The 144,179-nt window shown below is 37.8% G+C and overlaps 3 protein-coding genes and 1 long non-coding RNA gene across 4 annotated transcripts in view; 2 read left to right on the forward strand and 2 right to left on the reverse strand.

Annotated features, from left to right (window-relative positions):
• Positions 1–7,400, reverse strand: part of HS6ST3 (heparan sulfate 6-O-sulfotransferase 3) — a 304,705-nt gene extending 297,305 nt beyond the window's left edge. The window contains exon 1 of the mRNA XM_035319224.1: positions 6,618–7,400. Coding sequence (XP_035175115.1) covers positions 6,618–7,156 — 539 coding nt within the window. The 5' untranslated portion in view covers positions 7,157–7,400. The remainder of the gene's footprint in view (positions 1–6,617) is intronic.
• A 15,727-nt stretch (positions 7,401–23,127) lies between these two features.
• UGGT2 (UDP-glucose glycoprotein glucosyltransferase 2) lies at positions 23,128–108,560 on the forward strand. Its single transcript, XM_035319175.1, has 39 exons — positions 23,128–23,292; positions 24,424–24,506; positions 32,843–32,973; positions 33,712–33,824; positions 38,014–38,188; positions 39,982–40,078; positions 41,148–41,226; positions 42,783–42,883; positions 46,386–46,485; positions 50,655–50,715; positions 55,333–55,424; positions 56,571–56,721; positions 58,419–58,538; positions 60,772–60,857; positions 64,899–65,034; positions 66,647–66,778; positions 67,503–67,667; positions 68,125–68,248; positions 68,328–68,426; positions 70,355–70,449; positions 72,384–72,590; positions 73,809–73,940; positions 75,873–76,000; positions 77,705–77,800; positions 81,289–81,391; positions 86,432–86,511; positions 88,283–88,472; positions 89,402–89,560; positions 90,758–90,843; positions 96,651–96,735; positions 98,257–98,339; positions 99,317–99,415; positions 101,206–101,290; positions 101,629–101,811; positions 103,057–103,217; positions 103,534–103,648; positions 105,290–105,406; positions 107,079–107,223; positions 107,728–108,560. The coding sequence occupies exons 1-39, from the start codon at positions 23,141–23,143 to the stop codon at positions 107,748–107,750; spliced, it is 4,569 nt and encodes a 1,522-aa protein (XP_035175066.1). The 5' UTR covers positions 23,128–23,140; the 3' UTR covers positions 107,751–108,560.
• A 9,497-nt stretch (positions 108,561–118,057) lies between these two features.
• Positions 118,058–144,179, reverse strand: part of DNAJC3 (DnaJ heat shock protein family (Hsp40) member C3) — a 30,126-nt gene continuing 4,004 nt past the window's right edge. The window contains exons 2-12 of the mRNA XM_035319214.1: positions 143,165–143,275; positions 139,995–140,119; positions 138,871–138,945; positions 130,645–130,797; positions 129,088–129,269; positions 127,237–127,356; positions 125,892–125,997; positions 125,679–125,799; positions 120,317–120,449; positions 119,364–119,512; positions 118,058–118,309 (exon numbers count right to left, since the gene is read on the reverse strand). Coding sequence (XP_035175105.1) covers positions 118,152–118,309; positions 119,364–119,512; positions 120,317–120,449; positions 125,679–125,799; positions 125,892–125,997; positions 127,237–127,356; positions 129,088–129,269; positions 130,645–130,797; positions 138,871–138,945; positions 139,995–140,119; positions 143,165–143,275 — 1,433 coding nt within the window. The 3' untranslated portion in view covers positions 118,058–118,151. The remainder of the gene's footprint in view (positions 118,310–119,363; positions 119,513–120,316; positions 120,450–125,678; positions 125,800–125,891; positions 125,998–127,236; positions 127,357–129,087; positions 129,270–130,644; positions 130,798–138,870; positions 138,946–139,994; positions 140,120–143,164; positions 143,276–144,179) is intronic.
• Positions 128,711–135,047, forward strand: LOC118162810. The gene is made up of 3 exons (XR_004748644.1): positions 128,711–128,722; positions 132,376–132,379; positions 134,915–135,047. It is a non-coding gene; the product is annotated as an uncharacterized LOC118162810 (long non-coding RNA).

A 144,179-nucleotide genomic window follows, 5' to 3' on the forward strand; every position in this document is an offset into this window, starting at 1 on the left:
CCACAATGCTGGAAAGCTACATCCCTATCAATCATTCGTCTGCCGCTCCTGAGGTTGGGTTGGAGGGCAGACATCTCACAGCAGACAAGGACAGTGCAAAAAGCTGGGGAGAGTTGCTAGTTTCTCAAACAATAAACAGTCACAAGCACAATTAACAGTAATGCAAAGAAAGTAGGCTCAACCACAACATGCTTTTAAGCACAAGAAGGAATTAGAAACAAAAGCAGACTCGCAAAGAGAATATGAAAGGTCTTTATGCTCAAGTTGGAATAAGTTAGACTGGACAATGAAAAGTGAAATAAGTACACAGTAAAGGATAATATTCTAGGAATATATTCTACAATCAGGTCAAACAAATAACAAGACGAACATTTTGAACACTTTATGTAAGATGGAAGAGTTCAGTGTCTCATTAGCATCAGACCCCCTTGAAAAAACACCGGTGAAAGGCTGTCGTTCCAATAGAAAGAAGAAAATAGTGAAATACAACAGTTAGCAAGTACATAAATTACACATCTAGAAAGAAACAGCTTTGGGGAATTAAAAATAATCCCCACCCAAGAGTACTAATCAAGGTGTCAGAACCAGTCACAGAACCAAGGCTGGCATAGGAAGCTTAGGAAGGAAGTGTGAAGAATCAGAGGGCTGAGAAAGGTAAACAGCCTCTTTTAAAAGGATGCGGGAAACAGCACTCACCTTAACTCCAGTGGCCATGATTTCTAAAACAAAGAGCTTAAGACACATAGAATAAAAGATTACCAGACAGCATTGTAATCTCAGTCAAGCTGGATCAAGTCAAATTTCCTTCTAAAAATACAGCAATTTAAAGAGAAAGAGCAAGAAGGAAACACTTTTAAAAAAATAGCATGACTAGACAACACTTCCAATTAGTGTCATACGCTAGAAAAACACTGCCTAGCAAAATAATAATAATAATGTGGCAGGGGCACAACTCTGAGAACTGCGTTGCAGGGAGTTCTACCAAACAAAAGATTATTACAATGGGATTTAATTCTATTCAACGTTTGCATCAACAACATGGGTGCTGAATACAGAACACATTTATTAAATATGTCGATGATATAAAGCTAGGAAGGACAAAATTAAAATTCAAATCAATTTTGCAAATTAGAAACTGGCAGAAGAGGAACAAAATCAAGTGAGGATGAGCACAAAGCTCTATACTTAAACAGAAATAATGAGTCATGTGAAAAAGACAATGGGAAATTTAAGTAGTCTGAGAAAATAAATAGTGTCTAAATCCCAAGCTGGACAGTCAATGTCACACAACTGCAAAATGAGCAAATATCACTGAAATGGACAACCCACAAGCATGACTTCCAGAATAAATGAAGTAATCTTTCCTGCTCTACTTTGTACTACATATATGGATGAAATATTGTACCACCACTGAAGCATCACATTTCAAGAAAACAACTGACATAAACCCAAAAAAGTAGAAAAACAATAAAAATGACCTAAAAGAAATATACAATGAGCTGGACTGGGTTATTTTTTTCAGTAAGGGAACGTTGAAAGAGGACTTCCTAAGAACTGAAGTACCTAGCAGGCAAATAAAAAGCAAGGGATCAATTTGTTCTCCATGTCCCTCAAAAAAAAAATATCTCACTGAGCACTGGAGGGAAGACAGTACCACTTTCCAACTGTAAGGATATTGAAACCCTAGAAGGGATTACTGAGGGCTCTTCTAAAGTGACCAACAATTAAGGTAACTAAAAAAAAAAATCACCATGTCGGACTGTCAGTAGCAGAATCACAAGAAGTTTCTCAACCCTTGTTGTTCCTTAAATTTATGAGGGGGGGGGGAAAGCTCACTAGCTAACATTCATTTCAGAAGATACCAAGATGCAAGAGAGAATTTGCAGGTTTTTTCAGTTTAAACACTTGAAGCTTTTTGTTCTCTTCTCCTCCTTACCTTCAGCATAGTCTTAATTTTCAATTAGCACTCTTCTTACGTGTTTGTGATGATCACAGTTACCATGGCTGCAAAGAAAGGAGTCCATCTTATGCTCTCTTATTGCTAGAGCTTTAAAAAACCTCAATTGGACTGCATCAGAGGAAAAAGGAACCTGCTAATTTCTATTTAACTCTCCCAGTTCTGTGACTCATGGGTTTACTGGTGATTTATACTTCCATAAGCTAACAGAGCATACGGCAAGTTAAACAGACATGAAGAACTGGCAAGTATAATAGAAGAAAACTAATGAATATCAATACTTTAGAAGACTACACTGCACTGATAATAAAACTCGTGTGGTTTACAGAATTAGACTAATTTCACTGTTTCATATATGAAAATTAGACAACAGTTTCAATGAAGTGTTCTCTCAAGTGTGCAGTTTAAAAGATTACCTTCCTAATTTAATCAAACTAGTAATAAGTAATAATGAATAATTATTAATGATATTACAGACACCAGCAAGGGAGAAAGTGTGCCTTGATAAGAACTTCTGAAGGTCCCCTTTCAGTCCCTCATACATAAGGCACAGAGGCCAAGCAAACTGTGTGCCACACACTAGGTTTTACCTGGTACCTTGAGAGGCAGACATCAGTTAGGACCATGTGTCTGCAATGTGAGATGTGCAATACTTCCCATCGAGTTTTAAACATCTAGCCCAAACCAGCCCCTCCAGTCTTCCTTTGTAGTCACGGAAAGGAATAGCTGCCCCTCCAGAGGAAAATTCATCAGGTCTCAGCCATGTCTTTAGCCCCTCTGAAGGGCTGGCTGTATTACTGTGCTCCTACCTACTGTCTACAGAGGCAACCTAATGGCACTTGCTCAGACTTGAGAGCAACTCTTCCATGGCATCCCAATCTGGACATCTAACGTCATTTCTCTTTCCTCAATAAAGATCAGTTGAAGCTCCATAGCCTCTGAAGGAAAGCTAAGTTCCCAAGGTAGAACTAAACACATCAGCTGTGAGGACAGAGAGGTCAGAGCAAATATCTAACGAGATAAAGGAGTGTTCCTTACAAAAAGATTGTGCACCATTCCATGACTTTCTCCTGTAACAGCCATTTTTGGAAGGCACAGAAAATAACCCAAATCGCATGCACAGGGTACAGCAATAAGTCTCCTGTGAAATGTATGGGGGGTTTGCTACTGATGTAAGAGCTTCCATGTGAACCTAACAGCATCCTCATGAGAGAAGTCAGTGTTCTAATTATATTATTTGCAACACTGAGCTGAAAACCACATTAATATGAGTTTAATTTCAGACCATATCAACTGCATACTCTTCTCAATATCCTCACTGTCCAGAACACAACTGTTGTAAGAGGGAAAGCTGCACATTAGTGTTAGAAACTAACAGCACTATCCTGTAAACACTTAGTGTTTCAACATAACATTTCACATCCTCCAAATTAAAACATGTAAATGACTGAAGAAATTAAAAGTTTTGCAGTGCCTTTATTTGTTTTAAAGTAACATCATTCAAAATAATAGCTTTGATTCCAAATATAACAAAGAGTTTGATAAATATTTCTGAACTTCACATCAGCATCCAATACACAGACAAACAACTTTTCACACTGAAGCACCTAGGCTGGACCCAGGACACGTCACATCGTAAGTCCCATAGAGGTAAAGGTCCAGCAACCTTAAAATTAGAGTTGGTGTTTGGGCTTCAAGAGTTCAAGTTGCTGGGTCACAATGGCAGCTTCTGCCCTGAGTTCCTTCTTCAGATACAAGATTTCAAAACTCAAACACCAGAAAATGAAAAAAGCCAAGATCAGGTCTCTGCAATATCCCAATGAGATCTTAGAGATGTAATAGTTCTGTAAGCACGCTGCTCATGAAGGAAAACAAATCCAGGGTGAAGTAGGGCTTCACGTACTTCCTCAAACCCTTAGGGCCATTCCCTCCCTTATTTTTTCCATGGACTCTTCTACAAACCTCTGTCAAAAGTTAGGACTTCACCTAATGTACAACAAAATAGCAAATAAAATATAAGATTAAACAAGGCTCTCGCTTATTTAATCTTTACTTATGCTACACTATCACCAGCACTCTAAGCAGCAAGATTTTAGAATTCAGAGATTTACACCCTGAATTGCTTATCCTTTCTTTGTGGTTAAAGATCAATTACATATATTGAGATCTGAAATAATAGATTATATCAATACCTTGCTATGAAGGAAAAAATAAAATCATCCTCACTGCATATTCAAATATATTACACAAGTGCTCATACACCCAGGTACCAAATTCATCATTTGGTTTGTCCTGTTGCCCTCCCAGCCACAAAGAAAATCCAGTGTCGTATACCTAACCAATTTAGCCTAATTTCCTGGCTCCACTGCTAGAAGGCTGAAGAGAAAAGCTAAGCTAATCTGGGAAGTCTAATGTCTAAAATACGTTCAGAAGCTCTAAAGGATTACTAAAAAAAATAATAAAAAAAAATCACTGTGCTCTACTTAGGCTCATACGCTAGTTCCTTGCTTATTTTAGGCACACGGTCACCTCACGCTCAATTTTCAGTTCATACATTAAAATAGACCTAGATGTATGCCTCTAATAGTACAGTCCTCCAGCAAAGTATTTTAGGCTTGATTCCAACTTTACCAGGAGCAAAGACATTCACAGCAGAGCCACTCCATACTTCAGGGTTATCTGATAGTTCATTTTAAAACTCCTTGAAAAAAATATGAAGTCAAGCTACACGACTATAAAGAGAAAGCAGTGATAAAAAGAAAAAGATGTCTGCCCAGAACAGCATATAATACAGCAAGAAGGAGCAAGTAGTGGAATGAAACGACCAATAAGTATTCACAGCACTTCCCTCGCTTACGTGAAGACAAATCCAGAAAGCCCAAGTAAGATGCCATACTAACCAAAGCATTCCCTAACTCAACTAAAAAATATTAAGAAAACACTTTGGCTGTAACTGTTCAAGTGTCACTACTTGTCTTTTTATTCAGTCAGAATAATTACTAACAAACAACTGAATAATCACCATGACCTGCTTTGTGATTCAACTCAAAGTTTTCAATTAATATAATCATGTTTTCTACCTAAAAGTATAAAAATGACTACTTCAGTTTTACCGCCCATTTGCGATCTTCGCCATCGAATTTAGCACTTGGTTATTTACTTACTACTACTCTTCATGACAAACAAAAATAAAAGAGGATGCCAGCGGCAGGTAGAGTATTCTCAGACATTTCTGTATTACTCTTCCTCCTCCCCTCCTTGGTTTCCATTACGATTTTATTGAATATTCCTTGACGCTGTACTGTTGCCACCAAGCTATTTTGTCCTTGAAGACGTTCACAGCATTTCTCTTCCACTAGCACATGAAGCCATACGTTCTATTTATCCCCAGCTGAACATCTTTCATAAAATTGCATGAGTTGCCTTAACAGCACGCTGCAAGTCCAGCACAAGTCCCCAGCACTCAACATTACATCATCGTGGCTGGAATCACGCCAAACGTGCGGAGCTATGTGGTATGGGAGGATCTGTTATCATCTTTGATGCTCACATCAAGCCATCTTTGAGTTGTTCAACAACAGCAGCCAGCTATCTTGGTGATGAAGAGGACCAGGGAAAATGAGTCTGTGGGCGTCATGGGCTGCGTGTTTTTACAAGACCAAAAGCAATGTGTGAGCGGTCCTGATAAAAATGTACAGTCTGCAGGCTCATAAAATTAAGATGGGTAGTAAAATGGAAGAACCTTGTGTTATCTGGAAAGCTATATAACTTTAAAAAAAAGACTTTTTTTTTTCCCCCTCAAGTATTTTACATAAATTGAAGCTGCAATCATTATAAAGTTTAAGAGAGAATTGATCTGCTACTTTGTTACTGCACATGTTCAGGGTCTGTCATACAGACAACGACAGGACCTAACTCTAGCCTGGAAACGTGACTGAATGGTAAATAAGACCGAACAAAGCCTGAAACTTAGTGAATCGCCTACAGCTATCCTGCACGCAGAGACGGCCGAAGGACAACTTTCCCACTTCAAAACAGAAAAGATTTGTTTCCAAGACCCGACAAATGCCCAGCGCAAGCTAACACGAAGAGAAGCGGTGCCTACAGCCCGCGTCACCGGGGATATTTATTCGCACGGCGATTTTTCCCCCACGACAACCTTCCAGCTTCCCAGGCAGCAGGCGACGGGCACTCAACCATCCCGCCTGCTGCCCTGAAACGGGGAGAAAAAAAGATGCTTTGAGGACTGCCGGATACTAATTACAAGGCTGCGGAGGCACTCGTGTATACGCAGGAGGGTTTCGGTGAAGGTTGTGCTTTTATTTTAAAAAATAAAGTTTCTAAAGGTGCGTGGCTGAGAGAAACTCGCGAAGAAGCGGGCAGGGCTCGGTCCCTGGCACAAGTTGGGGAACAAGACGCACACCTCCCCCCGGGGAGCGAGCGGGACGGCGGACCCCGGACACGTAACCCTCAGTTATTTATTAATTTATTATTTATTAGCCGCTCCGTTTTCACCGACGGGCGCTTCCCGCCGAAACGCCGTGAGGTGAAAGTGAGGGGGGGGGGTCTGTGAGGGGCCCCTCCCCCGCTAACGGCCGGGCGCGCGCCGTTTAACGGCCGCTGCCTCGCGCCCCCGGCCCCCCCCCCCCCCGCGGCTGACCTGAGGGTGCGGTTGCCGGCGCAGCCCCGGCGCTCCATGGCGGCGGGCACGCAGCTGGTGAGCTCGGTCCAGTCGGCGTGCAGCCCGCAGCTCCAGCCGGTGGAGAAGCGGGAGAAGAGCCAGGTGTCCTTGTCGCCGCCCGGGCGGTGGCAGGCGCACTTCTTCTGCCCGGCGCGGCAGTAGCAGGGCTGCTCCAGGCGGATGTTGCGCACCAGGTGCCGCCCGAAGGTGGTGCCGCCCGTCTTCTGGATGTGCAGGAAGACGATCACGTCGCGGCCCCGCATGTCGAAGCGCACCCGGCGGCACAGCTCCCCGCGCGCGAACGGGAACTTGGGCACCAGCCGCGGCAGCGCCGCCGCCACCGCCTCCTCCGCCTCCTCCTCGTCCGCCGGGTCCCCTCCGCGGCGGGCAGCGGAGGCCGGCGGACGGCGGGGGCAGGCGGCACCGGGGCAGGCGGGCGACACGTACTGGTAGACGATGAGCAGGAAGAGCAGCGTCAGCAGCGGCGGCAGCAGCCACCTGTTGAAGCGCTCGTCCATGGCGACGCGCAGGGCACGGAGCCGTGCGGTGCGGTGCAGCGCGGGCTCAGGCGCTGCCGGCCGCTGCCAGGGCGGACGTCCCGCCCGGCTCCCCTCGCTCGGCGGCCGGCGGCATGGTGCTCGCCGCCCCGGGCTCGGCTCAGCCCGGTGCGGCCATGCCTCGCCCCGCGGTCCCCGGCCGGCAGCAGCGGGCACCCGACTCTCGGCGCCCGCAGCACCGCGCTGCCGAGCGGCGCCGGCAACTCTCCAGCCCAAACGCGCCGCTCTGCCCCCCGCGGGGCGGGGCGCCGCGCAGCCGCCCACCAATCCGGGCACGCGGCCGGCCCAGCAGCCAATGGGCGGGCCCGGCACGCTGGCCGTGCCGCCAATGGGAGCGGGGGGAGAGTAAGCGAGGGCGGAGAGGGAGCCGCTCCTCGCTCCCCTCCAGGTACCGGGAGGAGACCAATAGCGCCCGGGGGGGCGGCGGAGCCAGCCAATGAGGCGGCGGGGGCGGGGCGGAAGGCAGCCAATGAGGGGGGAAAGGGGGCTCCGCCAGGTGAGCGGGGCGACCGGGCCATGAGGCGAGGCTCGGCCCGGACCCCCCAACGGTCCCGAATGGCCGCGAACGTTCCAGAACGGCCCCGCGGCCGTTTGTCCTGAGGCACCTCGGGCGCTGCGGGCGTTCCTTTGCCAAAAACACCACTTTATCCGCGCTCAGTTCTCCGTATTTTGTAAAAGCCAGTTACAAGCACCTCACATCCAAATATAAACCTCGTACAGCCCCTACATTATAGTGCGTTAACATGTAAGGCATGTTGTGCTCGAGCTGATTGCTCATCTATGCTATTTAATCACAGAATGTCTTCATTTACTCCATTTATTCATTAGATGCCTGGCAGCGCTAGGGCAACTTTCTTAGTTTCTTTCAGCCAACTCTGGAAGACCTCTTAACAACAGAGCAGTACATCCCCATGGCACTATTTAACTGTAAAACTACAAAAAAAACGTTAAACCTCTGCATTTTACGATGAAGATTTTAATACGGAAAGCCGGAGTATTTAGACTCCTGAAAGAGAACGTCAGCTTCTATTAAAAATTGTGAGAAACACTACAAAGTGCCAGAAAACAGCCTAAACTAAAGGAGATAAAACTCTGGAAGCTGTGAAACGTTCATAAAGTTGCTGCTACAACTCCGTTCGTCACCTGGCTTCAAACATACAAACATATCACACACACACATGCTTTTCCAGGCCCCCACAAGACTGTTAAGGTATTTTGCTGCTAAAAGCCTTTGGATCTCACCAAGGCATCACGAGAGATGCACTTCCCTCTGCAGTGAAGCTTTGCAGAGAACGCCATGGATTATCTGGTGAAATTCACCCCTGTACAACCTAAGCATGGGTACAAGGCTGCCTTTCTACCTTTCTCTTTTAGCAGCCGATAGGAAACCTGTCCCACAGGTAGGTGGATATTGATGAACGTAAAGTCCAGCAGCATATCGTCCTCACCTTTACCCTGTTCATTACCTAACAGGCAAACATCAAAGCAGAGAAGCAACATTAAATCTAGCCTTGTTTCTGTAACAGAGCAACACTAGGATGGCTTGTGTTGGTAACTGTGTAATTGGAATAAAACACCGCTAAATGATTTAGACTGAAGTATCTCTCATAGTTCTTTTAGTAAGATACAGAAGTGCCATTACAATTTAAGATTTTCTCATTAAATACCAAACTGTTGACACATTACCTTCATTTCCGTGAAAAGGTAAATTTACTCAACAGGGAAACCGTGAATTACAGTTACATTTAAAGTTCTAATTTATTTAAACTTGCACAACACAGTTACTGATTTGTGAAGACCAGCAAAAATCCGTATCTATATCTATTTTTTATTGGACAGAAAGGATGTACAGGAGGACATTTATAATGAGGTTTGGATGAGAAACTTGACCTTTAAAAAACTGTCATATTTCTGAAACTGGCAAAAAATACGTGCAGGCCCACAGAAATGAATGTGCTTATGCATCTCTCAAAGACTGCCTTTTACTTATGAATTTTAATATTCCTAATGATGTTTTGCAGACTGTGCTTGCTGTAGAGCTGCAACGCAGAGTACCTCCAGCACCTACCCAGTTCTTCAAAACTGCATACAGCACATGCCATTACACCATAAGCTGTACTGCCAGCGCAGCCGAAGGTTTGGGGATCATTTGGGGACTCCAGCAGCTGCCTGCCTGGCACTGCACTTAGCGGATGTTGAGTACCCCTACAAAGAGAACATAGTGTTTCTAGTTGGTAGTATTCTATGTTCTCCTTAGAGATGTATGTGTTATGTTGCAAGGCCCCGTGGGACTGAACTTTACTAAAATTAGTTAGGTTCTTTCAAAGTCAATGGCTGTAGTTCATCAGCCTCAGTGAAGCAGTAATAAGGGTCATTTTGAATCCAGTCGTGTTTCCGTTGATTTAATGGGGACTAGCTGAGTTCAAAACAAAGCCCTTAGAACTGCAAACACTGTTCAGTCCCAACATTTTCCCCTTTAAAATATAACTCAGCTGTAAGTCTCCAATGAGAATTTACTTATAAAGAAAATCAAAAGTTAGTTACAAGCTAGTTTTCAGGTACTCTGAATAAAGTTTCCGTGGATTTCAAAACAAAACAATTACAAGTAAGATTTAAGGTTATTTCTTACAGAATAATTCTCCAAGATCCTGTGCTGTCAGAGTATAGCTCAGAGTTCACCAAGTATTCAAATAAGAGAATCCTGAAATGATCTACTCCTCATAGCAATTTCAGATAGACCACCTGAAAAAAACAAACACTTGTTAAAAACAGCATGCAATCTCTACTGTCATCTCTACCAGAGAAGTGCCGACATGTGAAAATACATGCACAAAATTGTATTAAAATTCCAACACAGTACGCCTCTTCTGCTTGGCACGTCCCAGGTAGCACACAATAGATTTTCTGAGTTGCTAAAAATAAAAATTGGCATGCTTACCATTTATTTTAGAAATCGATATAACATTTGCTAGTCTGAACCAACGGGCATGGGAAATAGTGTCAGTGCCAACATCAAGGTTTGTACAAAATGCATAACTAAGAAAATGATATTATGAAGCAAAGGTTCAAAAGTATGATTTCATTCAGCAATTACCTGTCTGACAAGGTTAACATTTAATAATCTATTAATGCAAAATTGAAGTGACACTTACGTCACGTTGGTTTCTTTCAATTATTTATCACCACCTGACTTGAAATGTTTCAACACTTGTAGCCAGTTGAGATTTCCCATAAAACAATTTTTCATTGTTCAGCAAGTCCCAGGTCTCTCCCTTTTCACAAGGATGCAAACTGTAAAACTGTAATAGCTAAATTAATAGACTCATGCTAACTTCATTCATCTCTTTGGGATTAATTTTTTCCAAGGTTTATAGTATAAACCTCCCTTATTTTTTGTCAGATTAATTTTTATTCTTTGCAGTTACTGAACCTTCTATTTCAATGGCACATTAAATGCTATATTCTTCCTTTTAAAGTAATCTATGCATTATACTGTCACCGGCTCACCATCTTGTAATTCTTGCAACTCATCACGACACGTTAATTTTTACTTCTCATACTTGCTGTTCTTTTTATGTAGGTAATAACTTTCTTAAACCTACGACCCCCCCCTCCTTTTTTTCCTTTAGTCAGATATAGACAACAAAGAACAAGTGAAACTTTAGGTCCAGCAGAGATCATAACGTAAAAGATGTGAGTTAAAATGTGTCCTTCAGTTATTTTCATACATTGTCCTGGGTGTAATATAGTATCAGTTCACTATTCCTTTTTTATATATACTATGCTGATGCTTCAGTCTTAAATGTGTGCCAGTCCCTATGCAAATACCTCTGAAAGTCATTCTGTACATGCTGCTGCTTGTTTCCCTCATGAGCTAAATGACCAGCCGTATTCCGCTTTGAATATTGGTAATTCCACGTGTGTAAGGCACTGACCTAGGACAACTAGAACATCCAACATTTTACTCAGTGCCCTTTTGTTTGCAACCATCAATCAGCAGTTTAAAACTGCTCACAGAAATATTACTATATATATAGTTACAGTTGTTGGGAAGATAGTTTCCCGGAAAAAAAAAAGGGGGGGGGGGGGGGGGGGGGGACGGGACATTTCTGAAAACTTTGAGCTTGATCTTCTTAGATCAATGCTAAAGCTTAGCTGTGTATAGGTAGCTGTCCTTTCTACCAAGCAGACATGGTTACCTTTTGCTCTTGCACCACTACAGCCCATCCCTAGATCACAGTGGGCATCCACACCAGCAAATGGGATCATTCCTGGGCATTGCAACATGGTCGTTCAGCAGAGTAAAGAAGGAGAAAATGCTCTAACGAGGTTTTGGCATGTGGGTTAGCACTCTCCCAGACAGCGCCTGGAGATAGTCTGGGACTCAAACCATTCCAGAAAACATTTCCAACCAGCACTCAGTCACCAAGAGCATCACTGCAAGTCAAGCTGTGTCACAGTATATGGCCTCAGTATCCAAGAAAGTTCCTGAGCATGTTTAATTTACTGATGTAGATTCCACCACCAGAGCATTTGCAGTTCTTATTTTAAGAAAGAAAAACTATGTTCTCTCTTGCCTTTTGGACTGTGGTATTATCATTACAAAACTCAGGTTGAAGTTCCAGTGTGTTTTCTAGCAGATAAAAATCTCTGGCATGTAGGACCATGTGTGGGGCTTACTGGAGTTCACTGCCTGGAGAACAGGATGGCCACCAGACACAGACAATGGTGACCCTTGCTGGAATCCAGCTGTAATCAGAACTATAGCAAGGATGAAGTCAGGTGTGACCACTGCCTGCAAACTGGCTAACAAATAGCCTCTGGCTGATTTTGCCATTCAAGAAGATTATGTGCAGCTTCACGATAAGGCCAGGTAAGAGTTGGTGAGTGGGAAGCTACTTGAGTGAGGCTACAAGTACTCCACCTATTTGAGGCTGCAATATCAAATGACTAGCAGCAAATGCGGGTCCTGGAGCAAAGGGAGAAGGCAAAGAGTATGAAATGTAGCGCGTTTTATTGTAATCCCAAAGAATAAATATAGAGTTGTTTGTGTATGCTCTTCATGACAACTGGCATCTGCAACACAAAGACAGCATTTAACAGGACAGACAGAGAAAACTGCTTTCCCATTTCTGTCTTGTGCAGAGAAAAACCTAGACCTACTTACACACATTCCTTGCAGTCTCCAGCCTTTGCATCCTGTAATATTTATGATGTAAACTCTAGAGTAGCTAAAAGAGCAGTTTTTGTGGACTTATTACATATCAAAGGTATTCAATCTATACCACATCAGATTCAGGTACAAGTAGAAGTGCTACAGACTCCGTCACTGACAAACATGTGAAGGACATCTCTATTATATTTGAATATGGCCTTTTGTTTTTCCCCATAAAGAGCAGCCTAACAGTATCCAATACATTCCCCTTTCTCAAAACTGTGATGTCCAAGTCAACCTCTAAGTTCCCAGACTGCAACTGCATCCCCAACACTGACTCACATCCAGGCAATCAATGCAGAGAGAGACCCGTCTCTTCTGAAACTTCCTTCTGCCTAACAAAAACCAACAAATATCCCTATTAGTATTCTTTCCAAGACCCCACATTTTCTCATACAGGATAGGAGTTGCAAGACTGTGTAACACTGCCACCTGGTGATATGCATCATAGCAATATTTTTGTCCTCACCACACAAAACCCTTTTGCTTCATTTCAAAGGTGACGTTAATCTGCCAGTCCCCATCAAACACAATTTATCCCACTATCGGTTTATCTTGTGCACTTCTGCTTTTCTCTAGAAGTCAAACTACCCCTCTTGCCCTTTGCAAAGCTGTTCTGGACATATATTGTCTTTTCCTCCAAGACTGACTTTTATATTTACTATGGACAATTACAGTCTAACTTTATCCAAATCTGCAACCCATCTTTGTCTGAAGTGTAGAACTGTAGTGTCTGCTGAGAAATAAATCTGAAGTAATATTAGAATTGATCCACTAGACCTTCCCTCCAACCTATTTTTGGTTCATCTTTTAGCCTTTGGGATGTAATGTAAACAAAACAAAACAAAACAAAACAAAAAAACTCCAATAGCAACAACAAAAACTCTTCCGGGAAGACTCCATCTCCAAAACGGAAAAAAAATATTTCTGTTATATTTTATCTCAGACTCCTTCATCTCTTTCATCTGATCTTTGTGGGATACAGGTGGAAAATGAAGAAAAGCATTGCAAGCGGTAGATCAGGCTCAACTTTCAGCACCCCTATCTGGCTTTCACAGCTGTCTGCAAGTCTGAACCTTTCTTTTATAACTGACCTCCAACTCTTTACTGAAAATCACAGCAAGTTCTGAACTGTTATCGCTTTCTGGGTTGCCACTACTTCTTACTAGACCTTTCTTGGATTCATTTCAAGAAACTGACCTGGATACTTTGAAGTCTGAGTTCACAAACCACACATTGTTTATGTGCCTCTCCAGGAGTTTTTAGACCTTTCTAAGAAGGACTCCAACTCCTGCTAGGGGATTTTTTTAACTTTTTCTTATTTACCTAATCTAGTTCTACAGGCACCTGAGTTACTAGTCCCTCTCTGGTCCAGCTGGAACACCACTATTTTCTCCTTAGTATCTCATTTTCAAACAATTTGCTTACTCAACCATAAAATTGTGCCAACCCTACACCCTTGGAGGAGGCATTATTTCAACAGTGCTGTTCATCATGAAGAACTGTTTTAGAATTGGGATAGTTTCCAAGAAGTAAACAATGTATTCACATTTTTGCTTAGAACTTGTTTTTCTTGAGGTCCAATTCTCAGCTTCCTATCAGATAAACAGACTCACAGCAGGGTTGCATAGCCTTCACAAAGTATAAGAAAGTAAGCTTTTTCCCAATAACTTAGTTTTCCTTCTAGGTTCATTTTAATAACTTGAAGGCATGTGATCAGTGATTCTTCTGTAACACAGATTTGATTTTATTGTTGGTTTATGTGTGTGTAATCATAAAATGTATGAATGGTAATACATAATTCTCTAATTTGTGCTATCCAAGTCACTAAAATACTGCTTCTATTATCAGTTAAAAGTTTAGTTGGACTCCCAAGAGAATTTGAGATGAATTTAGGTTTAATTATGAAGAAATGCATGTTACCTCACGGCTGGGGCTACAGTGGAATTTCCTGTTACCTCAAATCTGGCCAACCTACAAAACTTACAATGCAGAAAAGTTATTAGTACTGTAGGTGTCAGGTGAGATACTCATACTCAGTTTAAAGTCCTGATTTGAGACACCTGTTTCCAGCACTAATTTACTGCATTTTATGATTTCAGATTGAAGTATGCTGGGAAGACTAGTTACCAGAAGAACAGGGAATTTAAACCTACAACAGCAAATTCTGGCACAAAATGTAAAGATGTGAATAATTCTAGCCCTTAACATAACATAGCAAGGAAGGATCTGTTGGCTCTGCAGTCTGTCGGAGACAAACCAAACACTAGCTAAAAAACAGTAGGGGAAAGAAAAATCATTCAACACAGACAAGTTAGAGATGAAAACTGTAAATTCATAGGGAGAATTGACATGAAGATTGTTCAAGTGTTATTTCAGATTTAAAATGGCAAAAATCAAGGTAATAATTCTCAGGCTGTCAGAAGAGGAGATCAAAACACAGGTTGGTCAAAGCAGCTAGTTTGGACCTGAAGCTGAAGCGCTTCAGTGAGGAGATGCATGTCCATACAAACAACTAGCATTGCACATATGTTTCTGGCAAAAGAAAAAGCTAAAATAGAGTAGGAATTATATTGGTAAGAGAAGATAAAAGTAGCCTACAGCAGCATAGTCACATTGAGGCCTACAGATTACTGATGGTGAGTGAAATACCAGAATTTGATCTATTAAACAATTACATTTGTGCATGGCTATGTGCAAGCATAACTGGGAACTAGCAGGCATTGAAACATTTTAAATTGATGTTTTTGATTATAACAAAAATCATGTGCTGTACAGCCATTTTATTTAAGTACAGATTTTTTTTTTTAATTATAATCCCTTCTCCCAACTGTTAAGAAATGTGGGATGGAACTTGTCCAGAGATTTTAGAATTGCATTCCTTTAAGAAAGTGTTTGAGAACCACAGGTTTATTAAAAAAAAAAAAAAAAAAAGGAAAGAAAACAATTGGAGAAGATGGAAGGTTGTACTTCCTTTAGTAGATTTAGAAAGACTCCTTAGGAGAAGGAGTCTGGGACCTCCAGTAGGCAAGGTCTTATTTTTCCTTCCTACATATCATACAGTAGACCTATTATTTCATCATAATCCTTTCAAGAGTCCTAAGTATATCAGCCTATTAAAATAAAATACATTGTTTATGATAACTGTCAGAGATAGTTACCAGAACTATAGTACTAACAGTAGATTAACAAATGTAAATAACCAGTACAGGAGCCATATGTCTGATTTAACCTCAGTTAGTCTAGGAAATGATGATCAAGGAATACCAGAAAAAAGAAACAAAGCCAAGCTTTCCTGTCAGAAACCTAGCTTTATCACAAACCAAGGGATAGATATAATTTTCGTTATTTTACAGTGAGGTATTACTTATACGTTTACCATATATGTGTGTGTACGAAGTTAGCCAAGTATCCATCTATCCATATGCATGATCATTTTATTTTAGCAACAAAGATATTACAAAGAGTTCTACATCCAGATAGCATACATCCAGTATTAATCTTGCTGCCTTCTTTTTCATCGACTTGAGTTTTCAGTGCCCCAATGTCTGGAACCACCCATCACTGCTCCAGCAGCACAGGTAGGAGGTGAAAAAACCTGCAGAACTCATCCCACTGGCTTCTTTCTCAAGCTGCAGTAAGCTTGCATGGCTGGGAATCCTTTTGCTAACAGAAAGATACAGGAGAAGCAGAAGCTAGCACATTAGAGGTTAAACAATTTGCATTTTGTTAATAACACTTCATTTTTGCCCCCAAAGTTTATCTACATTAAAATATTCTAAATGTAGTGTGTTTCTGTAAGTCTAATTATATGCGGTATGTGAAAACATATTTGATAATCACATTGCTAATTACGTGCAATCACTTCAATACACAGGTGCAAAGCTCCAGAAATCTGCATATATACCGCAACCTTGCAGGTTCAGTGACCGGTTATTTCTCTGCTTATTCAGAGTTTTGAGTGGCTAATGCCATTTGAACTAAAGAAATATGCTATCCTGATAAAGATCTAGGATTGAATTTATATGTGCATGTTTTAGTGCTAAAAAAAAATGTAATTCCTGACTGTCCCACATTTTATGAACTTATTAAAGTACACATTTTATAATTTATTTATGGATATATCACATTAATGTCAGAGATGTGGAAATAATAATTTTTATCTTTCTTCTGGTGGTTTTAATTCTCACAATGTTCATTTAATATATGTTTGCCTGGAATATCATATATATGTGTATGTGAATGTGTCTTTCCCAGTTTGGATTAAACTTAAGGAACCTTCTTAATGGTTTAATAATAGAAGGTAATAAGACTTGAGCAATAAATCCATTTTCATTATACGCGTAATAGCTTGTGGCTGCACTTTTTCCTTCTCTTTCATTTATGTATAACTTATTTTTACATTGATTTTTAAAGCTGTCTTGACAATGGATTGTAATTAGCTTTGCATATAAATCATAAAAACTGAAAAATTTATATACTCAGATAAATTGAAAAGGACATAAAATGTTAATTTACATTATTGAAAAGTAATATTTCTATGTTCCCTCTAAATATATTCAGTGTGAGTTATTGAAAGGAATGGGTTTACATGACTTGTCCGTAAGTATTTTTTTTTTTCAGATTTGGGAAGTAAGATGAAATGAGCCCTGAGAGATGAGAAACCTGGCTACTAGTTTGCTATTATTGTTACCAGGATGATGGAACAAGGAAAAGGGACATAGCAAAATCTGAAAAGCAGCACTGGAAGTTGTTCCAATGGAAACAAATCCATTGCATTTCACACAATAATGAGTGACTAGTTCTGTTTCGCTTTAGTTACACCAAGCTTTAATTAAAATAAACCACACAAGTGTCACAGAATAATTTAGGTTGAAAGAACACGCTGGAGGTCATCTTGTTCTACTTCTGCACAAAGCAGGACCAACTTCAGAGTGACCTCAGGTTGCTCAGCACCATAGCCAGTCAGGAGCCACAGAGCCACGTGAAAGCCCGGGTGTCACCCTAGGTGCCGCTGCCGGCAGAGCTGGCCACAGGGAGGTACAGCAGATTTTACCTCTCTGGGAGCATGCCAAAGGCAATTTGGTTGAGGACTCATGGGCTAATTTTCCAGCTTATGTTTTCTTATGTACCTCCTCCAGGCAAGGATTTAGTGCTTGGGTTACTGAGCTGACTAAAAGGGAAAAATCACTGATATACCTTATTGTACGGGTACCTTTTCTTTACATTTTCCACCTCGCATGCAGCAGCAGCACATTTTGATTCATACATGATAGGTCTGTAAGTCATATACAACTCCTTTGTTTCTGGAAATACTATATCTTTTCAGGAAATGCACCTGTAGTATCACACTGAAATCCTTTTTTTTTTTTTTTTTATGTACTCAGAGTTATCCTGAGGCACTTTTTCGCACACACCAAGTAATGTAAAAATACTTAACTTGCTCCTTTTTATACAAACACCTTCTACCTGCCAGTTATAATCTCCCATACATTTGCATGTAGCAAACTACATTTAAAACACAAGTGTGTGGCTATTATTTGAATCAGTAACAATGGTTAATAGTCTTACAGTACACTTTTAGTTAATTTTTGTATTACTGGTGCATCACCTGTGTATCATTTTCAGGTCATGTAGCACCATTTAAGAATCACTGTGTTGTATCCACCATCTCCAAGATAAAGCATGATGTTTTCAGTGCACTTCCAGTAGGTGGCTAATTGTTTTTTTGTTTTTTTTTTTTAAAAAAAAGTAATTGGATCCAACTGGAAAACTGGCATTAATTTACCCTTTCACCAGTTGTTCATATTATCTTTGAGATAGATCTCAAAGAACCAACATGAAACAAAAACAAATTTTCCCTTCAGTTCTTGATTTTCCTACATGATTTGGAGTTAAGTCATTATTCTTAAGCAGATGTCTGAAGATTTTCTCCTTGAACTGTGTGATGTGCCCAAGACTAAACTCTTACTATTTGTACACACATCATCCCTGCCCCACATTTGGAAGCACTAAAACTATAAATGCACGCCAGCCTTCTAAGATTCACCTGGAGTGTCTGCTACTTCACCCAGCTTTCAGATATTTAATAGAATTCAATAATTTTACTGTTTAGAATAAATACTAAGGTCCAATGCAGATCCATCCCACATCAACTCACTCAGTTTTTTAGTATTAGTCACTGTTGCAGTAAGATTGTCTGCTGACATCTTTTCTAAAAATCACTTCAAGTACACAGACCTGCATCCCTGTCAAATTTATCAATATAGCTTAGACAAATAAAAGCACATTATTACAGTGCAATATATGACCTATCTTAGGGATTACAAACATGTCTGTAACCACTTAAAAAGGTTTCCACTAAAACCCCACAGCAATCTACGTACAATATCATTCTTTCCTTTCCTTGAGTACATACACACATTCACAAGTTGCAATTAGAGAAAATGGGAAAAATGCTTGTATTCAACACCTGAAAACCTCAGGGTTCTGTAAAGAAGAGAATAATTGTGGGAGCACCCCAGTTAATAACATCAGAAGTGCCAACTCATGTTACGTGATGAACTTGGTTCAGCAAGCTGAGATCTGGCATAGTCAGATGAGAAAAGCCTGCTGTGCTAAAGATAAGCTCTATTTTTATTCATTGGTACTGCTAGTTGCCCAGGTGTGGCATGGTAGGAGCCAGCATGGTTCAAAAATCAGTGCAACCACACCGTCCTGCTGGCACAACACAACAGTGCCACTGCTTACTGCAAAAGCTGCATTTCCCGTTGTGGCCAACGCATTCTCCACGAAGCCACACAAGCATACCCACAGATTCATAGGAAGTTGGCTCCTCTAGCCCAGGAGGTATATTCTTTATGGTTCTGAGGTGAGTCGCAAGAAGTTGTAAGCTCTATGCTTGTTTTACAAAGCAAAATGTTGCTTCCATCCATTTTTTAAACAAAGACTGAAGGAGAAGAATCCTGAGGAGGGCCATTTACTGTCACTGCAGCTGCACATGTAGTCATACAGCAAAGCAGCATCAATTCTGACTGCCCTAGCTGCCACTGAGCAGCTTCTTTGAGCTGTTGAAACCAGGCTCAGGCTACTCCTACATCCATTTTTCTTTCACCTGCTTTTCCCTGCCAATCAAAATTAAGAGCTAACAGACTATAAAATATATTTTGTGTTAGTACATAATACCACCACATAAAGATACGCTAATCACATAATTCAGGTTGGTCTTCATTTCCCACGGAATGGACAAAAAGTGCTTCAGTGCAGCATACTTAATCTCACCAGGGAAACATCTCAAACACCTGCTCTGATCATAACGACACAGGAACAACACTGACAGGTAAAAGGATACCAGCAACTACTGCCCAGAAGGCTGACAATAAGTAGATAACAGGCTCACCTTTTGACTGGTGTTTGTCATTTGTGTTCCTCCAAGTTGGGGAAAAAGGGAGTCCTCCAGCTCAAAAATTCTTTTCAATTTTACTGTAAAAGAGAAAAAAAAAAAAAGTTTTATTTTCAGCTAACTGAATACACTGATGAAGCTCAACTTATTTTCACTTATTGCTACTATTTCTATTAAAAAGACATAGCTCAATATGAATAATACTATAAAACATTTGCATGTTACAGAGAAGCAGTCATTAATCACTTCCTCTATTCACACTGAAACAGCTATGATAATCAATTCTTATTTACACAGCTGTGATATGAATAATTTTAAAATGTTGCTGTAATTGTTTTTCTGTTCTGCTGAAAAACCATTTCAGAGAACTGAGGGTCTTTCTCATACATATGGAATGTATGTACAGGAATGTTCAAGTGTTATTTGCAGTACTTAATTACATAAAACTGCTGTAGAAATGAAGATTAAGCCTGCTCTCCATCTTCTAGGTTTGCACACTGCTTAAGAGATTATAAATCTGCCTTTGTGCATTTATAAAGAAATTGATTTTTGAAAAGTGTACATTGGCTCTTTGAGGCTAGAATGTAGCTGAAGTACCAAAAGAACAGGAAGACAGATAAACATAAATATTGGAATAGAGAGATATATATACATATATATATATCCCCTTTATCAGGAAGGTGATGCTGTTACAGCACAATCTTTACTTCTGAAGAGCAGTCAGAACTGCATCTTGATCAAGCAATGGATCACATTGCCCAGAGAGGTTGTGCAGGTGCCATCCTTCAAGATGGCACCAAGACTCGAGTGGACAAAGATCTCAGTGACCTCCTCTGAGCAGGAGGTTGGACATGAGACATCCTGAAGCCCCTTCCAACTTCATTTACCCTATCTAAATTTAAGGCAACTAATAAAATAATAATCCTAAATTGGATAGAGAGAGGTGTGTCAGGGGATTCTTTCTGCCTAATGGAGGTTCCTGAATTTAAGCAGAAAGGATCTTTCCTCAAGAGAAAAACCCAACCAATGATTTTCTCTAGTTCAGCACAGACTAATTATCTGACCATTGATTCACAGCTACCAATTTATCCTGACACTGAATTCAAAGGTAGCTGTATTTCCATAACCAGTGGCAACAAATTTTTATTTCTTTTTGCATGGCAAGTAATAAATTGTATGAAACAAGTACAAGCTATTAAGAACTCACAGTCAAGCAACAATTGCAGCCTCTTCAATATCAATATAAAATAAAATGTAATACAGCTACTTTATATACAAAGACAATTGATAGATTAGGGTAAGGCAGATGCATCCATCATCACAAACACATAGTACCACATGTAGTTATGAAAAATGCTTAATATACATGTATGTATATACATAGGGAACACCTTTAGTAAATTTCAGCTTTGGCTGAAGAAACAGCAAAAAGCAATTGGTTTGGAACTTCTTTAACCATAAAAAGAGTGTTTTGTTTTGATAGTTGGTTAATTTAAAACAGCTGTAATTACTCTGTGCAGAATATTGTAATATAATTCCTACAAAGTAGACCAGGTGTATTTTGAACTTTGCTAGGGAGCAATGGAAGTGTCTTTTAACAGTTCATTAGTTTTCTTTGGATGCTGAAGTTTGTCCACGTACACAGGTTATTCACACTGAAACATGGAGACCCAAACTTATTCATCTGTACATAACCCGAGTTGTATCACCCCTGCCAGCGGCATCTGAACTGTCAGCACAAATAAAAAAAGGCCCTCAGACAGTGTTTCAGTCTTTCTCCATATAAAAGACACTGAATGCTGTTATTACTATTGGCCTTGCACCTGACCCAACAGAAACTCTCCTACATACTTCCTGCAAGTATATGAAGTATATGCTTTGCTCCTGGTCTTGTGTGAGGTTATTTAAATAAATTGCTTTACAGTGAAGCTGGCATCACAGATGCATCAGTGGTATCTGACAATTATCTGAGGTGTTATAACTGCATATGTTTGTGAGAATAAGTAAAAACAAACAAAAAACGAGCTCCAGAGCCTTAGGGATGCCTTTATCATACAAAACTGCAGACCCAGCAGCATGTAAGTACAAGTGTTTTGTTAGGGCAGAATTTCTACATGGCAGTTTCAGAAAATGTAGCTAACAAGTCCCTTTTATTTGTACATAGGATGTTACATTGACCAGTCCCAAGCACTAATATGCTAAACTATAAAACCCATAGCCTGGTCCTTTTACTAGGGCCCTAACTGGCTCTAGCCATCCACACAGCAGCTTTCCACAGTCAGGAGGTGATGGCTGGCAAGATACACTAAGGTGTCTGCAGCAGTAAGATGAACAGTCCTGACTGCAGCTTCATGCTCTGTACTTCATCAGCCAACTTGTGGAGAAGGTGATAACCCATACTTTTAATACAGCTGGAGGACTCATCCCTCCAACAAACAACTGGCGAGAGCTGCTCCATATCCACGCTCCACAAGCCTGCTCCAGAAGCACTTGCACCAGTACCTGTAGCTTTGCCAGAGAGCTGGGGAAGAACAGAGAGAGTGCAGCAGTCCTGTGGAAGAAAAGGAGTAACTAGGGAGATTTCAAAATCAGATTAAAAACAAGTAAGTTGGAGACCAAGAGCTTGAAAAGCATAACACAAGCCTAAAAATAAAGACATTTATTCAAACAACTGTAGCTTAGCTTTTTTTTCCAGTGAGTCATGTTTATTGAGAAAAAATAAAAGTATGTCGGTAGGAAAGTTCTCCAGTTTTACTTGGAATTATATTTTAACTTTGATGAGGAAAAATGCTTCTGCCTTCCTATGTTGAATATACGGGAGTACGTGCATTCTCTGCAAAGCTACCACGTTCTTCACACTTTCAGGCTAGCGAAAGCCGAGGCAGAACCCCTAATTAACACGAAGCCCAAGCAGACATCGGGAAGTTCAGGAAAACCGCCGTTCTGCCGGCTCTTCTAAGACCCAGCCGGGTGCTAACCCCTCCTAGGGTAACGCACACGCAGCAGCAGCACCCTCACGGCAGGGAGGGGCCGTTACAGCGGCACCTCACGCGAGGACGGAGCCGTTAACACCTCAGCACCACCCGCCCCCAGCACGCCGCCTGCACACGCACTTGCCTGCTGGCGCCGCGTGTCAAAAAGAAGCTCCTCCCCTCCGGCCCTCTCTTTATAAGTCGTCAGCCGCTGATTGGCTTCTGGACTGACCAATGGTCCTACGGCGATGGCACGGCACAGCCAATAGAAAGACGGCAGCCGGCGCGTGGGCGGGGCCAGATGTACTCCTTGCGGGGGCGGTGGTGGGCGGGGCGTGCGCACTGCCGGCCATCTTATGGCGGCCGCCGCACTGTTGCCGCTGGTTGTCCTCCTCGTTCTGCTGCGGGCGTTGCCCTGCCCCTGCCGCGGGGCTCCGGCCTCCCCCCCGGCCGTGACAGCCCGGCTGGCGGCGAAATGGCCGGCGACCCCACTGCTGCTGGAGGCGAGGTGCGTGCGGCCCCCCCCGCTGCCTTCCTCTGCTGCCGGGCGTCGGGACGGGGAAGGGGAGCGGCGGCGGTGCCTGCGCTGGCTGAGGGGGGCTGAGGGGCGGGAGGCGGGGGGAGCTGGAGCAGCTTCCCCTCTCCGGTTGTACCAGGTCGTGGGTAGAGTAAAAGTATCTTTCTCTCACCCCGGTTAACTCACTTCTGTCTCACGGATGAAGTAACGGTGTGTAAAGGCATTAGGAAAGGTGAGAGGCTGTAGTAGTAAAGCATGCCTTCTAAAAAAGCACTGGTACTTGGAATTGGTGTTAACAAATTGCGAAGGCAAAATGCTTTCTCCTCTCACATGTTTCTGGCTCCTCAGCCAGTTTGGTTAAAAATCGTGCTCATTTTTTCGTTTCAATGTATTCGCTTCTGCTTGGAGAGCTCCCACGAAAGGGAGAACTGCAGGCTTCCGTAATCAAAGGGGTGGGAAACTCCCACAGTAAAGGCTGGAAAAGAGTAAGCTCATGAGAGCAAGTCGATCCTCTTGGCAGGCCTGAGGGGGAGTAAACAAACCTAGGTGTTCCCTTAAGAATAACAAAATGAGAAAGTGCTACCATTAAATGGAAAAATGGTGTTTGGAGTAAAGCAAACCTTACCTTTTATGCTTGCAATGATTAACCCATCTTTGGAAGTGTTGCAGAGATTGGGGATTTCCTCTGCACATCAAAATAAACATTGTCGCTGATAAAAGTCTGTAATTGAATTAAAAGTTATAACCTGACACTGTGTTCTTATTTGTACATTTAGCCTCTATTTAATAAAGTTTGTGTGCTTAACTACATTTATATATAACTGTATATTGGTATACACATGGAAAAATAAAGTGAAAACTACTTGTGTTTATTAGTAGTCTCTTTGCTTTACAACTCTTCACTGTTGAGTTCAGGTCAGTAGTGGTTTTGTTCAATATCTCTTTTAACCAAAATACACGAGTATTCATTATGTCGTTGCAGAGATACTAGGTGATCATTAAATACTTAACATTTTGTTGCTTTTTTTGTTGTTGTTACTTTAAAACAAGTGAGGATTTTTACTATGGTACATCATTGGGCAAAGTCAACCTATGGACAACTCATTTTTATTTTTTAAACAGTGAATTTATTGCAGAAGATGGTAATGAGAAGTTTTGGCAGTTCTTGGAAACTGTACGAGAATTAACAATTTATAAGCAAGGAGGTAAGTTAAACAGCATGCTAGTTGTAATATATCTTACACTTTACATGATCTTGAAACATCAAGCTAACACATTAGCTAGTTCATGCCAGGTAAAGCCTAACTCTTCCACTGTTGCTTGCTAGGTTGTTTTCTTTCAGAAAGTTTCAGCATATTTTCTCACAAGCAACCAATATGCGGGGCTATTTTAAGAACAAGGAAGACGAGATGGACTGAACTGCTCTTTGAGCCTGGAACAGAAATGTAAAGATTAAACATACCTACCTTCTTATAACATTCTGCAAGAGGAAGTGGATATTCAGATAGTATTTTGTGTAAAAAGGATATTTGAAGATGAGAGAATTCCACAAAACTCAAATGAGTGTGGTAGCTAAAGGAAAAAATAAAGAGAAAACAAAATGCCAAAAATGTTTAATACTTGGAGGTAACATTGAGACTGTTTATTAGCAGCTATATTAGTGTCTTAGAATAATACCACTGGCAAAAGGGGGTAAAAAAATCTTGCATGACTAGACAACAGAATGTTAGGTTGCTAGAAGTCTGGAGATCAATCCAGTAAACTAAATGTAAATGAGCTATCCCAGAAAGTGTTTCGCAGAGCAGCTCAGTAAAAATTACTAGTAAGGTCTCCCCTGAGCCTTCTCTTCTCCAGACCAACCCCAGTTCCCTCAGCTGCTCCTCACAAGACTGGTGTTCCAGGCCCTTCACCAGCTTCATGGCCCTGCTCTGGGCATGCTGCAGCGCCTCAATGCCCTTCTTGTACTGAGGGGCCCAAAACTGAACACAATACTTGAGACAGTTGTTTCATTTGCTCTTCATAATGGTATTCATCATACCTGAGTGTGAGGTCCTGTCATTTGGACCTACCACTAGGGGAGGCTGAAAATAAATTGAGTGTTAACATTAGCAATCAAAGGCTGGCAAGTTGTAGAAAGACCATGCCAGTAATGCTAGTGAGATGACATAAACGAATCCCTGTCATTCTCAGAATACTGTATATATGGGAGGGAAAAGGAACTTAAGGAACAACACATTTCTGCAAGTATGACTGACTGAATATGAAGCAAAAAGAGTTTGCTACGTCCCTGTGGACGGGTCAATGAGAGCATTATTTGAGTGCTTAGCAATGCCTAAGGAAGCGTGATAGACTTCAGAAATTACAAGGAAAGGAACAGAACAGCATGGTAAACAACATTATGTTGCTTATGATCGCATGATCTGCTGTTGTGTTGAGTAGAGCATGTTCTACTTTCTTACTGCCCTTTTCCTCTTACCCTTCATTTTTGTGGAAAGGATCTGGTAGAAGCAGATGATGTACACGGAACTGTGATTATAGGTGTCTGATGTAAACTGGAAAGGGAAAAATTATTCAGTGAACTAATGAAAATGGAATAGTTGGAAGTCACAAGTATAAGCAAAACCAGAGAGAATCACTGAGGACAGTAAACCTTCGGAGCTGTTCTGTGCAAGGGCACAGGGATGTGGAAAATGGAAATAAGCTCAGCCTGACCTGTGGCTGTCTACTGGTGGCCTTTTTATGGTGAGTACTAGGACTAATGGTGTTTAATGTGTTTATCATTGCTCTGGACAGTGTCATGGATTACGCCTTCCACAAGACTGTGGGTGGTGCAAAACTGGGAGAAGTCAAGAAACTGGAGGTCAGGTCTGCCATTAGAGGGGCCTTGGCAGGCGGGAGAGATGGGCCAGCAGAAATACCAGGAGGTTCAGCAAAGGCACGTCACAGATTCCTGCACATGGGCGGGAGTAACCTCAGCAACAGTGCCGGTGGGGCACTGGATGACTAGAAAGTTCTTGAGAACCAGCTGGATATCTTTGTCAACAGTGTGTTGCATTGCATTCTTGTGCCTGTGTTAGCAGGAGTGTAGGCAGCCAGTTCACATAAGTGATTACTTCATTGTACGCGGCACTTGTAGGACTGCCTCTGTAGTAATGGGCCAGTTTGGGCCATTACAAGACAAACATTGTCATACTGGAGCAAGTCTAGGAGAGGATCACCACAGTGTTTGGGGAACTGGGGCAGACTTAAGAGGAAGGGCTGAGAGAAATGGGTTTCATTCATCCTGAAGAGAAGGGTAAGGGGAGATCTCATATCCTCAACTGCCTAACGGCATGGTAAGCAGGAGATGGAGGCAGACCCTTCACGAAGGTATGCAGTAGTGGGAAAAGAATCAGTGGGCACAAACTGAAACATGGAAATTCTGGTTAGATATTAGGGAAAATACTTCTGCCATGGGGGTTGGTAAGCCCTGACACAAACTGCCCAGGGAGGTTGTACAACCTGCATCCTTGGAGATACTCAAAACTCTGTCCGCAAGGCCATGAGCAGCCTAATCTAGCATGGAAATTAAATCTCCCCGAGATAAAAGTTTGGATGAGACAACCTCCAGAAGTCATTTCCAGCTTCAATTCTTTATTTATTTATTTGTTTATTATTTATATGCCCAGGTAAGGTACAGCTGGTATGCCATTTTGTATGTGTCAGAGTTTTTTATCACCACTATCCCGTTTGCTTGGACCGACCTTCCAAGGAATTTGAAGCTTTAGTGACATTTGTTATTAGTGGCACAAATGTCTCTTGAAGTTTGCTGTTAGCTACATACTTTTTCTATTTCGGCTGGATAAACTCTTTGAGGATAATTATATTACCAGTAGAATGTGGTCTATCTTGCCAAAGTATTAGATGATGGTAGTGGGGAATCTTAAGAATGTACTAAAGTACTTAATTAAGCATATAAAGCTATTGGTTTATGTATATTTGTTATTATGATCAACAAACTCCTATGTTTATATTGCAGGAAAGTTTAAAGTTCTGGCACCAGGTGTGGGTTTCCTAAAAGTTAATTCACAGCTGAGGTAGTATAATAAACCAGTGCTCTTTCTAAATGAGCGGGGGAGGAAAGTTACAATTTTAGAGGAAAAGAAAGTGGTTATTTAATGACAAAATCACATCAGTATTGATTCTTCCAACTGAAAAAAGGTCTTACTGAAGTCAATATCCTAAGCGTGAAACAAATATTATGAGTATCGTATGTATCCAGCCATAATTAAGACACTTTCAGTAGGGAAGTCTGCATTAGGCATCTGATATAAAATGGTCAGCTCAAGTAAAGAATATTAATACGGAGACACTGGAGTGGCACAGCTACAGAGAGAGATACAGTAGTATACCTCTGAGGAGAAGTTTGTTCTTTGGATTTATAGAACAAGCTCTTTCTTATCTGTTACATGTCAAAAGACATAGAGGAATATTCACAATGCAACAAAAACTGAGCAAATTAAAGTAGATGGGTTAAAAAGGCTTCATTGGGGTGAATGACTTTTCAGTTGTGCACTTGATGCTATCAAGAGTAGGTAGGAAGGATGATAATACGTTGATTTTCAACAGAAGAAAATTCCTAGAAGGTAAAGGAATTCTAGATTTGAAGCTGAAAAACTGGTTTTATAGAAGACGTGGATGGTGGATTTATATCCCAACGTACTATTCAATATTTCAGAAGAGTCAATAAGTATTAGAGAAACCAAGAGACAATTGACAGTACCAAGTATGGTGGCTTTTTTAAGTCATTCCTTCGATGATTTGAAACCTGTTACTTATCAGTCCCTGAAATTTGTTATTTTAAATTTGGAATAATCAAAGCAACATCAGTTGTTAATTTGTTCATTTAAATATTTAGCCGTAGTAAATGCGGTCTATAAATAGTCTGTTTAGCTGTGATGTCTGTAGAAATAAAACAAATTTGGTGGGAGCAATGTTTGTGGAATTCGATACATCATTTTGTAGGTTTAGTTTGGTTGTTACAACATTTTTTAATAAGTACCAATATCAACCTGGGCATCGTTGAGATCATCAGCTATGAAAAATATCAAAAAGGATTATTATGGGATATACTATATTAAATTCGAGTGAGGTCTTCAGGTAGCATGGACAGCATTGTACGTGTTTACTTAACATGTGATATGTTTGTCTCTGGTCTTGTGGAAAATTTGGAAATGGGGGTGATCCTATTTGGGGCTGCATGTATGTTATAAAGAACTCAAAGCTGTGAAAATTTGATATGAAAACAGCACAGTTACAAAATACTAAAATTGCAGTTTAAACTTTGTGCTGTTTTTATATCTCAAAAGGTTAATTTAGGAATACAGAGTGAAGGTAAGGAGCTAGTTCCCTGCTGACAAATAATAACTTGAGTGTTTACTGTCTTCCTAAGTGGTTTAGTTTGTGTGTTGAATGTTCAGCTACCTTGTAAATACTAAACAAAGGAAAAACCACAGACATTAATAAGGAAGCTGTTTTCTCCAAAAGAATAGAACAATATATTACATATAAACAACAATCATGCAAATTATCTGTTGCAGATATAGAAGGTTAATCATTGCACACGGTATTACATCAACATTACTCACTACTAAATCAGATAAGTATTTTTGTCCATATCAACCATACAGATTCAAGAGGAAATAATACAGTTATGCACAGGTACTGCATTTTTCTATAATCATGTGATAAAGTACTCCATCTATACTGGTGTCCTTCTTGAATGTCACGGGTTTGACAGGCCAATGATGCTGGAAGTGCTGTTACTTGAGCTCTCCAATTCCCTAATTAATCTATATATACAGATACATATGTGTATAAAGTTGGAACAATCCCCAAACTCCACTCCCTCAAAACAATAAGCCTATCACACTGTACTCTTCTGAATTAATTATGTCCCTTATGTTTATTCTCCCTGCCTTCTGTGCCTCAGTACTTTCAATTCTCTTGAGGGGCACCAGCATATATTCACATTACTTACGTGGTGTGTGTGCTTACTTGCATGGAGTCTGAGGAGCCATGATAAAGACCTTTACTTTCCTTTTGTGACCATCCTGGTCTTCTTGCTCTTTTTAAATTATTTTTCATCTACCTGTGATATGAGATACATCTGGAGATTGTGGACAATAAATGTAGATGAATATGAGTCTACTTTGTAGCTTCAGTTGTTGATCAATTCAGTTCAGTTTGACTATAGGCGTTTAGAGAGCTATTCAGCTGACAAATTTAGGCACGTTTAGAGCAACCTAAATAGCTTTTCATGTTTTGTTGGCTGTTAGACTATACTGGCTAGGATGGCAGTTTACAGATATATAGCTTGTATGCATGCATTTAGATGTTTCAAATCTGGAGCTGTATCCCATCGATGTCATCTCATTTAGTTATTTTTTAATCAACTTAGTTAATGAATTTAATGGTAATATGCCATCATGAAACATTTTATGACCAAAACATCTGTTTCTCCTTGGTTGCCTCTAACATTCTAAAAATTTATCATGGCTTCCACTTTTTAGCAGAGAGCGTTGTTAAAAATGTGCCTGAAGGGCAAGCAGTTGTCAAGTATCAAGGAGCAAATACTATGTGAAAATAGTTTGAAGTATATAATAAACTTAAAAAAAATGGTTTTTGCATGAGATGGATCATATAGCTGTTGATGTATGACGGTAGTCTGGATGAAGCCAGCAGTTTTAGTATAAATGTAAGCAGTCCAATTAAGTTAATGTTAGACAGGAATGTTTATACAGAGTTTACGGGAAGGCAAATTCCTGGAAATGTAGAACATGCCCTTTTTTAATCCTAATTTTTTTTTTGTGTGTGTAGTGAATAACAGCAAACTGAATCTTTTGAAATAATTTTCAGGAGGAGGAAAAGGCAGAAAGAAGATCCTAGAGGTTCTAGGAACAAAAGGCTAGGTTGTAAAGAGGAAAGCAAGAGGGTAGGAAGTACTTCATTATTGTATATGAAAAGCATTGCCCAATGCTAGAGCAAACAGTAGGTGAAAAGACAATTCAGTAACTCAGACGGTTTTGAATGACATAGTACCAGGGCCTTACTTAAGAAATTTCAGAAATTAAAAGAATAGAGAGACATGAAGAATGTTTTAAGAGGTTTGAGATACTGATTAATGACTAGTTTAGAGAAAGTATTACTTGCTAAAACAAAAAAAGAAAAAAAAGTGATGGTATTCTACAATAGTAGAAGTATTCTACAATACTTGGGTAAGGATACAAGGTAGGAAGGAAAGTGCCTAGTAGATATGTGCTATATAATAATACAAATGAAATCCTGCAAAGAAAATTCAGAGTATCACAGAAGCCATGATTAAAAATATTTTAATCCTGCTGTTGAACAGGAGCAGTAAAAGACTGAGCAGTCTCAATAGAGTAGAAGGATGTTGTTTAATGTTTTGGCATCAGAATGGTGAATGCTCAGATGCCATTTTTTCTCAAAGTTTTATTTTATTTTATTTTTATTTTTATTTTTTATTACCCCAGGTTCTGGATTTTTTTTTTTTAATCCATCCCAAGGGATCCTTGTCATCAGAACTTGTCAGGCTCAGAAGTTTATTTACATCTAGAGTTGGCCTCAGTTAATGAATAATTCCAAAACGATGGCTTGTAGGGTTATGGTATGTGGTCTAGCATGGTTCCACTTTGGACCCCTAGAGGGGTTTCCCACTGGGACAGTCATTCCACTTTCACAGAAGAAACACTTTTAAATTAAGATGTTGACCAACAACATAGGTAAATTTAAGCTGGAGAGCTACAATGGTTTACCCCCTCAACTTGCTTTCTCTTTGCTGCAAATTTTCAACTTTATAGGAGAATATTTGAATTTTATGTGAAAAAGATCCTGAATCACTGCATTTTGCAGGTAATATCTATTCATGTAAGTAAAATACATGCTGATTACTTAGATTTTTTTCACCACAGTGTCCATTCTGGACTAGTTTGTGCATGTTTCAGCTATTCCTGCTGTGGAAGACCAACCTCTAGAACAGGGATGGTGCACAATATTTGTTATGGTAACAGCATTGGTTCCTCAACTTCAATTTGTGTTCAAGAATATCATATACAGCAACGTAGAAAACGTGGCCCAGTTCAAACTTTTGATGAGCATTATTCCCTAAATTACTTAACAGATACTGGTCTTTTTTCTCAACTTGATAAAAGAGTATTACTTCTTTCTAATTAGGCTTCTTTCACTGACATGCCTAAGGAAAGCATGAGAATATTTACGTGCAGCCCAGAAAGCCAACCGTGTCCTCGGCTGCATCAATAGAAGTGTAGCTAGCAGGCCAAGGAAGGTGATTCTTCCCCTTCACTCCACTCCTGTGAGGTCCCATGTAGAGTACTGTGTTCAGCTCTGGGGCCCTCCAGCATAAGAAGGACATGGGCCTGTTGGAGCAAGTCCAGAGAAGGGCCAGGAGGATGATCAGAGGGCTCAATGAGGACCTTAGAGCAGCCTTCCAATACTTAGAAGGGGCCTACAAGGAAAGATGGGGAGGGGCTCTTCATCAGGGAGTGTAGTGATAGGACTAGGGTTAACAGTTTTAAACTGAAAGAGATTTAGATTAGATATTTGGGAGAAATTCTTCACTCAGAGGGCGGTGAGGCACTGGCATAGGCTGCCCAGAGAAGCTGTGGGTGCCCTATCCCTGGAGGTGTTCAAGGCCAGGCTGGATGGGGCTTTGGGCAACTTGGTCTGGTGGGAGGTGTCCCTGCCCATGGCAGAGGGATTGGAACTAGATGGTCTTTAAGGTCCCTTCCAACCCAAAGCATTCTGTGATTCTATGGTTATTCTACCTGAAGAATAAATGGAGATTCCTTATTTACCACCACAGTTCTTTATTATAACTGCCATTGTTCCCAGACTCCATCCACCTTCTTCTCTTATTTGGAGTCCTGTTTTTGGCTTTGAGAAGGTGAGATTTCTGGGAGGGGTAGGGGATGGGAAGCCGCTTCACTTGTACCCCTTCTTGTACTCTTGTTTATCATGCATTTCTAGGAAGAAATAGGATATGTGAGAGTAGACCAAAGAAAGTTGCCATTAGAAGAGCTTTATGAATGTAAACAGAATCGTTGGAGTGGTCCAAGAGGAAAGAGTTCTAAATGTGAGGAAATAATTTTAAAAATAGTGCTGGTTGAACATCATAACCTTAAAAATTTGCATTAAAAGGCTAGCATGAGCTTCAAAAATGAAACTCTATTCATGACTTTCCATATGGTCTGCAAAGAGATATTATTGTATTGAGTAGATTTTTTTAATTGCTGAAAATGACTTAGATGTTAACCAGTGCTATTCTGCTCACTCTTAATTCATTTGTGTTACATTAGGCCTTGAGAATTTGTAGGTAAAGGAAACAATTTGTCAGTGGACAACATTGAAGACTTTTGAACTGCCTGACAGTGTTAGCATAATATGCAATATTATTTTAGCACAGATAGATAAGCCACACCATTAGAGGCTAAATACAAAAACTTTGTATTTTTTTCTTCAACAGATTCAGAGCATTCTTACTACAATTTAATCTTGAAGAAAGCAGGACAATTTTTATCCAATTTGCAAGTCAATCTATTGAAGTTTGCACTTTCCATACGGGCGTATTCTCCAACTGTACAGATGTTTCAACAGGTGAGTACATTATCTGATATATTTGGTAAATGATTTATGTGGTATTTTGGCTTCAGAGTAAATAATATTTATTACAATTCAGTAATATACATGCAAGTGTTTTTTGTAGTCAACCCTGATACAAATTATAAAAGGTATGATGTGATGTTTTATAAGCTAGTTTTATTGTGAGGAAAAGGTCTTTGTGTTTAATTATATGAATAGCTGTATTTTCAAGGTAAATTTTTTGGACTTGTTCTTTCTTAAAGCTCAGTTGTGTGTTTGTTTGTTTTGCATTACTTTAAATATTCCTGTGGGAATTCAGACTTTCCCAAAGTAAGAAATTTCCTGTATCTTCAAGACATTTAGATCTGTTATTTAGTGGACTTCTCATTATAGTATTTCAGAAGTTGAAAGATAGAATAGTCAAATACTGATAGCAGCTAAAAGTAAAAGTGCCTTAGAGCATAGTCTGTGATTTCATCTTTTGGAAGATATTTCTCAGCCCCATTTTTACAGAACATAAAGGGACTTGCGATTTCTGGAACATGACTTTATTTGATAGACTCTTACAAAGGTTATAAGGTCTCAACCTTTTAATATTTTCCATTACTATTTTCACATGTACACAACTTTGAATGGGCTTAATTAGAAACAAAACTCAATGGCAGCTGTGGAGTTATTTTAATCAAAGGGATGTGAGTTTAAGTTGAAGTGCAATCAAAGTATTCTGGTTAAGTGTAATTGTTGAAATATTAGATTGCAGCTGATGAACCTCCACCAGAAGGCTGCAGTGCATTTGTGGTTATCCATGAGAAGCACACCTGTAAGACTAATGAAATAAAAAAGCTTCTGAAGAAGGCTACTAAGAGGTAAATTTAATGATCTGTTTTAAGAGGAAAAATAGTTTACTAAAGAAGAAAATGTTTTATAGCACATACAGTATTTTGGAATTTTGCATTCTACATATTTGATGTTAACAAGCCCATAAATCCCTGTTTCCTGCATAGTTAAAGACATACCCATTTAAAGTATACATTCTTTTAAAACAGTTGCTTTTGGTTTTGAAATATTATAACCACTTATTGTTACAGGAATTCATCAATTATGAATCAAAATAGTCTTTTAAAACAAAATCATAGAGCTTTGCTCCCCTAACCCCATGGATAATTTTGTATTTCTTCCCTTTTTCTGGTATGGAATGGTGAAGTTTACAGTGTACTTTGTATACAAGCTTACCATTTTATGCATCAGAGGCAGTACTTCTACTGACAGACCTTTCTATGTAGTCAATGCCAACGCATTTGAGGGTTTCCAGAATGTAGGAGTGGAAGAAAAGTCTACCACAGATGGCATAACTTTCCTTACCTTGTGTTAGACTTTGAACCTACCAAGACTTTCAGCAGGTTTTGTCCTGTGGAAACTACCATCTGTCTAGAATGAGTTTGGGCTATGAAATAAAATATCTAGAACCTATCAAAATAGCAAGCAATAACAAAAATAATGAAAGCAAAATATTTAACCTTTATAAAAACAGAACTAATTTATATTTTTTCAAAACCTTTATGTAGGGCTTGCTTTTGTTTTTGTGTTTTGTGCTTTTTGTCTATTTGTTTATTCATCCTGCAATGGTCAAGGTTATCATGATACATATTAGTGTTCATGCCCTCAGCCATTTCATGGAGGTATGTAGAAAGACTACTATGAAAGGATGATTTAGTAGGCCGTAACACTTGGATTTTTCTTTCTATCACATATAAACTGGGGGAAAAGAATGAAATTTGTCTTTTTGGTGCTGGTTGCTTCTAAAAACAGGCTTATGTTCTAAGTGTGTGATTTATGGTATTGTCTAAGTCATTGATATAATTACAACCTACTGAATCATTGTCCTTTACTTAGTCGATAACCAAGGTTTTTGCATAAAGATTTTACTGTCTCATCTGCAGTGTCCCATTTTTAACTGTTATGGTCTGCATAACAAATTACTCTTATTTTCTTACATAAATTATTTGAACTATATTTGAGCTTTTAAAATGATTTGATTTCCTCTGGTGATCTATTAAGGCATTATGAGACCTTAGCATTTTACCACAATGAATATACTGTTCTTCTGTAACAATATACTTCTCCTTTAAAGTGGATTTGGCACATTCTTCTTTCTGGAGATACTTTTCTCAAACTTACATGATTTTGGAAAATCAGGATACTAAATAAAAGAATCATATAGTATTCAGAAATGAAAGAGTTAGACTGCTACGAATCATTAAATTAATTTTAAAAACTCACAGGAAAACTGAAGTTTTTTGTATTAAATTGCTTTTCTGTTTTGGGTAGTTTTTTGTGTACAAGTCACAACCTTCAGCAGTGGCAACAAAATCTTGTTAAACTTCATCTCCTTATACCCAGCCCTGAAATAGACGAGTCACTCAAATATTTAGAGTTCCTGGAGCTAGACTTTAAGAAAAATATGTTCCCCTCCAAGTAATTGTTTCCATATTGCTTTCAATATGGAAACAATATACTCTGGGTAGTATATGCTCAGTCACTTGTGCTGGAGACTTACAGCCTAAGTGATGGAGGTAGGGCTGTGCTCTTTCTCTGCCTTTTCTGTATGGTGTACATCATGGCATATGGAACAATCTCACTGTTGGTTCCTCTAGATCAGTTGTTCTTTTTCTTGTGGCTTTTATGGAAAGTGATCTTTTTGTTTTATTAATGTATGCTCCTTCCTTTTTTATTTCAAACTGTTTTCCTTTGTGTTTCATTTTATTTTGGGGGGGTTGAGTGTCGTGAATCTTCCAATTAAGCCAGGCTTAAGCTAGGCGTTCAGTTCCCAGTATTCAGTGGGAACACTAAGAAATATTCTGTTTTTAGGGATCATAGTTTCAAATCTCGGTGGCATAGAAAGAAGAGTCTGCGGCATTGTTTTGTGCAGATCCATCAGCTCAGTCTGAGATCCAGGAAGCCTCAGGCACTTTGGACTCAGGAGAGCCCGAATAGATAAGGTCTGCATGTCAAGATTAAGTGTTGCTTCAGCCAATCCTTTATGCTGCAGCTACCGTGATTTGGTCTGTTTCAGTTAAGTGGCAATGGACTGCATGGCTCCAGTAGGAAGCATTTTGTGTGGAGTTGTAATGGGCTGCTCTCGGGCTGTGGACCTTTGAATGGAAGATCTTGAGTGCTAAAATGGTTGGGATTGCCTATCTTGAAAACAACACTTGGATTTCTAGGGCTCTTGCTAACAAGAGCTGACACACCTAACGAGAGTCACACATACTGTTTTGGAACTACCTAGGCAAGCACATAGTCGCCTTCACTACCCTAGTAACTGGTTAATGAGTGCTGGACTCCACATCCATGTATTGTTTTATCAGCTTTGTCTGCTCAACTGCTGCTGCTCCCCTTTCAGGCAGCCTTCTCATGAGAATCACTCATGTCAATAAATGTATTAGCTTTGAGCAGCAAGAGAATCGATTCTTCCTCACTGCTGTTCAGTGTAAAAGCAAAACAGAAAATGGAGGCTTCAAGGTATGAATTAGCAAGGGCCAAATGCTTTAATTATGAATTTACAGGTCATAATGGTAGCCCAGTGCTGTGTTATTCCACTGCAGCACTTAAGTTTTTAGTGAAGCTTGGTCATTATCACGTGAAATGCTTTCTTTGAGACTGTCAGTGTTCAGGAAAGTCATGACAGCAGTTGGTACTTTTTGAGATCACGATTCATTCTCCTAAGTGACTGGTTAAGAAAAGAGAAGCTCCCTTGATGTAGGTTCACAGTGCCCTATGAATGACTGGCAGTTGTCTCCCTGGGTATGAGAAATTTCAGAAGTCACATCCCATATGTAAGCTTTCAGTGGGGCAAATCTGGATCTGCGTTTGAGCAGAGCTTCCGCATTCAAGAATTGTAGGTGTCATCAGGGAATCTGAAACATTGTCCTGTCCCGTGATGAGCATGAGAAAGCTTACCTGATACTTTTGCAACACATGGCTGCATGCACCCAAGTTAATTCTCAAGCCAGGCCCCTCCTTGTGTCTCTGCCTTGCAAATGTGGTCTCTGATTGCTCACCAAGCTTACATAGGATGTTATTGTATCAGCAAGCTGATACAAATTGTCCCCAGTTTGAGTAAGGGATTGAAGCAGATGATATCCAAAGATCCCTTCCAATGTAAATCATTCTGTGATTTTACATAGAAGACATTCCTAAGCTTTGCATCACAGAAGCTGTGGCATGTGGAGTTCTGCTCACACCTTTGCAGTATGATTTTTGAATGAGTGCGTAGCTACAGTGCACATGTTTGTGCAGGGTGACTTGGGTTAGAGTTTCTGAGCTTGCCTTGGAGAGGTTTGGAGAGAGTTTATTGATTCTTCCAGTGTGACTATACAAAAGCAACTTGAAAAAGTAAATGTGCTCATCAATAATTAGCACCTTGAGAATACCGCTCATTTGTATTTGCCTGTTACTTTTCCATCTTTTCCAGTATTTGTTCAAAAGATGTTTGCAGTCATCCAAGATTTAATTTATTGCAGGTGTAGGAAGCGTCATGGCCTTGCATGAGGAGGGTAGGTGTAATCAAAATTTGCAAAATTAGCTAAATTAAAAGAGCTTGATGCTGTAAGTCAAGCATAACCCTACTTAGTTTCCATGCGTTAGCAGCTTTCTCAAACTTCACTGAATATCCCTCTACTGTGTTGTTACTCACTGATTGCTGTGTACATCTCTAACAGATAGTGCCTTTTTATTTGAAAGGTTCTAGCTGTAATTGATTGTTGCCCAAAACGTTTCTGCTTTTTATTTTGCTGATGTTTCAATTTGTTATAATGCATTGAAGTTATTTATAGTTGATGCTGATTTTTCAGTTGTTGAAACTTTCATTTGAAAATCGGTTTTGCAAGTTCTTTTGTGAGTGACTGTGATTATATTGTGATTATTTTTACAGGGCTCGTACACCTCTAGCATATAAGCCCTTACTTGTTTTTCAATTTTGAAGTACAAAAAGTGCCACTGTTTTTATTTCACTTCTGAATACATTGTAACACAATTATTTGTTTTTGAAACCAGACCCAGGCCTTATCTTTTCAAGGGTGATCATAAATTCCCAACTCTCAAAGAGGATGGCCCCGTGGTTGTTCTTTATGCAGAAATAGGTACAAAAGACTTCGTTAAATTCCACAAGATTTTATCTGAGAAGGCGCAAAAGGAGGAAATTGTTTACGTTCTCCGACATTATGTTCAGGTATGCAGTTCAAGTTAACATTGATCCAATAAACTGTTAGTACTTTATTTTTCTTGACACAACGTGCATTATACATTTGTTTTTGAATTTGCCTAAATCACGTTATACATATACTAATTTTAAACCTTTCCAGATGAAATGATTGACCTAATACAGACTTTGAAGCTGGGAAAGAAATAATATTATTATCCAATCTTTTTGTTTAATCACTTTTTGGTTGTTGCTGTTTTTTTTGGTACATTGTATGAAGGTCATGGGTGAATCTTTGTGCAGCAGACAGAACATAAAACTAACAAGAATTAGGAAAATAAGAGCTAGAATAGAAAACCAAGCAGAAAAATGAAATAATTATTTACATGGAATTGTCCATAATCTAAGTATAAACTCATGTTCTTTGTAGTACAATAGCATAGGCTATTAAGAGTCAACATGACTGGACACTTCTGTGGCGTTTGCATTCCACAGTGTCGGTATTTTAAACATGTTACTGAATGTTTTCCCTAACTTATTCTTCTTCTCCCTGAAACTTGACAGTGCAAGACAAATACCAGTTTGTGGAGTTATATTGTCTCCTTGTTTTGATTCTCAGAAGGTTTTTGTAATTCATATTCAAAGTACAGCTCTTAAATAGTGCAGCTAATACAAGAATAATCTGATGCAGTAAGAGGTTGCTGTGATTTATGTAGACCAGGCATTTCAGGGAAATGAGATTTTTGGTTTGCAGATCAACTTTCAGAGCTGTTTGCTTATGGGAATGAAATAGAGAATTTGAGGAAGCCAGTCTTAAATTCTAAGTTGTATAGGGCTATAGTTTTTACTGAACTTTGAGTTCTTCTTTTACGCACTTTTTTTCCCCAACTAAATACTTATGGTCTCCATGCTCCTTGCTCCTCTCCCATGAAGACTGATTCTCCTCCCATTTTTTCATGAAATCAGAGGGAGTATTGAGAGTAGAAGAGGTACACAGACTTTCTGTGCTTTTTTTTTTTTTTTTTTTTTTTTTTTGTAGTACTACTGACACTGCAATGCTCTCTCTGCATTGAGATTTGCTTAGAAAACCAATAGAGAAAACCCCAGTCCTGCTGGGACTTTGCGCTGGGGGCTGGAGGTGTCTCAATACAAAATGATTCTTGGAAACTGTAAGCTAAAGCTGAAAGGCTTTCAAGATACTGTTGCTTATATTGTGGTAAATTAGGGCAGTTTTTCACATTATGAGTAATTACTCTGTTCAATGTCAGACTTCCACTCCAAAGTTAGAAACATTTGATCTTATTAATAAAATTGGCAACATGTTTTTAGCAGCAATACCTTAATAATAATTCTTAATCTTCCTTCTAGAAAGTGATTAACACTTTCAGCAAAACTTTTGGAAGGTATCAGCCTGATGCATAAATAATTTCCTTCTAACATTCTAAAGTCTGGCAAATTTACAAGGATATAGGAATTGTTTAAACTGTGAATTGTAAGGCATCATTTATTGTATAGGGTGCTACCAGCTCTGCTGTTCTAATCCTTTTAATGCTATGTGAGGGAATTACTATTTTGACAGCCTTTCTGTATTCTACATGAGATAAAAGAAGTTCTTACTTCCTGTTACATACCTCCTCAGTGGGTTGACAATATGCCTTGCATGGCTTTTATTTTGTTTGAATGTAGTATTTCATGCTTTGAATCATAAATTGAAAGATTAAGTTACTATTGTCAGAACATGTTAAAGTTACAGTACTACATATTGTAAATCTAAAGTCTTTAAAGTTTTGTTTTTGTTCTGTTAAAATAATATTGTCCAACAGAAACCAAGTTTCAGAAAAATGTATTTATCTGGATATGGAGTAGAACTTGCAATAAAGAGCACAGAATACAAAGCAGTAGATGACACACAGGTTAAAGGTACGTGTTTTTTTTTTTTTTTTTACATTTCTGGTATCTTATTGGGGATACTATTAAAATATATAAATATCTTTAGCTATAAAGTCAATAATATTTTGAAAGTTGTGCTTAATTTATTTTTGCACAAGGAGTTCTTGGATATTAAGAACTAAGACATTAAAATACATGGGATCATTTGTAAACAACTGTGCTTAGAATATAGTTCATTACTTAACCTGTAATTATGGTTATCTGTGGCTGTACTTCAAAATGTAAACCATTCTTCTTCCTTTCAATAAGTTTGATATTGTTTAGCCTTTGTTCTTCAATCATTTTATATTTGTTGGCATCTCTAATGTGGTAATTGTCGCAGTAACTACACATCAGTGTTTTGCGGTTGCTTTTTTTCCTAAATTTGTTTCTAATTTTTCTAACTTTAAAAATAATTTTACATTCTTCTATAGGATCATAGAATTTGGTGCCGGTATATGTTCCTATGTGTTGAAATGAGTCATACACCACAGAAAATAGAAGCTGTAGCATTCTGACAAAGAGAAATTAATTTGTGTGGAGAATTGCAAGATTTAAAGAAACTTACAGTTATCTATGTTTTGGCAAGACTATGGTTTAATAGCCTTGGAGCCACTTCAAAAACATTTTTTTTTTTTTTTAAGGAAATAAATCTCTCACTTGCATCAAGTGCTAGTTGGAGATTCAAGCACTTTAAAGTCATCATGTTTTTCAAGCATAAATCTGGCATTAGTTGACTGATAAGAGTTTCCTACTTAATCAAACTGGGAAATGGCTACTTTGGAAAGTGAACTATTTAACCATAGCAATTTATATTGAAATTGTAAACATTAGATGAAATATATTTTTAAAATAACTCCAGTGTTGGTAAGTTCTGTAAAGTGATTCATTCTGATGCCGAAATATGGATGCAAAGATATAAATCTAATTGAAATATCTGGGAATGACAGCTTTCAGATCGCATGTTTCTGTTAACAGTTTTATAATTCATAGGAATTATACATCAGGATACTTCAGTAACTTTCTTGTTGTATATTGCTTATATGTGCTGCGTGTTCAGGAACAAATGACACACAGAAAGATGAAGACGATGATGATGAGGAAAGCGATGTCCAAGGATTTCTCTTTGGCAAGTTAAAGTGAGTTGACATAAAATACAGTTAAACTTTTGCATTTGTTTCTGGAACCTGAACCAAAATTAAAGATTCTTTTATAGAAGAAGTGAGATTTATGTTACAAATGACTATATTTGCTATGGGTGTCAATTCTGATTAATTCTTTTTTGTACGTCTTGTGAGTGTAAAGATCCAACAGTTGTTTATTCATTTCATTTCAATTATTGCTTTTTGATTTCTAATTCTCTTAGAATTTATACAGTAATATATACAATACATATAATATATACATGCATATATATATATACAATATATATCATATATTTCATTTACAGCAACAGTCACAAAAACTTAGGTGCAGACATCTCAACGTGGTATTCTATGGGAAACAGTTGCTGCTACTTCTGTTTTCAGATAATTACAATCAAAACAAATTGCAACCCATGTGTTGTAGCCACGTAAGGTGTTTTCAGGATGGATAGTTATTAATTTCTTGGGTTTAAGGAGTGATATTTTGAGGAAGATATGATTATTGTTAGGGTCTTCTTAGTTTATCATTTCTAGGACTGTGTTATAAGTAAGTAAAAAGGGAATTTTCTGTCTTTGCTTCCCTTTTCACTTGAGTATTCTTTCTTTGAGGAACCTGGATTGTATTTTAATCCCAGAACAACAGTCTTGATACATGATTTTTTTCCCTTTTCCGATAAAGGGCAACATCCCTTTTATGATAGAAATCATCCAACAGCTAAAAATTGGGGGGGGTGGGAGAGGAAGGAATTCCTTGTGAAACTTCCTAATATCTACAATGAAATATGAAATATTATGGAAATTAGTCTTTATGTTCTAAATGTCTGTTTTTAGCTGCTTTTTGCTTCTTGTTCTATACTTCTTGTAGAAGAGTCTTTAAAAGCCTAATGGAGATTGTTTGCTATTGGAGGGTGTCTTGTCAAAAGCTCTTTGCCCAATTATCTTTTGGAAAAAGATACCAAGGTTTGGGGCACTGTGCTCTTCTTCAAGCCTGACTAGTGATTTGTGTGCTCAGTAGCTTGATTTTGTCAGTGATGTTAATTTATAAAAGACATTCTCTAACCAGGAGTTCTCATTCGATACAAACAGTAGCTTGCTTATATATTTCATGGGTAATACAACAAGCTCTGTTATTTTACAGTTACAGTTGATCTATAGTATAGTTAATATTTAGTTAAACATGCAATATGCTATACTAATCTAACTGTAAAGCTTATAACATCTCTTAGTTTACTGCTGTTTACATCTGCATTGTGTCAATATTATTTTAGACTTTGTGTTCACTTATTTCATCAAAATATTTGTGACAGGGTTGAAGATGGATCACTAAAAAACAGCTGAACTCCTCATTGTAATTAACAGGTTTTTAGTCCTCACAAATCACCCTTTCTCATCCCAAACCCTCGTTTTTGTTTTGAGAATGAATTAAAATTTTAATTCTTGCTTGATAACATAACGATACAGTATTATTAACTGTGCGCAGTAGAGTAGGGAAAAGCAGACACTTATAGAAGTCGTTAATTTGTCTTCATTTTAAAAATGTTTTGGTATAGGCAGATGCATCCTGATCTGAAAAATAATCTGAAAGAGTTTAAAAAACATCTAATTGAAACTACTAACAACATGGAACCGCTGAAGGTTTGGGAGTTACAAGGTATGTATTGCAGTTTTCTGAATTACCGTGGTGCTCTCAGTTTTCCTTTGATGTATCACCATTAAAATAAAAGCTGTTTTAAAAAGAGATATATAGTTACATAAAAACAATATTATATCAAGTATTTAAAGAGGACATGTTGGTATCTTCTCCTAGTATTATATGATAGAAATTGAAGGAACATCGAAGTCATTTCATATGATGGAGAATCATAACTAGCTTTACTGATTTTAAAGACAGAAGTTAAATTGCACCATTTTCTGCCTGATTTATTATTTAAGGTATTAAATTTAGTTTCAGGGTTTTACATGAGGGGTCAGGCAAAAAATAACATTTTGACATGACCATCGATGAAATACCAGTTAAGACATTTTGCTTTATTTCATTTATAGATTCTAATTTTTATCAGTGCGCTGGAGTTGACACACATACATTTTTAATATAACATCAGATAAAAGAACATGCTTTAAAAAACTTGTTTGTAGAAAAGGAGAACAATACAGAGATGATGATTTCTGAGCAGTCAAGAGGACATTCAGTAGCTTGAAGAGAATTATAAATCAGTCTGAAATGGTGATTTTTGCCCTGTTATTTCTCAGAATGCACCGTGCATTACGATTATAAGGTAGTGTCATTGTAGTACATAAACTATTTCTACCAGACCTCTCCCATGTCAACTATGAAAGAAAATGAAGGCAAAGCTTAGAGAAGATTTTTTTTTATTTAAAGTATGCAAATACTTTTAAAAATGCTCGTTTTTGTCATTGTTATTTTATATGTTAATGTAATTGCTCCTAAAAGACATCTTAATATCCCAATGGAAACAATATATTGATAATATTTAATCTTTCTGAATACAGTTATATTTAAAACAAAACAGAAAATCTAATTTTCAGTTGTTACATCAGTCTATAAATGAGTGAAATTTGAACCAAAAGGAAGATTTAGAAAGAAATTCTGAAGAAGTGTGAAGCTGTGTCTTCTACGAGTACTTCTTTTTTTCTGTTCTATTTCCCATGTTTCTGTTGTCCTGGGTGGAATATATGTCTTCAACTACAGGTGGCTGTTAGATTCCATAAGATAACCTGCCTCTTCCAGATGGATAGGGCTGTCCTGTAGGTCTGTAGATGTTCTGCAGTGCCTCAAATGGTGAGAGGAAAGTTTGCCAAAATGCTTACTCTAAGGTCCTTAAAATGTCATGACACTTAAGTTTCAGCCACTACGTTTTACCTGTTCTTCACTTTTAGACAACAACTGGATCAAAACTGATTCACCATACTAGTGAAGGAGGTTGAACAATCATCTGATCTCCAGTTTCCTTGCTTCCTTTCAAGAAGATTCTGTTATGGAGCTTGTTAGCCATATGCAGTCTGAAATGGACTATTTAAGATAATTTTAGCTTGCTTGCAGTATTATACCATATACCAAATAACTCCCCTTCAGTTATAGGGTTTAACTTGGTTCAAAATTAATAATAATAATTTTAAAAAATGCATTTCAGAAAATCTTACTGTGCAAATAGAAAGAAAATTCTCTTTTTGTCTAGTTAAAAAGTTTGACATGATCAAATACAATTCTATTGATGTTCAAGCAGAAACAGCAGTGAAGCTTTGATCCCTTTACCGCCTACCTTCAAAAGCCAGTATAAGATCTGTATTTAGTGGTGGTCTTTTCTGCAGTTTCAGGGCTATATAAATAGAAATCAAATTGGCTCTGCACCCCAAGCAACCAGTTCATAAAGGTGCTGAAAGCAGTCAAGCATTGGGATGCTGTTTGGGCACTGACAGTACTTTCTGTACTGACAGTACACGAGTATATTCAGGGCCTTTTCAGATAGAATCATAGAATCCTTCAGGTTGGAAAAGACCTCTCAGATCATCTAGTCCAAACTTTAACCTAGTACTGAGAAGTCCACCGATAAACCATGCTACTAAGTTCTACATCTACAGGTTTCTCAAAGACCTTCAGCCTTTGTATGGTGCAATTGTTCTGATACTTTTAATCCTGACATGACTACTTTCTATTGTTCATTCTCCATGACTAACTATACAAGCTGGGTTAGTAGCTCAGCTACTCTCTAATTTCCTTTAGTTAGCCTCCAAGTAAAAATCTAGACAAATTTAACTAAAACTCCTTCAGCTATGGGGGCATACTTCTATTAATAAAGTGACCCTAAACACCATTCAAGAATCCAATTTAAGAGCTGTATGTTTTAGATAAGTAATTATATTTACTATTCATAATGAAAAATGATATGCAGAATATCAATTTGGTATTCTCTTTAATAACTCATTCTTTTATCTGTGTGAATAGCCTCTCACTCTCTTGTGCTTCATTAGCTTTCAAAACATACTTTGAGGTCTGCCTTAAGCTCAGGATCTTCATTTCCCAAGGTGCCCTACACTGCTGTCTCAGCTGTGTCGAGTACCACACCAGGGAGGTCTGCAACTGCACATCCCAGACCAGAGATAACCAGGAAGTTACAAAGACATATGCACTTTCCTTAGTGGGATTTGAAGATTTGTACTCTGAGCTGTTCAGCGTTAGCTGGAAATTATTAGTAGTGTTTGAAGGATTATGCAATGGTCTTTTAAGTACAAGTCCGAAGTACACAGCAGGTGAGGCATCACTAGTAACAGTAGCAACTAGGTATTGCCTCACCTGATCACAGCTTATGTGGCTCTTGAAAGAGATCCAAAATGTTCTAACAAATAGTGGGAAAAAGCATCATTACCCTGAGGCTGTTAGTCACACTATATCCAAAGTAGACGGAAGCACCTAGTATATTATTTTCCTTACCTATAAGTGCCACAATTGTTGTTTTTTTTTTTCCCCCAGTCTCACATGCCAGGAAGTGTCACACCCAAGTTAGGTACATGAATTATAAAACATTCTTATATATGCAAATTTGCTTCATTCTAAGAAAGAGAGTAGAGGAAAAAAGGATATCCCTTTAAAAATTGCACTAGATACATATGAGAACTGAAATTCGTCAGTTTTTGTTTCAGGAGTCTCAGTATTATGTACCTGAGAAAATGTTGCAAACTCTTGCTGTTTGTACATCTACCTGCTCAATACAGCCTTCTTAGATTTATCATATCTGCACCCAGAAAATCCTGTGAAGTCCTGGAGCTGGAAAGATCTTTTTCTTGACTGCAGTTACAGGCTGCTGTGGGTTGGTCTGTGTCTAGGTTTCAACATCATACACTTGTGACACTAGTACATTAGCATGTGATGAATTGTCTATTTTTTCCATGTGTTTTCCATGTGTAAAACTTAGAAATTACATGTACAATATGCTCAAGATAGCCAAGCAGAAGTTATATGAGAAGCCCTGATTCTAGTATTTCCAACTTCTCAAGGGCCTGTCTTTTCAACCTTAATAATATTATTTCATAATCTTTTATAATGTCTAATTGAAGCATAAAAAAATTATAATGTGTGTGTATGGCAAGGTTTTCTGGTTCTAGGCACTATTGATATTCCCAGATTTTTTTTTTAGATCTTAGTTTTCAAGCAGCTGCTCGAATTATGTCTACCCCTGCTTATGATGCCTTAAAGGTGATGAAAGACATAGCTCAGAACTTCCCAGTAAGAGCCAGGTATGATATTTAAGCTTGTTTTTCAAATACTGTGTTTATGTTTGTGTTTGAATTTAATGACAATAATACAGATTTACAGCCAAATCCTGCAGTCAGATATTCATGTTTTACAGCTCACTAGATGGATTCCAGACAATTTAATTGAGTAGATAATAACTCCTGGGAGAGCTCATGATTGGTCTCTTAAATGTTTCCCATGTGATGCATGAGATGCCATGAAGGCATCCTAATCCGTTAGGCACTTATTATTGAAGACCTAGTCCTCTGGGCTTTTTCTGGAATTATATTTTCCCAGGTGCAATGTTGAATTAATAGCAAATCAACTTTCAGTCGAAAGAGGCAAAATCCTGTTAATTTCATAGGGGATCTACACACACTAGTTCAAAGCACAACACTGCTGGTAAGATACAACCCTGGCTACTGTATGTTAGGGTTCTTACAGGGGAAGATCTGTCACCCATAACAGCTTAGTTAACAAAATATCATGGTAAATGCTAAGTAAATGAATAACATTTCCCTTTGTACTAATATTGAAGATTGCCCTTCCTGTAAGCCAATTGTACTGCAATTGAGGAATGTTTTCTTTACATTTAATAAGTTCTTCACGTAATCCTATCAGCAGTATTTGCTTGAATTACTGAATTAAATATGATGCTAAATATGGTTCTTAACTCAGTGTGCTTTCATATTTTACAACTCTTGTTTAATTATCGTTATGTTTCATTATCATCTCTGATGATCTGTTAGTGAAAATCAACACTGTAATGGAAAAACTGCATTTTTTTCAATAAAGAAAAAAAAAGATTTAAAATGCTTGAAACAGAATTATTATGAAATGGTAAGGTACAAGTTTACATGTAGATTAGCAATCAGAAAATGCAGCTTTTTATTACAAAATAGTGGAAAGGTACATAATGTTGAAGTGCAAGGCCAGTCCTGTTCTTTAAAGGACAGGAAAAAAAGTAATTTTGAAGTATTTCAGGTGACATTTAAGTCACTAATTTCAAAAGTCATTAAGTTGTTATATCCTACTCCAATTCCCGAGATGTATTTGTGGCACTAGAGCAGAATTTACCTATTCTTCAAACATTTTTTTTTTTTTTTTTCTGGGTAAAAGCATAGGAAGACTTTAAAACTACTAAAAGGGGAGTTGTAATTCCTGCTGTGTATAGCTTAGTCTGTTATCTTTAACATGAGCAATTACAAATATTTAAATAATTTTAAAAGGTAGTAGGTCTGCATTCACAAGAATTTTTAATCAAAGAGGCGTTGTCTAAAAATGGTACGCAAAATGTATTTCCCCGGTAATTTAATCACACTTAACCTGTAGAATCAAAAATCCTAGTTAAAAAATAAAAAAGGAGATGAAAAGATATTGCTTAATCACCCTGGATAGATAACTGAGTATTATAATAGTGCTGTTTTAGAACTATTTACATTTAGATATGAAAGCACCATTTTTTCATTATGCAAATTTTGGTTTGAAAATGCTGTATAAAAATCTAAAACTATAGATCATCTTTCAAGGTCCTTTCCAATCCCTAACATTCTTTGATTCTGTGAAAATAAAAATTAAATATTATGCCTTCCCTAAGAATTGAAAGATTCTTTAGACCATAACAAATTAATATAGCATTCCTTTGGGAATTTCTTTCACTTCATAGTTTATTACCTACATTTTTGTGTCATAGTATTTTCATTTGAAAAGGTTAGTCTGAGGAGGATTTTACAAAATGTCATCAGATGTAGACACTGTAACAACTAATATATTTCATGTTGACATTTTGATAATATTTTATAAGATATTTTTCAGCTTTGAATTTTTATAAATGGTTGTCATGAATATATGTTATGTAAGAATGCAGTAGTAAGAATTACAATGCTCTTAAGTTTTTTGCTATTCATTCATAATTCATGAGTGTTAACATTATGAACATGTTCGAGGTTTCCTTTTTTTCCTCGATATGCAGTACTGTATAGCTACGTGTTGTTCCACACAAGAATAAAGATGCATATATTATCTGATAGAAAATGTTTCAACCTTAGAGTCATGCAAGAACATTTCTGTGACATGTAGAATGATCATTAGAATCCATTTACTTTCAGGTGGTAAAACATTTCTGTTTAGTGAGTCCTTATCAGCGACTATTTTGAAAAACAGTGCATAAAATTTTGTGAAGATCTGAACAGATAACTGAACTCAAAGCAAACACATCTGTCACAAGTACTTTTACTTGCTACTTGATAACTGACCAAGACAGAGTAACTGAGGTGGGAAAGGATCTCTGGAGGCTGTCTGGTCCAACCCCTGCTCAAGAAGGGCCACCCAGAGCAGGCTGCACAGGCCCATGTCCAGGTGGCTTTTGAAGATCTCCAAGAAGATCTCCACCACCTCTCAGGACAACCTGTGCCAGTGCTCCACCACCTGCACAGCACGGAAGTGCTGCCTGGTGCTCAGAGGGAGCCTCCTGTGCTCCAGCTTGTGCCTATTGCCTCTTGATATGATATTATCCCTTACACTTAACACATTTTCTCCCTAAAATCTTGCAAGAGTCCTGTAACATGAACTGCCATATAAAGACAAGGAGCTGGTTAATGTTTTAAAATACTTTTTTTTTTTTTTTTTAACTGTAAAAAAATAGCAGTAAAGTGTATCTTGCACTGGCTGTTATTTTACTTCCTTGTTAATGTTAGGGCAGCTTTGTCTTGTCCTTTCTGCTTTTTATTATTTTCACATTCATCTTTTATGTTTCTCCTTTTTATCTGTGTAGTTTTTATCATCAGTTTATGCAGATGAAGCACTGATTCTGAGAGTTGCAGACCCTACTATAAATTATGTTGACTTAGCAAAAGAAAAGCTATAAGCAAGCCATCAAACTCATCCTCCAGTGATTACTGATAATAATATATCTGATCTATTTTGTAGTGCTGTCTTTGAGATCTCAGTTTGAGTTTCAGCTTTCCCAATTTGGAGCCAATTTTGAGCTAAGGAAAATACACCAAGTATGGGCTTGTTTAAATACAGCTCCTTCTTGACCCTCTGTTGCCATTTCATTGTATGCTCTGGAAGCATGCAGTGCTTCACAGTGACAAAAATAACCTGCCAGAATATGTACAGAGGGTGGATGGAAAAAGGTATTTACATTGACAAGGATAAGCTGTGATGAGTTTTGTAATATTTATAAACAAAGCTTGGAGATCATGTTGTTTGCACCTAACAAGTCCCTTTGATAACCTGGAAAACCTGAATATTTGTTTAAATAAATTTTGCATCTTATTTCTGACATACTGTGAAAACTATGTGGAATTTAATAGCAAGGTATTCTAAGCCATTTCAGTTTGGGGGGGGACGTGGATGTCTGTGTTATTTAATAACTGTTTTACTACCATAATTTTTAAAGTTGAGTTAGTAGATAATTCTTAGTTGCTTAGTTAACTTTCAGGTTTATGATGACTTCAATTTTATTTTGTCCTGTACAGATTTGCTAAAACACATACAATTATCCTCTTTTTTCTTTGGAGAAAAAATGTGGACAATAGAGTTTTCATTTTGACATTTATTAGGGGAATCAGATTGAGGTTAATATAGTTTGGGGTTTCGTAAAGCATGGTGAAGTTAATTTGCGTCTGGGTGTATTTTACTCAAGCCTAATAGTTATAAACTTGACATACAGTACATTGTGACAAGTGCAGGTAAAATAGTCAAAATAGTCTTTTTACAATGTTCATGAGAAGTAAAAAAGATAGAACTAAGAACATTAACTTAAAATATACAAATACGATGTTTATTTAGGCAATACATTAGATATTCAAACAACTTCTTTTTTTTTGTAATATACATGCTATTTTCCAGAAAAGCAAAAGGAAAGAATGAGAGTTCTAAAATATATATAAAAAAATAAAATAAATGCTGATAGTATTACTTCAACAAAACTTAACACAAACTTGAAATTTAGGTTTACTAGAGTAATAGAGAAGATACTTGTTTTGAAAATAAAACATTTATGACATTATGCATTACTCTCTAAGTCTTACAGCATTTTCAATTACAGCCCATTAGATGCTGTATTAAAATAATAGGTTTCAAATTGTTTAATACAGTTTTAAAAATACAGTGGTTGAGTTATTTACATTATTTACATTTTACATTTACATTACCATTTTTACAGATCATTGACCAGAGTGCCAGTAGACAAGCAAATGCGAAATGAAATAGAAGAAAATCAGAAGGTTTGTTTTATTTCTTCCAGTACTCATTTCGGTTACTGTCATATTACTGTGTTTGGAGATCTGTATTAGTGCAGCAGCTTTCACGTGGTTTCTTTCAGAGCAAAGTAGTTAACGTGGGTTTTTTTGCTTGTTTGTTTGCTTGTTTGTTTTGTTTTTTACTTTCTGCTGTTCTTGGTACTTTCCTCTTTCCCTCTTTTTGCTTTACAGAATTGGGCAAGAACAAACATTTTTTTTCTGGAAAGTTCTATTCAGTCCTAAATTGAATTGTATGCTGTGAAAGCAAGATACAAATTAATCTCTTACAGAGCTTGGTGTTGAATCTAGGCCCACTGTTTATGTTATGGTCAGGACATGATAGTTTTGAGCTTTCCATTGTACTTGAACCATGCATGCAACTCTTCTGCAAGGTATTTTGAACAGGTCTGTGGTAGATAGTTTTTTTTTTCCATCTTTGCTGCGCTGCATCTTTTGTGCTTTTTATCATGTGAAGAGTCATTGCTCTTGTGTTTTTGACTGATCACTGTAGCCAATGCTAAAGTGTCACTTTGCACTGTAGAGTTCCTGACAAATGTTGTGTTTTCTGTCTCAGTTCAGAGTTTGAATTTGTTGTTTCAACTTAAGTGTTAAATGTTAGCCACTGTGCTTTTAGGAGTGGTCTTCTCAAATGGCAGGTCCAAGATCAGCATTGTTGTGTTTTTAAATGAATCTTGTAAGACCTATTTGTGTCTGTATCACTAGGCCATGTCAATGTTGCCTTTGACTTGAAAAGTACTTCCATAGCATTGTCCTTAATCTTTCTTTAGATTAATATTTATTACCCAGTTTTTAGTTGACATTGCTGTTGGCGTGGCAGGTGTTGCCAATCTGTGCTCAAGTAGCAGGCATTTCTACAAGAGGCTGTTTCCTGTCAAAGAGGAAGCGAAGTGAGCAAACCCTGTAGCTAGTCTTGAGAAAACTCAATTCTTGCACGTGCAGGTTGAGTTCTGAGTAGGCAGCATTCTCCTGATTTTCAGTCTGTGACTCGTGTTTGTCAGAATATGTATTTTTGTGTGATACTAAGACTGACCAACCACTGTTGTGATGAGGTTTCTTACTTTTTTACTTAAAGCACTCTTTTACTTTTGCAACATTTCTGAGTATTTGTACCCATTCAGGTCTTTTTCTTTGTTTTGCCAAGCATAGTATCTCCAGGGGAATGCCTTTCCAGTTTCTTCCACCTTCCAAAACAGTGAAAATGAACAATGTCCCTGTTGTACTATGAAGCCCATTGTTGCAGTCTTCTCATAAGGAGCTTGTCACCTCCCGTGCAGATAAAATTTCACATTAATGTGTTAGAGCTCTCCACCATGCAAAAATTAATGTAAGGCTTTCTGGTCTCAAGTATTCCTGCCCAAATAGTGACAGATTCAAGTGTTGCACAAACAGTTATGTCAATAGGTGATAGTGGTTTTGTCAGTAGATGATTGCACATGGAATTGGTGCATTGAGAATACAATTCACATATCCCAGCAGATCACCTTCTTGAGCCCTTCAGCTTTCTTGTGTGCTAGGTGCATGTTTGACTCTTGGGTAGGTGATGCACTTCAGTGTTTTTGCAGAGATCTTTGAATGCGTTATGGAGACTTCTTGCTTCTTGCTCTAGTGAGAAGTGCCATAGTTTTTCCAAAAATGAGTGAATCAATATCTGCACCCTGCTTCACTGCTTTCTGTATACATCTAAGAAACACATTTTTTTATATCTTCTTGTTGTTAAGCTTGTAGTCAGGATAAAGCAAAACAGCTCTGATGATCACAGTTTCTCCACAGTATGTGAGTGTTAAGATCAGTCCTTCCTTGTTGCTTGGTGAGGTCTTTAAAATACCTTGCTTCAACTACAGCTCTGTAAACACAAAAAACAAAAACAACTTCTTAAGCAAAAACTGCTCTACTCCAAAACACAAAAAATGAAAAGTATATCAGGAATTAAAATGACTATTATTACTAAATATATAAGGACTAGGCAAAGTAACAAAGACTTGGATTGAAATGTAAATACCTGCATTTAGGCACATCTATATATGTATCTAAATTCCTCTTATAACAATAAAAATGTAGTCAATGGACATCAGAAACATTTTTTCTCTCTCAGTGATTGTTTGTGTGATGTGATTGAGTTGCCTAAACCTGGATTTCTGATGTTGTTTGGTATCCCAGGGGGTATCCACGATAACCACACAGGTCAGGTCAACATGGCCATGGGGACATCCATTCCTTTCTGCCTGACTTGTACTTTCCAGTCCAGAAGCCTTATCCTGAGACCTTTCAGTGTCTTAAATGACATTGGATATCTTTGTGGCTGATCAGCTGAACCACTGACATGATTCCATAGACTGGATTGAATGCATTAACTATAACACGATCTTAGGCACCTAAATTTAAGTTTCATATACTACATCCTACAGGATTTTTGACAGCTAAAACCCAAAATCTGTTGAATAAAAGTAGAGAAACTTCCTGAACACTGCTGCTAGAGCACAATAAATTGGCATGTGCAGTCTTGAACTGCAGTGCATCCATCTAGCAGCAGGAGAGATATGATCTCATGCTGTGTGTAACTGAATGATTCCCTCTCAAGATAATGAAAGTTGAATAGGAAATGCAACGGGAGGAAATAAAGGTATTAAAAGTTGAAAGGCATGTGATGATTTAGATGTAATGAGTTGATATCCAACTAAAAAATAGACAAAGAACTGCTATGGGTAAAACAAAAAAGAAAATCTCATTAAACACAACTCAAAACTTCCAGTGCAATAATTTGCTGACAGTTTAGCAACAAAATACTGTGTATTATTAGCATTAAATTCTAGTCTTGAGTGTCTAAATACTGCTTCCATCAAAGTTGTTAAGGCAAACGGATGAACTTCTGAACAATCAAATGCCTATTACCAAAGATGTGTAATGTGTCTCAGCCCAGTTGTTTTCCTACAGTACCAAAGGATTTGGAAACATGTAGACTCCCATTGCAATATGTATTGGCTGATTCTTTTATCTTTGTTCTTGCATTTGTTTCAGTTAGCATTCATTTTTGTATGACTATATCAGCCAGTTGCAATCTTATCGCTGTCTCTGTTTGAGTATCTGGGCTTATAGGGATGACCAGTGAGCTTTCAGTCACGGTACGAGATCTCTTAGCCTAAATGTTGATTTCAGGGCTTCAGGGAGAGGGCCTGTTCTAACTGCCTGGCTTTTCTCACAAGATTTGAGTAAGGGCCCTGAAAGATGCTGGTAAGATTTTGTGGGGCAAGAATCCTGCTTATATTTGCTGTTCACTCTTTGAGTCAAGTGGTATTAATGGGGAATTTTCTGCAGTCAGAGCACTTTGTGGTACAACTGTGGTATTAAAATCATGATCAGAGTTAGATTCACTAACTAGAGGAATATTTCAGGTATATCTGGGACTTTGCATCTCTGCCTGGTGCAGGGTGAAAGTGAGACTTCGGGAGGGTATTTGATTTTATGTGAAGGTAGGAAAAATGTAAATGTCAGACACCAGCTACTACTTCTCGGTCTTGTTTTAATGGTTGCATAAGCTTTACAGCTTTCAATATTTTCCTGATTTTTCTCTCATTTGTTCAGGGGCAGTCTCATAAATGAAGTAATATACACAGCCTGAGTTGCTTGCTTAAAGTATGCTTTTGTTGAAATTGTGTTTTTTGTTCACTGTTGTGTTCAATAAGTGAGAGTTAAATGAGAAAAAAAAATCTTTCTCAGCTTTTTATTTATTTTCTGCATACTTACAGCGCTTTCCAGTCCTCTGTTGGGAATTAAGACGGATCTGGAGATCTGACTGCTCCTCATGGTGTTAGTTGGAATAAACTGCTGTTGCTGCTCCTGTTACTTATCTTACTACAGCCACTGTCGATAGTTTGAACAGTGTGGTGCCTCACTGCTCTCTGAGAAAAAATGATAAGGCAGTCCTTATGCACTAAATACTTCCTTCATCTTGTGTTTGTTTGATTATTGTGGTTTTCCACTTTGCAAAGCAAGGATATGCTGTCCCTTTCTGATCTATGGTCTTTTCAAGATCCCTTTGTTAAATGAGATTGCATGTTTCTAGTCTGTCTTTTCTACCTTCCCTGAAGAATTGCTATGGCACATTTTTGGAATTGTGCAAGATTTTTAGATGTTAAGAAAGCTAGTTTGAAGTGGAGGTGTGAAGGACGTGTCGGGCCTCCATTTACTTTTTGTTTGGACGTTAATGGATTTGCAGGAGAAATGTTCTGGGAGTACTTTTTCAAAAAATTATGAGACATAATTTGGTATTTGAGTGTATTTTCACTTTCTGTTGGCAGACGCTGAGAATGTGTCATTGTCTACACCCCGTACAGGCAGGAACAATGTAGGTTGGGCTACAGTGGGGGGGCGTATATAGCTGTTCTCATTGAAAATGTGTTAAACAACACCTGTAGAAGGATGCTTTCAATATTTTTACTAATAACAGTAAGATAAAAGAAGAAATTATGCCAAAGAGATTTGATGTGTCTGTTTTGTAGGATTACGTACAGTTTTGTATATATGTGTGTGTGTGTTAGTGTTGACATATGCCTAAATAAGTTAGCAATACTTTTTACTTTTAAGCATCTTCATGAAACACTTGGAATCCAACCTGGAGAAGCACGTTTATTTCTAAATGGCCTTCATATTGACCTAGATTTTCATGATCCATTTAGGTAAGAGGGTATGTTTGGCTTGAAAATTACAGAATTACTAATAATACTGGAGTTGAGCTCATGGTGATAGATAATCAGATCTGTTGCATTTTGGGGGCCAGGATGTGTTCCAATAGAGAGAATATTGCTTTACAGTCATTTTGCTTTGCATATAAAAACTGCAGAAGTAGTAGAAACCAGTATTTTTTTTCTTGGAATGTGTGTTCTATAATTTACTTACAGTTTTATATCTTACCATGTAAAATTAATTTTGAAATGGAAAGAATCCAGCGTGTGTATACAAAGGTAGGAAGAACACTTCAGAAAAAGTAAATTAAGTGCGCTCTCATCTTTATTTCATAAGAATTATAAAAAATAAAAATCACAGGCATTAAATTTAGTTTAAAGACACCTTGCATTATGTTAGACATGTTAGTGAGTCTGTCTGGTCACCTTTTCTAATGAGTTCTGTTATTATGATCTAATATGCTTTTTTGCTATAAGAAATCTTTTTCCAGTTTCTAAAATTATAATTATATTGCCTGTGATTTGTCTCTTCTTTGCAAGATCTCATAAAAATTGTGGACATTTTCTATTCCTTGGCATGTTGTGAACAAGACAGACACGACTACTTCAAAATCATGTTGGTGGCGTGCAAACTGTCAATAAGTTGGCTGATGCTAAGGCTGAAGTTTTTTTTATGTTCTTTATTTGTCAGTCTACCATTTTTATTTTTTGTTTTTCTATTCTGTGTCTTCTTTTGTCCTTTAATGGAGTTCCTTAAACTTTTTTAGTTCTAGTGTTTATAGTTTTGTTTTTTTTTACTTCATGTTTTTCTCAGAGTTTTGAGATGGAGTCAATTGCATCTTTTTTGATAGTGATGCAAATATTAATAGGTATTTTAAAATGATATGATAAATTTAATTTCAATATGATTTAGAAGAAACTAGAAGTTGTATGATCTGTTTTAATCCTGTTTTGAAATATGCTGAAGATAAATACTTGTAGTATTATGAATATATTTTATTTTAGACATTTGACTGTAGGAGAAAATATGAATGATTTTTAATACTAAAAGTATTCTTTGCCTTAACAGTCTTTGAAATATCTTTCCTTATTATGCCACGACAAGATTTCATAGATAGATATTTTGTTTTCTTGAAAAAGTATCTTAGAGACTCTTAAAGTGGATGGAAAAGTAATGCATGGCCTTCATGAACTTGGAATCCAAGAGGAGACCCTGAGTAAATTTATGAGATTGCATATACAGCCGGCAGATGAGAGTTATGCACTAGACATTCGCCATTCTTCAATAATAGTGAGTATTTAAACATCTATTTTTTTTAATGTTGCATTTGTTAACTCTATGTATGAGACAGTTTAATACTGTAGTATATGGAGTATAGTTGAAATAAGAGGCATAAAAATGTGTCAATAAGCAGCGTTAAGATACTTTGGAGGGTGGTATTCCTTCAGAGTATTTTAGGAATAATTTTCTCTAGCATATATCTTAGTAAAATTTTAAGGTGTAAGATGTTTAAAGGAAAAGAAGAATGTGTCTAAGAGTAGTTGCAAATCATAGTTGTAGAATTTTACTTTAAAGCAATTAATCACAGAATCACACAGAATCTCAGAATTGTAGGGGTTAGACGGGACCTCAAGAGATCATCAGGTCCAACCCCGTGCCAAAGCAGGTTCCTTAGAGCAGGCTGCCCAGGTGGGTGTCCAGACGGGCCTTGAATATCTCCAGAGAAGGAGACTCCACAACCTCCCTGGGCAGCCTGTTCCAGAGCTCCGTCACCCTCACCATGAAAAAGTTCTTTCACATGTTGGTGCGGAGCTTCCTGTGTTCTATCTTGTGGCCATTACCCCTTGTCCTGTCCCCACAAACCGCTGAAAAGAGGTTGGCCAAATCCCTCTGTCTCCCACACTTCAGGTATTTATAAACATTGCTAAGATCCTCTCTCAGTCTTCTTTTCTCCAGGCTGAACAGACCCAGGTCTCTCAGCCTTTCTTCATAGGGAAGATGCTCCAGGCTCTGTATCATCTTTGTGGCCCTCTGCTGGACTCTTTCCAGGAGAGCCCTGTCTTTTTTGTACCGAGGAGCCCAGAACTGGACACCTGCTCCAGTCCCTTGATCATTTTAATAGCTCCTTGCTGGACTTGCTCCATGTCTCCCATGGCCTGGACAGAGAGTGATCTAGCTTGTATTACACAAGACTGCCAAATGTACTTTAAAAGTATGCTAAGTGAACTGTGGAGAACTTACACATCTTGTTTTCCATTGTCCAATGGCTCTGCTTTTTTCCCTTGTTTTTCAAAGTTCTTAGTTTTCAAAACAAATGTTATATGCAAATGGAAAAGGCACTAAAAGACTAATTTTCTTCACCTGCAAGAAGCATGTATCTCTTTCCTGTTTGCCAATTATAGATAGCGTGCACAGAAAACAGTGTAAGAACTGCACACAGTGATAAATATTAATATGAAAGAAAAATCAAAAAATGAAAACTATAAAATTTTATTTTTAAAAAACACATAAAAATTGACTGTAATTGACCATGTATTAATTACTTAGTTATTCTGATATATCTTAAGTGCTGCTGCAGCTGAGAGATAAATATTGTGTCTTTCAAGATGGCTATGCTATGTTACACACGTATCTGTGCAGTAAGTTGTTATGATCTTTGTATTGTAAAAGTACTTTACACACTTGAAAAAATGTTTTTATTCACATTCCGATACAGAACACAAAAGCTTTTTTCCTTTTTCTTTCATAATTAGTTTTATTATGTGCTGAAAAAAAAATAAAACTGAACTGAACAGAAAAAAACAACTGCGACTGAAAAGAAAAAAATATGAATTTTAGAAGCTATTTTCTATTACTAATTAAAAAAGAAATAAAACATTTTCCTGTTTCCAGGCTTGCAGTGTGTTTTAAAATAGCTTTATTTATACATACAAAGTTTATCCACTAGTTAATGTGTGTTTTTTAAATGGTTGGCTTTTTTATTGTAGTGGATTAATGACATAGAAAAAGACCACAGCTATAGCACATGGCCTGCAAGCTATCAGGAACTGCTAAAACCTACATTTCCTGGAGTTATACAGCAGATCAGACGCAATTTATATAATTTGGTAAGTTTAGGTAACTTTTTTTTTTGCGTAATGTATGTATCAATATGTGCACAGAGTTTATTGAAAAATATACGTTCTGTATTCACTGTTGGGTTACAGTTTTGTGTTTTCTTTGTGGGTCTACCAACAGTAGTGAGAATCTTTTTGTCTAGTAAGTCACATGTGGTTATTAGCCTGATTTCCAGAACTGTTGTTTCAGTCTTTTATCTATTGACTGTAGCAGATTTCAGGTGGTTTATTTCTATGAAACATTCTCAGAATTATAATTAATGTTAAATTTTACATTCCTCACAAAGAGCTTCTTGGTAATATGGACTTTTTTTCTAGTCATGATGTAAATATACATACATTGTTCTGTATATTTGTCCATGTAATGAAAGGGTAATAGTAGACAAAGACAATGGAAATTTCCAGTACTACATTATCAAATTAAATTCTTCAAAATGTGTAAGTTTATGGGCGTAAGGGAAGACCCTGAAACTAGAGTTGGAGATGCAAAATAATGAAAGGTCTGCTTCTACTGCCTTGGTGTATCGTTTAGGAGATGAAAAGAATGCATGGGATAAAAACTGAAGAATACAGGAAGAAAGTTATTCCAGCCCTATAAGGAAAATATGTTGAAATTCTTCTGATTCATTGGGTAACATGATAATACTCTTTGACCTCTCTGTCAAGAAAATGATGTAAATGACATTCGGAAGGCAATATTGTTACAATTTGACAGAGGAATGCAAACTTCTTTATCTTTTTGAGTAAAGAGGAAAATAAGTCATGAGCTACTTCTACACGATGAGTAAAGCCCCACTGAGTTAATTTGTATTTTTTGATGAATGCTAGTGTCCAGTGACTTATCTTGGAAAAATATAAAATATAATTTCCTTTAAAATAGCTCAAAATGAATATTGTTCTGGAGAATGTGGGGAAGCTCTGATGGTACAGTTATGTCAGCTTCCTTGCGCCTTACTGTAATACTTTGATCTGCATGACAACACAAACTGGTTTTCCAGAGGATGTTTGCGGTGTGCACTGCAAATAAAAGTTTATCCTCACTGATTGAACAAATACTCAGTATTCCATTTTTTAACTCCCCGTATTGTTAATGGCTTTCTTCGTTTTGTACTTCACAATATCTGACTTTTTTGCCAGGAGCTTTACTGTTACTAGCCTTCTGCATATAGATGATTCACAATTATTAGTGAATTTTCTTCATAGAACACTACTGAGTGAAGGTCATGGTAACTGTTCTTGTTTTAGAAGTGGTGAGCTGAGGTACAGAAAGCATACTAATTCTGAATGTCTTGTAGTCTATTTTTTCCTCTCTATATAGCATTCAGTATCTCTTGGTAAGTTAAGGAAGCAGCTATTGCTGTTTTAAATTAAAATAATTATGAAAGGCAGTTGAATGAAGTTCAAAGTATAAAAAGACAACCAAGATACAAACAATATATAACTCAAATATGCATGCTTGCAGTGAAGCAAAAGGTGTGTGTAATATGAAGTAGATTACATATGTATTCAAAGTTAAATATTGGTATAGATTTATATAACAGCTATATTATAGAAATCGACAACATATCATTTAACTATAATCTGAGGGGGAGGGAATGTTCCAAATTTTAAAATTATTCTGCTGCATTTCAGCTACTCTAACAAAATTGTGATCTCTTCTAAAGGGGCTTGAATGCAAAGCTGAATAAATAAGGTACCAATGTCATAATTAAATCTGCATAAATATAATCTACCCATGCAGACAAATCACAGTTTTGGATTCTATGCATGCCTGAAAGATCTGATTTTACATTTCAAGTGAGACAGTGAATACAAGGATATGTGAGACAGGAAAGAATTATTTCCCAATGCTCCGTTTTTTAAATAGTTTTATGTCAGCATATTCTGTTTACTTCTTTTAGTTTGGTTTTCTTAACAGTAGGGACTTAGTTGCAAGTAGTAATGGAAAAATTAGCACTAGATCTTTTTTCATTAGATAACTCAAATTAAATAAAATAGTGGCACGGTCTTTCAAAGGAGAGTTTGCTGTTGGTTTGAAGTTAACAGTTAAATCCTGATGTTCATTATTTGGTCCAAATCCATTAATTCTGAAGGTTTTTTCATTCATACTAATCATGTTTTCTTACAGTGAATGTTCTAGGAAAATGAGAACAGTTGGGGTGTACAGCTCAGAAATAGGCATAAAGACCAAATGTTGTCTCTGTAATATATTTTCTCTTATTAGGTTCTTTTTGTTGACCCAGTCCAAGAAGATACAGACGATTATATGAAATTGGCAGAATTATTCTATCGTCATAATGTTCCACTTCGGTAAGGAAAACCTGAAAGTATTGAAGGAAAGTCTTAAAAGAAAGCTGCTTTCCTTTTTCTTTGTCATTTTTTATTCTGCTAAGCAAATAAATGAATTCAGAGGAAGTTCAATGCAACAACATTCTAATAAGCCATATTTTTAGCCACTTGTGTTAAGCTTGCTAGAGTATTAAGTATTCTTAAGCAGGTAGGTTGGAAAGGATAGCATACCTGACTGAGTGGAAAATAAACTGTAAAATTCTGATTAAAAGTTACATTCTCAAATAGTCCCACTGGATGCCTCTGTGAAGTTGCATTATAAGCAAAATATTCTGTAAACAGGCAGAAAATTAGTAAAACATGATTTGAGGGTATTTTGTATTTTATTTTTTTGAATTCAGATTGCTTCTTTTTGTTGTTAAAAAACTCTTTAAAGATTAAAGTGAGATTAACCTCACCAAGTTTTTAATTTCTAGAAATTAGTCATGTGAGTCTGAACTAGCAGTCACTTGACAGAAAGAGACACTTGTGGAGAAGAATCCAGTTGTTCCGAGATGCCTACTTTATGAGAAAATGAATTGTTCTTCAAAGTGTCTGTTTTACAGGTTATAAAAGAGAAGAGTGTCTGACCTAGATCCAAGGTTCAGCAAGATGAACTCCATGTTAAATATTTAAAATCTTCCCATGAAATGGCTTTCTGTTTCCCCCAGTAAATTGCAGGATTTTAAAATTTGAGTTTCCTTTATTTTCTTTTTTTTTTTTTTTGCAGTTCCTATTGATTATTATTATTATTATTAGGTGACAAAGAAGTAAAGGAGAATAGATACTAGTTATCTGTGCATTGTCTCACTATCTGGGAGACAATACTGCTCCAGCCCTTGAGGAAAATGTATCATAGAATCTGATTTGCCTTTTCTTGTATATAACAGCATAAGAGTAGCCAAACTGAGTCAGACTAAAGGTCCATTTGGGTCAGTATGTCTAAAATAGGCTTAAAGAAGCTACCTAGGTAAGATAAAAAGAACAGATTAACAACGTACTTTGCCTGAGTATTTTCATAGCCTTCAGACATTTGGAGATCAAAGGATTCCAGGCCCAGATTCGGTTTCTACTTATTCTGCAACAATAATCGATTTCTATTCCATAAGCTTTTCAGCTTTCTCCTTGAATTCATGTAAATTTTACCACCCACATTATCTTCGCCAAGCATATTCACATTTGGCCTATGTGGTGCATGAAGAACTACTTTGTTTATTTGTTTTGAGCCAAACTTCCAATAGCTTCATTTACTGCTCCCACAGTTTTTACAACCGGGAGAAACTAAACAGTTTCTTCCATTCTCTAGATACCATTTGTAAAGGTCTATGATTATAAAGGTCTATGATATTCTACCACAGTCATTTCTTTCCCTAGGTTACTAGTTATTTCCTATTTGGCAGCTGTTCTAAAGGTTCTTTTGTGTTCTTAGGTGTCTTTCCCTGAACTCTCTTAGTTTTAACATAACTTCTCTGAGGTGAGAGCAACAGCCCTGTACACACTACTGAAGATGTGGACAAACCATGGGGTCTATACTGTTTTACAATGTTTTGTTTTGTTGACTGTTCCTACTATACCCAGATGACACAAGGTTTTGGAAAAGTTATTTACAGTAATGATAGATGTAAAAAAAAAATATGGAAGAAGCAGTTTATTGTAGAACATGATGCATCTTTATGTGTTAATCATTATTTACATCTTTTTAGAAATTGTGCTGTATTTCTTCCCTCTGTTCTTGTGATTTGATGCAGTCCTAATTATGTCCTGAACATTGATCTAAGCAATATTACACTGACATAACACATTTATTATTGTTAGTTTTGAAATATCTGATGTGTGGTGGCTATTCAAATGAAAACCTGGCTTCCTAAATCATGAAAGTTGTTGAATTATTGCTTATAAATATAGAGGTCTTCTGAAATGTGGACCCGGTATTGCAGATCCTCATGTTCTTGTAGTAGCTCTCCGGTATCGTGAGATCAGTAGATCTCTTGTGTGCTTGTAGCAGCTATGATGAAGCTATATGCTATACGGAAATAATTCCAAAATGCACAGAGATGAATGAAATTCCAAAATGCATAAGCAGAAGCCAGCTTTGAGTCTGTGTGCTACTCCTTTAGAAACTCCTTTGTGATTCCTCTGTTCTGTCTAATTCGCCTCTTTTTGATAGCTGGCATGATTTTCCAGCTCTTTTTGTGTTCAGAACATTATCCAGTGCTGCTATTTGTGTAGTCAGGGATAGGCAGCAGTTTATCCAGCTGTGTTTCCGAAATGGCTGCAGTTGTGTAAGCCAGTCTTACACAGCAGTTTTGTTGCAGTTGTCAGCCAGAGGCATGCATACCTGTACATTTGCTAAAAAGTAAATACAGAAGAGAACCAAGCTGAATAGCCGCTTCCAGAGGGATTTTTCATGGAGCAGTTTTTCTGGGGCACTGTTGGTTTTGTCTTGAGAGAAGTGATAGCTACTAGTAAGAGAATTTTTCTGCAGATCCAGTGTGAATAGCATTAGCTGTTCAGGATGATTGAAGGCTGTGTTCTGGGAAACTGCATGAGGTGGACCTGAGCTGTAAAAGCGGCAGAATATGTACATAAAATCTCTAATTTTATCTAAATTTCTTATTCTTAAAAAGATATGATTTTGGTCATTGTTTTGGTTTAACCCTGGCAGACAGCTCAGCACCACACAGCCATTCATGCACTCTCCCCACATGGGGATAGAAGAGGGAATCAGAAAGGTAAAAGTGCAAGTATTCATGGGTTGAGATAAGGACAGCTTACTAGGTGAAGCAAAAGCTGTACATGCAAGCCAGGCAGAATGAGGAATTGATTCAGTCCATCCCATTGGCAGGCAGATGCTCAGCCACTTGCAGGAAAGCAGGGCTCATCACAACTAACATTTTTTTGGAAGACAAACACCCTTACTCGGACTGTTCACCTGCCTACTTCTTTACCCCAGCTTCTATTACTGATAATAGCATCATATGGTATGGGACATCCCTTTAATTCAGGTCAGCTGCCCTGGCTGTGTCTCCTCCCAGCTCCTTGTGCACCTCCAGCCTCCTCGCTGGCAGGGCAGCATGAGAAGCTGAAAAGTCCTTGGCTCTGCCTATACAAAGAAAATTAACTCTAGCACAGCCAAAACCAGGACTGTCATCTTCTTCCCATTCTTCACTCCCATTACACATGCAGGTTTTATGTTGGAGTGCAAGGGGTGGGTTGGGGGTATCTGTTCTTCTAATAAAAAGCACTGATACCAGATAGTGAAAGGTTTGCAAATACTTACGAGTCCGATGGCTTTGCACTCACAAACTTCCAGGTGACTGACAGAATCCATCCTCCTATTCACCTGTTAATGCAGGCCACTGTGTTCATGTATTTCTCCTTTTTGGGAATCTAAATGATCTAACTATGGCTGTATACATACTACATCACTTGAGACTGGAAAATTTGCCCTTGAAATTTCTCTGCTATTTCTCCTTACCTATTTTTTTTGTGAAGTGGCTTGCAAGGTGGAGCTTGTCTACTCTCTTTCTTTCCCTGTCAGAAAATGGCTTCGTGTTTTCCGGTCCAGGTCAATTTGCCAGTCCCAGAGATCCTCAACAAAAGGATCTCTCTTGTACTTTTCCTATGCCAAAGAGTCAAACCACTGAGATGGTGATGGCAGGAACATAAAGAATGTCATAACCTTCAGACAAATAAGGAGAAAAAAGGTTATGAGTAAATCGTAATGACTCTCAGAAATCCTAATTACTATCAGCCTTAAATGGAACAAAAGGCATATCCAAAACCAGTACATTTTCAGTAGCCTAAGCGTGCTCTGGGAGATCTGGTGAAGACTGTATAGCAGGTGTCCTGAGCATCACCACACAGAGTCATGACAACACCACCTAGACACAGAAAATTTTTATGGCTACATGCTGGACAGATTGCTTGAGTGAAAACATCTTGTTCTTTTAGGTCAGTTCTCGAATGTGTATGAAATTGATATTGCTTTAAAATTTATGATCTTTTTCTGTTTCTTTATAGAATTGGAGTTGTTTTTATTTTAAATACAAAAGAAGAAATTGATGGAAATGAAGATGCTGGAATAGCTCTTTGGAGAATGTTTAATTACATTGCAGAGGAATCTGACACCTCTCAAGCCTTTACCTCCATAATTAATGTTAGTGTCTTTCACAATAAATCATTTTTAAAATTTGTTACTTGTCTACATAGTTAGGATTTTGCTGCCTTGTGTCAGCATGATACATTTGCATTTGCTTTACATGGAAACGATGTATTAAAAGTATATAACATTAATTTAATGTAGAGTGACTAGCAGAAATATTTTCCTTGTCTGGAAACCAACTTATTCTTGTCATTTTAACTATCCACAGGCTCTCTTCAAGAACTTAAAAAGGTAGACGTATATCTTATATATGTGGAGAAATAGAAGAATTATTTGGAAAATCATTGGAGAAATGCAGAAAAATGTTTATTATTTTTGTTAAAGTCATGTATCTGCCTTTGTGTTCTGTGTCTCTCGGAGTACAAGCATTTTAAACTTACTCTGGTAGTTTTATAAGGTTTGAAAACCGTGGTTATTCTGTAGTGTAGAAAATGAAACAGACTGAGTTCTTTCTTTTGCTCATGCTTGGGCTGTTCATGGGTGTCAAAAGTATTCCAGACTTGCAGTTTAACAAACGAGTCTGGTTTTCTCTGTGAGAGAATGTAGGTTTATGTAAAGAACATAATTTCAGAGGTAAGAGATGAATGGAGGGAAGTAAAGTGAACAGTCTATGTGAAAACTGCAAGCAAAATAATATCAGAGAATATGATATAAAGACATAACACTTGTTATTGATTTTGTTTTCTTTTATTTGGTGCCAAGAAACTAATGTCATAGACAAACTCAAAAAAGTTTAAAATAAAAAGAACTGAAGTAACTAGGAGTACCTTGGAAGAGAAACATAAATCCACAAGTGTTGGGATCTGACACACATCCATGACTACTATCCACAACCAGATTACAAGATCTCAATTTACAGTAACTTTAAAATCTTGATGCTTTTCTATTTACTTTATTTCATAATATAAAAAGGAGGGGGTGATAAATACAATTAAAAGACAACAAAAACAAGATACGGTATATCAATAAGATACGGTTTTGAGATATTCAGAGCTATAGAGATAAATGTACTGTACTGATCTCATTTGAAAAGAAGTTAGAATAATTTCTTCATTCAGATTTATTTTGTATGTTTGATGAAAGTAATAAAATCTCATGCTATGAAATCAAATAGCATTGGTAAGGAAAAAGTGTCATTCTAGGAAAAGGTATCAGTTACTTATTCAGGCTTGGATTCATCCCATCTAGATTCAGATTATCATTGCAGTAAGAAATATCACTGACTTAGGCTTGGATTCACCCCATATAGATTCAGGGAACTAACCATGGTTAGGTAGTCTATATTAAGAATTTAGATTCCTTCTCTGATCAGTGGAGAGAGATAACATTTCACATTCAGCTCACATAAGCGTATTTCCTTTGCCACTTCAGATTTAGACTAAAGGTATAATAGTAGCTTAATCAGAACAGTGTTCCAATGAAAAATTGTGCCTATATGTAATGGTGGTAATTACTAAAGGAATATAAAGATTGCAGAGTAGTAATAAAAGCAATGTAATATTATACCAATATAAAAATTTCTAGAACACTACAAAAATATGAATTTTAAAATTTTTTATTTACTTTTCTGAATTTTATTGGTAGTGTTTTTTTCTTATTTTTACAGGTGTATCATGAAGTGAAAGATGGAAATGTTCTAACGGTTAATCATGTGAAAAAAGTTCTTAGAAATGAATACCCCTATGCTGATATTCAGAGCATCCTAGGTGTTCATTCTGAATATGATGAAGGGAGGAAGGTATGTTGAAAGCAAAATGGTAAGAAATACTGCAGTACAGTTAAGTTACTGCATTTCCTAAGCTGAAAGGTTACTAAATATTAAAGCAAGTAAAAACAGTATCTTTAAGTTAATTTTTTCTTCAGCAACTATTCGGTTACTAGTGGAAATGCTGAAAGGGTTTCTGTTTTACAGCTCTCACTATTAAAAGTTACTGCTGCCAGTTGCTTTCAGGAGCAGAAGTTTATCTCTAACAAGCATGGCAAAGGGGCTCTGTCACACTTAAGAAATTGTTTACCTGTACGTTCTGGGTGAGGAGCAGAAGCCTGTCCTCTGTGCAAATCATTGTTTCCTTTAATTGTGCTTTATGGTTACAGTGTCCTTTGGGAAAGACAGCTATGTATTTTGATTTAAAGACTGTAGAGAAGACATTTTATTGATAGTTGATTATATTGATGATTTTCTGGTGAAGAATGATAAAAGTACTGTTTTTCAGCAAGATGATAAAGCAAAAGTTTAAAAACCCATATAGAGATCAATTGTTTTGCCCTTCTGTTTGAGAACTGACTCCAATGCATCCTGTTTGTTTTCCAAATATCTCCTGTTTTGTCCCTGCTATTAGTGAGAATGCGTGACAGTGAATAGTACTTGGAGATTAGAGTTCATTGTCTCTTGATATTAGTTTCATTTTTTGCTGCAGTCAGCCACAGTCCATTTAATTCTGTGATATTTCTGATATGATCAGGCAGGAGCAACCTTTTATAAAAAGACTGGCCTGGGTCCATTGCCTCAAGCTCTGTTTAATGGTGTGCCCTTTAACAGAGAAGAGATGGATGCCGCAGAGTTAGAGACAGTTATTCTTCAGAGGATTATTGATGCCACCGGGTTCTTCCAGAGGGCAGTGTTCATGGTATGTTTAAAACTTCTGAATGAACAGCAGATGAAATATTTGGCAGTGGATCATTTGAATCATGTTTATAAATTGTATTATTTATAATGAAATGGTTTGAAATTAGTAATATGACAATTGGAATTACGTTGTTATTAATTATTTTATTTTATTTTATTAATTTGCAGTCATGATTTTGAAAGTTTATTTAGATCATACAGATTTAAGGAACAACTAAGCATATACAAATCATATGGAATTTCTCAGCCAGAAACTGAGAGCGTGTCGTAGTTGTTAATTGAAAAACGTGCATATGGTATTTTGAAATACTGTGTGATGTTTATACATTTTTGACCAGAAGTTGTCCATAACTTTCATGTAAGCTTTAAGCTCAGTTGAAAGATGGTATGAATACTTGGCCCTTGCTTGTCTTGGAACTATAGAAGTACTGATTTATTTATGTATTATCTTCCCACAGGGTTTGTTAAATGATCATATAAATGCAATAGATTTTCTTATGGATCAGAAAAATGTAGTTTCCCGTATAAACCCCACTATTCTTGGAGCAGAAAGAAGATACATACATTTCAGATCCACATCTGGTAACTGTTTTTCTCAGATTGACTGTTATTTACTATTTTTCTTTTTTAAGTCTAACCTACTGTGTTTTACATTTTGCAGTTCCATTTGATGTGCAGGACTTCTCTACTTTCTCCTTTTTGGACTCACAAGATAAAAGTGCTGTAATTTCAGACAACATGAAGTACTTAACAAGAAAAGGTATATTTATTTTGCATATGGTTTGCATGTTATATGTATGCATATGTTGTATGTATATGTTATGTATATGCTCCTTTCAGGGGCCAAATCATACCATAATATTATAAACATAAATGATAGCAATATGCTAATTATTTCAGATTTGGTAGTTTTGAAATCAGATGATTGTCATTAAGTCATAAGGCCTGCTGCTGAAGCATCAGGAACTGGGAAAGTTGCAGACATCTGAATACCCATGCATGTGTGCACACACCACACACATACATATAGACACATACCCACTTTCCAGTTTCTGGGAAATCTCGCTATCTTCTGATCAGAAGAAATTTACCCACTTGTTAAGTGACTGGTTGTTTTTGTTTTACGGACATGAAGCTAAGAAGTTTTTGAAAGACTTTTACAGTTTCTGAAGCAGACTCAGTTTTCATACTGGCATGCTTTTACTTGAAGATGATATAGAGAGTATATTAAGTTTTCAAATTACTTTTAGTTACAGTATTATAAAGTGAAGACTATGAATTCTTCATAATATCTATATCTTAGATAGATAGATATAGATATTTAGATATATACTATATAAATTAGGCACTTCTACAGCTGAAGGGATAATTTATTTTAATTTATATTTGCTAACATACAGTTCGTTTTTCCTCTAGTTACATTGTGTAATTTTAATCTTTGAGGTTTTATCTTTCTATAGAAAAGGAAAAAAACATGTACTGGTGGATTATCACTCATTTACACATGTTATCATGATAAAACTCATGCTTTTTTGTACATTTAAAATATTTTTGGTGTAATGCATTTGAATTGCATATGCAAGTACCTTCCCTCTGAGATAGAAGAAATTCTGGGGGCATAAAACTACACAGAATTTTGCATTAGTCTGTATCATGTTAACATCTTGGAGTAGACAGTTAACCACGGCTGATTTACATCATCCCATCAAGGGATAGCAAAGTTATATTCTTTCAGTAATTATTATGTGGTATTAACATAGTTTTCATTTATTCCATTATCAGAAAAAATATATTTAACATTTCTTAAGAATAAAATTCAACTCTATTTGATTCTCCATCTACAACCAGACAAGCTAGCTGTCAAATTATGACTGCTTTTCAATCAGTTGGCTCAGTGCAAAGATTCAGATCTCTTGTGTAAAGCCCATAAACTGTAAGCTGGAATCTACATTTCAAATCTCTGTCACCAGTGTTTTTCCAGACTTCAACAAAGCTGAACCACAACATCTTCCTAGAATCTCACGAGAACCTTGTAAAATTCCAGTCTAAGCATATTACCTTTTAGGGAACATATGATAGATCTGAGACTGATAATCTTCTAGAGACAATTTTGCAGATTTTTTTTCATGAACCATTGCCCTTCTGTGAAGAACAAAGAACAAAGAGACTATATACCAGGAAAAAGAAAAAAATTCTGAATATACAGCTATATGATAGTTTACTTTCTTTGAGCTGTATCGGATATGTTCAGATTTGTGTCCATAAATAATAAGTTGTACCCAGCTTGAAGGACTCTCCCTTTGCTCTTGGGGAATGTAGGTGACCAAACTCATCCTTTCTTATAACTACTTAACTATTTTCATGTCTGGCTATATGATCAATCTCCGTCAAATGTTCATGAGAAACCTCTGACAGAGCATTTTTGTGAAATGGAGCTAGTTTATTATTTAGAGACGTTGTATTTCCATGTACAAGAACAGATCAACTACTTTAGCAGCTCTCTCATATTAACATGATAAAGTCCCTCCTAAGAATTTTATTTCAAATCAGAGGGAAAAAGATACTGATGCGGCAAAAATTATCAGTCAAATATACACAAACTTCAAAGTCTTTAGCATATTAATTCATTATTTATTATTCATGAGAAGATTCTCCAGAGTGTAAAGCAGGATTATCTTTAATTTTCAGATGAAGATGCATTATATGCTGTTACTGTCTGGGTCATTGCTGATTTTGATAAGCCAGCTGGGAGACGACTGCTTTCTAATGCCTTGAAACACCTGGTGAGTTTCTAGCAGATTTTATTTTTAAAAAATTTATTTTTTATTATTATGAATGCATTCTTACCAACATTGTGCACATTCAAAAATTATACTCTTAAATAGTCTTAGGTCAGGTTCAGACTTAGGAGACTGTGGATTTGTTTTGCTCTACTCTCCTGTGGTACTGACATCTTACAGGCCTGTAAACAATCATTTGGTTCATGGACTTCTGAAGCAGGAGACAAACTATGCTGTTGTGCATTGGAAGGGTGGATTTCATCCCAATTGCAGGCATTCTTCCTGTGATCAGGGAAGTTAGGATAATGCCTGGTCATGGGAACCATTATGCAGTGCTCTCCTGTATCATATGGCACAGTCATGGCCGTGAAGTGACTGTTTTTTCCTATGCTATTTGTGTGCTTCTGAGTTGGATTAAAAATTTATTATATTTAATATACCGATCATTACTTTTGTAATTATTTGTAGGAGAATAATTTATGAGTTTACTTATTTTTAAGTTCCTTGATATTAATAATAGGATTTAAAGTATACAAGCAAATGCCACATGAGTATAAATTGCAAAAAACTCAGTTTCGGGGAGTTTAGAAGAGTAATTGCAGACTGACACTGGGAAAATATCCAGATTTACTTATCAGGAGTGAAATTGGAAACACCTTAAAGAAATTGTAAATTTGATAAATTGCAGGGAGTCCGTGATACCAAGTATGTCCTAAAAAGACACTTAGACTGCAGAGATGAATATTCATTGCAAGCCTCTGTTAAAGGAAAACCTTTCATTTATCTGACTGCTAGCTCTGCAGCTCAGTGTTGACAGATGTATTCCCTCTGTAGTTTCACGTCCTTCCCTCTTCAGTGAGGAAAATATAGCATAGTTCCTAAGTCTAGAAGGTGAGAACTGTCTGGGCAAGTCCCCATGTGATAGTGGCAATCTAGGAAAATCATTAGATAAAGCTGTTCTGAACAAGGTTTGTTGCATCTTCAATGAAATAGCAGTTTAGTTGATTATCTTCATTCTTATTCATAGATTTGATTTGGATAAACCTCATTACCCTCTCTACAGCTTGATCTAATAATTTTTCAAAATTTCGTGATAGAAATACAAAAACACACTGTTTTTTTGCAAGCCCATTAATTTGCAAGTGCAGCCCCACAAGAACCAAGTAGAGGGGAAGGATAACTTGCCTTGACTGGCTTGTTGCCCATCTCCTAATGTAGCATACTATGCAGCTTGTCCTCTTTCCAGTGAGAACACCCTTCTCCGTTTAAAGAACACATTTTCAGGCTTTTCAAATAAGTGTTTAAAAAAAACCAACCAACTTTTATTAAGAGCTGCCGTTTAAATTCTGCAGTTTAAGTATGTTGAATACCATTGATTTCATCCTTTAGTTTTTTATTCTTTATTGCAATAGAGTCCATTTACCTTTTCATCAGTTAGTGACACTGTTTGGTCCTAGCCGAGAATCATCAATCTCTCATACTAAGATTTAAGTGTCATCACTGATTTTAGCAAGTGGAAGAGTTTCCTGCTGATTAAGATTAAAGAGATAAGTGGATAAATTTTCTTGTATCTATTATATGCTCAGTTTGATATTTTTTGAAATAAAATAGAAAAGCACATCTACAAAAACAATCCTGAAATCTGTAAATGAATACTTGTATATGTACTTTGTTAAAAATGCACCTCTGCAGAATGTTCAAAGTAATTATTCTGTCAAAAAAAATCTTCTATTTAAGATGTGTTATAAATCCTTACTAATAGCATTTTTACTGCTAGCTGAAGTTCTGAATTAGGCATTCATGTGTATTTTCTGAAGACAAATAGCTGCAAAAAAACAAAATACAAAGATATTTCAGAGTTACAATAAATATGCATGCATTAGGTATCAGCAGATGTAAATGTAAAATTGTGTATTATTCTGTATTTTTCTGTGCAGAAAACAAGCAGTCATACACGAGTTGGAATTTTGAACAATCCTTCATCAAAAATAAAGGAAGATAACACAGCCATTGCAAGAGGAATTTTGGCAGCTTTTCTAACACAAAACAACAGCAGCTTAAAAAGTTTCTTAAATAAACTCACTAAGGAAGAGACAGCAAAATCCCTTGCTGCTGGAACTAAAATTGCTAAATTCCTTGTCCCGGTGAGTGCGAGCTAAATTGGGCTACTTTATTTTTTATTGTACATATTTTTTATCCTAAGGAGATGCAGTTGAGAGTAACAGTGTTTGGCTAAATGCTGTGAGGTTTTTAACCCTTACACAGTTTCTGGGCCAGCAGATTTGATTTTTTGGACAATCTTTATGTGATGAAGAATAGACAAATTCTCTAAAGTAGAGAAAGAAAATGTAAAAGAACTGAAAAATATAAAGTATGGCTAACAAATTATTGAGACCAAAATAGTTTATTTTTCATTATTATTTTAAAGCTTACTTTTCATTAAAATTACTGTTTTAATGTTTATCAAAAATTAAGATTCAGAAGATTTCTGAGTTACTAGGTATCTGCTGCAAATATCAGTTTTTGTTTCAGAAGAAGCTGTAAAATTTAGTTTTTTTAAATAAGATTGAGAAGACTAGGAGAACTCTCTGGCACCATTTTGCAGAATTAATTAGGTAACTGTTTTTGATCATACTCTTGTCATTGTTTAATAAATACTGAAAGACATAGAAGTAGCTAATTAAGGAGTGTATGTGTTATTATTTTTGCTTTGTTTTTTATTTTATGTAAATTGTTTCAGAATTAATCTGTTTGATTAGTGTGAATATTTCTAACTAGAAGTACGGTTTAGTATAGCAGGATAATTTTGACAGCATCGAAATGTGCTGCATCATTGTAAGCATGGCAAAGTTCCAGCATTTTTTTCCACTTTGAACAATGATTTGTCAAGTGTCTTGCTTGATGTTGTTGACTTCCTTAAATCACGTTTAAGTTGTATTGAATATACAATATATCAATATACAATATACATATATCAATGATAGTTTGTAGAGTAATATGAATTTTTATACTTTTTTTTTTTTCCCCCAAAGGAAAAAAGGAACTGCATTCTTGAGAATGCAAGAACAGAGAATACTATTTTTCATGCAACCATGCTCTGGATCTTAGAAAAAGTATTTACCTTCAGGCATAACTTTCTTCTCATGGTTGTTAACAGTTGTTCAGGGGTAAAAATGGCACACTATCTAGGTGGGAGACTGGGGCTCCATACCAACAGCACATACTTAAACTGAATCTGAGGTTGTTTTATTTTGATTTTTGGTCACTGTGTAACTTGCAGAAAATCTTTGCTTACTTCAGCTGTTAGAACATTTTATTTTTGCTGAATCATTTCACCATCTCATACTTTGTCTTTGCTTTAGGGCATGGATGATGATACTTTTGAGAAGAAGTACAATACTTTAGGAGTGGATATAATTAAAACCCACCAGATGTTCTGCCAGGAGGTTCTTAAGCTGCTTCCTGGGCAAATGGCTGTTATGAGCAATGGCAAGGTAAGAAACTGTCATCTCTCAGTCTTTTTGTAGGTACTTTTTATTTCTTGGAACTTCAGCTTCAGGCTAAAGAAAATGCATGATAATAATTTCTCACTTTTTCAGCTTGTTGGCAGAGAATGGTATGAATGTTTGCCTTGTTTATTTTCTATTTTGCTTTCCTCCTAATTTGTTTACTAGTTCAATTCCATGTGTACTCACATCATTTCCACAGCTATTTTAGAGAAAATCTGATGAAATGATTGACAAAATTCTTTAAATAGGCTAGTATTTTATTTATTATTAATGATCTTTAAAACTAAACCTTGATCCTGAAGTTAGCTATATTTTACATAGTTGGTGTAGGATAAACTAAATTAAGTTAGATTGACTAGAGTGGTATTTTCAAGCTCTTCTCTTTTAGGAAAGAAACCAATTGTTTATAAACATTACATTGTTTTATAGTCTTAGTATTCGAATAAAAGCATAATAGTTTTATTCTTTCAATTTCTAGTAAGTATATTCAGAAACCAATAGGCCTTACTACAGTTAGGCTATAGATAAACTGCGATTGAAAATAAAATGTTGGGCTCAATATTTAGTATTTGCTAAGGACATTCAATACCTTACATTATAGATACAACTTACACAAACTACTCTTTGAGTTAAGTCTTCTATTAATTGCTCCACCATTAGAAAGGAATAGGGATAATATGCTGGCATTTCACTTCTGGAAGCTCTTAATCTGTACTTAGCTACTCTTGTGTATCCTAAATGGCTTCTGAGATACTACTGAAATAATACTAATGAAACCATGTACACCCTTTTTATTGATGAAGAACAAAAGAATTGTGTTGTTTTTCCGTGTTAATAATAAAACTAAATATGCAATGTTACTTTATAAGTGAAAGGTTATTACTGATTTCCTTGCCTAAAAAAGCTCAATTAATGTCCTATAGTAAGTGTTGAGGAAATACTTTGCTGAAAGTGTGTTTTCACTTTAGAACATTACTTTTTAAAAATGCATGGGATATCCTTCATTTGTATCCTTGCTATTTCGTCACTGGAGTTTTGTGTTTATGAGCAAAGAATTTTTTTTTCTAATTGGGACTTCTTCAAAAGTAGCATGGTGTTTCATAAACACACTGGTTTTCTCTATTTTGTGCATCATTAATACTAATAAAAGATTCAAAAGTGGAATTGAATTAGATGACCTCTCATTTCCAGGAAACAGCTGAATTTAGAGAGAGGGACTTTCAGTGCCAAATTTACATCCTGATATTCTACATCTTGGGATTCTATACCCTCTTGAAAGCTGGCCTGGGTCAGTTTAACCTGGTAGACTATGAGTAAGAAATCCAAACATCCTCAAATCAATTTTTAGGACTTCGAGGCACTTTCTTTTGCTTCAGACACCAAAAAAAAATAAAATATTATTTTTTTAAATGTTCCTAGTCTCTGGTATCTTGCATTCCTCATCCTTTGATCTTGTATAACTTTTTATCCATTCTTCCTCCTCTAAGAAGCCTTGGGAAGTTAAGGTTGTGTTCACAGAATTAAACAGCTAAAGAGTGTGGTAGGAAGACAGTAGTTTGAATTTCAGTGTAAAATAATGTACCAAACAGAGCTTTTTCTTAAGCTTAGATCTATTATTTCTGAACAGTGTACTCCTTGACATAGGTATGTATAATGAAAAAATATAATGGATATTTCCACTGCAACTGTTCTTTGTGAGTGACAATTAGCTGTAATTACATAATAGTAAAAACTTAATCCTGTATAGTTACTATACAGTCTAGTATTATATAGTTAATTATAGCGATGTATATAGGTCTGGGAGGTTGCATTGTGAATGTTTTGTGTTCATTTAAAATACTAATGTATTTTTGATTACAAAATAAACATAATTAGGAAATTTTATGCTTATTAATATCTTTTTTTTTTTCCTCCAAGATACTGGGTCCTTTAGATAGAGATGAATTCCATGCCGAAGACTTTAATTTGTTAGAAAAAATAACGTACAGTACCTCAGCAGAGAAGATTAAAGCTGTTGTCAAAGAGATGGAAATCAGTACTAAAAGGTAAAATTTTGAGATTTTGAGTTTTTATTGTCCAAACAAATGATATAGTGCTTTGTTTACTGACAGTAACAAATTAGTAATCCTTTTGCATGTGGAATAGGAACAAAAATTCAAATATTCGGTCGTAGTACTCTTCATACTATATACTCACATATATATTGTATCTTCACTTAGTTGAAGTGTTTGTTGTTTCTATGCTGTATTTCTATACCATAGAGATATATTCTATGCTAGCTATTTGCTGTCCTCTCACTTAGGATGTGAGTACTTCTGTGTAGACAATTTGAAGGGTCCCTCATTTTCTTTTTGCATTTTTGTTACAGACTTGGTATACTTACCTATTCAAACAATTGCCCTGTTTTCTAGAAGAAATGTTGTATCCACTGAATAAATGTCGTATCACCTTTATGCTTGGCCAATTATGCTTTGTAACATATGGTTTATATATGTAATAGAAAACCATATGCTGGCTTTCCACTGCATTGCATTTACCCTGCCGCTGACAGCCTCTTTGGTACCTCCTTGTTACAATGCAGAGCAGAAAAAAAGGCACCCTGTGTTTCTCAGGAGCCATGCACCTCTTTATCATTCGTTGTGTGTGTGAAGCTAAGGCCTAAGAGATCAATGCTTATCCAAAGAATCTTATCCTCTCCAACTTGTCTCATAATGTGTTCAGTTCTGCTAAATTATTCCAAATACTTTATCTACATTCACTGTACTTACAGCCAAGAGATGAGTACAGCTAACTGTAAACAATTCCTACTAGCTTTTGATTACTTAAATAAAAAATAGTAAGCTCAATAAAATCCAATGTATCTTAAAAACACAGTAATAAGTGAGTATTTATATTTGACGTAAGAAATTGCATTGTCTTTGGGAACCATTAGAAAAGGAGCCTGTAGTGGCATGGACAAATGTGGTGCTCTGACACCCTGCTAGACAATATTCACACATCTGTTGACTGAAGAAGTAAGTATAAAGATGACTTCTAGCCAGCCTCTAATCTAAGCATCCAATTTGTGTACAAAGAAGAGAGCACAATTATGTTATCTTTACAAGCCAACTGTGGAGAAATATGTATTGACTTTTTGTGTCTGAGTATCTTTTCTGCTATCTGGAAGAATTGGCACAAATGAGAGAGTACCTACCAGAAAAAGAAGAGGTAGAATTATCAAGGAGATAAGTAGTGAAAGGCAAAACGTATTTAATCAGATGTTAAGACTCAGAGACACTGAAATAGAACTGCTGAGATTTTTAAGGAGTTTCCAGCAAGAAACACACACACACACACAAAAATAATAGATGTGGCCAATAAGCTAAAAGCTTTCTTCACTTATGTATCTTCCTAGATGTTGTTTCCAAGGAAATTTTTTTTTTTAAAAAAAAAAAGGAATAAAGAGTTCTACATATCAGCAGATTGTACTCTGCAAACTGTGAGGTTGAATGCAAATTCTGCTGATTCTGCATTGATTCATTTTAAGAAGCATACAATTCCCAAAGTCTAAGGCTGTAGTGGTTCTTTGTCATCGTCATACCAAGTGTTTTACACAAAGCTAAAAAAATCTCAGGTGATAATCTTCTAGAGTCCAGGTTTGGGATGTGGGCTTTTTAAATATTCCTTACGTAGACAAACTAAAATGCAAAAGCTTTACTCCTTTTCTAATGAAAATCATTGTGACTTGCATGTGGCTTTATTTAATATAGTGGCAGTGATTTCATTATGAAAATAGATGCACTATTATCGTCTTTGCCTAAAACTGAGGTGAGACAAGATGCTGAATTACTCAAGGAACAGCACAGGTGAGTTCTGTCTGTCATGGTAATGGACCTATAGTATTTTTGTATTAAAATTATAATATACTGATTGTTACATTCAGTTTTTGGAAACTTCAATAAGTATTCCAGCTTTAAAAGTTTTTGATTGTATGGTTGTATGAACAATCTGCTCATCAGTCTTTGTGTAATACATTTTTTTACATCTTTTAATAGATTAATTAGTAATACCTCATGGTTTTCCAGCCTTAGCCATTATTGAAGAAAAAGTGATTACAACTGGTGTGAATAGAAGCACTTATGCGGTTAGAAAACTTGGAGTGCATACTTAAATTTATCAAATGTAATAAGTAATTGCACAGATCAGAAGTAAAAGAAGCCCCCATTAATTTTCATTAATGTGGAACTGTGATATAAGCTTATTCAGTTTGTTAGTCCTGACTACTCTTGGCAAGGTTAATACACACATGCTTATGCTTGTAAAACAATTTGCGGATTAGAAGTGTCACTCTTGACTCCTGTTTTAGCTTGACCCTAAAATACAATAAGATTAGACTCTAAAATACAACTAGATTACATTCAAATGCAAATTGATTTGGCTTAATGGCACCTAATTCCTTAAAAAAAACTGAGCAGACTGTCTTGAGCAGACAGATTTACACTTGCCAGGCTCATACTAGTGTCAGTAGTGTACTTCACAGGATCACAGAATCATCTAGGTTGGAAGAGACCTCCAAGATCACTGAGTCCAACCTCTGACCTAGCACTAACAAGTCCTCCACTAAACCATATCCCTAAGCTCTACATCTAAACATCTTTTAAAGACCCCCAGGGATGGTAACTCAACCACTTCCCTGGGCAGCCTATTCCAGTGACTAACAACCCGTTCAGTAAAGAAGTTCTTCCTAATATCCAACCTAAACCTCCCCTGGCGCAACTTTAGCCCATTCCCCCTTGTCCTGTCACCAGGCACGTGGGAGAATAGACCAACCCCCACCTCGCTACAGCCTCCCTTCAGGTACCCGTAGAGTGCGATAAGGTTGCCCCTGAGCCTCGTCTTTTCCAGGCTGAACAATCCCAGCTCCCTCAGCTGCTCCTCCTAAGACCTGTTCTCCAGACCCCTCACCAGCTTTGTTGCCCTCCTCTGAACTCGCTCGAGCACCTCAATGTCCTTCTTGTAGTAAGGGGCCCAAAACTGAACACAGTACTCGAGGTGCAGCCTCACCAGAGGGGAGGGGGGGCAACCCTAGCCCTGCTGTTTCTTATACAAGCCAGGATGCTGTTGGCCTTCTTGGCTGCCTGAGCACATTGCTGACTCATATTCAGCCGACTATCAACCAAAACTCCCAGGTCCTTCTCTGCCAGGCAGCTTTCTAACCACTCATCTCCCAGCCTGTAGCTCTGTTTGGGGTTGTTGTGCCCCAGGTGCAGGACCCGGCACTTGGCCTTGTTGCACTTCATACAGTTGGCCTCGGCCCATCGGTCCAGCCTATCCAGATCCTCCTGCAGAGCCTTCCTACCCTCGAGCAGATCAATACACACATCTAACTTGGTGTTGTCTGCAAACTTACTGAGGGTGCACTCAATACCCTCATCCAGATCATCAATAAAGGTATTAAAGAAACTGGCCCCAGTACTGAGCCCTGGGGGACTCCACTAGTGACCAGCCTCCATCTGGATTTAACTCCATTCACCACGACTGTTTGGGCCCGGCTACCCAGCCAGTTTCTAACCCAACGAAACGTATGCCAGTCCAAGCCAGGAGCAGCCAGTTTCTTGAGGAGAATGCTGTGGGAAATGGTATCAAAAGTCTTACTGAAGTCAAGGCAGACCACATCCACAGGCTTTCCCTCGTCCACCCAGCGCGTTGCTTTGTCATAGAAGGAGATCAGGTTTGTCAAGCAGGACCTGTCTTCCATAAACCCATGCTGACTGGGCCTGATCACCTGGTGGCCATGCAAGTGCCACATGATGACACTCAAAATAATCTGCTCCATGAGTTTCTGCTATAGTTTCCCGGGTCAACCTTTCAGCCCTTCTTGTAGATGGGCATTACATTTGCTAATTGCCAGTTGACTGGGACCTCCCCCAATAGCCAGGTCTGCTGATAAATGATGGAAAGTGGCTTGGCCAGCTCTTGCGCCAGTTCTCATAGTACCCTCGGGTGGATCCCATCTGGCCCCATCGACTTGTGTACATCTAAGTGCTGTAGCAGGTCGCCAATCATTTCCTTGCGGATTGTGAGGGCCACATCCTGCTCCCCATCCCCTTCCACCAGCTCAGAGTACTGGGTATCTAGATAACAACTAGTCTTGCTGGTAAAGACTGAGGTAAAGAAGGCATTAAGCACCGTGGCCTTTTCCTCATCTCTTGTCACTAAGTTTTCCCCCGCATTGTATTTCTGATCCTAGATTTAAAAACTGAACTTGCCACAAGCACCTTCTTTTGTTGTCATTGTTATTGAGACCTAAAATACTAGGATGTACCTCTGTGAATCCTGTCTTTGTAATGGACGCTAACAGTAGCCATTTTTAATTTAAGCGTAGCTGGGGCAAGCTTTCTGAAGCAAAGGCAGACACATTCTTTAAAAGACATGAGCACAAAACCCATGATCAAAATTAACATTATGGTGATATTATTTCCAAATCCTTACTTGTTTCTATTTGTAAAACTGTTCTAGCATGCTGTGCCACTGTGCTTGCCCTCCCTGCCTCTACTAGTTGTTGGAAAGACAAACAGTGATATCAGTAACCTATTTTAAGTGGCTAACACCTTTTCCAAGGTTTTACTAATAATGTGGAGTGCTGTGCTACTTCTGTACTGGAGGGAGTTTGACCTCGCTAGCACTAATCACATTTCTACGTATACTTTTTCTCGAAAATCATTTTGTATATTTACAGCACATTATTTTTTTCTTAGTGAGGTTTACTACTTTTTCCTTCCTGTACAACCAGATTACTTTAACCAGTCTCCTTGACTTCTTCTAATGAAATTTATCAAGCTAAATTATCTTCTGTAATGCATAAAACTAATTCGTCTTATCAACTTTCACATTTTTCAGTTGCAGTGTTATTTTAAAATTGTATCAGCATTGGCACTTGTCAAATCCGATAGTTGTAGATATCAGTAAAAGAAAGAATAAATGTCACTGAAGGAAATTATGGACAAGCGACAAAAAAGTGCCTTTTCTGAATTTTGCTCTCTGTTTTTCTTTTATTTTATTGATTTTGTAATTAAGCATATATTTAACCAATAACCAGTATGGAACTATGTAAATTAATGCTAAATTTTAATTGCTGTTCATGTTTGGCTTTTCTAGTGATATCACAGGGGACAAAAGTGATTACTGAGGAAATGAGGAAAATATCTTCATAAGTAGTGAAATCTGAAGTGGCTCTTATATTACAGATTTTTGCCTAAAAATGTTTTTTATTTCTATAAACTCAATTTGGAGTTTTCACTTATTTACCATGTTTTTTTGTTTTGTTTTGTTTTTTTGTTTTTGTTTTTAACAGCGTAGTAAAAGTCAATCCCCAAGAGAATGAACCATTCTATGATGTTATTGCTATTGTTGATCCATTGACAAGAGAAGCACAGAAGATGGCTCATTTATTGATTGTAAGATGGTGGTCATTTCTTTTAATTTGCATATTTGCAGTTTAATTTGTACTAAACTTCTTATTTTCATGTAAAGTGTAGTAAAGAGGTAAACAGAATTTAGGTATTTTTTAGGTATTTTTTAAATATATATTTGGTTATTTAAATTAATACTAAAAAGTTGGGGATGATCTAATTCATCATTGTAAGTACCTTATTTGCAGTTAAAATTGAGATGCCCTATGAACCAGTCCTCTTAGAAGTGAGTCCATAAATGCTCTTTACAGTCAGTCGAAGGAAAGGAGTATGCGTAATGTAGAAGGAGAGGATCTCCCATCTCAAAATCTTAAAAGGCGTATGCTTCTTTCCATTAAGCCGAACTACCTTAGTTTTCCAATGTACCTAAATGAGGCGGTCTAAATCTGACCCGTAATATCATCATAAGAAGATTGGACTATAAACCTTTCAGCCCTTGGAAGGGTATTTGTCCGTTGATTAATGCTACCAGGTTTATCTAGAAGTCTTCCATTGTGTGTAGCTATTGATCATCTAAAGAGAGACTGTCCTAAAAACATAGCTCATGAAATGATTTTCTTCTTACACTAGCTGCAGAGTATCACTCTGCCTCAAGTTCCTTTATAGTTTCCCATAAAAATGTAAATTTTGTCTTCTTTTTATGGTCTGTTAGAATTCTGAAGCCCTTTACTTGATTTTTGCTGCATCCTGTTTTATCTTTATCTCTGCAGTAATTATGGAAGTTTCATAAATTCTTATATCACTTTTTCCCCTCCCATTTTCATACCCTTTTATGCCTTTTGTATAGAATGGTGAGGCATCCAGTCATTCTTCGTACATAATAGTGAAACAAAGTAAGAAATTTAAAAATTCCATGAAAATTCTCATAGTACAAGCTTCTGTTTGTTTTGAGACTCTTAAATACTAGCTTTTTTCTCTAGAATCAGATCTTTCATTTCACCATTATCTATTAAAATGAAATGTTGATTCCACCGAATGAAAGTTTTTTGTTTTTGGAATTGACGGGGAACTCTCCCATTCAGCCAGAAGTTCATTTTCTAGCAAGTAGCCTCAAGGTCTTTTTAGCTGTGATCAGAATCCTTCATTTCTCTTAGTGCAGCAAATTCCCTAATGAACAATATCTTCCTTAATGCACGTCTAGGCAAATGACTCCCATGGTGTACCAATCTGTTCAGCCATCGTAGATGCTACTTGATTCATAGGAGCTCTAGTCTTATTCAGCTTGCCAACCCTTCAGAGAGAATAATGAAATGCTATTGAAACTAAGCAAATCAGAAACATTTTAATGCAGATGAAACTTACTTTCAAATTATTTTTTTAAACTAAAAATAAATTAACTTTTTTTTTTTTCCTTTTAATTCCTACTATCGGAAAGGCTACCAATGTAGGAATATTCATGAAGAATTTTGACAAAACATGCAAGCAATGTTTTTTTTTTTTTTTTTGACAAAAAAAGCAAGCCCCAAACTCAAAGTTTCTGAATGGATACCTCTCTGATTATGTTGCTATATATCGGCTGAGAAAGTTAGAACTGCTCAGCCTGGAGAAGAGGAAGCTCAGGAGGGATCTCATCAATGTATACAAATACCTGATGGGGGGCTGCAAAGAGGGCAGAGCCAGGCTCTTTTTAGGGGTACCCAGTGCCAGGACAAGAAACAGTGGGCACAAAGTGGCCCACAGGAGGCTCCTTCTGAGCACCAGGAATCACTTCTTTACTGTGTGAGTGACAGAGCACTGGCACAGGTTGCCCTGAGAGGCTGTAGGGTCTTCTCCTTGGAGACCTTCAAAAGCCACCTGGACATGGTCCTGGGCAGCCTGCTCTGGGTGGCCCTGCTGGAGCAGAGGTTTGGACCAGATACTCTATACTCTCCAGAGGTCACTTCCAACCTTAACCATATTGTGATTCTGTGATATAGGTGACATAAATACTGTAAGCTTTAAGTACCAGAATATATTTATATTTAAATAATCTCTTTGAGTAACATAAGTGGACTCTTCCCTCAGTCATTGTTAACTGTTACACTTTAATTTTTTGCTCTGATGAAAACTTGCTATTATATTACTTTTGTCCCTTATTAGTCACTTCAAATAAGAGTTTTGGTAATATTTTTTGAAATATAAATGATAAACTACCCATATTAAATGGAACTGAAATTGAGAAGGTATAAACAGCTACAGGTAAGCAGTAAAATAACTTTACTGCTTAGTATCAAAAAATGGCAATTCAAGGCCAGGGGCAAGGTATGAGTTGGAGCATGAATGAGTTAGAGCAGAGTCAGGGCTTCTATCTGTTTTTGTTTGCCTTTTTTTTTTTTTAATATATAGTGGATTGTATCATAAGAACTGCTCTATATCTGCTCCAGAGGGAGTCAGGTAGAACTTTAGAATTTTCCATAGAAATAGTGTTTTGCCTTTTTTAAAAAGTTTTGTCACAGACTTCAACATCAAATACTAGCATACAAAGCAACAGTCAGTGTCTATAGTAGATTTTTAAATACCAGTGTTACCTTTACCTGGGTTGGACCACATCAGTTCTCAGTAGAATATGTGGAGCAACTAACTATTCCTAACTTATGAAGGTGGTCCCAAAGGTGATGTGAAAAAAGTAGAAATTGCTTCTTATAAAAATGAAGACCAAACTGAATGTTTTTTCTCATGGTTCACCAAAAACAGCTGAAAAAATATGTTACATGTTTTGTTTGTTCAATGCTACTGAACAAACTACTTGTCTCCTATCTTAACTGCTTGGCTCCAGCAGTATGAACTGTTAAGATCCTACTACATTTTTTTTCTTCAATTAATAGTAGCTACTGCATTCAAAGACCTCAAAAATGTGAAGTGAAAAATCTACGTTTTTTTTCCTGTCAATTATCTTTTACCTTTTTTTTTTCCTTTGTTCATTCTGTCTTCAGGGAGAAACTCTTATTCCATTCCAAAAGTGAGTAGAAATCTCCAAAGAGAGCCTCTTCTGATAATCAAGTCTGATTTCCTATATAACATGGGTCATGGGAATTCTTTTGATCAATTAGCATTTGAAGTAGATTTTTTTCTCAATCTAATACTAATTTAAATATTGCTAAGTGGTTAGGTGCCAATCACAGTTCTTACTGAGCTTTTCCAGTGTTAATTAACCTATTAAACTCAGACTTGGAATTGCAGATTTTAATTTAGCTCCATGCTTTACACATTCATCTTCTCTTCATTTTGTCAGCTCTATTGAAGATTCTATTGTAAGAAATTGTTTTCAGTGTAGATGTTTCATGTTACGGTGATGTTTGCACACAGTTCCAAGTGATTAGTTGAATAATCATGGTTTAGTGAGTTAATGTTTTTTGGGCAAGCTGTGGTAACTGACTGTAAGCATTTGAAAAGTGACTGCACATACAAAATAAAATTTGGGCTTGAATCGTTTTCAAGACATATTTACTGAAATAATTCAGCTATTTGCTACAGTTTGAAATACAGAACAAAATTCCCAGGCTGCTCTTTGCATTTTCTTAATTAAAGTAAACAGACTGAATTCATTGAATAACTTGCCACATCAGAAGCTTTCCAATTCCTCTTATTCACTGACCAGAGAAGAATTTTCCTAATTTTCCTCAGTTATTTGCTGCTTAACATTACTCTTAATGTTATGAATTACTACTCCTGAGGTATGAATATATGCATGGAATATGGTTATATACCTCTGCTTTTTAAAAGCACGTATTGGGCAATACCTGTAATAAATCTAAAACCTTATTTTGCCCTGAAATTCTTCCTCAAGCTTTCTCTGTCTAAGGAAAGAGTTACCTGAGCTTTATTCATTCCAGAATAATTTGTTAATCTTAAAAGCTTCATGAGGATTTGAATGAATACAAGTGTCATTGCTGTTCAGGTTCTCATTTCCTGGTTCTTCACTTGTTCTCACCCTTATACGATTCCTTAGTCTTTATTTTTTGCTCAGTAGTTTTTCAGTGACGGTATTCAGGTGAGGCCAAGGATGAGAATGACAAATTGTGAGCAATGTTTCAGCTATGCAAAGTTGTAGCACTATAGTAAAGAATATGCAGCTATGGGTTGAACTGAGGAAAGAAAAATACTGTTTATAATAAAAGAGAGATTTAAGGATGGTCGTTGTCTTGCTTTGTTCCTAATTTGATTACCATTATAGTAATTTTAGCTTTAGTGGTATCAGTATTTTAACTTAGCTTTAATATCTTATTTGCTTTTCTGATAACATCCATAAATGTAGAGACAGCTACTTTATACTTTCACATAAGCACTTTTGACCAGAAACCACATAAATGAAGATAACTTGGTAAAGGTTTTTAACAGTGCTTTAAAGAAATTAAATACTTTGTTAATTTTAAACAAAACAGATTGCTCACAAAGAACAAAATCTTGTTCTAGTATTATAGCTCCTGTATAACAACACCCAGAAAATTAGTATTTTAGAAATGAATAGGTAAACTGAGAAGGAAGTAGAAATGACTTTAAATAACTTGAATGTTTTGAAATTGATTGAATAGTTTAGTATGCCATTAATCTATTACTGACAATATTAGAACAGTTTTATGAACTTTACTGTACTCACCAATTTACTGTGTACAGCAATTTTAGTAAGACTGAAGGTCATTGTTTTAAGATTGGTTATAGGATCAAAGGCACATGTTGTATTTACTTTAAAGGGCTTTAAAATCTTCCAGAAAACACAGTATGAGACAAGTGATACTATAATTTACTCATTCATTGGAAAATAAGGATAGCTGTTCTTTAAAAATCCGTATCACTGGTAGGAAACATTAACATTTTTACTATCAAGAATACCATGTGCTAAATCATTCACTTTTCAAAAAAGTTAAATCTTTATTTGTGATAACTGACAGCATCCCTTAATATACAAATATATTTAGAACTTTAAAATGTTTGAGATTTCTACTGAAGCTTGAGAAATGACAGGATGCTGCAAGGATTGTTTTGGCTTATTTTCAGTTTGATGATTATCAAGAACCATTTTTAATACTGTGTTATTTTTTTCTGTAGGTACTCAAAGACATTGTCAATATGAAACTCAGGTTGTTTTTGAACTGCAGATCTAAGCTGTCAGAAGTGCCACTGAAGAGGTGAGTAGTTCATAGCTTTTCTTAGAAGTATATGATCTCACTTGAATTAAGAAAAAAAGCCTTAATGGTACATATTCCATTAAGAAAGAAAAAGTGGGTGAGGTATATGGCTTCTTCTGTTGCATAGGTTATTTTATTTGAATAAAAGTTGAATGTTACTGAAGTAATTGTCTAGAAAAATTTCTAATTCTAAGGTATCAAACATTGCATCACAGAGGAGTGATCTAGTCCCTCAAATACCCCTGTCATAAACAATCCCTGTAGAAGTCAGTGGAGAGTCTTTCATGCCCGTGGACACTTATAGAGAGAGATTACCTCACTTGGTCGCATCTTGTTTTTTACAGATTCAGTACACTAAATTTAAAGATAAATTTTGTCCAAGTAATGTACAGTCTATACTGGCAAATTCATTTTAATTCATTAAGGACCCAGAAAGCTTTAAATTGAATTTTCTCTTAACTGGCTATAAAGAGTAGGTTTCGCTAATTCAGTTACAGACATTTACACTGAAGTGAACTCCCCAGAAAGGACTTCTTTCCCTCTGAGAGACACATTTAAGCATTGCCGTCCATCCCTTTGGCAGAAATTTTATCTATAATCTGATGACATTCATAATGTCATAATTGATGACATATAATTGATGACAATCAGTGAGAGCTGATGATAGTGTCCACGCTTTATCCAGTAGACTAGAGAATAAAATAGTTGCCCACAAAACAGAAGGCCTTAGTTTCTATTCAGCTTCAGAGAAAATGAATGCACATCTCTTATATTGCAAGAGTGTGACTTCAGAATATCTTGTGTAAACATTGTCGTGATCACTTTTAAAGCTAGCCACTTTACAGGTTTTAGAGCTTCAGAAAGGTAAGAGGAAGAAGTGTTCTGTGACCTGCCCTGAGGACAGGTTGTATTTTTCTCATACCAATGTTTTCATGTGAAAAGCCCCCATGTACAACCTAGTCCAAACACTTTGTGGGAAAACTCTATTCTTCTTACCTTTTTACTTTTTTAAAAAATACTTTCATAGTAATTAAATGTTTTGTGTTTTTTTTTCCATAAGAAGTACTAACTGCTTGCTACTTTCATTATGATGGAGAAAGATGGAGATCTTCAGTGCTCATCTTTCTCTGTTCTGATTCTTCTCATTTTGTTGGATATCACTAGAGGAAGGAAGGAAGGAAGGAAAACATCATCATTATGTTGTTTCAAGAATCTTTTCCCTAGGGAATAAGAGTTGGAGAAGAAGAGGGAGACCTTTCCTTCCCACTGCTCTCTTTCTTTGCTGCTGCTAGTGTCAGGAACTGTTCCCAAAGACACTTTTTCCAGCAGATTAGTCCTTCTGCTTAGTTTAGTGATAGAGATTCTGAGAATCCAAGGCAGTACACAGTCAAGATATTTAGATGCCCCTCTTGGGTATTTTTACTTTCCCAGCCGTTAAGAATGTAAGTGGAAGCTATGCACGTTCCCAGCAAAAATTTATCCAAAACAAATAGTTCTCTTCATCTACCAGTCAATCTGAGAGAACGCATGTATTGTCTGACATGTATTGTATTACACAGTATGTACACTGCATGTATTGTATTACACAGTATTCTGTAAGAGCAGGGAGATGCCATGCCTCCAAACATCAATAATGTGGTAAACATTCACTGTATTATAACATACTTCAGCAGAACATTGCATTTGCAACTCAGCCTTCATATTTCAGTAAACATGGAGCTTTTTTTTTAAACACTTGTCAACAGCTTCTTTTTTTTTTTTTTTTCAACAGCTTCTATCGTTTTGTTCTGGAACCAGAATTAATGTACGGGATCAACAAACAGGTTCCTTCTGAACCTGTGGCAAAGTTCTTAGAATTGCCAGAATCACTGCTTTTGACTCTAAACATGATCACTCCTGAAAGCTGGTTGGTTGAAGCAGTAAACAGTTCCTGTGATCTTGATAACATTCATTTACAGGATGTAAGTAATAATTTGTAAGCATTACAAAACTTGTATTGGACCTTCAACCTCAAGAGGGAAAAGGAAATCTTGTGGGATTTTTGTCTCTGTTTTCTAGAAATGCTTTCTGTGCTAATTGATAATTTGGTCAGTATTTACCATTTTTATTTTCATTGTCTGTTTTTCCACATTCTCTCTCTCTCTCTCTCTCTCTCTCTCTCTCTCTCTCTCCCCTAGAAGAGCCTTTAAAGAAATCAATGAAAAGAAACACAGAATGCACAATACAAATAAAAGTACTTTAACTGCTGTGTTGAGCTTTTAATGTTTATGGAAGTATGCATGTTTTTTGAGATTAAAAAAAAAAAAAAAAAACAACTAAAAAAGGGATTCTGTGTGTTGTGTTATTTTTCTATTTCTCTTTACTTTTTTATTATGTATTTTTGGTAGAAATGGGATTAACCTGATTATATCTTAAAGTAAACCTGAATATATTGCTGTTTATTAATATAGATAAAAACATAAATTTAAGTATTTGACCCTTTTTTTAGTTTAGATTTTTTTAATGATATTTTTAATCCTCAGTTTCCAAATAACCATATTTGTTTCATTCACTAATCTTATGCAAAATATTGAGGGTGTTTGATCCATCAAACATGTGAATTTGGAAGATGTATCATAAAAGTGAAGTTTGGGATTTACCTTACCAAAGCTGAGATGTCTCAGCTTTCTCAGTAGTCAATGGAGAGAAGGTTCTTCTAGATTTGTCCTTTTTATCTTGGATACCTATTTTAAAATTGAGAGAAGTTCCCCCTGGAAGAGCCTTTCTCTTATTTTTGACAGCTGAAGTTAGGTGAGATAAATCCCAAACAACATGTTACATGTTTGTCATTATAATACGTTGCTTTTTCCAACTAGTTAAGTGATTTAGTAATAAAATATTATTTCCACAGATAAAAGGGACTGTTATAGCAGAATATGAACTGGAATACATGTTGCTTGAAGGACATTGTTTTGATGTGACAAGTGGACAACCTCCTCGAGGGTTACAGTTCACCCTGGGCACAAAAAATAATCCTGTCATGGTTGATACTATTGTGATGGCCAACTTGGTAAGTATTAAGTACAAAACAGTCATATAAAACCAATCGCACTCTCTTCATGAGAATTCTTTGTGAGGTTATTGTTCTTAATGGAGAAATCCATTGTTGTTTTAAATGGAAAAATCCATTTCTCTGTGTTGCAAAATCACCCATGTTAAAAGTAACAGCAGTATCCTGCAGTTGAGACCATCTACAAAAGAAGATGTGCATCTCTGATTTACCCAGCTTTTTCCTCACGCTGTTAAAATCCAATATAGATTTTAGTTTAGCCTAATTTTAGACCCTTATCTGAAGTGTCTAAAGTTGGAATCTCATTGCCTTAAGTCGATAGTAGGAGGTAGATATCCTCAGATGAATATTCCACCAATAAACATGAGGTGTGAATCACTTTCTGATTAAAATAACCATTTTTGTTAAAAAATGACTCAAGCAAAGAAGGCTCCTATTTTAGATGCTTCAGATAAGTGCTTAAAGCCTTTGTGGACAAATCCGCTCCTAGAATTCCTCCGGTCACCTGAAGTAATTATTTCTATTGGAATAAGTTTGTAGAACAGAAGATCTTGTGATTCCTGAAGTGAAAGATTTATTTTGTCTTGTCTAAGGTAATGTGATAGAGAAAGATTAACTTTGGTGAGTAAGATCTGTCACCTATCTGCCATTCTCAGTTCTCTGTGAAAATAGTATCACAAAGAATAAAATGCTTAATAAACTGTGAATCTTTGACTTTTACACAAACATACACTGAATACTTTCTCAACAGCAGAAGGTGTTCAACATGATGAATCTTCTGTGTTGGTTTCTACAGCTTATTTTGTCTGGATTTCACACAGTGATGCCTCTATGCAGTATTCCTAAATTGGGAAAGAGTTGTGTTGACTTGAAAGTTGTTACAGATAAAAATTTCTAATTTCAAAGAAGCTTTTCTGCTTAGGGTCTATTTAATAATTAACGTCTTTACTGCTCACTGTTCTAGATGAAGATTTTGTATATACCTCAAATTCAGCTAGAAACAAATGGAACACATTAATATGGACATCCAAGAAAGGTGATACTGTGCCATATTACATTCAGGATTAGTGTGGCAGTAGGTAGTGTTTATTGACCTTGACTGCAGTACCAAATGTTCTGTAGTTGATGTTTGGATATTTACATGGTTGATTTTGAAATGCTGACAGAACAATTGCCTGTCTTTTTACTTTTTCATAGGGGTATTTTCAGCTGAAAGCAAATCCAGGTGCTTGGACACTGAGATTGCGTAAAGGGAAATCTGAAGAGATTTATCAGGTGTTTTCGTAAGTATTAATCTGTCCTTAGGAAACATAAATGAATCTGCTAAAGTTCAACATATTTTGAAAAGATCTGACAGCACTGAAGAAAAATGAACAAAAATAACATGAAAAAGTAGAACAGGAACCAAATGATGATTTAAAGTTTATAACAGATGCCTTATTTCCTGATAGTGTAAGGGGAAGAAAATATAAAACATAAAAACTAAATTTGAATGTGTTCTTTTTCTGGGCGATCTTTCATAAAATAGAGTTACTACCTACTAATTTTACCACACACCTGCAAAGCTAAGTAGCAAAATAAAGAAGTGTTTCATATAATCCATTTGAGGATGATCTAGAATTGTGTGTATACATTGGGAGGCTGGAAATAAAGTGGACTGTGTATGATTATACTGTATTCCTAGTATTCTGAATACTGCAATGATTTTTTTCCTTCTGTCTGGAATCACATTTTCTAAAGTTGCTGGACCAGATTTGATTTATCTGTGAAATTTTACCCATGATTCTAGTCTAATACTGTTTTTAATCAAGATCTGCTTTTGAGTAGAGGTGTCTATTGAATGATGGTAGTTTTAATTTCAGACTACTTATCCTGCAATGGTGTTTTTCTACTTTCTGCTTCTTGCATTTCTGAAATGACTGTTGAGATATTTTGCCCTAAACATTGATCTTTTTCAATATAAATTTGGTATTAGTTGCTTTCTTATTTTGTTCAGTAAGTTCTCCACTTTGATAAGACATCTCTTCTCTTTACATTGAGCTAGGCTGTAATTTAAAATTTGAAATTGCTTTTGTTTCCATAATTGAAAGACAGGATAGAACAGAGGCATTAAATATTCACCAGTGTATAGTTTTCAAAGTATTGTTTAAAGGCATGTTTTATTAAGAAAAAAGGAGCTAATCCACTCTGCAGCTTTGTGTGGTATATACCTGACATAAATAAAAGTATTTCCCTGTAATAGATGTGGGTAGATATGTTCATAGTATTACAGGCCTTTTTCTCTTTTTCATTTAATTTTTCTCTTTTCTGAGATGAAAATTCTGAGTATAGTTCTTTCTCATGCAGAGGCTCTCCATATATCTCAGTCATCCTTGTTGCTCTTATTTGTGTCTTCCCTAGTTCTGCTCTATCCTTTTGAGTTGGTTAGCCGTAATTAAAGACAGACTTGTGGTGTAATAGCATTGGTAAATTTTTTACTGCTTTGTTTTCTATTAAGTACTAATGCCTGATCTCAATTTTCAGTATTGCTAGGCACTAAGCTGGTATTCTTATAAATCTACAGTCTCCGAGATCTCTTTCCTGAGAATTAATAGCTAATTTAAAGCTTCTTATAGCTTAATTATCATTAGGTTTCTTTTTTCTTGTGCAGCAATTTCCATTAAGTTCTATTAGTACATTAGTACTACTAGTTTCATTAAATTTCATTTGCCTTTGTATCATTCTCTCATTGTCGTAACACTTTCCTGCATTTTTTCAATGTTTTAAATTTGCATAAGGCCAAAATTCTATTTTAAGCTTTAGTATATGTTATAGAAAGATACACAGTTATAGAAAGAAACACACCTTGTTCATCTGGATTGCCTGTGCCCTGCCATGTTGCCTTTCCAGACGACGCTGGGATATTTGAAGTCCACCATGAGAACCACAGTCTACGATCACAAGTGGTCTTGCAACTTTGTAAAGACTTCATCTAATTCCTCTTCCTGATCAGGCAATTTTTACAGACGCCCACCACAATGTCACCTTAATCTCTCTGATCCTTACCCATAAACTCTGAACAGATTTATTGCTTCTTCCACGAGAAAGCTCTATGCCCATTACTTTGTGCCAGGTCCAAACCATCTTTCGTGACTTCTCTATCTATCCTTCCTAAGAGGCCTTCAAATCACTCAAGACGTGAGCTTCTCTGCCATTTTTGTGATCCTAATGAGATCATAGCTTCACAGCTATGAAACTTCTAATTTCTTCTGTTTATTTCCCATCTTGTGTGCATTCCCAAACAGGTCCCCAGCCATACTGCTTTCTCAGGAGAAGTGGGAGAGCCTTCCCTTAAGCACTTCCTCACTTGCTGACATACTTCTAGTTGTTCTTAGTCTTTGGTCAGCATTCCCTTACAAACCTGCTGTAAAGCCATCCTTGACTGTGGCAAAGTGGTGTATCATGTAGATCCTACCTCTCCTCAGCAGTCCTTTTTCATTGAAGAAGGTACAATAGCCATAAGATGCCAAAGCCATGCCTGTAACACCAGCTATTCAGCTAGATACTTCCCCTGCGTGTTCTACATCACAGGATATATCTGTAGTATATGAGGGCTTCCTCTTGAAGCTTTGGATTCAGTCCAATGTAGAGAAATATCATTGTTTTATTTTAGCTTCAGTTCTTGTCTTTTTTTTCCCTCTTTCCCTGTAATTCTGAGGGCTGAAATAGGTCTGTTTTCTTATAAAATATTTATTATTACTTGGAATTCGGGAACACAGTTGCATATGATGTTTAGTCATCAACTGCTATTATAAAATGAGAAAAATGATGACCATGCTTGTTGTTTTGAGCATTTAGCTAATGCATCAGTTCCAGTGTTACAGGGAGACACATTAACAGGATATAAAGTTCCTTCTACTTGTTTGCAACTTTCAATTTATTTTGTTTCAGAAATGGCTTACAATCTGTTGAAAAAACAGAAAAGCTTAGTATTTATCCTAACAAGTTCACTTAATCTCCACCAACTGTAGCTATATAAGATGTCTAATTAAATATTCAATTCTTAAAGTATATAAACTGATTTATGAAAGATATCGTTGTAAAAAAAATGTAGTGAGCTGTAGTTGAATTAAAAAATGAAGCAAAGTGAAACAAAACCACTCTACTTTCTAGGTTGGTTCAGTTGAAACTTAAAGCATTGCAGTTTTTAAAGATATTCTTAAAGATTTTCTTCAAGAAGGAATAAAAATGGGCTTTACTGAGCCTGGCTAAGTTATGTATAATTAATACTTGATGACGAATCTTAAAAATAACATTTATTTCATTTAATTATGACAAGCCATAGGCTTAGAATATAACAGCTGGAGTATGTTTGGGGGGTTGTACCGGCATCTCTGATACTACTTTTAATGATATCAGTATTAATAGTATCAAACCGCTGTCAGAACTCATGCAACTCTTGGATAACATGGAATTTTGCCAAGAGTTATTGCAGGATATTCTTTATCCCTGAAATAAGCTTTTTTTTTTTTTTTTTTTTTTTTTTTTGTCAAATACTGGTTATAACAAGGATCATTATTTAGAAGCAGTCACACTTGTAAATCAATGTTATCAATAAATTACCGTGAATGTTAGGAAAATTAAAATCAATATACTCAGCGACAGTCTGAAGACTACTTGTTATTAGAGCTTTGATTCTGTGATGTCAGGAGGGAAACAGGTAGGTATTGCAAGATAATAGTTCATTATAAAGATAGATAGATACAGCCTCCTGCTGGAAATTTCATTTTTAAAAAGGCAGCTGGATATAATTTATTATATTTTGATGGTATGCAGACTGATCAACTGAAATTTGTATCTTTCGCAATTTGGGCAAGGAGATGTTTGTTTATTCAGAGCTTTGAAAGGGTCTCCATTTGAGTGCTTTTTTCTCCATATGGAAAGTTATAATGTATTTGTGTTTAAAAGTATGTAGGTATTTTTAAACAGATTAAGGCTGTGACCTAAACAGTCTGCTGGACATGTTCAGTTTTTTTTTGATAATTATGTAACAGTGAAGTAGTTATTGTTAAATATTTAGTAGTGCCCTCAGTATGCAAGGCATTTTGGCAAGATTTAGAAACAAAGTTGTGCCTACCTTCAGTGAGTTTATAAGTTGCACTAACAGTGCCAACTGTGTTCATCACCTTTTGGACAAAGCACGAAGTCCTTCCTGGATTTGTTAAAGGAGTTTATACATCGTCATCCCAGTTCTTCCAAACCAGGGGTCGCATTCAGTGCGTTTTTCTTCTGATCACTGGTTTGAAATGCACATCTGTTACATTAATAAAATGGCAACGTGCTGAGTATCATGCACAGATACAAGCGGAGAGATCCTCCATAAGATTCAGCACACTAAGTTAAAATTGGAGGAGAGTATGATGGAGTCTGTTTTCTGTCAGAGAGATACTTAACTCAAAGCAAGTGAACATTTTAGTCTGTAGCCATTGATAATGTAAATGAGCGACTAGGAGTCAAAATGAAGAGAAGTACTCAGTCGAGAAAAGAAAACAGCGTTACAGTCGGAAATACCAAAAATATGAATGGAGAAACAGATAAATTATATCAAGACGAGCATTAAGTGTAATTAATGGTAACTCTCATTATTTTCAATACATTGTTCATACCGGGACAGAAACTCATCACAATGAGCCCAGTCCAGAGTAAAACAGTTGTGAGCTCATAAAGTTGGAGTGGACAGTGGGGGATCCAGAGAAGAGATCTAAGGAGACAAAAGTGATGTTAAATTCATGGCCAAACCAAACAGTTTGAGAAAATTTAAAATACTTTGGAAAACTATCTTCATCAGTGGAGCTGCAGAGATAGCAACAGAACTCATAACATGAAGATTCTGAGGTAAATGAGTGAATAACAGAGAAAGCTTTGATTGTGGAAAAAACTAAGGGCAAAAGTAAGACCACTTAAAATCTTGACTGTGCCAGCTGCTGCCATTTCTGCTGTCAACAGAAAAGAGTTTGGCTCTTGTTTTACTATTTTAGAGCTTTTTAATTGCACTATTTACGGTGGAGATCACTGCCCTTTTATGTTGAGTGCTGTGATAAGAAGACAGTTCTTGACTGACTGTTCACATATGCAATATTTTAGAAGTGTGAATGTAAAACTAAATTGGTGGAAAGGTCAAGATAACTCTGAACATTGTTTTATGCAAAAAATCTCTATGAAACTTAGTGATCATAGGTTTTAGGGAAGTGTATTAAATAGAAAGTATCGATAAAAATATATAAAATCCTGTCATTTTTAGGTAAGTAAAATGAAACAGATCGAAGAAAAAAAAGGGGGGGGGGGGGGCAAAACTAAGGGGTAGCAGATCACTTCCTTAAACCAAGGTTTTGTATGTGTAGCTGTAGTAAGGGGAAACCATATAATGGTGTTAAAGAAAGGATTGAAGGAAAAATATATGGGCTTTTGAGATAGAAGATCTATAAAATTTGAGAATTATGCTATTACACTGCAATACAGAGAGACAGCAACACTTTTCATACTTTCTACTGAGTGGACGAGTGCAGTTTAGAGATGCCTGAATAGCTTTAAGTTGATGTTTGGGGGCAAATGTTCATGTGGTGCATTGCTTACAGCCCTTCCTGTTACCAAAGCCAACCATTTTTACCAGCCTTACTCTTGCACTGTGATGAAACTTTCATAGACCTTTTAAAGTAGATTTATTTCAAAAGTACATTTAGTGCCAGCACAAAGCAATTTCTAAGATTTTTTCCATATTTGAGAAATGAAATGTAGTTTAATATTTTAATACAATATGTATCTGTATAATGCATAATAATATATTCAGCTCTATATTGCTTCATTTTTTCATTGGTTGATAAAATTTCCTGTAAAAATTCAAATTAAAAAGTGAGGGTTAAAACTGAGGGCAATGACTAGGTATGAATAAAGCTCAGGAAGTGCCTGAAGTTAGCATATAATTAGGTGCAAGCGAAGAAATTTTGTTTCTATAAATACAAGCAATCCGAAACCTTATCCTCTAATTAAACACAAGTGATAATGCATGTTTTAATGAGTTAGTACATTTGCACGTTTTTTTTTCCCCTCACAGCCATGAAGGAACAGATTCTGTAGCTGACCTGGCTGATGTTATTGTGGTATTAAACAACTTCAGAAGCAAAATTATCAAAGTTCAAGTATGTAAAGAGATATTTTGTCTGCACTATTTCTTTATATATGACTAAAGCTCACATGTCTTAGTCTATATTTAAATGGAAAAAATATACTAGAATCTATAATTTAGATTTTGTAGATTTAAATAGAGAAGGTTATATGTAAATTAATCTGGTTAATTTGATCAAGTCAGTTGGTACTAATTGTGTGGGAGATTTTTAAATAGCTATTAAAATAATACATCTGTGTACATAACATAGGATTTATCTCATCAACTTTAAGGTGTCTAAGACTGATCTGTAGTCTGAATTTTAGGTGCTTTAAATTTCTTCTCTGCTTAGTAGAAAGAGAAAGACAGTCCAGAGGAATGACTGCTCATCCCAGCTCAAGACTGTATTTAAAACAAGGGCTGAACACCTCTTGAGGCATCCAGTTCTGCCCAGTGACTGGGGAGGGATTTTACAAAAAATCCAGATACCAAAATGGAAGCTAAAATTAGGCATGATGAATTCTGCCCTAAGTTGTCAAATCTGTGTAAATGAAATTACATTACTTTAAATCTTAAATATATATCAAAAATAAAGAAACCTAAGTTACATTATGTGAATAATATTTTCTTTATTTGTACTTGTTATGTCCTGTCCTAATATCAGACACTGAGAAGCAGAGAGAACTATATAAACATAAATAGAAAGAAGTATTTAAAAATAATTTAATTCCTGAGTTTCTTCCCCAGTTCTCTAACTGAAAGTTTCAAGAACCTTAAGAAAACAAGTAACATTCTGGAGGGTGATAGACTGCCTTTAAACCACAGAGAAGGGGTAAAGGGTGCCAGCTTGCTGTAAGTAGGAAAAATATTTTGTGTGAAAAGTGGTGCATTTTAGAACCACTTCAGTGATACCTAGTATATGGCTTCAGCACCATTAGTTAAAAGGACATTTAGTGTGAAGAGAAGTCTGCAAGTGTTAGTTTGACAGTGTAAACATGAGAAATTGCTATGGTTGTAACAATATATTCAAACACCTAGTTTTGGAAGGTATTTGGGTTTCAAAAAGTTATTTTTTAATCAAGGAAATTAGGGTCAGCAAACAATGAATTTGTTGTCTTATGTAGTAGCTGGATGAGACAACAGAAATGGCTTAAGTTGTACAGGAGAGTGTTTCAGACACAGATTTGTCACTTTCTCCTTGTGAAGGGATTATGAGAATCACGGTTTCCCTTCAGTGCACCACCCTGCTACTCTTCTTCTGTCCACTAATGTCTGTATCACAAAATCACACCTTGATCTTCTGGCCGGGAGGAAAATGAGCTATGATACTTTGCTTCTTGTTACAATATGTTCTGTACATAGTTTAAAAGCATGAAATGACATTTTTACAGCCCAGTTTAACACAGTTCAGTAATTATTTTACTGAAATAGGAATTGGTAAGATGTTAGTCCGGCTAACCAGTAAGTCCACCATTGTTTGATAGCATAATTGAAGTAGTAATTAGTATCAACTAACTTCCCAAATTACATGAATTCATTTATCTTACATGACTAGGTACAGAAAAAGCCTGATAAAGTGAATGAAGATCTCCTTACCGACGGAATAACAGAAAAAGGAAAACTGGAATCAGTTACAAGGTAATAAATAAATTGTTTATATTTTAACTATGCCAGGACATGTTTATTATTCCTCGTACTGTAAGTGTTCCTTAGTTGATGGTGATACAAACATGCAAAAAGACCTGATGTCTCCCCAAGGGATTTATAATATAAATAAACAGGGGGAAAAGACAAGTTATGATGTCTTGTACATCTCATTATTTATTTCCGTTTTAATCCTTTCTTTCCATTTCTAGTTCCTGTTCATTTTCTCCGTCAACATTATTGCTATTTTGCTGTGGCAGGGAATCAGTTTCAGTCTGTGTAATGTGTTACTCATCGGTATCAAGCTGGACATTAAAAAGCAGCCTATGATGCTATTTCTCTGCTGCTAGACAAAACTTATGAAAGCCCATGAAGCCTGCTTAAGTATGTCAATGAAATACCTCTTTAAGTTTGACTTTTGTAAATAATTTTAATAAACTTTTCTGCAGCCCATCACTCAATAAAGTTCTTAGTTGATCTTCCTATTGATTCAGAGTTGTAGCTCAGGAGCATGAGCTCAAGTCCTGCAGTTTGCCAGCTTCTTCCAGTCTAGAAACTTGTCACATATCCTTCCTCTTTAGTATGGAAAAAAAGTCAGAAGCACTGTTTGGGACTGGGACCTGCAGTCTATTTAGTCTATGAGAACTCAGTGCTCATGGAAGGGTTGCCTTCTTCAGAGATGTCACACCATGCAGTCATTGCTGCATTGCTGATACCTTTCTGTTTGATTGAAAAACTTGGAGACTGCAGTTGTTCCATCATTTGTCCTGAGTGAGTATGAGGTGTTCTTCCCAAAAGATTATGGTGTCATAGGGATGTGCAGAGGAAATAAAAACATAAGCATCTTCAGCTACTGTAGGATGAGTATGTCTTTTGTGTATTTTCTGACGTTACAATCTCAAAGGTAATATAGTAATGTTTTCTTTATGCTGAATGTACACCTTATATAATAATTCAATTATTTTTTTTAGTTTTTCAGAAGAAATTCCACCAGAAGAGAAGGAAAAGAAAAGTGATATTCTTAACATATTTTCAGTCGCTTCAGGCCACTTGTATGAACGTTTTTTAAGGTAAGTAAAGGTTCAAAAAAAATTAAGCAGCATAAAGAAGCTGACTTTTCTAACAATGTGGTGTGTTTTAGCCTAGTAGGCAGCTCAGCACCACACAGCCATTTGCTTACACCCTCACCAGTGGGGTGGGGGAGAGAGTCAGCAAGGTAAAAGTGTGAGAACCGATGGGTTGAAATAAAGACAGTTTAATAGGCAGAGCAAAAACTGCACATGCAAGCAAAGTGAAACAAGGAATTCATTCATTACTTCCAATCAGCAGGAAGGTGTTCAGCCACTTCCAGGAAATCAATGCTCATCATGAACAACAGTTACTTTGGAAGATGAACACCTTAACTCCAAATGTCCCCCCTTTACTCTTTATCCCAGATTTGTTGCTGAGCGTGACGCCACACGGTATGGGATATCTCTTTGGCCAGCGTGGGCCAGCTCTCATGGCTGTGTCCCCTTCCAAGCTCCTGATGCACCCCCAGCTTCCTCGCTGGCAGGGCAGCAGCAGAGGCTGAAAAGTCCTTAGCTCTGTGTGAGCACTGCTCAGCAACAGCTAAAACATCAGTGTGTTATAACCACTATTTTCATCAAAAATTCAGCACTATACCAGCTACTGTGAAGAAAATTAACCAGCTAATATCAGGACATAAGGCATAAAGAAGCACCAACTTCATCTCTGGGAACAAAATATAGATTTTCAAAAATATCACTGTTCTTTGAAGAAAGAAAAATGTTCTCCGTGCCTTTCATGAGTGCATGTGCTAGGTGTGAACAAAAAGGATGAAGTTCAGCCTCTCTTTCTGAAGACATAGCAGCAGTGACTTCATTAGAGTTGTATCTATTTATGTGTAGTCCAGACTATGGATTCTTCAGTGTGCATACGTGACTTCACTTCTATTTAATGTCTCAGTGGACATGGATTATTCATTAAGCAATGATGGCTTAGAAGGAATTCTTAGTTTGGCCTAATCTGTTTACCACTATTTCTCTGTTACTTTTCTCATTTCCATGAGTGCTTGTTTACAAGTGTCAGATCTAGTGATTTTCATTTTCTGAACGGGAATTGCACAATTATTTTGTGCAAATCTTTTTGTAAAGTAGTATTTTGCATGTATTAACTTTTATTTCTTAATAGACAGAGTTTGAATGTCTGTGTTTCTTTCCTTCAGGCTTCAACAGCCTTCATAAAAGGAAAGACTTGTTTACTTTAAAGGGGAGAAAATTATTTTTTAAATATTTTGCATGCTTCTTTACTGTACTCTTATTACTACTTGATTTTTAAAGCAGACTTGACATCTTCACACACTTCACAAGTTATTGCTTATCTGTCTGTTTTTTCACATACCTGGACTTTTTTTTTCTTCTTTTTAGAGTTCAAGGGTTTTCTGAACAGGATCCTAGCTTGAACCATGCTTTCTCTTTCTCACTGGTTTTCTTTTCAGCAACCTATTAAACTCAAACAATATATTCTAAAATAAATAATCTCAGTAGCCATTAACATTAGGGATTAATCGTTATTTTAATTTATTGTCAGGCACCTCTCTCACAGTAAAACTTGTTAACAGATCCGCTTTTGAAACTTTCTTCTAATATTGCTTGTCCAGTATGGATCAAATACATCTATCTCAAAGTGGTCTTGAACATGTGCTTTTTAAAGCTTTTTATTAGTAATAGACATAAATTTCCACTTAAGCTGGGTCAAGAAAAGTTACAATTAGGAAGTTTCAGCACCATTCAGGTGCAGTTGAAATATAATGACCTGTATATATTGGTTTGTTTATTATAGACTTATATTTCCACAGAATTATGATGCTTTCTGTTCTACGTCATACAAAAACACCGGTTAAATTCTGGTTTCTGAAAAATTATCTCTCCCCAACATTTAAGGTAGGAGAAACATCTATCTTTAAAATTCTAAAAAACTTATAAAAGTTGTTACAATTGAGAAATTATATCATTAAAATTTAAATTTGTGGTTGGAAATGAACTCAAGTGTAAGTTTCTTCTTTTCTGGAACCCAAAACCCAGTGATAGATTATAGTTCATTATCTTCTGATATCTGTGAGCCTGAAATAAATGCTTTTTATATTTGTAGAGCTTCTACAATTAAAGAAACATTTACAAATAATAATTTATGTGATCAGTAAGGTCAACAGAGCTACAGCTGTGTCAAGTCTTGTGTGTCACATATGTGTGCAACTTACAGATTTTGGATCTTTTTCTAGGATGTTATTCCTCACATGGCTAAAAAGTACGGATTCAAGTACGAATTAGTACAGTATAAATGGCCCCGCTGGCTTTATCAGCAGACAGAAAAGCAACGAATTATCTGGGGCTACAAAATCCTTTTTTTGGATGTTCTTTTCCCTTTGGCTGTAGATAAAGTAATATTTGTTGATGCTGACCAGGTAAGAAAAAATAAAACTGTATAAATGTATGAAGAATTTGTTTTGGTTTAAATTGATCCAATTTCATTCTCTGTGGCCGTTCTATCCGAATGTTGGTCTCGTAGGACTGTTGCAGTTGTACAAGCAGAACCGGTAGTGCTGCAGAACATGAAACAAAACAAAGTCATTTGTCTTTAGTCATGTAGAAATGAGGAGTCTCATCATAGTGAGTTGCTGAAAATTCCCTTAGTGTCCATGGAGAGACAAAGGCACCTAGAGAGATAGGTGTTATTTAAAGGTGCATTTCAGTAAAGGCATATTTGAATGATTCAGTGCCTGGGCTGATTGTGAGAGGACTTCTCCACTGACTGTGGAAGGGGTCCGAGGTGATTACCTCAGACTACTTGACCAACAGATTAATTTTTGAGATGAATTCTGTCTCTTTTGTTCTTGAATTTGCATTCAGTCTTTCACTCAGAAATGAGTATCGTATAATTTAATGAAAGGTAACATGCTTCAGTATCAGATAGGATATTGAAGAGTCTGTCACATGGTTATTAAAAATCTCAGAAAAATAGTATCTATTTTGATGCTTTTCCAAAGCTTAGGATAAATTAAATTCAGATGTAGCAATGCAGACTGCAGCTTTTTGCAATTTCATCTATATACGGTATTTTTATTGGTTTTCTGTCCTAACTACTGTAAGGATTTCTCTGTACTCTAAAGTAGGAGAAATTTTTTACCGCTGATAAATTAGATTGGTGGGGTTTGATGAAAGAGTGGTCAATTAGTAAAGAAAGAACATTTGTAAAATGGACTTGTAACCCATTTTTAAAAGTACACTGCTGTGAGGTAAAGATTTTCAAATGATGCCTTAATTTTTGAGTGCCCAAGTTAATGTAACAGATAAGAAGAATTTTTTAGAAGGGAGATACTCAATAGATTTTCCAAATTGTACTACTGTATTAAGGGAGTTTAGTAGTGGGCAATCAGAACAGAGGCCCATAAATAAAAAATAATTTGTTTTATTTAATTTACTTTTAAAATGTGTTCCATAGTTAGCCACAGAATACACATACATTTTTTCTTGAACAAGTATTAGGTGAATATAATTCCAATGGAATACTTTATTTACACTGTATTGTTGTAGTGTCTCAGTTTTATTAAAAAATAAACTTTGGTCAGTTTGCTGCCATAACTACCCTCATATGCACACATTAAAAACACTATTAAGTAATAAAATTAAATGTTTATATTCTTACTTAGATTGTAAGAAGTGACCTGAAAGAACTCAGAGATCTAGATCTAAAGGGAGCTCCTTATGGATACACACCATTCTGTGACAGCCGTAAAGAAATGGATGGATACCGTTTCTGGAAATCAGGGTACTGGGCATCGCATCTTGGGAAAAGGAAATACCATATTAGGTAGGAGAACTTCTACGTATTTTTGTGCAGTTTGCAGAAATGATTCAAATCTAGGTCTTGGTAGTAACCACTGAGATGTTCACAAACGCTTGTCCTACAGTCATTCTCAGCAAGAGATAAATTCTTCTAAAACTCTTTATATTCAGATGATATATTGATTTCACTTTTTTTTTTTAATTTGTAACTTCAGCTATTTACTTAAAATAATATCCTTTTTGCATCTGAATAGTTTTTGCTTTCTTGTTACTTTTTTTAATTAATGTTATTAAAGACAACATGAAACTGCTAGTCTTGATTCATATTTTTATCTTTATAGTGCCTTATATGTTGTGGATCTTAAGAAGTTCAGAAAGATTGCAGCAGGAGATAGGCTTCGGGGCCAGTACCAAGCTCTTAGTCAAGATCCAAACAGCCTGTCAAATCTAGATCAGGTATATTTAGGCTTAAGCAATTAAGTGTTTCTTTCCTTTTTCTCAATATGCATGGAATAATTTTGTGTCTTGATGCACGTTTTATAATTCTGAAGCTATTTGCCTTTTTTGCTGTTGCAGAACATTTTCGGGTGTGCATATGAGCACAGTTCAGGAAGCAGAACATAAATTGGTTATTACTTTAAATAATGGTTTAACATGAAGAAAATGAGGAAAAAATAGCACAGGGAGCAAGTGTATTGCACAGCTCACCTTTATCTGTACATGTTCTATGTACACTTGTGTGTTTTCTTAATTATAATACTGTATTCTGATATTTTTATTTTTCCATTAACGTTGATTCAACTTATTTAAGCTAAGTGCTAATGCACTCTAGTGGTTGCTGGATCATGCTGGGTTGACCAAGGCCTTCATTTATATAACTCCAGCAATTTTTAAAGCTAGGTGGGATAAGTGAGTGTGCAGATCACCAGTGCGTAAGTAGATAGTAGTCTTCTTTCTGCTTCATTTAACAATTTGTAAATTCACAGCTTTGAGAGTTACTGTAGTAATGTAGGAATTGTGATTTCATTTTAAAAGCCAGAGAGGCACAACAGAAAAACAACCTCTTTTCTCTTAAAACTGAGATAATGATAAAACATTTATTTGATCTTTGTAACATTCATAGAATTGAAGTTTTTCAAAAAAGGAAACAAATTATTGCTTAAATGTCTTGACACAGCATACTTCTATTTTAGTAGTCAGCTAGTTTTTCCATACTAATGTCTATATTTGAATTAAATGACATGCTTTTTGTAACACAGCTGTATGTACTATTTTATTCTGTCACATTTAGCAATGTGTATTGGCAAATAAGACATGACTAGCGCTTACTTGAATGCTGATGTTTATTTTTTAAATGTTATGTAGGGGTTGTGCATGGGAAGGAGCTTATGAATGCATCTACCAATTATACTTAGTATTTTTAACCATGGTCAGAGTACCCGTACTATATGACTGCCTGGGATACTTCTCTTTTGTAAATGCTATTGGCTACATTCAGCAAAATACTGGTTCAGTGCTTTCATTTTGATGGGAGTATCTGAATATATAATAAATGCGAAAAAAATAAAATATTAAGTTAAGTAAGATAGCAGTTTAATAGCTTTTCCTTTTCATACTTATGTTTCTGGAATCTATCTTCCTAAAAGAAGGCTAACTTTAGAGCAGTGTCAAAATCCTGGATTATGTGCTTTTGAGCATGTTTTGCAAATTAGAGGAATTGAAATATTAAGAGGCTTTAATATCTGCACACAGTCTTAATTCTGCTAGGAGTATTTAGCGTGGGGCATACGGTATCTGAACTTTAAGAATCATATAGCAGTATAAGTTATGTCAAACTAAGGAGAGAAAGATGTTAAGTACAAGAAAAAAATACTTGAGAAGTAAGAGGTGGACATTTGGAATGAAAATTTCAAAATGAACATTTCAAAATGAAATGTTGAATCTACGTGAAAAAGGGTCAGATGAGCACATAGAAGGAGACGTCAGAACAACTTGCAGAAGTGGTAACAGACAAAAGATATTCTGTGGAATCTCTTTTGAGTAACTGTATTTACCTCAAAACTCAATGCTAATTTATGATTCTACAAACTTGCACAGGACCTTCCCAACAATATGATTCATCAAGTAGCTATTAAGTCTCTCCCTCAAGAATGGCTTTGGTGTGAAACCTGGTGTGATGATGAGTCCAAGAAAAAGGCTAAAACAATAGACTTGGTAAGTTGATTTTGAGTTAAATTAGTTTTATAGATTAAAAAAAATATTACAATTTGTGTAGGTTTTGATATATGCGTTATGTGATATCATGGAGCCAGCCTTGCTAGAAGGTACTGGAACATGAGTTCCCTTTTGACAAATGCCTGAATACATACAACTTTCCTCCGTTCCTCCAAGGCCTATCCTGTATGCTCTGTACCAAATGTGCTTATGTTGAAGCTGAAAACTGTACTGAAAATTAAGTGCTGCCAACTGGATAGGATCAGGGTTTTTCACTCCTGTATTTCCCCCTCTTTTTTTTTTTTTTTTTCCTCCATTTTCAGCCTGGTTAGTAGAACTCTCATGAAGTACTGCTAACAAATCTTTGAGTTTTGTGTGCTGCTACCTCTGCTGAACCTGCTGTGGAGAGGAGCAATATTATTAAGACTCCTTTTCTCTGTCCATTTCACCACTATAAACTGAAGATAGAGCATAGCTTAAGAAGAATAAAGCTGAGGTGACTTACCTGAATGTAGACAGAAGAAAATGTGTGTCTTTGGGAACTGAAACAGAGAGAGAAAAGGTTCTGGTCTGACATTATTACCGCATCCCATTCTCCCCACTTCATTTCTTGACACCCCCCACTCAATGTGAGTGAAACTTCAGAGCCATAATTCTGAAGAAAAATAGACAATTGGAATCTGGTGCAAATATTTAATATGTAAATAGTTTTGTGTCCTTACAGTTAAAGCAAGCTTTTTTTTGTTTGCTATAAATGGGTACTGTCTATTCTAGAAAGTAAAAGATTAAAATTTAAGTTACTAAACTATCTTTCAATCCCCAATATCATGTGTCACTTTTTATTATGATTTATAGTTTTACTATTTTATGAAAGTAAACATTTTATTTTCTAGATAACACTAGAGGAAGCATCACAAACTTAATAGAAAACGTGATAGCAGTTTTAATTCCAATGTGCTAATGTATACCTTGTATTTCCCCACGTAACTTTGTCGAAATATCAGTGGTCTTGTGGTAGCTAAGCCTCTGCTATCCATATGGTCAGGAACACACAGAAAAAAATGAATTATTTACAATAAAATGTTTTAAACTAGTTAAAGGGGGGTTATTTACAATTTGTTTTCTGTGATTTTTTTTAATGATTATCAAGGTAACTGATGTTGCACATTTTGTCCTTCAGAGAACTTGTAAATGCTAACAAGATTATTGTTAGGTATGAGATAAATTAGAGCAAAGAAATATGTTTGAGACTTCAGGTATTTCTGTGGGCTGCTTTATATAAAATATCAGAATCTTAGCCAGATATTTAAACTGAAATCGTAATGAGAAAATATGGTAAATAGCAGTTCTCTACAAAATAGCAAGATTTTTTTTTGCATAAATGACTTTTTATTATACTTTACCATATTCACATCAAGTTTCATTATTTGCTGCAAAGTAGTTTTTGTCTGAAGTTGAATTTATTTTTCACTTTGAAGTAAATTGTAGACCATTTTGAAGCATTCAGATTATTGTACCAGTCAACACAGGAATACATAGCTAGTTTTTAGCAGTAATGTGTGTTCTGCTGTTTATCATCAGTGACATTGAGGAGCTGATCACTTACAGTTCCTTGGAAAGGCGCTGTTTTCACATTGACTTTGTTTACATCCAGTATGTTTTAAACTTTCAGTGTAACAATCCCCAAACCAAAGAACCCAAACTAAAGGCTGCTGCCCGGATTGTTCCTGAATGGGTTGAATATGACACTGAAATACGGATGTTAATACAGCAAATTGAAAAAGAGAAGAAAAACCAAACATCCTATTTTCAAAAAGGTAATTTAGGTGCATGTTCATCTGTTAAGTATTTAAAATAATTTATTTGAAATGAAGGTTGGGATCAGTAGGCACATACACTGTATCAGTGTAGTTTTCCCTTCCAGAAATTTTACATTGAGACTCATTTCGCAGTGAGAGTCTCCCCAACTTCGCTCTCCTCCTTTCAGATTTTACACATCCTCTCCACAAATTTCCATGTCACTGTCTCCTTGTCCAGTACGTTTCTCTGTCTTCAGGCTGTAGTTTACAGGTTTCTCTGCCAGTATGAGTCTTCAGTCTTGAGTCGGAGAACAAATGCCCTTTTTTAGTATAAAGAATCCTTAGTTTTTATTCTTTGTGAAAGCTTATGGTCAGCTTTTAGCAAGGCTCTAAAAATGAAGTTCATGTTGTTGATCAACTGTTTTAGCAGTAAATAGACAATAAAGAGCTTTCTCCATGTTTTCAAACCAGTGATTCAGTTTCTATGTAACGGTGATATGATATTTTTTTCCTTGGCTACAGGTTTTAAGCACGATGAACTTTAGCATCACCTGTCAAAAGCAATGGTGACAGTGCAATAGTCTTCTGCAAAAGCCTGGAAGTTACGAAAGCTGCATTGGCACTATTGTTAACATTCGTCAATGTGAAGTGAAATATTTTATAACTTATGGTGTTATTTAAAAATGTTAGATGAAATACAAAGAACAGAAGAGACAAATCAACAGGTACTTGCTTTTATTTAAACCGGTGTAGAGTAGCCTTCCTTGTTTCTTTGTTTTTCTTTTCCTTCTCTGAAAGACAATTTGCCCAGAGGATTTTACAATAGGAACAATGAAGTATTCAACTCCTCAAAGATTTATTTTGTCAGCAGCTGGGAGGGCAGTATTAAATATGTATATGAAAACTATTTTGTTCATATTACATGTGTTAAGCAAATGTATTTAAATATAAAGAATTTTGGTTATATATCCATAGTTTTGTCCTTGGAGAAATGCTGCAGTCACAAGAAAAATTCTCATTGTAGCAAAGACATGATATAAAAAATAGCTCAAACAATTGAAATCTAAATCAACTTTGAAGCTTACTGAAGCAAGGCATGTAATTACTCGTTTTTTATACAGGATTGGTGCCCTCTTACTAATTTGAAATAAACCATTTTTGATTCATAAGCTCCTTTTGGTCACTTAAATAGTATGCCGTACGATTGCATCAAGTGTTTTTTGTTTAAGATATCTTTCCAACCAGCATGCATTGAATCAGAAGGTCAGTACCTGAAAGATATTTCCACTCAGTTTTGGTTATCGTTATTTTGTTCAGAAATCAAAATAATAAAATACTTGATTAATTTTGACTGTTAATGGTGTCTACTATAATTTCATAACTACATACTCACAAAACTGTTGCTCTAACAGGCTTACTGATATTTTGGTCTACAGAAAACTGCAGGGAAAAATTCTTGCAATGCACATTTGAAAATAGGAATTTTGTTTCTTAAACTAGTGCCTCCAGTACATGCTCTAGCTTAGCTTGTTGCTTAGCTTGTGCTGATGTTCAAAATAGACTGGATGAGACCACAAATTCTTATAAGAAGAGCTTAATAAAGTATTTCAATCTAAATGCTTGTAATTATAAAAGATAATGTAATTTGCACTAAGTGGGTAAATCAATCATCAGTTGCACATTTCCATACCACCAAATAAGTGAATGAATAGAAAGAATAATGAAGCGTATTTTGCATGCAGTCATCGTTCTCAGGTGTAGGTTATTTGAAAGCACTTCCTTTATAATCATGCTTTGCTGACATTTTTAAAGTCTTAGTGATACGAGACATGCAATTTTTTTACAGGCTTTTATTTCTTACATTGCCTTACCTTTATGCATTTTGAAATAACAGTTTTAACATATCATATGTGGATTTTAAAAGTTTTTTTGTGGGCATTTTCTTTGTATGAAGAAATTCAATTAAATATTTCTTGTGTAATACAATTGTAATAATCCGTTAACGCTAATTTCAGTTCTCTTTAGTTATCCAGTTTCACTGCAATATTTTGTTTGGTTACACTTGTTCTCATAACAAGCAGCGTAATACTTCAGAATGTCAGGAACATACTGGAACATCATAGAACACAAATGAGTAAGTTGGTGTTTTTATAGCATGCCTGGACTGCTATATGACGTAATCATGCAGAGCTACTATAAACTCAGTGTGTAACAAGGAAACTATGGATACTCCATATATTAAGGGAAAAAATCATTAGTCAGCTGCTTCTCTTTTTTAGCTTATACTGGCATCCTGATACTTCAGTCCACAGCACCATTTCACACTGATGTAAACATCAGCTCGGAAGCTGGAGGTTCCTTACCTTTAAGGAGCCTTGGTTCTCTTTCATTATGATTATCTGCGTGGGCAATTTCTGCTATGCAGTATGAAAAGTGGAGAACTTAGGCACTGATTTCTAGCTCATTACCTCTGTATGGTCCTGTTCTTTTTAAAATTGGTTTACTTCTGCATGCTTTTTTAAAAAGAGATAGCTCTTTAAATTCTATTTTCTTAAGATTACTTAAATGATTAGAATATAATTTCTCAGAAATGTAATTTGCCAAAGATATTTTGATGATTTAAAAGTTCTCTTGCCATTTTCTATGATGTCTTCATTTGTAAAAAATGTTTAACAGCATTTTTTTTCCCAGCATATGATAATATTTTCAGGAAAATATTATAAAAATATTTTATATTTTTATTAAAAATATAAAAAGCTATTTTCTGAAATGAGCTATTTTCTGAAATGAGCTGTTTATAAAACAGAGAGGTCCAGCAACTATATGAACTACTTTTCAAAAGCGTATTTAAAGCAGCACTTTGAATCATTAGCATATCCTTATATTTTTAATACTAAAACAGCGGATTGTAAATGTTGTACAAAATATTGAAGGTGGCACTGGAGGAAAAAAACAATTGTTTACTCTTCCCCAATTTTGCATTACACAGTGGACATTAAATGCCTGGTTAATATATCCAAGACAAAAATAATGCAGTGATTCCGCAAACATCTGTAATCTGGTGGAAGTGTTCTGCTGGGCAGCGACAGCAATGTTCAGAAATGTAAAGCTGAGAGAGAACTTGGTGCACTATGCACTGTGCAAAAGGAAGACAAACACACCCGCTGTTACAGGTGTATTACCAAAACCTGGTTCAAATCAGTAAGCATAGTAATATTGATTGATGGTGAGCCATTGAAGTGAAGAGCTTCTTCAAGTTATATTCATATTACTATTCCAGTGTCTTTTCTAGGTCTCATTCTTCTTAATGTCAACTAGTAAGTTTAAGAGAAAATGAACTGACCAGACATCAGTGCAGCACTATTGAAAAGACAGAGCTTTAGGACTGAAAACATTTGTCAATAAGTTTTTTTTTTACCTTCTTCTTAAATCAAGCACTCGCATTCACATCAAGATTTTATCTTTCTAAGCTCAATAGATGAACTCTACAGTAGTTCATCTAGACCTAGACTTCAGCAAGGCCTTTGACATGGACTCCTGTAGTATTCTCCTGGAGATGGCAGCCCATGGCTTGGACAGGTACGCTCTTTGCTAGGTTAAAAACCGGCTGGATGGCCGGGACCAGAGAGTGGTGAGTGGAGCGAAATCCAGCTGGCAGCTGGTCACCAGTGGTGTTCCAGGTGTTGGGGCCCATCCTCTTTAATGTCTTTATTGATGACTTGGATGAGGGAATTGAGTGCACCCTCAGTAAGTTTGCAGATGGCACCAAAGGGGGGAGTGTCGATCTGCTGGAGGGTAGGAAGGCCCTGCAGAGGGGCCTGGACAAGTTTGGTTGATGGGCAGAGGCCAACGGGTTGAGGTTCAACATGGCTAAGTGCTGGGTCCTGCACTTTGGCCACAACAACCCCATGCAGTGCTACAGGCTTGGGGGAGAGTGGCTGGAAAGCTCTGCAGAGGTAAAGGATCTGGGGGTGTTATTCTGACACTCGGCTGAACGTGAGCCAGCAACATGCCCAGGTGGCCAAGGCGGCCAAAGGCATCCTGGTTGTGTCAGGAATAGAGTAGCCAGCAGGACCAGGGAGGTGATCGTCCCCCTGTGCTCTGCTTTGGTGAGGCTGCACCCTGAGTACTGAGTTCAGTTTTGGGCCCCTTACTGCAAGAATGACATCGAGGCCCTGGAGCGTGTCCAGGGAAGGGCCTGGAGCACAAGTCCTGTGAGGAGCGGCTGAGGGCACTGGGGTTGTTTAGTCTGGAGAAGAGGAGGCTCAGGGAAGACCTTATTGCTCCCTACAGCAACCTGAAAGGAAGGTGTGGGGAGCTGGGGGTTGGCCTCTTCTCACAGGTAACTAGTGACAGGACTAGAGGGAATGGCCTCAAGTTGCACCAGGGGAGGTTCAGGTTGGAAATGAGGAGACATTTCTTCTCAGAAAGAGCAGTCAGGTGTTGTGAGGAGTTGCCCAGGGAGGTGGTGGAGTCACTGTCCCTGGGGGTGTTCAAGGAAAGGTTGGACGTGGTGCTTAGGGATGTGGTTTAGTGGGTGACATTGGTGGTAGGGGGATGGTTGGACCAGGTGATCCTGGGAGGTCTGTTCTAACCTTAATGATTCTGTGATTCTTCTTTCCTCTTATACTCCGTTGTTAAGTTTTGTTCTTTATTCAAAGCCTGACTTTAAGCATACACTGGAAAACTTGAGCCAAAGTATTGAAATATTTGCTGACAGGGTAACTGTATCTAATTTTGTTTTATCGGATCAAATTCTTCATCAGTTTAGTCCAGCATCACATCTCTAACAGATTAACACTATGCCCTGAAAATGCCTAGTCCCACGTGCAGGCCAATCTGATTCCCAGCGCAGTTTGCTAATCCTGAAAGTTAGGACTGGGATGCCATCTGGAACACGTTTTTTTCCTAGTGTCTCTTTTTTAGGATTTACATTTAGTGACATATCATCTCCTTTGTGGCCATGAGAATACCCCTTGAAGCCTGTGCTGAAGGCTGGTCTCGGCTCCTGCCACAGTGAGCATTGCCGCCGGTGACTGCTTAACACGGAGTGACAAAAAGGCTCCTGCGGTGCTGGGGAGTCTGTGCCCTGCGCCTCTCAGCCCCTTAGCCTCGTACACTTGTGCTCACCTTAGCTAATTTCTCATTCTGAATCACAGCCATATCTGAGGCATGTCCTACAGCTTTCTGACATTCCCCAGCCTGCTGTGATGGAAGTCGCAGTTTGGTTTGTGGATTCCTCGCCTGAAGGTGCGAATCGAGCCGTTAGAGCCATCATCAGCATTGCTGTACCTAAATTCCTCTCCCCTGACAGAGAGCACAGTTCTTTTATGTTTGAATCCTCGCTCCTATGAATGAAACATCCTGGCAGCTTCTCATCAGAGGTTGCCAAGTCTTAAAATGGGTGCCGTATAAATAGCTTCCTCCAGTTACACTCTTGCGCATTCATTCCTCTTGTACCAGATTTTCGGCTCTGATGACTGTAAAACGTAGATGTGCAGATGGTTCGGAAAGTGCCTTTTACTAAACACAGAGCTTTATTTATATTCAATAGCTTAAAACCAGACTCAATCAACACCACACTCATTTTTTTATTTTTTAAACCTGAAGACATACATGAAAAAGACATTAATAGAAATTGTGGAAGTCATCTTTTATTACTAGATGATTATTTTCTACCTTTACCAGATGATGGGTGTATACAGATGAACATATGTAAAACTGCAGGCCTGAAGGCAGTGTCTTTTTATTTTTTTTAAAATCTGCCCCTGGAGGTGCTTCGTCTCCAAAGAGAACCACACTGTAAAGTCACTTTCTGCAGTCAGTTTCCCAGTCTAGCTCAATAGGATCAAGGGATACAGGGATGTCAGGGCTGTTGCTCAGCACAAGGGGCCAGATTTGTACCTTACCTTATGAAAGGAGATGTGGTAGGTGCTCTGCAGGTCTGCTCTACACTTTGTCAGGTGATGCTCTGCCTACAGCTCTGAGCCTGAAGAGAGCCCCCCCTCAAAACCAACCTCCTCAGCCATCCTGTAGTTCAGTTCTCCAGACTCTCTCCTGCCATGTAATGCTGTCTCTTACTGAGAAGCACTGATCAGGTCAAGAAAGGCTGAAGTGTTCTTATCTGACACTTACTGGGTTTAAAAAGACAGATGCTGAGAAACCACACTAAGGTATCTGACGTAAAACCCATCCTCTTAAAGAAGCCTCCCAAGAACCTCTGCTGACATTCTGGAATCTGCATTCACTTTCACAGGTTTGGCTGTTGTATGCCACGTCATTTTCAACTCCACCAGCTTAGCTCTCCCAGGCTCTGTATGTACCCATGCTTTTCACCACTGTATAAATACATAAGCTGGTGTACAGTAAGCTGCTTCCAACTGCAGAAATAACAAGCACATTTTGGTGACTGACAAGGAGCTCTCTTGCTTATTTGCACTCAGTCACCTACGCCACACTTGGGCTGATTGCAGGTAGGACTCTCTCCAGATGTCACGGGGACCTGTACCAGGTACCACTCTGCTTTACGTCTTACGTTGCCGCACAGGGGTCACGTTGGTGACTAGATTAAGCCCTTGGTGGTTGTGTTATGGCATCGTCTACGCATTTATGTTTTCTTTGAAGGCAGTGATGGACCTGAAACTCTACTGGAGAACGTTGCTGCAGCCTTTGCAGAGCAGCTCTCCTGCTGCTTTTTTCAGCCAGCCTTGGAAGAGCTGCCGTTTAAGTAAAATGATGTGGCTGTGGCAGCCAAGACCTACCCCAGGAGCATGAGGATTGGCATTGGCACAGCAATTAAAACAATCATCATCTCGACCCAGTCCTGTTGTAAATCACAGCTGCATCCAAGATTCTCCTGGCAGAACCACTGCAAACTGTAAAACAGCTCTGGCTGTAAAGGAAGGACTGCATTAAGCCAACTTAGTGCATAAGGTATCATGGCTATGCAGTGAGGATGCATCCTTCTACTCCTGGTTTCTGCTCCCCAGCCACTTGCTGGGGACCCACCTGCTCCAGCCGTGAGTTCTACAGATCCCACCCCTTCCCACAGCAGCATCTCTACCCTGACCAAGTCCATCATGAGCAGGGGCTGTTTCAGCCTCTCTGCATGGTGTGAACATGGAGGTGACCTTTGGGGAGGCACCTCAAAACAGATTGCAAAGTATTCTGCTGTTCCTATACAGAGAATAGAGGATCTCTCAGAGAGAAAGAGCCTAGATGCTAGATGAAGGTTCTGCTGCAGTTGTCTGTATGTCCTTTCCCCATTAGGAGACCGGTAACATAAGAAGGAAACAAACACAGGAGGTACCATCCCCCAAATTAGTGAAAACTAATAACGGAAATAGATGTTTAGACTTAAACATTCAGACTTCTGCTGAAAGCCAAGGGGTGTCTGTTTGCTCAGGCTGGTGGTTTCAGCTCCACTACAAAGCTTTATGACTGCCACAGAGCGCAGGGGTTTGAGGCGTGACTCCTTCAGGCTCACCAGCTTCTCAGCTGCCTTCCAAGTTCCGGCACCTTCATCAGCCCACTTGCATCAGCTGGATCTAATAAATTTAAGAACAAAGGGGTCAGCTTACAGTCGTTAGGAGTCACTTTCATAATGATGGAGTGCATCGAGTGCACGCCCACAAGCGCTGTGCGTCCACACGTGGTGCTTAGGGACTTGGTTCAGTGGGTGACACCGGTGGTAGGGGGAGGGTTGGACCAGATGGTCTTGGAGGGCTTTTCCAACCTCAGTGATTCCATAAACTCCAACTTTCAGCCCTGGAAAGCAGGAGTAAGAAAGAAGGGCAGACAAATACACCACGGTGCTTTCTTGTCATCATAAATATCTTTATTGTGAAAAATACCATAAAATAATTCCCGCAGTTCTAGAAAAGACAGTTCTTGCTTTTTAGACTTATGATTTATATAAAGACATTTTAATGATTTGAGACATTTGATAAATTTCTGGCTAACTTGACTTATCCTTCTTACAACACAGAACTGCTACTTTGAACTTTGCAGTGGGCAAAAAAAAAAAGTGATTCTCCCATTTTTAACTTCATGGATAAAATTATGCATTACAGAGCAAAGAAACAATACCTTACAATAAGGCACTTTTAAATACAACTAACCTGCTATGCTGTACTGGCTACTGTCCAGCAAAGCTCCTACAAATCACAGCCCTAAACAGAAGAACAATTCCTATTCCAAACACTGGTCTGGAAACTGAAATAACAACAAGCTTTTATGGTGAAAATTATTTTTAAGCTAACAGATTTTCCACACACATCACAAGTTTGAGCTCTTAAGTTTGTAATTCACTCGGCTTCTGTTTTAATACTGATTGGTTAACACATCAGTATTAAGCACACCTCAAGTAAAATGCATCCCCCCTGTAGTTAAAACAAGTCGGAAACTAGTTTATAAAAACTGCAAGACAGAATTCAGCATGGAAAGTTTGCGTCTACATACAGGCCAATCGTTGTAATGATGCTTCATGCACACCTCGGGCTTCACAAACTACCAAGACATTTATTTCAATGTTCAGGTACTGAACATTATTGCACTACAGACACCCATTATAAATAAAAAGGCAAGTTCAGTTTCCTTGTACGTAGCTTGCACCATTAACAGTGTGTTACCAGCACTTCGTTTTTCTGAAGTCGTACCAGGAACTGCATCACTGTGTCTGGAAATCCTTGAAACACAGAAGTTTCAAGAAAAACAAACTTTGTGTGTGTTTTCAGAAGTACCTTAAAGCTCAAAGCCAGCATCTGCTCCTTTAAAAGTGGTAACGTTTATGTGATCCAACAGCTGCTTAGCATCAGAAAGCCTTATTCTCCATCAAGTTTTTTTTCTTCATTTTCAAGACTCTCTTCCACAAAAGGAATCTATGAACAGCATTCAAGCATTAATCATCATCTTCCACCAACTAGATTCAAGCTGTTTTCCCCTCCATCCCAAATACATGATCTTCCCCTTCCCATTCATCATCAGAATTAAACAATCCTTTTTGTTCCTGACTGCTTCTAGCGTACAGATCTGTCCTCTGCCTTAGAAAGAAATGAATATGCTCGGCTCTAACATCAATACCTCATGGGAATTATTTACTTACGAGGGGCCATCTTATTCCTTCCCTAAAGGAAAAAAAATTAACCCCCCTGCTTACGGCCAGCAAAAAGCGCGTGCACCAAGGGCTGTCTGGTCAGCCGGTACAGCGGGACAGGTTATTTGCTGTGCAACAAGTTCTGTGTCCGAGCCCTAGAGGTCCAAAGAGAACCACACTAACCTCGGAAGGGCACGGCCAGTCCACAGCATCTTCTACAGAGTTTCAACAAAAACGTTTCAGACAGCTCAAAGGCAGAAGTCAAACTTCCAGAAGTCATTCAGCTTGGCAAGTACCTCGTGCTGGGGTGTGGTTGTACTGTCAGCTGTCAGGGACCACCACCTGCGCTCCTCAGCTTGAGGACAAATTTCTTCTGACCAAACACTGACCTCTAAATCGCTGCTGAAAAATCTGTGAGGCCTCGTGGCTTGGTAAAAATTGTGTTTGTAAGTACTTGGGGCAGGAAACAAAGGGTTACACTTCAAAAGCAACTGCACTTACAATAATTAAAAAAAATCCCTTTCAGATGGAAGGCTTTATTTGCTTTGTTTGACTGCCACTGCATTCTAATAAAGTGGCTGCTGGGGAAACTTGTCAGTAGCTTCGGTGTATTCAGCTACAGAATGAGAAGACCTCTTTCTTGCAGCAGCTCCGGTCCTGGCACTGCCTCTCAGCTCACGCACAGTTCCACAGAGCACGAACCCAGCCTTAGCTGCGTGCGTATGGGAAGAATAAACCAGACTCCTGGCTAAGGAGAAGTCAGACCTTCCTGTGCGCAGGCAGCTGTTTTTGCAGTACTGTGGCTGTTACACAACGCACACAAACTACTTCAAGCAGTTTCACATAGGATCAATGCACCCTTGCATCACCCAAGAGAAATTAAGTAGCATTAAATGGGGAAGACTCCAGTTAGTATTTTACTCCTGCAGTTCACACACTCACCTCACAACCTGTATGGACTGAGTTTGAGGTACAGAGAAGTAACAAACTGCTGCACAGCTGGGGGAATGTCGCACCACACTGTTTTTGCTCAAATCTCAAAGCAGATATTTTGTTAAAGTGCAAACTACTCAGAAATGATACTTAAGCATTCCAAATCACAGAAACAGTCTTCAGAAAAAAAACCAACCACCACCAAACAGGTGTATTGTGTCTTGTTTTTTTTTAAAACTTCCATGTTTGACAATTGCTGCCAAGGAAATCTCAATTTCAGGTTAACGAATAAAGTGAACAGACGTTTTCAAATATTGTTACTTACAAGTGATCTTCTTTAAAAGATTGTTCAGGCTCGCTCAGCCTCTTCACTCTAGCTATGGCACCGCCGACAGTAATACAACAGGTGGTCACTGGGGTTTCCGATAAAGAACACTGAGCAATGGATCATCCTGCCGAGCACGACGACTAACGATTTGTTAATGTAGGGACTAGTGTAACTACCCGTTCCACGTCTATTAGGCCCAGCTTCAGGAAAATATTTACATGCATTTTTACCTTTAAGCATATACTTGAGTCCTAAAGATGCGTTTAAGCGTTGCCCTAAATAGCCTCTTACTGATTTTTCCACCCATAGGGATGAACGTTTCCTGCACATCCAGAACAAACACCGAGGCTGTAACAAAGCCCTTGCTCGACCTCCCCCCCACCAGCATAAACTCATCAAGCTCACCACAAAGCAAACCCTTTGAACGCTAAAAGAAAGGAGGAGCTTTCTTCTAGTGCAGTAAGACTCTGGGTTAAGGACAACATTAGAGATTAAGATTTTGGGTCTTGTACTGAGAGAGAGTTTTTATTTTTCTTTTTTGAACGAATTAAGTAAAAAACAGCAGCAGCCACCCGGAAACAGTCTTGGCTCTTAACTGAAGTGAAATTTGAATGTAAATGGTCCTCCTCCAGAACCAAAGGGATTGAATCCTTGCCACGTGTTCCAGTTCCTGTGGAAAGGGTTGCCCCCACCCTGCTGACTCTCTGCATCCAGTGGGTCCTCTCCTGCGTCAAATTTCCGCCTCATTTCTGAAAGAAGAAGAAACAAGGTGGAATGATGGCCCTGTAGTCAGGACAGCAACGCACAGCATCTCTGAAAACCCAAGTGGTTCAGAACCACCCCGAGACAGAAAACTGCTGTTACCACTTGTATTGGCAGCATTTGTAGGAACTCGTCTAATTCCTTCTGAGTTTTTCAAAGCTCTCCAGGACACTGGCAGAGGAGAAGAGACTCCAACTCTGTCAGAACCCTGTACTAAGGCCATCAAATCGTTTAGCTTACTGCAAGGCAAGACAGTACCCAGCTGTCCAACAGCACATGCTGAAATTTCAGAAGGGACAGGTCAGTCACACTTGGAACAACTAAGTCCCACAGATAAATGGGACATTTTGTCCTTGGTGAGTTCATTGTATTTATTCCCTCACAGCTGCACCACTCGGGACAGTCGGAGCACGCTATCCTGCCAGTTCTTCTCCACCAGTGAATTACAGAACAGCCACCGCACCACAGGGTCAGAGCACTCTCCATGCTCTTTCCCCCCTCCCCTGAAGCTGACCAGCAGACAGCCAGACCCAACAGAGGGCTCCTTGCTTCTGCTCCCTGTCCCGCAGGCCGATGGGAGCCAAGAACCCAGTCCCGTTCCTGGGGCAATGCTCTGTTCCACCCGGGCTTTGTTCCACACAGCAACAAAGCCAGTTTTCAGGCTCTCTCTGGAATAATTTAGATTGACAGCACCTGAAGTAAGTTTGCATCAGAACTTTAGGCAGGAGGAGACACCCATGTCCTTACAGTAAGCGTCTCCAGAGTTAAGTGGTCCTGGAAGCTTCTGCAAGATTATATCCCCAAAAGATACCTCTGAAATAATCAAATAACCATTTTTATTTGATTTGAAACAGAAGTCACTGAAACAATAAGTAATTCCAGGTTTTTGTCTGACATCATGCAACGGATGGGATGCAAGTGTTAGTGAGCTGGAGAGCAGGAAAAGGGAACCTGGAATATTTGTTCTATCTTACACTCGCTGCATTTTTACAGTCATAAAGAAGTCCTAAAGTAAAGTCACTGCGTAAGAACGATCCTTACCCGGGTCAGTAAGAACTTCCTTAGCAGCTGCTATATCAATGAATTTTTTCTCTGCTTTCTTCTTTTCTTCCTCGCTCTGGAAGTTGTCAGGGTGCCACTGGGACGCCAGCTTTCTGTACGCTTTTATGATTTCTTGCTTTCTGGCGTTTCTGAAGGGATAAAATTGTAGGTCACTTATAAGTCCTCTAATCATTCACATGCCACACTACTGAATCTACAGGCTTATTGTGAATACTTAGAGAGTAATTAAGGGCATCAGGAAAATTATGAGATTCTATTTAACCTTAAGGTGATATTGGTCATTTACATAAAAACAGAGGACGGAGATCTCAGCTTTAAATCAAGACTCCTCTTTGTTTCACTCTCCATTTGCTCTTTGGAAAGGTGCTACTACCAGCTACTATACACCGTACAGCTCCCAGTCTGCAGGATTTACAGTAAGGTGAAACAAAAAGTGCAGAGATTGAATTAGTTCACCATTAGGAAGATGACCAACACTGGTTCAGAACTGAACATCTGTTTGGTTCTCTTTACAAAGAGAAGCTGTTAGTTTTTCTAGGTTAGTGGCAGAAGCATTTCAAATACCTCTTTCATTCAGTCCTTTTAAACTCTCCTAATCTATCATCATATCTGCCACAATTTGATTTTTCTTGCTTTAAGTAATTCTGTCCAGTCCTCATTTGTTCCCAGGTCATTCACCTCACTTTTGATCATCTATACTACAGATTTCTTGCTAAGGTAATTCCTTCCTTCTCCATGGTAGTTTCTATTCATTCATTTCAAATTTTAAACAAATGCTACTGAAGAGCTAATCTAGTACAGTGGAGAAGCGAAGGTGGTAAAACATGAACAAAAAACAACGTGCAGCAGAACAAACGCGAGCCATCGGCTTGCAACATATGCTAGTTTAACAACCAACATCCACGCCATCGTCCCAGGTATTGAGGTCTCACCTTTTTACTCCTAAAATTTTATAGTAATCTCTCTTCTGTGACTGCTTCAACATCCTCTGGGCTCGCTCGAGCCCCTCCCGGATCTGCTGGTCATTTTCACTATTGGCTTGAGCAGTTTCGTAGTCCTTAATAGCTTTGTGAAAGAAAATGAAAAAAGCCTGACATAACTCCTCACAAACTTCAACAACAAGAACTCAAACACTCTTCAAACCTGAAGTCCTGCTATTACTACTTATAGACAGTGGAACCTTAACTTGCCAAATGTGCTGTTTTCAAGTTAGGAATCGCTAGCGAAGAGGAGGTTCTCTTTCACATATACATTAGGTAGTTTTCTTTCTTTAGATTCATTGCACGTTTTGGAAAGGGAGGAGAAGAGAGGCTATTAGCAGCCAGTCAGAATGCTCTTCGAGATGCTACGAAGTCCTATGGACGAACATAATGAGCGGCTAGACTGGGACACAACAGGAATGAGGAAGTTTCAGTGCCGTAATTGAAGAGCCAGCTGCACAGCGTTAGTCCCACGCGTTGCCGTGCAGTTGCAGGGAGGCATTATACAGTCTCTTTACATGAAGGTTCCTTCTCCCACCACGTGCGCTCAACACGACAGAAAGTCTCTCTAACAAAGACACATTTCAGATTACCAGTAAATGCATTTATGCAACACCACAATTATGGCACTTAGTGAAAGACAAACACTTTCCTTTTATGCCTCAGTATAGATATTTTCTGCAGACAGCTACATTTTTCTGCATTTTAAGCTTTGGGTGTTCTGTTGTGTCTCCCCTACTACCCCAGAGGCACGCTTTCATCCCCGGCAAATGCAACTCTTGAAATAGAAGCGGGAGAGCAAGAGAGGTGCCGTAATGCACTCATGAATTTTGAAGAGATCTCATTTCTATACCTTTTTTGACATAAACCATATTATTATTGTAAGTGGTAACCGAATGCTTAAGACACCAATTTTAAGTATTCTTTGATACCGAGATTTATCAAGGGAGGCAACTGTTGAAGCCTTTAATGAGACTGCTCCTCTTTCACTGTCACAATCCTCCAAGTCTCATTTGCAGATCCAAGTCTCCCAGGTTTCTCAAGTTAGCCAAAGTACTTGCATCAGATCATTTCCAAGCAGATGCTATTTCTCAGCAGGTGTTACATTTGTTTTCCACTGTTTCTGAGCAAGACAGCAGGAAGTGCTAATGAATCTGTGCTATTCAGACATCTGATACCACTGCAATCTTGTTTTGGTTATTGAAAAAAAAAATCCAAGAAGTATTTCCAGTGCCCCAACAATTTCATGTGCTGTTACAAGCAAAACTAAGTTTCTATTTGTTTTCACACCACCAGACGCTGTTACTTGCTGCTGGATCCTGCTTTCAGCTGGTACTTTTAACACTTTGACCAGTCGTTAAAAAAAAAAAACAAACAGGAGCCTACACGAACGCACGTGCCTAATACGTACTGATGAAACTGATCAAAATAAAAATGGAGGGGTGTCATTACGCTCTTTTATCACCCCAAGATTTTTTTCTCTCTCTACAGCACGCCCCACAGCTGGCAACCAAGCTGCTTAAGGGGCAAGTGTTTGCAGTGAGAGTACTGGCTTTCGAAACTGACTCCCCTACTTAAAGGCTGCAAATATTTAGTGTATGGGAAGGTCAGTTTTATGTTTTGTAGTGCTGCACACTCCTGAGGGAGTGCCTCCAGCACACCCGACTGGAAGTACGTTTTGTACTCCTCCAGCTGGAGAGGCTCCAGTTTTGACCGTGTCCCCCACTGCGGGCATTTTTCTCACTCAGAGCTGAGCTCTGCCCACACGTGCGGGGTGAGGGCTGGGACCAGGCGCCTTTGAAGCAGGACAACAGCTCCCCGCTGACAACAATACTCTGAGGAGAGCAGGAGACTTCGTACTCATTCCAGGTACACTGAGTGAGATACTCAGTTGCTCTCAGCCACCGTTTCTAAAAGCACTGATGCCTCCGAAGACTGTACAAGAACCATCCTTTCTTCTTACTGGCCTGCTGCTGCAGAGGACATTCTTACTTTCACATGGTCCCACAAGAGGAAAGGAACAACCAGTTTCTAGAACCCATTTCTGTTTAAGTGCTTCAGTCACATCTCCCCTGCTCTCAGTACAAGTGTCTTCACAACCTCTGAAGCAGCAATTGCATCGTGTTTCTAAACATCTTAGCTGGCTTTCCTATCTTGCCTGCATCTTTGAAACCAAGCGACTAAGAATTATTTTTCTACCAAACCTGAGTAACTGCAGGCAATTTATGTCCTTGCCAGCTCTGCTAGAGCAGTAACTGAAAGTGCACTGCTTACAGGAGCAGAGACTGCCTCCTGCACAGCACTAGGGTGGGGAGACAAAACACGTCCTGAGCAGTTCTGAAGCAGCAAATGCTTTTCTCCTCTTTGAAAGAACTTGTGCTGGAAACTTGATAGACTAACAGACTCCTGTGCTTACAGGGTAGCGTCAGAAAGGGATTCATTACACATCTGTCTTCATAGACAAGCCCTGGATCCCATGTGATTATGAAGTAATTAAAACCATTTAATGGGAATCAGGGCTCGGCTATACATCCTCAAGTGCATCTTGAACGTTTAACAATAATCTCCTTCCAAGTTTTGAATTATAAGCACTTAGAAATTTCCTGTCCTTAAACAGGAAATAGGTGCCTCCAGCTTGAAGTTCTACTGAGGGGAGAAAGCGAATCAATTTACCACTTTAAATATGAGACTATGATTTTAATTACTCGACTGTTCTCTACAGCAGAGGGAAATCAGCCATCATTTTACAGCAGTTGAAACTGAAGGGTAAGTGAAGACACCTTCAGGCAGAGGAACATTGAGGAACTGTGACACTGTTCATGGAGGCACTATCGGGAAGCAGAGTAACTGCAGCCATCCTGCTGCCATCAAGGGCAGAAGGAAAGCAGGGAAATGGGGGGATTTGGAGGAGCGTGGTGACCCCTCAGGAGCCAGGCCAGGCCATGCCCATGGGCTCCAGTCCTGGACACTGGCTCTCCCCGATCCCAGGCCCATCCTCCCTGCATTCCCCTACGTGCCCTAACAGGGAGGCACTGGCTCCAGGCACACGACCAAGCCTGCTCCGTGCGTGTGTGCTACGCCTTGTTACAGAACTCGTTCTGGGGAAATGTTTTCTAGTCATTTGTAAATCTGGTTTTCCCAACGGTGACTGAGTTTTCTTCTGCTGTACTGAGTTGCAAAAAAAAAAAAAAAAAAAGATGGGAAAATGCCTGACAAAGGGGGCATCACCGCTGTGAAACATTCCTAAGGCTTTGTTTACAACTGCAGCGTCAACCTAAAGTGACAAAGCTATAAAAAGTCTATCCCAAGAAAAACAGAATGACAGTTGTTGTTCTCACTTAAGCCACCTTTTTGTATAAAGGTCATTAGATGTTCTCAGAAATGCTGCTGCCTTCCACCCTTTCTTACAAGGAAGAAGGCTTGCCAGCCTCAGCAGAGAAGGCCCAGGACTAGGTCACTTCAGGAGCACAAAGCCTACAGGGCTGCCAAAAAGGGCTGCCTGAAGCCATTCAGGTCCTCTTTACACCTTGTTTTCAAGTATTTGAGTCAAGAAGGCCAAGAAAATAGTAAAATAAGCGTCATTTGTGACGTTTACTTCAAGAGGTGAGCAACATCATCTCTGATTCATTTCCTCAAAAGACAAAAAAAGTCCGAGCATGCCATTACTGAGAACTGCTGTCTGGATGTTTAAATCGAAGAGTGTTTTTTGGTTCGGTTGTAAAGCTGAAAATCCAGAATACAGAAAAGGAAAAATGTTCTAGGAGTATAAAATTAATGGAGCTAGTTTTCCAGCAGATTTAAAGCCTACAAGTCCTCTCCTTTATCGCGTTTCACTGAAGCAGCCCAAGGCTTCCAAAACCACTGCATGAGTGAGCACCGGGGGACGGAACAGACGGATTGCTCGAGTCTCTTTCTTAAGCCTGGCTTCCCGTGGAAATGAGATTCACTGAATTAAATTTTGAAGATTTTTATAGTACATGAGCACTTAGTACTCCTAAGGAAGCTACAGAACAACATAATGGTGTACTCAGACACCGATTACTCAGTCCCTGTTTTCCAGGGCTGCATATGGACCGAGTAACAGCCCCGTGGTACTTGGTCTTCCAGGAGGGGAGGAATGGCCAGCGGGTCCAGCACAACCCCAGCAACATCCTTGGCTGGAAGATCCGGGGCGATGGCACGTGGGTGTGTTTTGGGGAGGCAGCACTTGAAGACTCATCCCTTTTGTTGCTTCCCTGCTCTACAACTGATTCTCAGTCTCACTGCCTACAGGCTACCTACAGAGCTGAGTGCAGGAAAAAGAAAAGCCATCACATGTTTCATGTGCTCTCTGAAATGGAAGAGGGCTATCTGATTTCAAAGGGCACTTGCAACCACTACCACTTGGAAAATGAGTACTGATAATGTTGATGTAGGTGACATTCAACAGCAAGGATGCCTGCTAGAGTACAGGGCAAGTCCAGCTGAGGCAGCTGGCCTGTGTTGTCTCCTCAGTCAGCCAGGAGGAAATGCAGGGAAGGCTGAAACTCAGCTCCCACACCCTATACCACACAAGAACAGAACTGTGAGCTAGGATTTCCTCATGCCACTGGCTTCTACCTGTAGATAATGCCTTCACCATTCACCCAGTCCGTGCTGTTACAAAGCTGCTTTCCCACAGCCAGCGCTGTGAGCCTTGTCGGCACACCTCCACCACCCCAGCAAAGCAAAGCTCCACAGGAACCTCTTCCTCCACATGGCACTTTGCTGCCAGTCTAACAAAAAACTAAACTCTGGTATGTGTTTTACACAAAGCCCACACAGCAAATGCAGTTTCAAGAACAGAATCAGTTTACTGCTCTTGGCAGCATTACAGAGACCCACAGAGGTGAAACAATGGCCTCCCCTCCTCTGATCTGAGCACGTATAGGGTATAGGACAGTCTTGTTTCATACTGTCATCTACGGACGTTAACAGGAAGCTCCTAAAATGGGTTTGTATGACCCGAAGCATAATTAGGTATTATCTATAAATGCAGTTCTGACACTGTTTATGTAGAATGTATTCAAGTCTGAATAAGCTGTATGCTCTCATAAAGGATCCTGAACACAGCCCACTGTTGTAAAGAACACTCTAGCTAAAACAAGTACATAGCACTTAAACTAATCAAGACAAAATTAACAGCAGATATTTTTGTAAATGTGCTACTACCAGTGCTGATTAGGGATAACAACGTAGTGTGGAATCAAAGCGCATGTTAAAAATTTTTGAAACACTAACTGCATTTTAAGTGCCCACCAAAACACAGGAATTAAGATGCATACAACAACTGTACCTTCTTCGTACAGGTCTTCCAACAAATAAGCTTCTGCTCTGTCTTTCAGGGCATTCACATTGGTTGATTCCAGTTGCAGAACTTCTGTACAAACTTTTATGGCTTCTGTAGCCTGCTGATTCTAACAAGGAGAAAGTAAAATCACGTTCATGGGTGGAGTTCTTTGTTCTGTTTTTAAAGAAATTTGGAGAGGCAAGTGGAAGCAAGAATTACCTTTGACAAACAGTGACAGATCCTTTCTTTGGCACGAGTAGCATAAATTGGGACGTCTGGCTCAGTTTTCATAACAGAGTCATATTTATTGATAGCATCTTCATACCTGTTTTAATTATAGAGCACACTATTATGAAATGTAATAACTACTTTGGGCTGTTGCAATTTATTTACAGCTGTTGAAATTTTTAAATTCAGATTTTCACATCCTTCTGACAACATACCTTGGCTATACTGGTCTTAAAGGCAGGATGTGAGGCAACATTATGAAAAAAACTTTCAACCATTTTAAGAATTGTATTCCCGTTTCCTCTCCTGTGCTTCAAAACAGGAGAGCAGGCACTATGCCTAGCAGGTTTTTGCAGAACACCATGACTGCCATCCCACAGAGTGCACCGACAGAAGTGTCTAGATTTGTTTCCTGCCCAATATCCCATTCAGCACTTGCAAAAAAAAAAAAAAGCTTCTCCCTTTTCCTTTTTGACATTCAAGATGGACTGTCTTGGCATGAGCACTGTACTATTTGCCTTCTGTGGTGCCAAAAAAAAAGTCTTAGGCCAGTTTGAACCAGGAAGCTTTCTCCTTACATTCTTCTCAGCATAGCAAAATGTATTTTTGCTGTGAAGGTTTAAAGATACTGAAGTTCTACAGTTAATGAGAAATAGATTTGAACGCTCACCTAAATATGCAAGTGGTGATTGAGCTCGGGCGGCCACAAGCTAGAAGAAATTCAAGCTCTCAGAAGAGTCCCTGAAAATGTGCTGATACTGAATTAAAGAGAAGACTAAAGTGAAAAGAGCCCAAGTGGACTGCTGACTTAATAAAACAGCCTTCAGTTGTGCTGATTCGCTTTCCCTGATGCACTTCCTTTTAAAGAGCCACCCTGACAATGTTTAATCACTTGCTAGGGCTTCTTACGGTTGGACGTTGCACACTTGGGAACGTATAAAACTGAAATGAAGCAAGAAGTAACAGAACAGAGACGCATTACACAAGGTAGATAAAAAAGACCTATCAGCTAGATCCACTTTAGCTTTCAAGGCGCTGTAGAAGTGCTTGGTGTCTTTAGTCTGAAGATTAGGTCCTACAATACCTGAGAGTTAACAAACATTATCCCTACCTTGGTCTTAATACCTGCTCCATAAAGTATGCAAAGAGACAAAGTGGTATCAGAAAGGATTCAGAATTGACTACGAGTCAATATTTATTTTAATTGTAATTTGAGAGCTGTGCTCAGTTATCCACTTCAACTGACAGATGCAAAAAGCATTACTTAATCAGCTCCTCAGTCAATAATTAGTTGGTGCCTTGGTAGTGATTTTAACATACAACAATGAACACTTACCTGCCTTCTCTGATGAATTCTTCTGCTGACTCAATCTGCTTATTGAGTTTCTTTACTTGCTTATAGAGAGAAAAACATTGCTTATGGTCTTGGTCAAGCTTCAGGCACTCACGGACTTCACTTTTCACAGGGAGAAGGAAGTAAGAGAAAACACCACACGTTATGGAATTTCATCTAGAGACATCATGCAGCATCTATAAGCTGTCCAAAACTACAGGTGACTTCTTTAAACAATCTCTCTTCATTCAAAAATTAAAGTGAGTGAAAAAAGCCTTCCAGAAAATACAGGGATGTTTGCTTTTGTTTGTTTTTCTTTTTTTTTTATTGCTAAATATGCCAAAATCAAAAAGTGTTACATTAGTAACTGAATAAAACAGCAGAAGAAAAATATGCTCTGGAAAATTAATTGTATTCAGCAGTTAGCAGACTGCTGTAGTTTTCCTTTCTGTTTAACTTAGATATATTAGGAACTATATCTAAGTTGTAAGCATATTTTATGCTGCTTGGAACAGACAAAACTCAGGTAAGGCCCAAAGCTCCGCTTGACAGAGTATCTGCCAAACCTGAGCCAGACTTCTCACTGTGAAGACCATTTAATGAGACTGTGATTAAGACCCATACCTTTTACAATAGGAAAAGGTCTTAAACAACCACAAACCTCCAGAATCCAGTCACAAATGAACAAAAATTACGGGTAACTAATACATATACATAAATATACATTAGAAACATATCAGAGTCATCACAGCACAACCACAGTGTTATTCTCAGAACAAGATGAAAATCTTTTTTTTTGTTCCTAAATTTTCTTCCTAAGCACAGACGAAGCCACTTATTTGAAAATCATTAAGCTTGTTATGGGAAGAGAAAGGAACTGGAAGGAAAGACAAGATTAATCACACAGCAAATCCAAGAGCTACTGAAGTAGTACATCTTCTGACTCAAAAAAATAGCATCAGGAAAGAATAAAGAACCTTATTCTTTCATTCCGGTACTATTCTGTTCCTCAGACAGCTCTCTCGAGTGCACTTCTTGAAATCACTAGGCTAAGTGACGGTCAGATACCAAAAGTTGCCATGAAAATAAGCTGTGAGCTCCAGAGAGCTCATATGCTGGAAAAGAGATGTCTAAGGCAAACAAGTCAGCTATTTAATGTTTACCATGTTGAACATACAGAAATAACTTTTTGCCAGATGTAAAATCTATCTTGTGTCATTATATTCACACATGACATTTCCATCCTTTGTCGTATGCTGCCAAGAAAAGAAAAACTTGGGCTGAAAACAGTCCAAGTTTTTTCAGCCTCACACCTTACAGAAAGGATTCTGGTCCACAACGGTATTGGAAGGAGTCTGAAGATGCAACAAATGCATCTGAGATCAGAGAAAGCACTTGTGTGTGACAAGGAGAATTATATCATTTGTCCATCTGAGCACAAGGAATATGAAGTTAACAGTTTGGACTGGGTAACCAGTTTGTTTTCACTGTGAACTTAACTTGAATGGAGGTTCAAGGTTTAAAAATACAAGTCTCCAAGTTCAGAGAAGCACTTTCTTCCAGGACAGAGGAATATAATAACAGCAGCAAATGTAAGCAACTCTGTTTCCACACTATGCCATCTAAACCACAGAAAAAAAATTGTTCAGGCAGCATTGATGGCTGGTCTGCCAAGAATAAACATGATGTCTTTACAGTTCTTAGCTTCTGGAAAGGAGTTTCCCTTATCAGGTCCAGACCAGAGCTGCTACTTCATCCAAAAAAACAGACAACATAGATATTTCATGGTTTATCATGACCTACATCAGCACATTTTCTCTTGATTCTTATAATTACAGCAAACAGTGAAATTACCTGAGTGATAATTCATGGTCCCCAAGCTGATAGTATATCCTGCTTATTTTATAGAAGGCTTCAGTGTTATCATTCTTTAATTTGGCAGCAGCTTTCAAGTCACTAATGGCTTTGCTTGGCTCCCCTTCCTTTATATAACACTCAGCTCGAAGTTCCCGTAGCTCTGCATCCCAAACACAAACCTTGAGAAATCAAAATTAAAGCTTGACTTTGGTCCATAACACTTCGCTTCTGTTCCTCCCCAACAAAACAAAAATCCCATTAAATTTCATTTTGCCAACTGCAATAGCATAAGGTTCAAGCTGCATGCGGAGCGCATGAAATTAGCATCTCTGCTTCCTGGTGGATGCTGTGATGCACCTGCCCAGACAGAAAACAAAGGCCTGAAAAATTTGTAAGTGATTCAATGAGCTCATGCAGGAAGATGAATTAGATCTACTGGCACTGCTTGAACAGAGACAGTCTGCTAAGCCTCTAGGGAAGGATACCAGAAACATAAATTATTATATCTTCCCACAAGAACAGGAGTAAATGAACAGCAAGGACCAAGCTGTCAGTTGTCCTCTAGGAAGAAGCATGTGAGTAAGTTTCAGCAAAGCAAGATTTGACCTCAGTATATGGATTCTGAAGATTTATACAGAGGTAACAATGTCACGGTATGGCAAGGATAGTTACTTAAAAGGAACTGCCTATCATAACTCATTTTATAGAATTTCTTCTGGGTCTCATCCTTTGTTTTTAAACCATGGCTTTAGAGAACAAGGTTTTCCTGGTTTTCTCTAACGCCCTCCCCACAAACAAAGTCCCACACTCTGGCAGTTTCCTCACCAAAAGCTAGAACCTTGTAAATTCCAAATCAATGTTAACTGCTGTGGTGCTTTACATGCACGTTAACTGTCTTTTAATTTATTTCTGTATGACACATAAATTGCCCCCGTGGCTGAGGTATTCCATGTAGAGTAGTCAGGGTACCTTTACTGATTGGGATTTAACAACAAATACAGGTACCTACGGAAGAAGTGAGAATACAGATAGCTATATACACTTTTAACTTGGTGATGTTCTTGATCTTTTGTTACTTCCTCTTCTCAAGACAAGAAAGTACCTGCTTCACAGTGATACCTACCCTTTATATAGTTTCAAATTCAGTGCATACAAACTGCCTACATATTAGCAAAGAAAAATCTAGATGAAAGCCACCCATCCCTCCTGTATTTGGCAAAAATTTCCCTGGTTGGAGAACAACTCCCTCCCACCCCCAGCTCCTTCAGGAATACTGAACTGTGGAAAAAGCAGAGGATGATCAGAAAGTTACCCCACAACAAAAGCTTTGTTGAAGTCTTATCTTTAAACCTAACAAGGATTTTTTTGTTGTAGCAGCTAGTGCTCACTCAGCGTTCTCCACTCTCCAGCCTCAGCATGGATTCACAGTGCTCAGCAAAACTAAGCCAATTACACCATGTGTTTGCACATTAGTGAATAAGTTACTGAACAAAAATACACGTCAGACAGGAGCTCTCACTTCCCTTTCACTGTATCATTTTACTTCACACTTACTGCCAAGATTTCATCAAGAAGAGAGATCGCAGCTTCATAATCCTCTTGCTGGTAGGCAGATAATGCTTGTGAATGCAGGCGCTGGAGCTCATCAGATTTTGTCAGATGAGTCTGGGCTTCTTTTTCCTCATTATTGCTGGGATTGGATTTGAGCTGCAAACATTAACAAGAAGGGAGACTGAACTGCATGTTCCAGAAACTCTTTTTGTCCCATTAGTAATCATACCACGGAGAACTGACTAAAGCTGCAAATAAAGTAAAATGAGTTTTAAAATTCCAGAAGTGTTTCCAACTCTGAATTCCGGAAAGACATTTTTAGCTTTCATACAAGATGTCACAAGTTCGAGAGCTCTTCATTCCTCCCCTCACCCTGCTTGATCACTCACCATTGGACACATCATACACAACAATTCCTCTCCTGGACCACAGGAAGTCAGGGGCTTCTCAGCTGTAGCCTAGTTAATTAACTCCCTGCAGACAGTTATTAAACACGAGGTTCCTCAGCACCAGTGGGAAGGACATCCACGTGGTATAGTCACAGATCTCATTTTAAGCACAATACACACCACGGCAACACAGAATAGTCTAGGTTGGAAGAGACCTCCAAGATCACCCAGTCCAACCTCTGACCTAACTCTAACAAGTCCTCCACTAAACCATATCCCTAAGCTCTACATCTAAACGTCTTTTAAAGACCTCCAGGGATGGTGACCCAGCCACTTCCCTGGGCAGCCCATTCCAACATGTAACATCCCTTTCAGTAAAGTTCTTCCTAATATCCAACCTAAACCTGGTGCAACCTTAGCCCATTCACAGATAGCATCACTGTGAGGCTGTTCTTATATTTTCCTGGAAAGACTGGCTACAGCAGCAAGGCTTCAGGTGGTAGAAGGGCTCGCTGGGATCAGCTGGGAATTCACGCACTTTGCTTCAGGTGTCGCTTTATGCTTATAAAGCAAAGGCTTTGTCTAAAGCTTCTAATTTCTCCCTCTGACCAACTAGAAGGGGTTACATTGTATTTGCATTCATTTGTTTAGGCAGCTTTGTATTTTCAGAGAAATAAACCAAAAAAAAAAAAAAAACCCTCTCACAGCAACTCTACCACCTCCCAGAATGAGGCAAGGGCCAGGAAGAATGTCATGCATTTCCTTGCAAAGCCAGGAAGTCATTTGTACCATTACTGTAGTTTGCATAAAGCACTAGCTTCCTACTTGTAGCTGATCATTATGACTTCCCGAGTTTTAGAAGGGATGAATCAGTAGGACTCTTTTTTTTTTTGTATTTTTATTGTGATCAAAACTTGCACTATCTTGTATTTTGTACACAGAACTTCAACTTAAATTACCAGCCCCGCAAAGTCACCCAGTACTTTTTCTCCCCTCCTTTATCTTGAAGTTGCCCCTTCCCTTCTTCTAATCAGAAAGTTCTTCAAATGCTCACATCTTGTGCTTAAATCTCCAATGTAATTCAGCATCAGCCCTCAGAACTCCTTTAACAAAATTTCCCAGTTCTCATATCTAAGTATATGAAAGAGAAAAGCCTTAACGCAACATGAAAAGTATGACCAGGTCCCACCTCTATCTTCGATTCTTCATTTGAAGCCTTTCTGACCCTTTATGAAGTTGTTTCATTTTATTCTGATAGAAATCAAGTTGTACTTAGACCTGAAAATTCTCCTTTATCCCCCCCTACACTCTTATCCCAGCAAGAGAGAGGGATGTGATCAAAGAGTTTTGTTCTTTGTAAGTTGACTCTTAATATATGGTTCAAAAAGCTTTTCTTCTGGTTAGAACAGAAATTCTGCCTACAAACCTTTGCTGTTGTGCATCCTCATTCTCCCTCAAATCTGGAGCTTGTAGTCGAGGAAACTTTCTGCATTTGCAACTTAAAAAGTTCCAAGAACACAAACCTCTCCCAAGTTCTGACCTCTTTATTTCCAGCTGACTGGCTTAACTTTCTCACTTGATTTCTCAGCATCTTCTTTCAAAAATTAGAGCTTTTTCTACAGACGAGCTTTTTCCATTTCAACTTATCTCATAACCGCACTCCTTAGACACACGATGTTTCTTCTAATTTATTTGGAGCACAACATCAGTGGAATATGAGAAGCAATTTTACAATCATGCAGACAAATCTAATTGTAATAAAGACCATTTGAGTGAAACATCTGAGATAATTTTAGGTAGTACAAACCGGCACATTAAAGCAAAGGGAAACATCTCAAGCTATCATTCAAAATTAAGCCATTAAGTTATTGTGTTCCATGTATCATGAAAATAGTTAATTATTAAGAGCTTCTGAGTGTACAGCATATTATGTTTTAATCAGTAACATTAATTACAGCCCCCCAAAAGGCCTCTTCATTAAAATCCCAGATAAAAAGCTGGAAATGTAACGCAGTTGTTTGATACTGTCATTTTGTTTTACTTTCCAAGCTTTTGCTGTCCTTTTGCCCAGTGATCAGAAGATTGTTACACCACTACTGATAACAAATCACATTGCTATTATTCATCTACATCCTTCATCAACAGCCCCGATGCACAGACTCAAAGCTCTGCTCTGCACAGGGCTGCTGGATGAGCACACTGCTAGCGGTGAAGATGTTCCAGAACACAGCCACTGCTTTCCAGCACAGCATCCTTTGCAGTCTTAGAGGTTTACTGCATTTGGATGGGAATGCTAAATTAGATGCAGTTTAAGTTGCAGCAACAAGCACCAGCCATCTGTTACAGCAGCTTTCGCTCACTACCAAAAAAATCAACTTGCAACTAATTCCCTTGGAGAAAGCAGAAGCCGGCATATGGGAATGGCTTTGTTATTGGAAGTAGTTCTCTATTACAGATTTACCACTATAGGTGCTGCTTTATTTGATTGTCTAACCTCAGTAGAGGGGAGAACTATTATAAGGCGAAGCAAACTTGCCTTTTGCCCTTAGGTGAGCAAGATTAAACAAAAGGATCAACCACAAGCAATTTATCAAGCAAAACTTTAGAAGCACCAGCAAGGAGGCTGGCTTCCACAGAACTTAATCTCAAAGACTCGACTCAAAACTTAGCCATATTACCTTGCTGCACCCAGGGCAGTAGGGAAAAACGTATCAGGAATTCACTTCATCAACCCCCGCATTTATCTTGTTTTTCTGTGCTTGTGACTACACCAAAAACTAAAGCAAGTTCAGTAGACTTGTGAAAAACTTTTTTTGGGGAGAAGTAGGAACCTCTTCCATTTGTTTTATCGAGGTTCAAGGTTTCCATGCACTAAAGAAGAGAGGAAAGTTCTGCGCTGGCAGAGCAAAGCATTAGGTAACAGCTATGAAGTTAGACAGACGGAAAAAGGCAGTAAGTATTTAAATACCTTTTACTCTTTACCCAGGAAGCTACAGATGATCGCATTACCACAGAGGAACATACGTGGAAACAATCCACTGCTAATGGAATCTATTTAAGAGAAATTCAAATACCCAGCACAAGTTTGCTGACTTACTCTGATCAGGTTAACTTACGGTGCCAGAAGATGGTCTCCATCTACATCCAAAAAAGTATTGTTCAGTATATTTTGCAACAACAGGCTTCACTAGATTAGAAAACAAGAATCTGCAAAAATGCAGTGCTCAGTCACTTAGTTTTGGCTGACATCTAGTGGAACTGCAAGTGGAAACTTCAATTTCCAGGTTTTAAGTGTCTGTGCAATTCTGTCTCCCTCGCAAGCATATTTAGGGCACCTCAGTTTGGAGTACTTATTGCAACAAAATGCAACTGTGAACATTTCAAATTCTATTTTTTTTGACTGACTGTAATAAATATGACAACTTTTTCCCTTTCACACTTTCCAACAGACTAGGCAGAAGTGGCAGAAGTTCTGTTCTAACAATCCTTCCTGTTTCTGTGTCTCCTACGCAGTAACTCGGATGCTTGTCATTCTCTAGGACATAAGCAGGGCCACAAACGATATTACATGGCACATACAAAGGGCAGCCAAAAGTTCAACCACTTTTGTATCCTTTTCAGAAGGCCTTCATGAACCAAAATATAACATTACTTTATTTTCACTGAAAATCATATGCTTAAAGATAAATATTCCAGGGTTTTCAGGGACTGAGGCCTTAGATTTGAGTGTTGATGTGCCACAAACCCACCCTGCTTACTGCTGTTACTTGGAAGCTACTAACCAGAACAGAAGGAATTTGATATTAATGCATATGAGCATTTAGCCAAAATTGGAGTGGAGAAATTAATGCCATTAATACACCCTGAACAATAACTTTCTGAAGTCACCCAAGGACTTCTGCTTTATCCCTGTGTCATCCTGGGCACACTCTGAGCACAAGAATTAGACCCTTCTGTTGACATCCATTAAAAGTTTTATTACCCTCCAGGTGTTAGATTTCCATACTGATAGCTGAGTTATAAGGGGAAAGCTGCTTTTCTAAAGAGCAAGGCACAGTGATCCTGTGTGGCTATACAAAAAAGGCTGGTGCTTGTAGGAACCTCACCGGCTTGGTGCATGTGTTGGCCAGAAGGAAGTGTTTCTCTAAACACAGTGTTGCTTAACGCATCGAGGGCTAAGTCTGAATCACCCCCTCTATCCAAACCCAGTGATTAACTTCAGCAAACAGGGAAGTACAGTGTGGAAAAATGAAAAACAAGCAACCTGTGAAAGGATGGCCCTAAAGCTGGTCCCAAGAGGCTCAGCTCCTAGCAGTGGCACACCCACGCTTCCAGCCAGGCATTCCCACTGCCACGAACGCCCCTCAGCCAGCCACCGCTGTCATGGGTAGTAGAAACATCCAAAGAGAGCTGCTCTGCTCGGCAACCATGTAACTTTAAAGAGGTTTAGGGTGCTCAGGAAACTTTCCCACATACTCTAAAACTGTGTAGAAATAATTTAAAGGCTTTTTTTTCTTTCGACAAGTACACATTAAAGGATAGGTTTACTATTTCACTGGTAGAATGTTCTCAATGATTCTTTTAAGATATACACAGAACCGCTGCTGCTACAAGCTGGGAAGTTTACCTGTCACCCTACTCGGCTTAGCAGGGCTGAGATTTTCTTACTGTCTTACTGCTGAGACATCTCTTTCAAGGAGTGCAACTCCAAGCAAGAATGTAGGAAGGATAGGAAGAAAAAAAGGCATTTCAGCACTTCTACTGATATGTGACAAACTTCTGATATACACTATGAGAAAATAGCATTTACAGACAGCTCATTACAGCTTGCAGCTTCTGGTAGGCAGGGAAAGCAACACTGACTTTTAATGCAAACATCATACAGGGAAATAGAAAGTGCCTTCCTTCTACATGCCTGTCTTTGAGTAGTTCATCTGAAACCACTCTACTTAGTTTCTACACCTCAGCCTGGTTTGTCCAATTGAAAAGTAGCAAACATTTTAAAAATCTGATCCCCTGCCTTAAAATCAGCAGCTGACCATCAAACAAAAACAAAACCATCAGTGAAATCAGGAGATTAACATCTATTATCATCCAAGGGAATACAATCTACTTCAAAGAAGGCTGGCTTCACCAGAAAGAAAGCTTATCTTACTAAACTATTTTCTCAGGAAAAAAATAACACTGAAGGAAAAAAACCTGTCAAATTTACCTCCCTCAGGTTCATTTTTATAAACGTATAATGTCCTCAACCATCTACATTAATGTCCTGCAGTAAAGAAAGCAGATATTTTTCTCCAAATCAAGACTTCCTTTGTAGTGAAGAAGAGGGATAGACATTGAAATACAGCACCTTCTCACCATCTTTACATGACAGCCAACTTCTGCTTGCTGAAATGTGTGACCAGACCACAACACAGCTACTGTGACTGTTTGCTTACCAGGACTGCACCACGTGCTTACCACGAATGACAGCAACTTAGTTGGTAGATATCCAGCCAACAAATTAAAGTGTTGGACAGCTATTCAGACCCTCATCGACATTTACAGCCAAGGAGCAGAATTTGAGATTATAGACTCAGCTCACAGGTAAGACATACAATTTTAGGTATTCAAGACCAAAACTGAATTCTTGCCTAAAAGCTATTGACACCCCAACTAGCACTTCTTTGGGTCACATCTGCCCTAGAAGTAGAAGGAATTTTCATTTCAGCTTACAACTTACTCCCTTGAAGTTCTTGACAACTGATTTATGATATGAGTGAAAGTTTCTTAGTGACTGTTTACCTTTCCTCTGTTGCTTTTGGTAGCTAAGATACAGAGTCTTAAAACATCCAAGTCTTAAAATCATTTAAAAACCACTTCATCTCTAACAGCCTTCCTCCTTTTCTCCCATCCTCTCGTGTATACGTAAGAAAGAATGACACAAACACAGAACGTTAATAGGCTTCACAGTATTATGACTAATTTCATCACGTCTTGAGATTAAACAATTTCATACTGAAATGTAAACATTGTCAAAATGAACTAGATATTTTGCACACAAGAAGACCTCTGAGAACAACCAGATTGTCTATCTGAAAGATTTAGAAGCAAGCAAGGGATATTTCTTACTAGTCCTCCAAGGAAATAAGTATTCTACTTAGGAGCCAAGATACCCAAGACAACTTAACTCTCTCCACCATATGAATAAATTAATCTATTACAAAGGATCGCTTTAATATCGTCTTATTTTGCTCCAATACACTGGAGCACACCACTTGCTGTGATCATTAAGGAAGTGCATAAACAATATTGTTCACAGAACCAGGGAAACTGGCACTAAAATTTAAGACCAATATGGTATCCAAGTTAGCCACTGAGAAGAAACTCTGTTCTCCTCCAGATTTAAAGCTCAACTGAAGACTGACACTGTTTGACTGAACAAAGGCAGCAATCTAATTTTATTTTCTCAGGATTTCAGCTGGTTTGGAAAAAAACCCAAGCTATTTGACAGTTGACTGGAGAAGCATTTCCGTATGCAGTGTTGAGCAATACTCAGGCAGCTGTGAAGAGATGTGTACACAAACTCAGAATCAACACTGACATCACGTAGTTGCTAGTGCAGCAACTGTCCTCTGTTAATCAGAGCTGAACGGCATTCTCCCACAGTGCAAACAGCAGGGCTGCACTGCAGCCAGACATGCAGCTGCAGACGGCATGCTCACCCCGAGAAACTTACTGAGGAAGCAGCAGCAAGAGGAGACGCTGCTATGTGAATTTCAGAATAAACCACTGCCGTTTTGCTGCTAACACAAGACTGCCTGGTGCATTTATAACTGCAGTAGTCACTCCTCCCAGCTGCCCTGCGAAGCGTACGCTAATTCTTCTGGTTTTGTCTTACATACTCACAAGTAAGATTTCCATTAAGCCTGCAACACAGAACTGCTTTCTCCATCACACACGACAAAGAAAGCCAACAAGCATCAGTTAGACTTGTAAATTATTTTTGGTATAAAGGACAGGCAAGCTGTTCAAACTAGCAAATACTGGAGAGAAAACAAATACAAGAATTAATCTTATTTATTCTCCTGCTTATAGAAAAATTGTGAGGAAAATGAGTTCCACATATTATCTGAAGATGAAGTTGATTTTGTTCCAGAGTTTATTTTTGCAGCACGAGACTGAAATAACATGTAAAATACCCACTGAAACAAAAAACAACCCACGTGAGTTTTAGGTGAGTAATAGCCAACTGTACTTGCATGGTAACTCAAAGCACTTTTTGATAACGGAGAGAAAGTATTTTCAGCACTTTCAGAGAGGCTGGAGAACTCCCTCAGAGATAAGAGATGCAGATGTATGCCACTGAATTAATTGATTTTAACATCACAGTGACTAAACTAAGAGGCCAGGATCCCTCTGCTATCAGTGGAAAGCGAGAGCCTGATCCATGCAGCCTGCAGTCATTTCCCACTGTCACCTGAAAATGGTGATGTAAATCAGTGTTCATTTATGTACTCTGAGGCCCTGACACCTTTCTGAACCAAGACTGCTCTCTAGTACAGGTGTCATCAGGGAGAGATCACAAAGTGTTAGGCACACACAAAAAAAAACAAGACTTTACAGAGTGCTGTGCTACTTCACGCAATGCCTTCTTATTTCAACTCCACTTCTCCAGCCCAACATTATCATTTATTCATACAAAGAAGCCTAACTACAACACCTTGAAAGAACAGGGAAGACTTGACCTTTGGTATACACACACACTGTCTAGAGCATCAGAGCTGAGATGAGACCTTGGCTCAGAAGCCAACCATAAAAACAGAGTTCTTCAATTCAGGTAAGTTGGAGAACTTACCACATTTTTAAAGTCATCCTCCGCTTCATCAAATTTTCCTTGCTTGAGCAGTAAATGTCCTCGCTGTAATCTTGCCTGAAATTAAATAGAAGACAGTTTCTTTCAGTTTACACATGGGTCTTCAGGAAATTATGAAAATTAACTTGTTTCCTTTAACAGGAAAAAAGGTTTCATTTTACTACAGCTAACAAGCTGAATAAGAAATAACACCACCCGTTCTTTGTCTTCATAATGTTCTTAAGAGGCCTCTGACAGTAAAGAATTACTTCACACCATAATTGAGGACCAAGGTATAGACATAATTTTTTATAACAACTGTAATACTAAACATAACTGAAAAGAACTCATTTGAAAAGTTGCACAAAACGTGAATGTTTACCTTACTCCACTGTCCTGACTATATGTGGTCACAGATTTAAAAAAACAGGAGAAAAATGATTTTTAAAATTCTCATATTGGGTCCTTTCATTAAACTTTTAGAATAATAGAAGCTATGTAAGATGACAAACTAGTAATTTGTAAAATTCTGATTTCTGAAGTGAGTATTAGCATACAAGTTCAGCATTTGCTCCTTTACTATAAGCTATAAGGACATGTCACTGAACACAGAAAATGGAGTTGAGAGAATGAGATGGAGAGGGCTCCAGCAGTCTCCAGCCAGCGAGGCAGCCTCCCCACACACAGTAACCACAAGTGAGCAAAAGCTAAGTCAGAACTTGCAACAGCCCCACAGGAAGGCAGCGAGACTAGGACAGCTCCTGTGGAAAAGAGAGGCCTCAGCTCAGCTGCTGGTCAGGATGGCAGAAAGCAGAGGCATCTGCTCTCTCTCCCCCTGCACGGCCTCGGTGACAGAGGGGAACAACCACGACAGAGAAGGAAAGCGTTTGGTACAAGCCCACAAGGAATGCGCACTTAAGAAAACCGTTAGTTACCAGAGGAACTATCTAGACTGTACTCAGAGTATTTGCAAATTCTAGCACATACCCCATTGCTATTATTTTATCCTATTTAAAGTCTTGTGTGATAACATTTTCCTATTTCTGTTTGACAAAACCTGAAAAACAACCGCCTTTGAAGTATTTTTTGTATACACTTGAACAGTTTCCAATTCCAGTAATACTTACTGATGTGAAGTCCTGCTTTAATTCCACCACTTTACTTAAATCACGAATTGCTGCTTTAGATTTCCCCATGGCTAAGTACACTGTGGCTCTTCTGTAATAAGCAATGTAGTTATCAGAGTCTCCCTCTGCAAGCGAATGAACAGTAATCAGAACACTATCTCAAATGAACAGTAATCAGAACACTATCCCAAAGCTAACTGAACCTTTGGGCACAGCTAAACTCTAATGACTAAAAATAGATTACCTGACTTTTAAGCCACTGGAAAAAAAATGCATTTATCAATAAAACATTTGTTCCGAGTAATTTGTAATGCAGTTTAATTATTTAACAATGAAGATTACAGAAGCACAGTACATTGCTAATAATTAAGACTTCGGAAGATGAAATATGTACATCTTTTTCAGCCTTGTACAGGAAAAAAACAGTTCCTACATACTTACCCTTTATCTCAAACTGCAGGCCTGCATTTGAAAGCACGTTAATTCGTTATTCTCCTTCCCAGCCCCTGTCCATCACACAGAATGCAAACAAATAATCCCCAAACGAGCAATGTGTTAGGCCAATGTCATTACAGATGCATAAACCCTTCCTATCATCCATTTAGACAGCAGCAACTTCTTTCTAATATTAAAGTGGGCACCAAGACCCCCTCCTAATGGGGGACAAAAGCAGGTACTATACCAAAACCTGCAGGCTAACGTCAAGGCCACTACATTTCATGGTGTCTGCCGCTCAGACTCCCAAGATCCTCCAATTTTAACACTCTAAACCTACCACATATATGGATACCCCTACAGGAGGGGAACATAAGCTTCTGAAAACAGTATTTTTTTCCCTTAATATTCTTCTCGGTTACTCTTGAGGCTCTCAGGAAAAGGTAATTTAGACCTCCCACACAACCATACGCAGCGCAGGACTGACTATTTACTGTCCAATTAATTTTATATATGAAAATCCAGGATTTGTAGACAAGAACACCCACATCTGAGGAACAAAACAAGGACGTCTCTTCCACACCTCATCTGAGACTGAGGTTCAACTTGAAAATAAATGAAACAAGAAAGTGTTGCCAAAAGTCTTAAGGCAGGTAAACAGCTTCATAGCCAGCCACCTCCAACACAAAAACATTAGGTCAAATCTCTCTGGAAAAGAGTATCCACACTCTTCCTCTACCATCTCCTGCCTGTGGAAATATTGATGACTAGCACTGGCTATTAGAATATCATTAAATAACAACCTCCATGTTGTATGCACCTTGTACTTGATTTCTGTAAGCCTAGTGTAAATTCAAATGTTACTACCTTTAAGAGAAGGAAACAACTTAGTGTTAAGTCTTACTGCACATAACTCAATGCGTAGAGCACAACAAATCAAAAGATGAAGTTAAGGAACGTTATTCTTACACACAGGAGGACAGAAGATAAGAAAGAGCTAACCTAGGAAACATTTTTCAGCATCAGATTATCATCCTTCTGACAGTCAGAAATAACAGCAACAAATGTCAATCAGCATTTACCCAGAGAGGTAAACCTCACAGAGAGGTGCCACCAACTAGACAGAACTGAATAGTTAAAAATAAAAGTGAAAAGAACTGGACAATATCTTTCTCTAATTTTAGATGTAAGAAAGAAAGAAAAATAGTCTGGCTGAGGCAAGACAATAAGACACATTTACCTCACTTTTTATGCTAACACAGTATAGGCAAAAAAGGATTAGAGAAATTTCTCCTCCCCCTCCTCTACAAGCACAGCTGGCAAATCATGCTCAAACTCCTTTGAGAAAGGCAAGACACAGAGAGGAAAGAAGCATGATGAAGGTACAGGCTGTCAGACTCAGAACAACATCCAACTAAAATCCCAGGAAGGTAACAACAGATATGGTCATGCCATAGTTCTTTTTGCCAGCTGCTCGAGCACAGCTAGCCAGGCAGAGGATTTCATTCCTTGTGGGCACCCTGCACCACTTCCTCCTCTGCAATACCACCAGCATTGGCACGGCCACACTCTGAACTGGGCTGCTCAACAAATCCAAGCTAAAGCTTCCTGACCCATAATAAAGGAATAAACCACGCTGCTAACATTAGCTCTGCTCACATCCCACGGGAGCGCTTTGGCAGCAACACGAGGCAGAAGGATGAAGAGACCATCTCCACAGAAGGAGGTTCTTCCAGGGCACAGCACAAGAGGCTTCCTCCACTCTCCTTGCAGAAGAGGAGCTTATAAAACAAGGAGAAGACACTAATAGCTCGGAACCAGCAGTATTTCAATTACATTTTATTTTTAGACCAAGGCATAAATAGAGAAGTCTCAGCAGTACAACTCATTACTGCGTAACAGCCCAGCGTTACTGTTCTCACGGGGAAAATACTGCACTTGCATACATACACAGTATAACCACGTCCGGCAAACCAAACACAACACCAAACCAACAACAAAAATGTGTAACTGAAGAGCTGCAGTGTTAATGGACACTGCTCTTTTCCAATGCTGCCTAGCTCTGTGATTCAATTCAAGGACTGGAACCATCAAACTTCCTTTAAAATTTATACGTGCAACATTTAACTTCTCAGATCAGTACAAATGCAGAACACCAAAATAGGAACTCGCTCACTCGCCGAGTATAAGAGTGGGAGACAGTTAATATACCCTTCGCTACCCGTTTAACATATCAAATTTATAGCATCGTTTCCATTGTGATATTACCCACTGCAAGACTGAAAAAAAGAAAGCGAGACTATTTTTACTGCTGAGATTCTGTGTGTTGTTTTTTCAAAGTGTCAATGAAGAAAGAATGGATAAATCCAGCCTTTCAAAACCGAAGATAAATTCTGATCTCAACGGGATTAGATACAGGGAGCACCTCACCAAACGATACTACGGCCAAATATAATTGCTGCCATATAACTAGCTTGCCGAACAGCAGCGACTTTGTGTGTTCACATATCATACAGTTCATTTAACAGCTTCTTTTATTAAAACCAAAGCATAAATATTCTACAGCAGCTCTGCCGGCTCCTGCTGAAGTCCAAGCAGCTGCATGAAGGTGCCCCAGCTTCAGTGATTCACAAACTTGCAAGAAAACAGGCTACGTAATGAAGCAAATCCTAGCATAAATATGTAAATAAACCAGAATCATTTCGTTGCAAATGTCACTTTCTTCAGTTACGTACCTATAGCCGCATGGAAGTGAGACAAAGCATCTGCTAGCTGTCCGGCAGCCAATAACTTCTTTCCCATTTCAAGTTGTTTTTCTACTTCAGCATTTATTCCACATTCAGCTCCTTGAAGGAAAACAAGAATGAAGCTCTGAATGGCCAGTTTATTGTACCAAATAAATACAATAATAACATATAAACATTGGTATTGACACAGAAGCAGAAGTGATGTTTTTCCTTATTACAACAACCTGCAGCCTAAGGAACTCTCAGCATGTCCTCCCCTCCCCAAAAGGATGTCAGAGTAAAAAACTCCATGACCCTACTGACACCTGAGGACTCTACTACAAGCTGTTGTCCACTTCAGGGACTGGTTATCTACTGCATTTGTGTCTCATCGTTATCATTTCCAAGGCAAAATGTTTCCAGGGAGAAAGTTTTGATATAAACAATTATAATTCTCTTTCCATTTAAGAAGTAATATGAAATTCATATTTGAGCGGTGTGTTTTAGAAGGGACAGGTTTTTAGCTCAAAACTGATGAACTGCTGCTGTTCAACCACAAGGGAAAGAAGGCTGCCAAGAAGGGAACAGCTGATTCTTAAGTCCATGCTGTACATGTATTAGGTCAGCAATGGTGTGTTTTTTTTTTTTTTTTTTTTTTTCCCATTTGTACTGCTTCCAGCATTCTTTTAATCACAACAATTTCACTGTAACTTGTCAGTTTGCGACTTAAAACACGCACGCTGTGAACAGCTTTCTGACAGCATCCATTATTCATGAATTTAAGCAAGGTCAACACATTAAAACCTTAAATACACTACCTCAAAACAATGAACTACAATTACAAGGAAGCAATTTCTTTTACTCCGGTTTTGTACTGAAATCATTAGAAATGATCCAGAGAGGGACTCTTCATCAGGGATTATAGCAATAAGACAAGGAGTAATGGTTTTAAACAGAGAGGGTAGGTTTAGAATAGATATAAGGAAGAAATTATTCACTGTGAGGGTGGTGAGGCCCTGGCACA

Source organism: Oxyura jamaicensis, chromosome 1 (assembly GCF_011077185.1).
Source record: "Oxyura jamaicensis isolate SHBP4307 breed ruddy duck chromosome 1, BPBGC_Ojam_1.0, whole genome shotgun sequence".
Taxonomy (NCBI): Eukaryota; Metazoa; Chordata; class Aves; order Anseriformes; family Anatidae; genus Oxyura; species Oxyura jamaicensis.

Bases quoted from the DNA above. Each gene is read 5' to 3' on its own strand.
- UGGT2 (XM_035319175.1), top strand. From the start codon at position 23,141: ATGGCGGCCGCCGCACTGTTGCCGCTGGTTGTCCTCCTCGTTCTGCTG. The intron at 67,668-68,124 runs GTATGTTTAAAA...ATCTTCCCACAG, and splicing joins TCCAGAGGGCAGTGTTCATG to GGTTTGTTAAATGATCATAT. The intron at 86,512-88,282 runs GTGAGTAGTTCA...TTTTTTCAACAG, and splicing joins TCAGAAGTGCCACTGAAGAG to CTTCTATCGTTTTGTTCTGG.